Source organism: Notamacropus eugenii, chromosome 5 (assembly GCF_028372415.1).
Source record: "Notamacropus eugenii isolate mMacEug1 chromosome 5, mMacEug1.pri_v2, whole genome shotgun sequence".
In the NCBI taxonomy this organism is placed as follows: Eukaryota; Metazoa; Chordata; class Mammalia; order Diprotodontia; family Macropodidae; genus Notamacropus; species Notamacropus eugenii.
The window spans coordinates 252,635,552-252,779,730 of record NC_092876.1 but is presented as its reverse complement, the minus strand read 5'-3'; the positions used below and the strand labels follow the sequence as shown (position 1 = coordinate 252,779,730).

General features: G+C 37.1%; 2 protein-coding genes and 1 long non-coding RNA gene across 5 annotated transcripts; 2 read left to right on the top strand and 1 right to left on the bottom strand.

Annotated features, from left to right (window-relative positions):
* Positions 1-38,005: 38,005 nt before the first annotated feature.
* Positions 38,006-62,990, bottom strand: ZC3H15 (zinc finger CCCH-type containing 15). The gene is made up of 10 exons (XM_072612589.1): positions 62,771-62,990; positions 57,212-57,313; positions 54,267-54,378; positions 52,311-52,463; positions 51,910-52,001; positions 47,999-48,181; positions 45,485-45,631; positions 45,211-45,312; positions 44,406-44,532; positions 38,006-38,839 (listed from the first exon to the last, which is right to left on the bottom strand). The coding sequence occupies exons 1-10, from the start codon at positions 62,843-62,845 to the stop codon at positions 38,652-38,654; spliced, it is 1,281 nt and encodes a 426-aa protein (XP_072468690.1). The 5' UTR covers positions 62,846-62,990; the 3' UTR covers positions 38,006-38,651.
* On the top strand, positions 62,906-67,260 carry LOC140505968 (small ribosomal subunit protein eS4-like). Of its 3 annotated transcripts, none has more exons than XM_072612592.1 (3): positions 62,906-62,992; positions 63,323-63,462; positions 65,936-67,260. In XM_072612592.1, exon 3 carries the CDS (start codon positions 65,949-65,951, stop codon positions 66,738-66,740), a length of 792 nt encoding a protein of 263 aa, XP_072468693.1. In that variant the 5' UTR covers positions 62,906-62,992; positions 63,323-63,462; positions 65,936-65,948; the 3' UTR covers positions 66,741-67,260. The 3 variants fall into 3 exon arrangements, with proteins under 3 accessions (XP_072468693.1, XP_072468694.1, XP_072468691.1); XM_072612593.1 differs by lacking the exon at positions 62,906-62,992 and adding an exon at positions 63,094-63,181; XM_072612590.1 differs by lacking the exon at positions 62,906-62,992 and adding an exon at positions 63,134-63,240.
* A 13,498-nt stretch (positions 67,261-80,758) lies between these two features.
* On the top strand, positions 80,759-95,856 carry LOC140505966 (uncharacterized). Its single transcript, XR_011967719.1, has 3 exons — positions 80,759-81,026; positions 88,729-88,787; positions 95,656-95,856. It is a non-coding gene; the product is annotated as an uncharacterized lncRNA (long non-coding RNA).
* The last annotated feature ends 48,323 nt before the right edge of the window (positions 95,857-144,179 follow it).

Below are 144,179 nucleotides of genomic sequence, written 5' to 3'. Positions count from 1 at the left end.
ATACTACAACTTGTTCAGTCATTCTCCAATTTCTATTCCTTGCCACCACAAAAAGAGCTGATATACTTTTGTACATATACTTACTTTTCTCTTTTTTATGATCTCTTTGGGATACAGACCTAGTAGTTGTATTGCTGGATCAAAGGGCAAATACAGTTTTATATCCCTTTGAGCATAGTTCCAAACTGCTCTCCAGAATGGTTGGATTAGTTCACAACTCCACCAACAGTGAAGTAGTGTCCCAGTTTTCTTACATCCTCTTCAACATTCATCATTTTCCTTTTCTGTCATATTAATCAATCTGACATGTGTGAAGGTGGTACCTCAGAGTTGTTTTAATTAGCATTTCTCCGATCAAAAGTGATTTGGAACATGTTCTCATATGACTATAGACAGTTTTGATTTCTCCATCTGTTAGCTGCCTGTTCATATCCTTTGACCATTTTTCAAATGGGGAATGACATGTATTCTCACAAATTTGACTCAGTTCTCTATGTTTAAGATCATTACATACTTTTTAAAAGGAATGAAGGTGGTAGACTTTGCACATCCTTCTTTGTCACTAATAGATTTATCGGCCTTAAAAAAAAATCCTTTGTAATTTATACATTCTTATATGTAACAGGATGCTGGAGATTAGATTCCTTCTGGTTTCAGGTTGAAGTTTCCTTTTTTCTGTCCTTGAGGATGTTTTCCCTGACTCTTAGACTGGTAGACTCTAACTTTAATAGGCACAGTGCTTGTCACATAGCAGGCATTTAATAAATGTTTCCTAAGCACATCCATCCTAAAAGATTCTGGGAGGTAGAACTGAGAAACTACTTGGGAGGTGAAGACATGGAAGCACCTGAATTGGAGGAAGGGGATAGCCAGTGTGAAGGACATGTGCCAGGACTCTTGAGACCCAAGTGATATTGCAGAATATTATGCAGACATTACAGAATATGACAAAGGGAAGGTCTGCTGGAACTGATGATTCTTTATTTCCACTCTCTCTCTTCTTTTCCATTTTCTTCTTAGATGAGTCTAGCCTTTGAAACTAATGCCTTCACCAAAGATAGGGGTTAATGCTTTCTTCTTAGTAGTCAGTTTACCTTTCTGTGTTAAAATGTTATTCACTATTTTTTTAGCTACAATCAGGAAAAGCAAGTCATATACCAGGCTATGAAGAAGGAAAAAGCTTTAAAATATTGATATTTTTGCAAGACTAAGCTTTCTGGCTAGGGGCTCAGGCCACCCAAAATATTGTTTCAATTTTACAATCTCTCAAGGCAGAGAGAATACTTATATTAGTGGTTCCCCTAGGCAATTAGTCATCGCTGTCTACAGGTGACTAATGGATCAGGCTGACATAGAGGTGAGGCATTCATCTTCCAGGGCTTAGTTTAAGAGGAAAGCCACTCCAAGAAGAGAATTACCACGTGGCTAGAGAGAAAGACAAGCCCAAGGAAAAGAGTAGCCTGAGAAAAGGATGATAAAAGGACCCATAAAAGGATGCCCTTGGAAGGATGTATAAAAGTAATGATGGCTCGCTCTGCTGCTCCACCTCAGCATTGCACCAGCATTGCTCAATAGATTTAGAATTAGAAGGAATTTCAAAGATCACCTACATCATACAGACATGATTCAACTGCATTTGACCTTGAACTCCTACCAATCAGGAACGTAATTTCTAGAAATAAAATAATCAACAAGCATTTACTAATATTTTATTGTGTATAAGGTACTATATTAGGTTCTAGGGATACATTGACAAAAATGTCCTTGCCCACAAGAAGTTTATTCTGTTAAAATGTTCTTTATAAACAGATTTCACTTAAACGAGACTTTGACTGCCCTATGGCATTCATTGGAATGGAATTTGCCATAAATCAAACTTCTCCCTGATGTTATAGGGCAAGGACCTTGACTTCTTCATCTTTGCATTATCTCCTCCAGCATTTACCAACTTGAGTTGAGTACCAGGGAGCCTAAATGTTCAAGTGAAAAGGAGAAAAATTTGGGGGCATAGAAAATAGCCTATGCAAAGGCACAAAGGCAGGAGATAAAATTTCAAGTATTGAATACAAAAATGGCAAAAAGGCTAGGTAGGAATGAATTCAAGTCTAACTCAATAAATTCTTATTAATTATCAACTATGTGAAGTATATTGTGTTAAATGCTATAGAATATGTACATTTATACACATACTGTAAAAAGCAATATCTTTGTGCACTGTAGGTTTGTTCCATCCTCCCTTTTTGGAATATGAACTAGCATTTTACATGTAAAATCCCAAATAAAAAACTATCAAGTACTTCTATGTTGTTTTGGATTCTTCTTGAGAAGATAACACAAGGTCTTCTTGGGATACTTTGAAGATAATTGGCATTTATTCTTTAAATGTTAATTGTCCCTTTTTTGTTGTTTCTACACCTAAAGTCAGGGCATAAAATCTCCCCTTTCCTCAATAATATTTTCATAGATAAACTTTAATTTGTTTCTAGATGACTCCATGGCATCTGGAGTCATAGATAAGATCCTCCATACCCCCCTTTTGTTAGCTAATATTGAATAAATCAGGGTACATTCTATTCTTATACTCTTATTCCCCTGAACTAACAACTGCACTCAGAGACCTCTAAATATAGATCTAGAAGCAGAAGTATCAGGTAATAACTTGCTCCCCATCAGTCAGCATACTGGAATCCCCCAGAAAGAAGGAGCATCTCTAACATATCAATGAAAGTTTTATTCCTTATCCCCAAAAGGAAAGCTGGAAAGCTATCCTTGAAACTGGCACACCATCTTATTCTGGTGACCTGCCATACCACTTCCTCAGTATTCAGGCAGATTGGAAGGCCCTAAGCATACCACTCCTATCTCTAGTTGCTTATAAAGAATCTCTTTTGATAAATCTATTTTGGACTTGTAAATCCTATGCACGAGTTTCCTTTTCCCCTTCTTAATGAAGACATTTCAGTTAACATATTTGAAGAAGCATTTATTCTCAAATGAAAGAGCTAAAATATATATAAGAAATTGATCAATTTTCTTCCTCATTTTAAAACTTTTGGAAGTCAGGGAGCCCTGTGCCAAATGCTGTAGTGAGAGGCCCTAATTTTCCCTGTGGCTTCTGGAAAAGCCATCTGTTGTCTTTGATATTCAAGGATGCCAGATGCCTTTAATCTGTTTCTCATTCTTAAAATTAGCTTGGAGATTTTATTTGAGCCATGGCCTTCTTTGTGCGAAGCTTTGCTTGGGTGTCAGCCTAAACAAACATTTATTAAGTGCCTACTATATACACTGTACTAGGTGCTGGGAATGCAAAGATAAAAATCAAACAAAAGTTTCCCCAAGAAACTTATATTCTACTTTGTGAAAGCAACATATACAGAAATAAGGAAAGACAAAATAGATACAAAGTAACTTGGTTTGGGTTGGGACAGAAATATTGACAACTAAGGGTGCAGGGGAGACCTTGATTAGGAAGTGGCACTTCAACTGAATCTTCAAGACACGGATTCTCTCTTTACAATGTCTATGATCTTGTTGACCTGCATATTCTCTCAACTCAGATCACAACCCTTCCATGCTTTCTTCTTTCCTTGTATGATTCTTGTCCATATTTTCTCCTGTGTCCACCAGGAAAGATTTACCCTAAATGCCAAGATTTCTCCTTTAAGTCTCTTTACATTTTGTGGGTATCTATGCAAGCACTGAGGCTGTCCATCCCTTGCTCTTATTACATGAGTAACCCATCATCTCCACTCTACTCCTTAGCAGCCACACTAGAGACTTAACCACCTCTCCAGCTTCATGTACTGTTCTCAGGTTTACCTTCCCTTTGGAACTGAAACAAACTTGGGGTTAATAGGGAAGCTGCCTTTCTACTGTGGGTTTGGGAACTCAGGGACACTTGCCAGTCTTCCACTTTCCCCAGCTATTGCCATTTCTTGGACCTAAAGTCTCTGCTATTGCCAATCCATTGCTGCCATCTTTAGCTGAAGTAAGATTAAGCAGAGAGGAATATGCAGAATGCTAGACTTCATTCCTCCAGGAAGCCTGATCTACTTTAAGGTCCCTGATCTCTTTGGACCTCTTTCTCCAAATGTCCAACTGATCTTTGCGAGATCTGCTTGCCCCAGTTTTTATATTCCAAATACAAAGGTGTGGCTCAAAATTAGGGGTATGCTAGAGGCGGAAGAGCCATTGGTAAATTTTCAGGGTGAGTATTTGCATCTTAGAAATTGACAAATGCTGTTTTCTGCATTGTTTACAGTGGAGACTTAAGAAAGTGTTAATTACACAGATCAAACTTAGAAATATGTCTTCTGTTTTTAGAGAACTGTTTGGAAAAAGTTTTTGAGCATATTCTTTTTTTTTTTTTATTAAACTTTTAACATTTATTTTCACACAATTTTGGGTTACAAATTTTCTCCCCTTTTTTCCCCCTCTCCCTCCAGACCCAAGTTTTCTAATTGCCCCTGTGACCTATCTGCTCTCTCCTCTATCCTCCCTCCCTGCCCTTGTCTCCGTCTTCTCTTTTGTCCTGTAGGGCCGGATAGCTTTCTTGACCCCTTAACCTGTGTTTCTTGTTACCCAGTGGTAAGAACATTACATTTGGTCCTAACACTTTGAGTTCGAACTTCTTTAGCTCCCTCCCTCTCTACCCCTTCCCCTTGGAAGACAGGCAATTCAATATAGGCCATATCTGTTTAGTTTTGCAAATGATTTCCATACTAGTTGTGTTGTATAAGATTAACTATATTTCCTTCCCTCCTGTCCTGTCCCCCATTACTTCTATTTTCTTATGGTCCTTTCCCTCCCCATGAGTGTCAACCTCGTATTGCATTCTCCTCCCCATGCCCTCCCCTCTATCCTCCCCCCCTTCCTGCTTGTGCCCCTGTCCCCCACTCTCCTGTATTATGAGATAGGTTTTCCTATCAGAATGAGTGTGCATTATATTCTTTCCTATAGTGGAATGTGATGAGAGTAGATCTCATGTTTTTCTCTTGCCTCCCCTCTTTATCCCACCACTAATAAGTCTTTTGCTTGCCTCTTTTATGAGAGATAATTTGCCCCATATAACTTCTCCCTTTCTCCTCCCAATATTTCTCTCTCACTGCTTGATTTCATTTTTTTTTTTTTTTAGTATATGATCCCAACCTCTTCAATTCACTCTGTGCACTCTGTCTCTATGTATGTGTGCGTGTGTGCATGTGTGTGTGTGTGTACTCCCACCCAGTGCTCAGATACTGAAATGTTTCAAGAGTTATAAATATTGTCTTTCCATGTAGGAATGTAAACAGTTCAACTTTAGTAAGTCCCTTATGATTTCTCTTTGCTGTTCGCCTTTTTATGGTTCTCTTCATTCTTATGTTAGAAAGTCAAATTTTCTTTCCAGCTCTGGTCTTTTCATCAGGAAAATTTGAAAGTCTTCTATTTCATTGAAAGACCATTTTTTCTCCTGAAGTATTATACTCAGTTTTGCTGGGTAGGTGATTCTTGGCTTCAGTCCTAGTTCCTTTGACTTCTGGAATATCCTATTCCATTCCCTTCTATCCCTCAATGTAGAAGGTGCCAGATCTTGTACTATCCTGATTGTATTTCCACAATACTTGAATTGTTTCTTTCTAGCTGCTTGCAATATTTTCTCCTTCACCTGGGAATTCTGGAATTTGGCCACAATGCTCCTAGGGGTTTCTCTTTTTGGATCTCTTTCATGCGGTGTTCTGCGGATTCCTTGAATTTTTATTTTGCCTTCTGGTTCTAGAATCTCAGGGCAGTTTTCCTTGATAATTTCATGGAAGATGATGTCTAGGCTCTTCTTTTGATCATGGTTTTCAGGTAGTCCCAGAATTTTTACATTGTCTCTCCTGATTCTATTTTCCAGATCAGTTGTTTTTCCAATAAGATATTTCACATTATCTTCCATTTTTCGAATCTGCGCGGTATGTTCTGAGATATCTGTCTTTCTCGAAATGTCCAAAGCTTCCATCTGTACCATTCCAGATTTGAGAGATCTATTTTCTTCAGTAAGCTTTTGAATCTCCTTTTCCATTTGGTTAATTCTGCTTTTGAAAGCATTCTTCTCCTCATTGGCCCCTTGCACCTCCCTTGCCAGCTGAGTTAGGCTAGTTCTCAAGGTGCCAATTTCTTCAAGATTTTTTTGGTTCTCCTTTAGCAGGGAGCTGATCTGTTTTTCATGCTTCTCCCTTATCCCTCTCATTTCCCTTCCCAGTCTTTCCTCCATCTCTCTAACTTGATTTTCAAAATTCCTCTTGAGCTCTTCCATGGCCTGAGCCCATTGGGTGGGCTGGGACACAGGATCCTCGATTTCTGTGTCTTTGCCTGATGGCAAGCATTGTTCCTCCCCATCAGAAAGGAAGGGAGGAAGTTTTTTTTCTCTGATAAAGTACCCTTCAATAGTTATATTTCTTTTCCCTTTTCTTGGCATTGTCTCCACCTAGTGGCCTGACCTCTGAATGTTCTCCTCACACCCACCTCGCCTCCTGGTCCTCCCAGCCAGCGTTTGGGGACTGAGCTTCAAATGCTGCTTCCCACCTTAGGATTTTTGGCGGGGGCAGGGCTGCTATTCAGTGTGAGAATTAAGTTCAGGTGCTGAGGTCAGGGGCAGGGCCTCCTCTCTGGCTCAATTCCCTCAGGAGGTTTATGCACAGACCTTCCACAATGGATCCAGGCTTCCGCTGGCTTGGGGAGCCCCCGTCCGCAGCCGCCTCTCAGCCCCCACCTCCTGGGGGGGCCCGAGCTATGGGGGCACCTCACTCCCCTCTCAACCCACCAAAGAGACTCTCTCACCTACCCCCGTCAGTCACCTGTTGGTGGGAGGCCCTTGCAGCTGCTGAAGATCCCGCCTCCGGATCCCTCTCAGAACTTTGTCTCTCGGAGCCGCGGCCCCGTTGCCGCCGCAGGTCCGGGCTGGGCACCGTGTCTGCAGCGCGACGGACCTTTTGCGAGAGGTTTGCAGGTCCCTCTGTGGGTGGGGAGACCCGCATGGCCGCAGGAGACTCCGTTCCGCAGCCCTCTCGGATCTCTTTCCCACGGTGTCGCTGCCGCGGCAGGGCTGCTCTCCTCTTCCCGCCCCGGCGCCCAGTCCGCGGCGCGAAGGTCCCCCCGCGAGAGGTTTGCAGGTCTCTCCGGAACAGAAATCTCCCTCGCTCCAATATTCCGTGGTCTCTGGGTGCAGAATTCGCCCTGGGTTAGTCCCCTCTGCCGTTCTGTGGTTTGTGGGTTCGGAGCTATGTGTATGTGCGTCTTTCTACTTCGCCATCTTGGCTCCGCCCCTCTCTGAGCATATTCTTGGCTCGAATTCACAACAGCCTGAGCAATCAAACCACTTCCAATTCTGAGATTCAATCACTCCACAGGAATGTACAGGCATATCAAGTAGGCATAATCAAGTCTTTTATACACTTATTCAATCTACTAATGGAGATGAGGATGTATGACTTAATGACTTCACGGGAATTTTCCAACCTATTCAGGACACAAAGTCCTTTGTATATAATCAAAGTCCCAAACAATGAACTCATGTTTTCATCCTCATCAAGTTGATCTTCAAGTGAGAAAAATGTCTTCTTGTGTACAAGTAAACAACCACTTGAAATAGGTCTACATTTGATTTCGTATTCTACCCCACCCCACCCCCACACATATCTATGGGTGTAGATAACTTTATCTGTAGATAGATATGTATGTGTCTTACATATATATATATAAATTGACTAAAATACACGCACACATATACATGTGCATATATTTTGTTTTGCCTTCTGATAGTCTGGATATAGAACTGGGAAAGACATTTTTCCACATTGAGGCAAACTCACTTTGTCTTTGTGGCACAGAGAATTGAACTCACTATATTCTGAGTTCTACATTGCCAAGCTAAGTACTAAACTCCTTCTAAAGCTTAGTATTTACAAAGGCTTCATGGGGCAAGATGTGAAAACCCTAATAGATCAGACAAAAAGCTTCTTATAAATACATAACAATGTCTATACAATATACTAAAGGATATCTGAAAGTGGTTGTGGGGAAGGGGAGGAAATTAATGGTTATTAAGAAGACTAAAACATTCTGAAAAAAGCATTTAACCTCAGTTTCTTCAACTAGAAAATGATAAAAATTGGACTAGATGGTCTCTAATGTCTTTTCCAGCTCTAAATCTACACTCCTAAATTCAATTTCAGGCTTGATTGTCTCAATCTAACATTTAAAATATACACACACCTAAAAATAGAGGACTGGAAAATGTTATTGCTTTGTTAAGAAAACTACAGTTGTTTTTACTGGTTGTTTTAAGTTCCTGGATCAATTAATGATTGAAGTTGAGTGACAGATATGATAATGGAAATACTAATGTTGTATAAATTCCACAAGGATATTTCTTTATGTATGGAATTGATGGCTTTGTATTAGACTAAGCCCTGGGTTTAGGGACTTAATTTAATTGAGCAACAAAGATAAATAGGACAGCCTTTGCCTTCTAGGAACTTAAAATGAAGTAGCGAAGATAAAACTTGTACATAAGTAACATAAAAATTAGCTCTTATATAATGCTTTAATACTTTTCACATAATCTTCCCAGGGATTTTATGGAAAAAGAAATAGACTCAGAGATTAAATAACTTGAGGCAGTTAGGTGATACAATGTCCTGAACGCTGGGCCTGGAGCTTGGAAGACCTGAGTTCAAATCTAGCCTCAGACATCTAATCTCAGAAATTTATTAATTGTCTGATCCTGGGAAAGTCACTTCACCTCTTTTTGCCTCAGCTTCCTCAACAGTAAAACTGGACTAATAATGGCACCTGCCTGTAGGATTGTGAGTCTCAAATGATGTAATTTTTGTAAAGCACTTAGCAGTGCCTGGCACTAAGTAGGTGCTATATAAATGCTTATACCTCACAGTTCCTAGCTATGTGAGCCTAAGCAAATCACCTAACCTCTGCCTGCCTGCCTTTCCTCAACTGTGAAATGGTGGTAATAATAACACCTATACCTACCTATCTCACAGAGTGGTTGTGAGGATCAAATGAAATATTTGTAAAATAGTTATTGCTGTTTATCCTTCATTCTCGAAGAGGACCAATGCTGTCAGGACATGATGTCTTGACTCACAAGTGAATTGGATTTAAGTGAGGCAGAGACGCAGGAAGCCATCAGCCTCACTCTCTCCTCAAGAATCATGGGTGTCCAATGGCAAGACTGTAGGTCAGAACACCTGACAAGGGACCCGGATGCAGTGGGATGCCTGTTTAAGCTAACACCTTTCCCAGGTCTGTCTGAGGCAACACCTATTCACTAATTAAAGGCTAGGTAAGAATTGAGGCAAAAGATGACCTTAATTTGCCTTCTCAAAAGAATCAATCTCCTGGCACGTAAACATTAACAAATGTTTATTCTCCCTCCTTCCTCTTCTTCTTTTCCATTTCCCCTTTATTTATTATTTTATTTCCATTCAGTGTAAGCTACTTGATGGCAGAGATGGTCTTGTTTGCCTGTATTTGTATCCCCAGGGCTTAGCACAGGGCCTGGAATAGTAAGCACATAATAAATGCTCTATCTATACCTCCTCCAGTTTGAGAATTTGAAGCTGTTTTTTTATAATCCAAAGACATGCCTTTCCATGTCTCTTTATTGAATTTCATCCTGTTTGATTGAGTTCAGGGATTTGCATCTATTATCCACCATATAAGCCATCCCTCCTATCTATGTGTCTTCCACAAATTTGAAAAGCAAATCATGTATGCCTTTAACCAAATCACTGATTTTATAAAAAATGTTAAATAAAACAGGGTCAAGTACATATCCTTGGAGAAACTTTACTAAAGATCTCCTGCCAAACTGAAGTTGAATTCTTAACATATACTCTGAGTTGAGCCATTCAGTCAGGTTGGAATATTATCTAACTATATTATTATCCAGCCCATATTGTTTCTTTTCCATTAAAAAAATGAGATATTTAAACAATATCTTAAGCATTCTGCTGTTGTGCCTATTTAGTAACTCAATTAAAAAAGAAAGTACTAACCGAAAAATAGAAGTTTAAATTAAAAAGATAATGTCCTATTACAAGCTTTATTTTTTCTGTTTTTTAATTGATATTTTCCATTACGTATATCATCAAAGTATCCTGAATACTCCCCTTTTTGAGAGTCATTCTATAAGACAGGTTTTTTTTTCTTTTTTAAATGAAAAGGACAAAGTTACCACAATTGATTGATACATTAAAAAAAAGTCTGAGAACATGCACAATATATAACACCTGTAGACTTTCCATCTCCATGTAAAGATAGGTTGGGATATTTTCCTATATAACACCATCTAAGTCTTATTAACCTTTATAATTTTGTTACATTTACTTTTGATTTTTTTGGTGTACTGTTCTTTCTGTCTGTATTGTTGTAGTTTCTGTGTGTATTGATTTCTTGACTCTGTTTATTCTACTCTGCATCAATTTGTATAGATCTCCTGACACTATTTTTAACTGTTCTTTTGGCACTCTTAAATTTATCCTCTTTTACTTGCTCTTGCTTTCATCTTTCCTTTATATATTTTTTACTGTTTTTTGATGAGTTCCCTGAAGTGAATTTCCAGATCCTTCTCATTTTTCCTCAAAAATTGCTTCCAGATGTGTATTTAGAATTTTACTTTTGAGTTTCCCATCCTTCTTGGGATGGCTTCCCTCATAGAATTGTAGTCCACACCATCCTAGATCTGTCCAGACCATTGAAAATTTTGCTCTTCTCAAATCTAGGCTACACATCAGACTGTGCTCCATTTTTCTTTCCTTCTTTATCACAAACTCTAGGATGGTCTTGTCTCCTTGAGATTACCATTATTTTCACCCCAGCTATTGGGTGAAATAGAATTTCCCCTTGCTGGATCCTTTACCTTTTGAAGTAACTACTTTACAAAATATCTAGCTTGATGAAAACAAACAAGCTGTTTTCTTCCCCTCCTATCCATTTTTTTCCTAAAGGCCTTTGGATTATATTTGTGATTATACTAGGCAAATATAGCCTAAGTAGCTCTTTGTTAGGGATACTACATTGCTGACATTTTATATTTAAAATGTAGTATAAGTCCAAATCCCACTCTTAGACACTATCTTCTCAGTCAGCTCTTCTTTTTCCATATTTTGTCCACTGTATACATTGCTATCAATGGATAGCAACAAATAAAATATAGTCTATTCCCCTGTGGTCTTCAACTCTTTGCTCAAGACTTCATAATCATTGAAGTCTATTTCTTTTTCTTCTGACAGCATCATTTGTGCCTAATTAAATCACCAGAAGTACATAGTAGTGATATATTTTAATAAGTCCAGTCCTTTCCCATCCTATCCCTACTTTTTTTTTAACTAATAAGGAAGCTAAGGCCCAAAAGGTTTACATAAGTAACAAAGGATTCACAACTAGTTTGGGGGAAGAGCTACTGAGATCTGAATACAAGTCTTCTGGCCCAAACAGTTGCTAGAAATGTTTATAGGGAAGGAATTAGATCTGAGAATTCATTGGTATGGGGAACTCCCAACTAAGTTAAATCCTTCTAGGGTAGGTTAATACCTTGTCTGCCATTTAAAGTTTTAGAGAGTTGCCTGGGGGCACAGAGAAGAGATACAACTGGTTCAGTCACATAGATTAACTTGTGTCAGAAACTGGCCTTGAAGGCAGATCTTCCTACCTTAAGGTTTACTTTCTATGCACTAATGATGTCTCTCAAGAATTCTTATATTTGGGGCAAATTGATTGAGCCACGGTTGGAAGTAGGATGGGATTGTCATAGTGATACAGAAAATAGTCTAATTGTGGGTCCTGTCATGTCAAGAGAAGGGATAGACCAACCTTATCCCTTTGGGCTTTGGTAGAGGTGGATAAAATAAGCCCCAAGAGAGGAGTATCATTACAAGTGGACCCTGGGGTGAAGCCATAACACAGAGGATCATATTATTAATTAGTTTTCATATGAAGTAGTATTGAACCAAGAACAACATATATTGTATTGATTTTGAATCCTTATAGACCACTAAAGGTAGTTAATTACAAATGTTTATATAGGACTTCATGCTTATCAAAATATTTTACATATATACATAATAACGCAGTTGAGCCTCACAACAGTCTTGTTAGATTGGGAGTATAAAAATATTCTTTTCCTATCCCATTTTGTGGATGAGGATATTAGAACTCAGAGAGGATATGTTTATTGTTCAAGTAATGTCTAATGGATGCCAGGATAAAGACAGTGTAACGTAAAGAATATTGGACACTGAGTCAAAAAAGACTGCATTTGAATTCTGTACAAGTGTCCTAAAAGTCTTAGACGTTTGTGATGACCACAAACAAATCATTTTCAGTCTTTGGAACCAAAGTTTCTTCCTGTGAAAAATGGGTATAATAATCCTTATAGTACTTTCTTCCTGGGGCTGTGGTGAGAATGAAATGTGACAGTATTTTTAATGTGCAATAAAATGTCAATTATAATGATCTTTATCAGTTGAGAGTCACCTGAGTTGACTCTGGAAGAATGTGCTTCTGAGAGGCAGAAATGAAGAAGAAATACACTTCAACAATGGCAGACAGCCTATGTGAAAGAATGCTAAGTTTAGAGCAGGGGTGAGGAAACTGCAGCTTCAAGGTCACATGTGGTCCTTTAGGTACTCAAGTGCATCCCTTTGACAGAATCCAAACTTCCTAGGACAAATCTCCTTAATAAAAGGATTTATTTTGTAAAACTTGGACTCAGTCAAAAGGTGATATCTATGGACCTAAAAGGCAACATGTGACTCTGAAGCTACAGGTTCCCCATCCCCATTAGCTAGTAGGGACTAGCTAATAGTTATGGAACATAGAAAGTGTAAAGCTCAGGAATAAAAAGTAAATCTGGACAGGTAAGTTGGAGCCAGGTTATGTAAAATTTAAACAACAGAGAAAAGAATTAGAATTTCAATAGAGAGCCCCTAAAGCTCCCTGCAGAGGAGAAACCTGTCTTGGGAAGATTATTTTGGCTGCTATGTGGTGGATAGAATGCAAAATAGAGTAACTAGTGAGAGAGACACCCTGCCAAAGATGATTGTGATGGTCTAGACAACAGGGAGAGGCAATGTGCTGTAGCAGAGAGTCTGGGGCCCACAGAAATTAGACATCTGTGTCTGCAGCATATAAAGTGCTTTGTAGGCATTAAAACACCACGTGAATGATATCACGGACATAAAGAAACAGGACTAAAGGAAACAGAAACCCTAACTGAAATCTAGAGACTCAATGACTCAACAACTGTTGGAATTGTCTTTCAAGAGAAAACACTTATAAGAATATGGAAATCATTTTGCAGTCAAGAAGCATTGCATGTGAGATTCTTAAAACTTTATCAAGGACTTTATCAAGTTAGTTGAATGGCTGTCAAATTCAAAAGCAAAAATCTCCTGAGAGTGAATTGCTCTTAAGGGAAGGAGGAGAAATTGCCACCCCTTCTGCCCTTCCCCAGCTCCTATACCCCACTGACCAGGAATCTTGGGAACAATAGTGGCTGACAGCAGTATCTGGACTGGGAGCAGAGAGACTCATAAAGGACAAACTCAATATATTAGGTCAGCTTCGAGACTTCACCAGGGTCATGATCCTTGGAGCCCAGTAGAGAGTTAAATGTAATGGAAATTTCATGAGGATTTCATGAATGGAGGAAAAAGGCTTCTAGAAAGCTAGAGATTAGAGTTAACTATTTATTTGACCACATTGTTTTTGTTTGCCCTTCATTTTCAGAGGACCAGTGACATCACAGGTAATGTTCTGACTTGTTCATAAATTGAATTTAAGTGAGGTAGGTTTGCTCAGTTATCAAACTCACTCTCTCTTCCTGAGTCATCAAAGTTCAGTGGCAAGACAAAAGTCAAGATGACTGGTAATGACCCTGTGTGCAGTGGTTGGCCTTCCATGTCTGGTCAAGCTTTAAGCACTCCACAGTGCCTGCTTCAGCCCTTTTCATGAGTGTTGGAGCAAATTGTTAGGGAAAGTCTTCACATGCTTGGGGTAGACATCCCCATAATTCATCTATGGTTTGAGGTCTGTCAGTTACTTTCAACCTGGTTTAGACTGTGTGCCAAAATGGTTTACTAGGGTGTGATCACTGAGGCTCCAGCTTCTTTGGAGCCACAAGTGAAAGTTGGGTGAATCAGGTGGACACCAAAGGTGGATGGGCAGCCTTGAAAAAGACTTGCCAAACCCTCCCACCAGAGTTACTAGTCCTTTTGAACATCCCACAAACCCCATTTGATCATATATGCTTTCTAAGTTTGAGCTCACTCTTCTCAAGGGCTTACTATGTACAAGGGGATAATGTGTCCCCATTTTGAGGGAACATTTGTGTGTTAACTATCCTTGCTATACCCACTTAACAAATAACCTTTCTAAAAGTTTGTTTTTGTTGTTGTGTCATTTTTCCAGTCTTGTCCAACCCTCCATGACCTCATTTGACAGGTATCTCTTTCTCTAGTTCATTTCATAGGTGAAGAAACTGAAGCAAACAGGATTAAGTTACTTGCCCAGGGTCACACAGTAAGTGTATGAGGCTGGATTTGAACTTATGAAGATGAGTCTTTCTTGTTCCAAGCCCAGTGTTCTAACCAGTGTACTACTTAGCTGTCCTCCCCTTCCCCAAAGTTTATTAACTCTGGCTAATAATAACTGGGAACATAATATAATCAGTAATAATAATAAAAACCTTAGCCCCTTAGTGTTTCCTTTTTTCCTTTACCTGTCTTTGCCTCACAGTCATTTCTCAACCACCCTATCCAGGTTAAGCCCTATCTCCTGACAAATAAATATAATTAAGCAAAAAAAAAAAAAAATAGGATAGAGTATCTGACAATGAATTTAATATTATGTTCTAGTAGTCTGTTTTATCTGCCTTGAGGAGGGATTTAATTTTCTATGATCTCTTCCTTTCCATTATTGTAGTCATTGTGTATGTTGTTCTCTTGGTTGTACTTATTTTAGTCCATCTTAGTTCATAGGGCTCTTCTCATACTTCTCTGAATTCCTCCTATTTGTCATTTCTTACCACACAATAACATTCTATGACATTCATACACCATAGTGTAATGATAATGCATTTTTGCTTATTGTTAGTGTAATTTTGCTTCTTAATGAAGAGATCTTTCCCATCCACTAATAGGCCCATGTGACTTGCCCAAGTCACATGGAATCCTGAGTCACATGGAACAGAAAGGGGTGGAATAGGAAAGGTGGAATAGGAAGAGGTGAAGTTAGAGCAGAGCTCAGAGGAAGTTAGAGAGCAATCAGAGCTGGGATAGGCAGCAATTAGCATGAGTGGGAGAGCTTGTTTGTGATTTGTTTAAAGGAGTTGGTTTGTGGGAAGCCTAATAGAGGGAAGGCTTGGGGATGGTGTTGTCCCCTACATTGTTGTTGTGTATAGATTTCTTTGCTGCTATGATAGATTTGGCTTTCTGGTATTTGAATAAATGTTTTGGTTCTGTCTTCCAAGTGGAAGTTGTATTTTGTGTTATATTTTGCAATTCAGAATTGTGCTGGGATATTCATGGCTGTTGTAGGCACTGTGAATATCATGTTGGCACTACACATAGCTTTTTCAGTCATCCTCAAATAAGCCAGTGTGTACTTTGTTTCTGGTTCTTTATTATCAAAAAGAATGTGACCTAGAACATTTAGGTATATGTTGAAACTTTGTCTCTGTCTGTGGCTCCCTTGAAGCATATACCCAGCATCAGGTTTTCTTTGTCAAAGGGCATGAGTAGTTTGGTCATGCGCACCTCTCCTGGACTGTGCCCAGAGGCAGCTACTTCACTGGAGCAATACTTCAGATTTAGGGAAGTACGTCTTTGTATTGTGGTTCCCTTTTTACGAAGTGAACAAGCACTGATTAAAAGCTTATTGTGCACCAGCCCGTGTGAAGAAGAAAATGACAAATTAGCTCTGCTAGTACTTATAGAGTCAGAATCAGAGCTCTAGACCTGGAAGGGACTTCTGAGGTCATTCAATCCAATTTCTCTATCCCCATTTTGCAGATAAGGAAACTGGAGTACAGGATGATTAAGTGACATGTGCATGGTTGTGCAGATAATAAGCATCAGAGGCAGGATTCAGTGTCAGGTTCTCTGATTCTAGAACCAGTGCTCTTTCCATTGCATCCTCATACCATGCTGCCCCCTCTCAGACAACAACTAGCAACAACAAGCATTTGTTAAGTACTTACTATGTGCCAGGTACTGTGCTGAGCATCATGGATACAAATATAAGCAAAGAGAAAGATGGTCCTTATTTCAAGCAACTGGAGAAAGAAAACTCAGAAAAGGAATTTGAAAAGTGGGAAGGGGAAAGGGGAAGAGAAGGTAGTGAAGGGGGAATAGTGGCAAAGCTCAGGGAGTCAGAAGCACAGCTAGGAGGCAAAAGAACATGGCTGACTTGGGCCCATCCCCCAAATGGAAGCCCTAGAAGGATCTCATCAATGGGAAAACTGGAGCTGCCTAAGGTAAAGGCATATTCCAGGATAAGAAGGCCCTAAATCATGAAGGAAATTTCAGGGTGAAAAGACTGTTGAATCAATGTGAAGATATCTGGAGAGCCAGAAGCACAGCTGGCAAAGGAATGAAGCATGACTGGCCTTGGCCCATCCTCAAAATGGGAGATCCCTGAAGGTACTCATCAGCCTTCATGGTTAGAAGGAAATCCCAGGCTCTAAGAGAAGATTGTGAGAAAATACACTACAATGTTTTTAAAGCACCTTGCACAGCTTAGGAGATGCTACCATTATGAAAACTTCAACAGAGCCCCTGGCCATGAAACTCACTATAGTGAGTCAGACACCTGAGTTACATGTGGTAGAGGAACAAGTTAAGCTTTAATCTGATAGGGCTGACTTAAAGGTCCAGGTTTGTATTATTTCTGCCTTTGGGAACTTAGTTATAAAACATATGATGGCTCATGATTATGCCCCTAACGTGCTCTCTAACAAGGGGAAAGAGGCTAGAAGCGTCCCAGCTCTATGCTAGGAAAAGTCACTCTTTCCCTCATGGCTCCCCTGGGCCCTCATGCTGCAAATCAGTAGTCACAAGGAAATACATTTCTGGACTGATTACATGAGCTTATGAGGAATAACTAATTTAGGAAAACAGTTTATAGTAAGATGAGAAACAGGTTCCAGTCATACTCAGTTTGCCATCAGTCACTGTCCAAAAGAACACTATATAACTCTTTGATCATTCCCCTCTTACCCTTTCCCGTGGCCTAGAAAAGAAGCAAACACAGCTCAGGTTGCTGTTCATACAGTCACAAGTAGAAGAGAGGGGGCAAGGAGCCCTCCTTTTCTGCTTCATCCTGCCCCTGGGCTTCTGCAGGAAGCTCCCTGTCCTCTTGGTATATTCTCTTCTCTTCTTCCTTCCCTGCCAATCTCTCCTTTTAGTTCCAAACTATGTTATATTTCCTTGCCTCAGGAATTAAATCTCAGCAGTCTATGTAGTTCCAATCCATTCTTCTCTCCTCTAGATGTATTAGGCATCTTTATGTTCTGTTTATGTTCTTTGATTTCAATGGAGCAGGGAACTCTCAGTGATGAAGTAGTATATATGGGCAACCATTCTACAACTTAGGAGCTTAGAGTGCACTGAAAGCTTATGAGATTTGTTCATGCATGTATCAGGTATGATAAGTATGTATCAGGGCTCCAGTTTCCTCAGTTGAAGGGCAGGGGTAGGGAAGATTATACTAAATGGCTTCAGAGATTCCTTCTAGGGCTAAAGTTTTGAACCTATGCTTTAGTGATACTAAACAAGAGCTAACTGATGTTATTCCCTTCTTAACATACAGAGAAATGAAACACAAAGAGATGACTTGCTCTAAATTTAAGGTATTATTACACAGGGCACAATTCAGGAAAGACTAGTTCTCTGTCCACTATTCTACTGCTTCTCATTATTCTTTTCATTATTATTGCCACTAATATAAAACTAATAATAAAGTGCTCCAGTGGAGAGGGTATGCTATATTTTTTTTGTAAGAGAAGGGGAAAGGACTGTATTTCTTTAACTCTTTTCTTCTGGGACTGCTTTTATGGCGCACCAAGAACAACAGTCTGGATTTGAGCTTCAATGTGTCCATTGTAGATATGCCCCTTTTGTTAAGTCAATGAAGCCACAAATTCAAGTGGTTAAAGAGTTCTTTCAGACAAGAAATGTCAAGGGTGGTCATATGTAGCAGCCTTCTCATTACTGGACCACTGGATGCCAACAAAGAAGGGCTTAAACTGTCATAATTTATAATCCTATAAAAACACTATGATGCTGTTCATCTGTGCTTCTAAAGGACTAAATGGGGCTCCAGAATAAGACAATGTCTTTCCCCCTTTCTGGAAGCCTTCCTATGACAGGAAAGGATGTGGATTCATCTACAAATAGAACAGTTGACCTCATACTCATTCACCAAATGTATTCAAGTTTAATATCTAGGGTTGTAGGAAGTTTAAAAGCTGGAGATTGCTTCTCCATGGATGAATGCTATCGAACAGTACATGAAATGATGGTTTGTCCATTAGTATGTTCTAGTTATAAATGGATCATATTCAAAGCACTATAAATTGAGGAAACAATTTAGTTTTTGTCTGAGAAATAGAATTAAGTTACAGAAGAACTAATTATTTCATAATAGCTAAATTTTTTATTAAATGCTTTTCATGCTCAGAACAGGGCAAGGTATTATGTATGAAGCAACTGTGATGTATTCACTCCAGTTCAATGACCCAGAAATCCTGTTGTCATGTATCCTGAGGGCTCCTGGCTTCTGAACTACAAAGGCTATTTAGGATTAGCTGAACCATAGCCTGATAAGAATGTTTAAATTCACCAGTTCACCTCTGTAGGGCAGTAAATGTCAGGGTTTTTTTGATTCATTGTATAACCAAACTATTTAGTTCTTTAAATATTTACTTTTGGATTCATCTCTCTAGCTCAGGAATTTTTTTTTATTATTTTTCCAAGCATTTATTCCAAATTCATTACTTGTATTCTAGAAATAAGGTCTCTTAGCAATCTATATGTTTCAACAATTGTATGAAATAAAATAGTCATTATCCTGCCTTTCTGTTCAATAACTAACTCCTATATAAAGGACAAATGATTAACTCTCTAGGCACTGGTTATGCCTTTAGCTAGTTATTGTTGTAGATCTTTTTTTTTTCCTATTTCCCTTTCTTTTCATTTTTATTCCCTCCTACTACCCTTTTATCCCTACCTCCTGGCCCTCCCCAGGTCATTCTTTTTTGTTTTATGATTATGGCTGCTCATGGTAATGTGCAAATGGCTTATTCTAGAAATGGTTCATCTTACTTTTCTGTTCTTCCAAGAATTTAAAAAATACATCTATTTCTAAATGGGGACTTGAATACTGTCATTCTTATCTTGAATGCTATGTTAGGCATTGGTAATATAGCCTGAAGTCCTGTTCGCACTTGTATTTTGTCTTGTAAATTTCCAGTGCACACTATACCCTTATTCTCAGTACAAGATGCACTGGCAAAGCATATTAAGTGTTATGGAGAGGAGATAGGGCTCCTTAGCATAGAGTGGATGTGCTAAAGCATGATACATCTTGGGAGGATAATAAATATTAAGGAACCATCCATACTTTCTGATTTTATTTCTCTTCCTCCTCTGCTATATTATTGGGTATACTCCTTTCCCCTGGTTTGCAGTCTAGGAGAAAAGATATTATTTCTACTTATTTCCTTTTTTCTATAAATGTGACAAACCAGAATATATTTCTGATAACACATCTCACTTGAATTAATGAAGAGAATTAAGCTCTGTGGGCCTAGGCTTCTAGATGGTTCCATGAATGTTGGACTTGGAGTCAGGAAGACATGAGTTTGAATCCAACCTCAGATACTTCACTAGCTCTGTACCATTGGGCAAATTTCCTCAACTGTAAAATGGAGATAATGATAGAACCTACCTCCCAGGGTTGTTGTGAAGATGAAATGAGAGAATATTTGTAAGTGTGTAACAATGCCTGGCACCCAGGTGCTTTATAAATGTTAGTTACTATTTCTATTGTTACGCAGTAGGCCTTAACAAATGTTGTTGATTGATGATTCCTTTATAAAGTATGAACCCCTTTCTCTGCTGGAATTTTAGGGAGCCTGGATAGTGAACGAGAAAAGAAATTTGCTAAGGTCCTGAGGGCCTTAAATAGCTAAGTTTGGACACCAAAGTATTTGGAGACAGTCCAGGCTAGGTGTAATCTGTGGAGAAGAACTTTGCATGCCTTGGGAAGATGGAACATTTCCCTCCTCATTCCCATTGACTATGGCATCTAGCAGTGGAGCTGCTCACCCAGGAGATCCTACATGCATCATTTGCAGTAAGTTTAAGCTCAAAGTACCGCCAGTTGATTGAGCAGAGACAGAAGATCCCCAAGAGATGCTGACACAGAACTGCCAGCAGTAGCTTTGATAAGTGGGGACCTCCAGCAGCAAGAGAAGAAAGCGAGTTATAGTCTTAAAGAACTATCTCTGGCAAACAAGAGCAGAACTTCTATTCCATTCTACATTAGATAGCGCTGGGCCTGGGGTTGTGAAGATCCGAGTTAAAATCTGGTTTCAGGTACCTACTAGCTGTGTGACCCTGGGTAAATCACTTAACCTCTGTTTGCCTCAGTTTTCTCAATTGGGATATTTGTAAAAACACTTTGGCATAGTGCCTGGCACACGCTAGACACTACAAATGCTTATTCACTTCCCCTCCCCTTTCCCCTATACTGCGGGATCCCTCTGTCACTAGGGTTGGGTGAATTCAGTGATCTAAGGCATATACGGGGGTGTGAGTATGTGGGGAGTTGGACTGGGTCATTGCAAGAAGGAAACTGATAGAAAAGCAGTGTTTTCAATGTCAAACTCTACCACAGAGAAAGCTCAAAATTCAAGCCTGGCAAGTCAGGTTGAAAGCAAGACTTGCTGAGTACAGTTGAGGGGAATAGATTTATACTGCAGACATCTGTTGTTTTGTTTTGTTTCTCTCAGAAGAATTTAACCTTGTTGGGAAATGTTTTTTTTTTTCCTCTTCTTAATTACTTTATTTATTTCTGGTTTTGAGGCAGAAAGAAAGTGTGAGAGTTCAGCTGAGAAACAATCTCACTCTGACATCCTTATTCCTTTTGTCAATAAAATGGGTTTATGAATAGAATGCATTTCAGTGATTATATTGGTATTAGAAGTATCAAGTAAAGATGACAGGCAGCTTTATAGTATCTGACATTTTGAATTTAATCAGATTATTATCTTACCATGAGTCATTATGAGAACCTAAAATGGGTTCATTAGCAGACTGAAATGCAGTCTCTTTCTCTACATACAATCTCTTTCTCTGATCTTACATTTGGTAGGTTTTCATTTGAATTTTTAGTTAGAAACTATTTTTAGAATGGAAATGATTATTTTTATCTTTTGAGCACACAGTTGTGTTACTAGTATTATATTATTTAATAGAAGAGGATGAACACAACAGTCAAGAAAAGAGCAAATCTTCCCCAACTGATAAATGGTCAAAGGATACGGACAGGCAGTTTTCCGAGGAAGAAATTAAAGATATCTATAGTCATATGAAAAAATACTCTAAATCACTTTTGATTATAGAGATGCAAATCAAAACAACTCTGAGGTACCACATCACATCTATCAGATTGGCAAATATGACATTACAGGAAGATGATAAATGTTGGAGAGGATGTGGGAGAGTTGGAACACTAATTCATTGCTGGTGGAGCTGTGAGCTGATCCAACCATTCTGGAGAACAGTTTGGAACTATGCCCAAAGGGTTACAGAAATGTGCATACCCTTTGACCCAGCAATATTGCTTCTAGGACTGTATCCCCAAGAGAACATAAAAATAGGAAAGGAGCCCACATGTACAAAAATATTTATAGCAGCACTCTCTGTGGTGGTCAAAAATTGGAAATCAAGGGAATGCCCATCAATTGGGGAATGGCTGAATAAATTATGGTATATGAATGTAATGGAATTCTATTATGCTGTAAGAAATGATGAACAGGAAGATTTCAGAGAGGTCTGGAAAGACTTATATGATCTGATGCTGAGCAAAAGGAGCAGAACCAGAACTTTGTGCACAGCAACGACCACATTATGCGAGAGCTTTTTCTGGTAGACTTGGAACTTCATTGTAATGCAAGGACTTAAACAAAAATTCTCAATGGTCTTTTAAGGCAAAGTGCCTTCCACATCCAGAGAAAGAACTATGGAATTCAATCTCAGAATGTAGCAGATCATTTTCTTTTATATTATGTTTTGGTTTGTTATGATTTCTCCCATTCATTTTAATTCTTCTACATGGCATGACTATAGTGAAAATGTATTTAATAGGAATGTATGTGTAGAACCTATATAAAATTATATGCCATCTTGGGGAGGGAGGGGGAAATTAGGGAGGAGGGAAGGGGAAAAAATCTAAGTTTATGTGGTAGTGATTGTAGAACACTGAAAATAAATAAAATAAATAAATGAAAAAGGAGTTGCCAAAACAAAAACAAAAAAGGAAGAAAAGAGCAAATCACTTGCCCTGATTTCTCTTATCCTGTTCTTATTTTTGCAAACATTTCTCTGGGTTTCAGTCATTTGCTCTCAGGTGATAATATAGATTATAAATTTTTTAGGTTATGGATAGTATCTGATGTTCTTGTTCAGTCATTTCATTTGTATCCAACTCTTCATGACCCTGTTTGAGGTTTTCTTGGCAAAGATAATGGAGAGGTTTGCCATTTCTTTCTCCAGTTCATTTTACAAATGAGGAAACTGAGGCAAACAGGGTTAAGCGACCAAAGTTGCTAATAAGTTTCTGAGGTCATATTCGAACTCAGGTCTTCCTGACTCCCAGCCCACTGCCCTATCCATTGCTTCACCTTGCTGCCTCTTGCGTTCTTTGTAATTCTTTGTAATTCCCTTAAGAAGCCTGTGTTCAAGAGATGTCACTGATGATATAAGGATAATGACCTATAATTACAAATAAGCTATTTTCATGCCAGTGATTTATTTTTTGTTATCAATGTACTCCAAGCTTGACAATCTTAGTAAGTGCTTGTACCTAGCACTTACTCTCTGCTTTAGTACAACTTAGATGTGAAAGGCATTAGATGACATTACAGACATGTTATAGGTACTCATTAGCATTGATAAATGTATGCACAAATTTTTAAAATTTTAAAAATATTTGGCATGCAAAAGGTAGAATGGTATAATCAAAATCTACTTGTCTGCTTTAGTTAATGAAAATACAAGGAATATTTGTTAATTTTACTTTCTATTTTACAGGACAAATTAACATTTTTCTCCTTAAAATGAATATTCTCATGAAAACTTCATTTATAAATAGCTATTCAACTGTCACTGGCAAGGAAACTCAAATTATACTACAGGATGAGTAAGTATTTAAGCTTGCTTTTATTTTGATGCCTCAGCAGACATAATTTAATTTTATTATAATTCTAATTACTGAACTACACTTCCTTTCTTTTAACCAAATCATCCCAATGAAAAAGACTACTGAAAAGAGACTACATGTTTTCCTATGTAATTTCCAAAGACAAATGACTCAGTCTACTGGGATTATATTTGATTTAAAGGGAAAGAAAATGAAGCATGGAATAACTCATTGCAAGCAACTTCAGTATATATAAAACCATAAATAATAATGTCAAAGAGCAAGTACAGCAAGTTAGCTATAGCTCACCACTGAAAAATGTGTTTTTAATATTTGGCTTAGGAGAAGAAGTATCTAGTTACAAATTCAGACCCCATGTCAAAATTATGGAAGATGAATTTAATTTACTTCAGGCATTAATGGTGATCTGTAATATATATATAGTTGATCACTAATGAGTTCATTAGCTTTCATATCCTAGAACTTTTTTTCTAAAATAAATTTTTATTGATGTCTTTTATTTTTACATCACTTACATTTTGCACTCTATGCAAATTTCCCCATTCCCTTCCAGAAAGTCAACCCTGATAATAAAGAATTTAAAGAGGAAGGAAATAAAACTCAGCAAAATTAACCTATATATTGAAAGTCTGATGATATATGCAGTGCTCCATATCTATGGCTTGGAAAGAGAGGAAAGTATCTTTTCCTATCTTGTCTTTGGGGCCAAGCATGGTCATTATAATGTTGCAGAATTAAGTTTTGGTTTGCTGTTCTTTCAATTTACGTTATTGCAGTCATTGTGTATGTTGTTTTCCTGGTTCTGTTTACTTCACTTTGCTTCTCTTCATATAAGTTGGAAAGAACCATTTCTGATGTGAAATCAAATCTTTTTACTCTGCCAACATAAGAAAGCTAGTCTTTGGTTTGAAGTGACTTCAGTGTACTCTACAGAAAGCTTATAAAAAAGACCTTGGTCAGGATCTTTATGGCATATAGAGTAGGAAGATATATGGCATTTTGTAGTGGTTACTTTTTTTTTCATCTTTTTTTTTCTTGCATGGGGATTGAGAGGTAGCATGGATATAATCAATAAAAGATTCAGGAAGTTCTGCCTCTGAAAAATATTGGCTATGTGCTATGGGCAAGTTACTTAATCTCTAAAGGGCCCAGATGATTCTTTGTGACTCTTGTTATAAACAAGTTGCCAGGCTTAAGTGGCTTAAGTGAGGGAATTTCCAATGACTAGACCAAAAGGGTGGAACAAAGTAGGCTGGATTGCATTTGGGAAGTTGTGTAGCAATGACTTCAATTTTCTATGTGGAATAAAAACTCGTTTTTTTAAGCACCAATTTTCTTCCAATGACACAATAAAGCTCTGCATTGTGGACTTTAATCTCTGAATAATCAAAATTGTGACAATCCACAAAGGGTAATGATGAGACATACAGGAACAACGACTGCAGAAATTACCGGACCAGAAATAATATAAACAATATATTCTGAGAAACACTACTTAACTATATACCATGCTGTCTTTCATGTGCATTTGTGCCAATGATGAACTTAAAACGTTAAGCTTATTTAAATCACAGATTCTTTAAAAATTTGGAAATGATCTGGTATTACAGTTACTGTGGCTACAAAATCCTTGGGAAATAAGGGGAAATTTTTATTCTGGGTCTGTCACCCTTCATGTTCTTTTAAATATATTAGTCATTCTTACAGTAAAACTAAAGGATCAGTGTGCTGTGATAAGATTAGTTATCCTTGTCCTAAAAAAAACAAATATCTTGGTTTAAACATTCTGATTTTTCTCTGAAGCCCATGACATTTATATGATAGCTAGTTTGTTACCACAATTTTCCTGATCACATTATTTTAACTGTTTTCATCTTATTGCAATATTAAAATATAAAGAACAAATCTCACTCAAAATGTGTCAGTGAGGAAAAATTGTTGCTCATCAAAGAACTTTAAGATCAAGAAACATCAATACTTCTTCATACTTACATACAATATATTTTTAGGCTGTCACATTTTTCATACAGAATGTGGACTACGTATATCACGAAAAGCTTTGATTGTCAGGACATATGAGTATTGATTGAGTTACTAGGGTCATTTTAAAAGATTTAGGGAAAATATGATAGATGCCTTTTAAGTATCTGAAGGACTGTTACATGGAAGGGTAGTTAGGTTTGCTCTATTTGGTTCTGATAAGGTGCCTGGGCCCCAATTCTAAAATCACATTTCTCTTTAAAAATCACATTTCTCTCTAGCCTCAAAACACCATCCCAGGCAGTTTCTCCCCAGTGTAAGAACACAGCCTGCCCCAACAATGGTTATCTCCCTTCCTGCTACAGCAACCAGCTGCACCTATAGAACTTATTAGTCTGAACCAGCTGTGTACTGGCTGAACTGACTGTGCACTACGTCATAACGACATATACTATTCACTGACCAATCATTTTATCCTAGACTTAGACATATGAATACTCCCTTACATTTATCTTGTCTAACAAGACATTGATGAGAGCAACCTGGTATTTCTGAGCCAGTCCTGACTGTTAGTGATGTTTCAGGCCTAAAACCACACCTCCAGGTAGTCTCCCTCCCTTGGGCTATTTCCTGATGAATTTTGGGTAAGATACCTGCACAGCAGATACCCAAAGTGCATGTTCCTTTAAGAACTAACCACTCCTTAACCACTCTCTGATCCCACCCCAGAACACCCAGTTAGCATATTTGGCATAATACTACAGAATATCCTATATAAACTTTACCTGTACCCCTCTAAGGTTTCAAGTTCCCTAAGAACTCCTGCCTGCTGAAAACCATAATAAATCTTTACCTTGACCTCAACAATGCTTGAGTCTGCAAATTCATTCCAGGAAACCTGCCCCTGGCACCCCAATCTCTGTGGGGGTCTCACCCCCCCTTCCAGCCCTCATCAGTTCCAGAAGCACAGAATTAGGTGCCATGGGGAGAAGGTGGAGGGAGACAGAAGTTAGGCTTGATGTAAAGAAAAATTTCGTAACAACTGGAGCTGTTGAAAAGGCTTTGGTGGGCTGCTTTAGATGGTGCTGGGTTCCTTGTCACTGGAGATCTTTAAATAAAGGCTCAGTGACCATTTATTGGGAACACTGCAGAGGGAATTTTTGTTCAGGTACCAGTTAAACTAGATGGCTCTGAGGTTCCTCTCCAGCATGGAGCTTTGGTGAGTACTTCCAAAATTAGCAAAGCTCCATTAGTTATATGCCTCATCATATAATTTGACTAGAGACCATATATGTAAGTTTGCTGAGAAAAGACAGTATATTGTAGAAAGACTCACACAGGATTTGACATACTGGAAAATTCCCCAAACTTCTACAGGGAAATAAGTGACCAGTAGGACTCCTTCAGGTATTTCCTAAAAATGTTCCTGTTAATGCACATGTGCCTCAGTGCAAACCCCTAACTGATCGCTACTTAAAAATATTCTGAGAATATTTGTAGCTAATAGTTGAAAAGTATAAAGTTCTCTAAAAAGTCATTTTGAGTCATCTCACAAACTAATAAGTAGTATTTCCAACCCCTAAAATTTATTCCGTTCTTGACTTTAAAATCTGTAAATCACTTTTCTGCAAAAATCTATAAATGATTTCATATTTCATTTTTGAAACAGAAAACTTTATTTGAGGAACACTGGAGAGCTTCATCACGTAAGAACAACTGTACATTCAAAGTAAATATTGTTAAAATTGTTTTTCTTTACAATGTCTCACAGCTGTGCTCACTTTAATCTGATATAACTATCATGTTTTTTGTTTAAGTAGTATATTATACAACATTCCATAAATATGAAAATACCAGCACAAGAAAAAAACCTGTCAGCAATCCTGTCGTCAAGGGCCCTGAAATGATACTGGCTCGTATCCATCAATATGCTTTGATTTGTCTGCTTCAGGACAAGTTCTGACAGCTCATGTCTGCCTTCAGTTTTCTGATGTTCTATTTATCAAGGGAAAATGAAGATGAAAAAGATTTTGGATTAGCCAACACCTTAAAGTCCTCAGAAAGCATTCAGAAGTCATGCTTTTAAGGTTTTTTTCATTTGTCTTATCATCATTTGTAAGTCAGTAAGTTGTGGTCAAAGCACTATGCCTGTGTTTTGTCCACAGCTACCAATGAAGTGGTAACTAAATCTGAAATATTGACTTTGAATCCTAGGTAGCTTACTCAGAGTATATCTTTACACCAAAGCCTGTCATTTGCAAGAAAAAAAAAGTTAAAGACTGATAAAATGAAATTACAAAAGATATAATGAAAACTAGCTACAATATTATCTGAAGTTTGAAGATTTTGGTTAAATGTATACAAAAGACATTAGGTAAATTGGGGAAAGAAAATTTTTGTTGAATACTTATTTCTTCCCTGTTACATATACTGAAATGATTTCAATTTAAGAGTTTTGAAGCTTAAAATTACAGAAATGATCTGAACATTCTGTGTAGATACAAAACCTAAGAAATCAATTTAAAGTCTTGATTAAGAAAGTAGAAGTATTCTGATAGTATAATGAATGGATTACATGATTTGCATAATACTAAAGTTTTTAATGACTATAAAGCATCTTGGTAAAACTAACTATATAATGCAATTAAAAAAAGTTTAACCACTTCCCACTTTTCCAAAATACAATAGAAGTCTGTCAGCATTTGGCGATTCTTAATAGGAAATATCTTAGCTGGCTTCTTGTCGCATTTTTAAGGTTTATGCTATATATTCAAAAGGAAAAAGTAAGAAGGGTGGGTAGATATGACACATCTCATCAGGATATTAGCCCAGGCCTTTCAACCTGAAGAGCTATCTTTAATCCTATCTGAAGCTGACAGGGTTAGGGGTTCTATTTTTTCCTGCTATTCAATAAAGGAAGGGTTATTGATTCAGTTATCAGTTGGGTCTTGTAAATAATAAACAAACCTTTCTAGAGGGTGGTGTTTGTCACTGAAAAAAATGGTATCATGGTGGAAATGTTTAATGTGATTCTCCATAGCTACATTTCCTGCTGTTGAAAACTGCATGGATACACTGAAGGACTAATCACCGTATGGTGGTAAGGGGACTTTATTACTTCTCAGATATGATGCAAATTCTTCTTTACTTTGAAAACAGCTGCTCTTGAATTTCAAAATCTAGGTGAGGAATTTATGAGAAAAAGGAATTCAACATGCTTTTCAATCAATAAGCAAACCAGAATTTATTCATTGCCCAGGGCCACACAACTAGTTAGGTGTCTGAGACTGGATCTAAACTCAGGTCTTCCTCACTCCAGGCCAGGCACTCAATCATCTGTGCCATCTAGCTGCCCTGAGCAAGTCACTTAACCTCTTGTCTTCCTCAGTTAACCCAACTGTAAAATGAGAATAATAGTAACACCTGCCTTTCAGCACTGTTGTGAGGATGAAATGAGATGATAATTGTAAGCACCTGGCACCTATTAGGAATTTATTAAATACTTGGTCCATTCCTTACTCCATTTTTGAGAAGAAAAGGTTTGGAACAGTGGGATAGAGAAACAAGGAAGAGTAAAAGGATTTCCTTGACAGCAGAGACCTCAGTTAAGACTGGGTAATAAAACTGTAGTGGGCTGTCAGTAGTTACAAGAATTCTTCTAGTTCAGTTTAGTGGCATGTGATATTGGTGGGCATAATTCAAGGTTGGGATGGAGCAAGGCATGAACTGAATGAGATAGGACCAGGGAACAAAGGATTCAAGAACAGAGGATAGTATAGGCTGAGCTATTTCATCAATATGTGGAGAAGAGCATAGTCAGAGTACGTGAGATGGTGACTTGACAAAAGCAGTGAGGGGTGGACATCATAAGATACAGTGAAAACAAATAGACTTGGGAAGAGTGAAGCAGAGAGAGATGAAATTACAGGGCACGGTGATAAAGGAATTTAAATTCTTAATCTGGGGAGTGGAATACTTGAGTGTGATGCCAAGATCAAGGGTATGACTGCTTGTGTGTAGCTGTGGTGGAGTGAGTAGTTTATGGAAACTAAGCTGACGGAGGAACTGGTAGGTTAGGGTATTTGAGGAAAAATTATGTCGAAGTGTCCCAATATGAGGGCAGGAGAGGGAGTTCAGTCAGGCAGTGAATTCAATGAGAAAAGAGAGAGGATATGCTGGGGTGGGGTAGGGCAGGGTTTGGAGGATAATGATCATTAGGAACTGTTTCCAGTGATAAATTTGGATAGACTCAAAGAAGCAGACTGCTGAATGACGGAAATAAAGGGGAAATCTGGAACTGGATCGAGGAATAGCTCAACTCTAGCTCTGTAAGCATTAAATTGTGGGGTATAAGAGATGTTGCAAACCAGTACTGGAAAGGCCTAAGATGCAGTATTTACTTCAGTGAAAGCCAGAGGATAGAAAGTGCATGAAAGGAAGAGGCCTAAAATAAAGTTGCGAATTATAAATTGAGAATTCCAGAAGGTACAGTGAAAAGATATAATCCCAGTGGGAGAAGGGGTAGCAATGAAGTGGATGGAGATGAAAAAGGGGGCATGAGAGGGTAGAGAAGGGGTTTTGCTCTTTTTTCTCTGTATTTGAATACAACTATTGAGTTTTCCAGTGTTCCTTCTCAGTCTCTTTTCCTGAGACCAAACACCTCCATTCTCTTAACTGTTCCTATTATGTTTAGCTTTCCTTCCCTCACCTACACCTACCATTGAAATAGAGAATGTTTTACCCTTGTTTTTCAACTACAAAAAATTTGAGTTTTCACCCACAACAAATTTATAGAGCATAATCTCAGCTGTTACTCAATTCTACTTATAGTAGACTCCCTACCACATTTCTAACAACGATTGCTCCTGGTATTGTCCTTTTTCCTAAAGCTCCCAATCTCATTCCAAAGCCCAAGATTTATAGCAGATAATTTAGCTTATTTCACAGAATGGAACCATCTGATTGGTGAGCATCCTCAATTTCCCTCGTTATTCAAAATTTCTCAGCATTATCACCCAATCTATTCTGTTGTTCTGTTCACAGAAGAGATATCCCCATTGTTCATTAAATAGTAATGAGAATAGTTTTTATATAGTGCTTTCTATGCAACAGTAACTGGGCTAAACACTTTGCAATTATCGCATTTGATCCTCATAACAACCCTGGGAGGTAAGTGCTAATATCACCTCCATTTTACAGATGAGGAAATTGAGTCAAAGAGAGGTTAAATGACTGCCTAGTGTCTGAAGCTGGATTTGGATTCTGGTTTTTCCGATTCCATTTTGCCACTTGGCTGCCGACTCTTCCCTCAATCTCACTTCCACTGACTCAACTGGTGTCCCAGTCTCTTTTCTAATCCATCTGACATACTGATGTTCCTAAACTATAGGTCTGATCACCTGCCCAAGAAGCTTCAGTGACTCCCAACTGTCTCTAGGATAAAATACAAGTTTTTCAGCCTGGTATTTAAAGCCTTCTGTAATTTGGCTATCTCCCTTTCCAGTCATTTCATATCTGGTTATAAGCTTAACTACTGGAGGACCAGAGGGCCCCATGTTTGTGGTATTTGAAAGAAGCTAGGAAATCCAAAGGGTAGAGGTAAGGAGGACAAGTTTCACGTATGGAGAGAGCTTGTACAAAGGCTGTCCATTAGATGGAACGTGTTCTATAAGAAAAGCTGATGTCAGTTTACCAAAATGAAATGATACTGGGAAGGCAATTGGGACCCAGACTGTGGAGGGCTTTAAGCACAAGACTGTATTTTATTCTAGAGACAACAGAAAGCCACTGAAACTTTCTCATCTGGTGACGTAGTTAGATCTGTGCTTCAGGAATATCCATTTGTCTATTTCTGCAATAGTCTAAAAGGTCTTTCTCTTTGCTTTGCATTCTCCACTCTCCCATCTCCTTGACTGTTATAAGGGTTAATTATGCTTTTAGTGTGATTTATTTTTTGCCCTTATAGGCAATGAAGTTCAGTTGACTATTAGCCATCTATCACTCCCCTTCCTCTTATGGGCTCTCATGTAAACCCCACCCTTAACTACACCCGTAACTACAAGTTTTATTCTCCCTCAGTCTTTCTTCTGCCTCTTCTTGGCTTTCATGGAGAAACAGTAGCTTTATCTAAGTACATCTAAGTCACATAAGTGAAAGTTTTCTTTCCCTGAAACAAACTCATCTCCTGTAACATGACTGCTGTAATCTTCAGCTCTTCCCACTTCAGTTATTCAACTCAAAGACTTTCTTGGGGATAGGGAACAGGTTATTTCTAGGGACAAAATTGCCAGAACTTTGCAAATTTAGGAAGGCTAGAGGTCAGTAAAGTTAAAGTGTAAACTGCAGTATTTTATTTTTCTGCTATTTAAAACAAAGTTCAGCCACAAATTGACAATGACAACACTGATAAATGAAGTAAGGTCTCTGGTATTATCACAAAGAAGCCATTTCAAGCTTCTGAAAGTCTATACTCTCTTTCAATTCAGGCTTAGGCTCACCTTGAATATATAATTACACATTTGATTTTTTGGCTAAACAGTAAGGAAACTAACAATTTACTTGTTAGCTTCCATTTAGTAGCAGATAATCTACTGGAGAAGGGAAACATCAGATTAATGGTGCTGAGAAGTTACTTGGGTACATGGTATAATTTGGCCTTAATGTATCTGTTTGTCTAATTGAGCCACAAATAACTCAATTTGCCACAAATGTTGTGTTCATTTATGCATAACTCTACCATGAGCTGACTTTTCAAATTTGTTAAGCAATTACCAAACCACTTAGTCATGATACAACATTATATACAATTATCTACAATTTTCATCCTGTCCATGCGCCACATAGATTGAAGTCTCTTCCTAATATGCACAAATATTCTGCTTGTCTTGTACTCAAATGGCTTTGCAGAATGAATCCCATCTATGAAAAATATTTTATTAACAAAATATGCATTTACAATCATTCACAACCTGAAAATAAGCTTCAACTGAGGGTACTCGAAATCTTTACAAACTGGTTATTCAGACAACTTAAAGTATGGTAAATGCAGGTAACATCATTAAAAGCTTTAAGCTATTCACATACCTGGAAATTCACAAGTTTGTTTAGGATATGGCACATAGACATACATGACCAAAATGTAGAGAATAAGGATTATTAAGGTAAAGAATTGCTATCCAAATCATATACAACTATAATGGAATTACGCGAAGCTCACTGTACTTCTCCAACATAAAATGAAGAATCAATAGTCTTGATTGGAGAGCTAGTTTAGTTTTATGTTGCTTAGGATGTACAGATATGGAAAGAAAATACAGCTGAAAAAAGAAAAAGAAATATTGAATGGAAATGATATACATAGCTAGCAAAGCGAATATCAAAACTGGAATGTTCTAAAGGTGAATTAATTGGGTCAATGGCAATAATTACTATCTTAGAGAGTTTGGAAATGAAAAACATCTATGAAAATAGTGAAAAAGAAACAAAACAATTGTAGTATGTACTCAAATTTCACACAAGCTAGATTTGGAGAAAATGTGTAGTTCCCATTTGGAACAGTACAGCATTAATTAAAATTGTCACTCAGAGTCAATTAGTTACAGGACAAGGCTAAGACCAAGGTGGTAGATTCAATCCAATGAGGAATAGTTATCTTCACAGAGAAAAAAACCCCACCACTGGACAAATAATATAATTTGTAAGGTCTGCTATTAGGTCATTAGTTTTGTTTTATTTTTTTTCAAATTAAGGATGATGCATTAAAGAGTATAAAATGAACCATTATTTTTTATCAAAATGTCTATCAACAACCTAATTAATCATTTCTGCCTTGATACCTATAACTTTGTTGTATTTTTTTTTTCAACTCAATTGAATTGGGATTCCCTAAGCATTAGGATCTATAAAGATATGATACAGACCTTATGATCTAAAAGGGAAAGAGGACAATGAGAACACAACAAGCATAAACCATGATAAAAATGGTCAGAGAAATAAAGGAGAGGTTCAGGAAAAACACTGAGAAATCTGGGGAAATGTGTAACTTGAAATGTGTAACTTTCAGCTTTGATTGTTGGAGGAAAAGTTATTGTGAAAGAATAGATTCATGTACATGAATGGGAGTAATATGAGAAGTATTAGAGATACAGACTAGAGTCATACTGTGAAAGTCTTTGAATGCTGGAATCAGGATTATATATATACTTTAGCAGTGGGAAACTAAGGAAGGTTTTGGATAGAAGAGTGACAGAATTGGAAAGATTAGAAAGACTGAAAAGACTTGACAATTGACTAGATAAAGGGATGAGGGGGAAAGTAACTCAGAGATGGTTCTGGGGCTGAGAATCTGGATGATGTGGAAGATGGGTAGCAATATCACAAGAAATCGAGAAGCCAGGGGAGACACAGGCTTGGGGAAGAAACAGAAGAATTATTCAACTTTGGATCAAGTCTTCTAATGTGGAATTATTCAATTGGAAAAAGGAAAGTGGAGTTGAGGGGAAAGCCTGAGGATAGATATTTGACAGTTATGTGATAGGTGATAAAGATTCTTTGAAATCTTGGGCATGTATGAGATCAAGAGAAAACACAGAGACGAATAAAAAGAGTAGGGTAAAATTAAGAAAAGGAACCTGCAAAAAATTCAATGAAAAAAAGATGGAAAGAGATCAAGGAAGAGCAATGGAAAGTTATGGGAGAAGAGAAGAGCACACTAAGTAGGAGAGGGTAGTCAACAGAATCAAATATTTATTAAGGAAGATAACTATTCTGTCACTGAAAAAGATCCCCCAAATATCCCTCTTAATAGTGGTGAGAGGTATGTACTGCGCTAACCATATTTCACCTGCCCTCACATATATTTGTTGAGAAGATTACTAGGTACAAAGTGTTGAACTAAGTAAAAAAAGGTGAAAGAAAAAAAAGAAAAAGGAAAGCTAAGGTCCTACCTTAACTCATGAGCTACAAATTGGACAGTCTATGACAATGAGGCTGTTTTCCTTAATTGGCTTGAAGAGTAACCAAATCCACTAAGGTCACTAACTAGCCATCAAATGATTGTGGACAAGCCACTTAACCTATTCTTTCTGAAGTTGCTTCCAGCTACAAATTCTTAAACTTCATTCCACTTATTAGCACCATACTTTATAGAAGTGTCAAACATATGGCACAGTGTGGCTCAACTAAATTAAAATGTAATTGGTAAATATTTAATAATATAAATGAAAATACAATAAAAATAGATTATATTACATTTTAAAACTAAGGCAATATGCAACTTGTAAGGAACTTTAGATATGGATTATTAAGATACCCCATTTCTATCTAAATTTCGCTACTCTATATCATTAACAACAGATAGAATAAATTTAGGTTGACAAATCCAATGACCAAAAAATTAAGTTGAAACAATTGCACATACATATTAATGGTGAGCCAGATACTACTCCTTGCTTTCTGATAGTGGCGAATTAACTACATCTGCAAAGGCAGAATAAAATCCATAATATAACTATTTTGAAACACCTCGCTTTCTCCTAAGTAGTTTGCCAAAAAACAACAAAATAATCCACAAAACCTGTTGCAGAGAATAGTGACTTACAACAAATAGAGATCAAATACAGAGTATAAGACTGATGTAATAGTCTATACTAAGTGTTTTCAAACTTTTGAAAAAAAAATTGCATCTTACATAAACATAAGAAACCAAATGCCAAGAAAGTTTCCAAATTATATATAGTTCCAGTCTTATTTTACAGCAAGAAGTCTAAAGATAAACACTGAGTTTTTTGCACGTCTAAATCAACAATTTTTTTTTAAAAATATAAACCAAGTTAATATGACTGAATTCAGATCAAAGGTAGTTTCTCCTTTTTCAAGAGAGAAAAAAGATAACCTACAGCACTACATTAAACATCTTGGGAGCAAGAAAAAATTAGTTAGCTTTAAGGTGACCTGGAAGAGTTTTGAAAAGTAGTATGAACTCACAATTATTTAAATAAATGGAAGATAACCATGGGGTGGATAATCCAAAAGTAATTTCTCTCTGGTTTTAACATGTATCACTGTAATACTTCAGAAAACTCTTTCATTTTCTTCTGGTTAATATTAAAATGGGAAAGGCAATAGAAGAGAATAAACATTACAGTGCCTACTATGTACCAGATATTGTGCTAAACATTTTTTATGAATGAATACTACTTCATTTGATGCTCACAACAACTCTGTGAAGTAGGTACTATTATTATCCCCATTTTACAATTGAGGAAAGTGAGGCAAGCAGACTTGCCTAGGTCACAGAGTTAGTTAAGTGTCTGAGGGAAAATTCAAACTTAGGTCTGACTCCAAACTATTTACTGTGCTGACAGCTGCCTGAGTAAAATGATTTTGCATTTCTCATGGACACAACTCCTATAGATGGAAGCAACACAGAAGTACTGTGGGTGAAATAAATTAATTTGCTGCAGGGAACTTACGATTAGGTACAAGTGGACAAATTTTTAATCCTGAAATATTTCTCCTTTATTTTACTCAGGTATTTCAAAGGTGTCTTTTCAAAATATCCCAAAAATTCTTTAATACTATAGTCATCTATTAGTAGCTATTTGGTGATTTTAAAAATTATACATTGTTTTTTAAGGCACTAATACTCTTTTTCTTTGACCATAAACTAAACTTGAGTTAAGCCATCAAAATAGATATTTGTCACCTTATTTTGGTATTCATAGAGGCCTATATTAATGCAGCAAAAATTAAACCCCAAAATCCATGTAATCTTTCACTTCTCTTGATTTGACATATGAAAGATCTTTCGTTTATAAAATGAGGATAAAGGATGGGAAAAAAAAAATCACTTGACTTCTTCTTACCCACACTGATTTAAGTTCTTAAATAGTTTTGAAAATAAATGTTAAAAATTCAATGTTATTTAATAATATATGTTAGTAACAAACGTTTTTAAAAAGCTATCAGGGTCCTGGATAAAGAAAAGTTAAGGCATAATTCCTACATAAAAATTTTAGAAAGATTGCTTCTCCACATGAAGAACTTCAGTTAAACACACATTTTCGTTGTGGTGAGAAGAAATGAATTCAGTCCTTATAAGCATGGTCCATGGTGTCACAAGATTTAACAAATTCCAATGATAGCACTTATTAGACAGAAGCAACTTTTGGGTGGATTAACACCTTTACCAACTAGGAATCTGACGTTCAGTGATGAAAAAGACCTTAAGAGATTAATCTAGTACATCTCCTATGTTTAACAGAAAATGAACTTTGGGAAATGTTCTGCTTAAGATTGCATGGCTAGTTAGTGGCGAAGCAGAGATTACAACCCAAATGCTGTAATTCATAGGATCATAGATTTAGAGGTGGAAAGTCCTCAGAGGCCACGCAAACCCAACACTCTCCTTTTATAGATGAGGAAAACGAGCACCACGGAATCTAAGTGACTTGCCCAAGGTCACACAGGTATGTGTCAGAGGTAGGATTTTAACTTACTCTAGGGCCAGTGCTCTTTCCACCATACTTGTTATCTTTTTATTACATTTCTTTCAACTATACCCACTCTGAATCATTAACAATGATAATTTGTGGTAGTTTCATTTGAAGTATTGTCTTAATTTTAAACATTCTGTACTAAGGCTGTCTGTATCACCATGTTTATGGATAATTAAAACCACTCACTGAGAAACATTAATGATGGTTTTACATTTCCCTACTGACCAAGAGTCTGGCTTTAGTTTTATGAGCTTAAAAACTTTCAAAGATGACCCTAGGACTTCTGAGGTCCTAGGGTGACTACCAGGGTGTTTGTAAGGAACTAGGCTATTTCCTTACCACCACCACCCTTTAAAAAAGGACAGCTATTGTCATTTCATCTCATCCTCAAATTCTTTTATGATGTGGATATAATCAACTTTTACTATTTCATTTGTTAATTAGGTATGCAGTTATAAGTTTTATGGTTTTGGTATCTGTCACACATAATTAGATCATGTACTTTTATAGTGTCAAAAGTCACAGCTTCTTTTAAAAGAAAAAATTAGTGCCTTTATTTCTGACACGCTAAGTTTTGAAGCCACAAGTGAGAATAGATTGCCAATGTCAATAATTGTAAGCTTCAACATCAATTAGTAAATAGTCCTTAACTATTCCAATTGTGCACTACTGTAAGATTTAACTAAGACATAAACTGATAGTATGGGAACTGATGCTTGAAGATTTGAAACACTTATGAGAGATCCTTTGTATATAGAATTACTTTCACTTTAGGTTAGGCAGCAAATGGATATCTTGGAGGCTATTGTTAATAGATTATTTAGTACAACAGAATTATTTATGTTTAAATCTGCATACTATATCAACAGAATAGTCCTGACGGTCTATATTTGCTGAGGAGAGGTACTAATTATTGTCAACCTATTTAGAAGAAATTAAGTTTCCAAAATGGAACTAAGACAAAAATTTTCATACATATCTACAGTATGGCCAACATACTTAATGAAATATATAAAATCATAAAAAATAAAAAGCCCATGTTGTGATTTTTAACGTTTGATGGTCTTTATTTACAACTTTGTTGGCAAAAAAGGCAGAGGGAAAATTTAAAACGGTTTACAGAGGGCATTCCAAATGATGCTGTCAGTTTAAAGAACCTGCATCTTTAATGTCCATCTCATTAATTATCCAAAGAAACCCAACACTGAATCTGCATAAGTAGTCTATTTATGAAATACAGTTTTCTTATTTTAGGAAGTCTTTTTTTTAATATATAAATACAAAGGAAATCAAACCACTCATTAAAAAGATGCAGCTTAAATGAGGGATATTTTCAATACGTATGTTGTACTTGGTAATAACACATGCCCAATGAAACTCACAAGTTGGAAAAAAGCAGTTATACTTTCTACTTCCATTATTTACAAAATCTTTTCTGTAATGATCATTATATTTCAGATTATTTATGACTTACTCTGAGGTGCAGTCAAGGTCAGAATAGAGGTGAAAAGGGTGAATATTCCTTTCTTTTTTTTTTTTTTGGTTGAAGGAATAGGTACCCTCCCAAAATCAGTGTGAGAAACCATAAACATCCTGTTTAAGAATTCTAGACAGGAGAAAAAAATTAACATAGTCAATTTCAATTTATGTTGAGCTGACAATTTTTTTCATCTGACTTGCTTATTGTCATTCTTCTAAGTCAAGTGTGTTTAATTCTTCTTCTAGTTCATCCAAATCCTCTCCAGTAAAAAGGTTTTCATCAACAGGAACAGCACCAATAACTCCATTTTCCTGTTCTTCTTCATTATTTTCTTCCAAATCACTTTGTTCTCCATTTTCAGCTCCACCTCCTGAAGCTTCACTCAATTTATTATCTGAAAATAAAGAAAATTTAATAAATCTGAAAACAGAATAGCCATTTCAGTACTTAGTTGAAAATCTAAAGCTATAAAATAGGCTTGTTATGTCCCATCCCACTTATATTCTTTTTCCCATTTAAGAACTGCTTTACTGTATTAGTATTTATCTCACATTGCCATGTATTACAGATATTATTGAGAATGTAACATGTCTGTCTCCCCAGCAGCAAAGTTCTTTGAAAGAAGAGATCTGTCTTACTCATTTTTAAGCCTTCTTAAGGATGTAGTACACTGGTTTGTACTAAGCAGTTGTCAGTTATTATTCACTGAATCAGAAATCTATTTTTTTTTTTTAAAGAGAAGCTGATAGGATGAAGGTCTGTATTAGACATGACACAACCTTGAAGGTACTGAAGAAATGATTCTCAAAAAATCTGAAAGAGGATTTCAATGGTTTGTAGAAATAAACCAGCAAACCAATGACTGTATTACTATCAAAAACAGATGACCCAGGGATTATCAGTAACTACCAACCAACAGGCCTACTTTCACACCTCTATATAGCTTTATGAAGAAACAGAACAAGGAGAAGTTAAGTTAAGGTTCACACAGCTTGTGTCTGAAATGGGTCTTTCTGACTCAAAGTCTAGCATTCTATCCATTGTGCCACCTAGCTGTCCTAAAAAAAAAAAAAATTCTATTTGGGGTTTTTTTGGTTGCATATTAAAAAAAAAAAAGATTATTCACCAGAGCAAAATTCTTCCTTCAAAGATTTTCCTCTAAAAGGTATGTACAATGCATGAAAAAATTATGTAACTGAATTTTGACATGAAACAACCTCTCCAAAAAAATTAGGGTGGTAGGTCATTGAAAGAGCAAGAACAAAGCAGATGGGACTGTAAAGGAGAAACATCATAAAGGATGTCATCAGACATGGGACTGAATATGCAAGTGGGGACAACAAAATAAGAAGAACAAGGGATAATTCAAGGACAGGTGGTATACAAGTTAAGTCAAGAACTCCAGAGGAAGGTACCACTTTTGGTGGATCTCTTGAGAAGAATGTGGACAAGATTCAGAGAGGAGGAGGAGACAGATGGATGGGGTGCAATCCGTACAATGGAGAGAATACTTACAGTGATAAGATCTAAGATCCATCATACTATTCAAGTATTACTTACATTAAAACCTTGTATTTTAGTATGGGATCAAACTAGCAAGTTCATTACAAATTATATGTGAATTGAGAAATATTTTTCTAATTATCTAGTAACAAAAAAAACAATGCAACTATAATACTATTACTGCCAGGGTAGAAGTGACTAATAAGCTAGAGATAGTCCTTTTTCCCAATTATAAGGAAACTAAGATTTCTGCAGAACAAACAATTAATCTAGCAGTTTCAGCATACTGATGCAATTTGAAGTTTGTGGACCTAGGTTCCAGCTCTGCAACTTACAATCTTCTCACCATTCCTGTTTGGTCCCTGATCTTATCTGTAAAGCCAGGGGGTTGCTCCTAAGGTCTGTGTGGTCCAGCTTTAAATCTAGGATCCTCAAGTTCTCTCCTTCATACTGTTGTGGTACTAAGAATAGGACTGAGCTTATTTTTCACTACTCTCTGCACCCCCATCTCCTTTGCTTTTTGTACTTCTCTCTTATACTATTCCTTTCCCAATTCTAGTCAATTTTTTTCTCTCCATTCCCATTTTAAAAATGCTGAGAAAATCTTGTTTAACAAAAGGAAAAAACCTGAAGTGATATTCCACCTTCTACCTTCTGCAGTGCAACCGCCCCACAACATTTCACTGAAATGTATGCCAATTTTAGTACAAAATCTAATGTCTTCTGAATATAACCCCAGTACTTTTCTTTTCTACTGTCATTTCCTTATTTTGTCTACTACTGTGCTAATACTTTACACCTGAAGTTATGATAGAAAAAGAAATCAATGACACTATCCTTGGAAAATCATTGGGTAGGTTTGGTTCATTTTTAAACTTCTCCTCTAATTAAGAAATGATTAATCTCAACAGTGTTTCTTTTCACTGTCTTCTACTAATATCTCACACCCAAAGTTTCAGGTCTGGATTAAGATGCTCAGGCTCAGTTATCAATTATCAATTAAGTAACTATGATGTGCCACACATTGTCTGATGTTAGAGATACACAGATAAAAATGCAATATCTAACCCAAGAAATTTAGTCTATTCAGAGAAAACAACATATACATAGTAAGTATAAAAGATAATTTGTGGCAGCAGTAGCTGGGGGATCTAGAGGGCATTAAGAAAGGCTTCATTTAGGACAGATGTTCCCAAACTTATTTGGCCTATTGTGCCCTTTTCAAAAACAAAAGAAAAGTATTCACTGCAACCCCTGGAAATCTTTCTTTAAGTTTTAAACAATTTTTTAAAAAAAAATTGCATAATTTCCAAAAAAAAAAGATGCACATTTCATTCAATGATTTATGGCAAATTTGTAGGGTTTTTTTCCTGCACTGAAATTTTGATAAGGCAATATTGCAGCATGTAACCATACAGTATGCGTGTATGTACGCATGTATATATATGTATACGTGTATATATGTATAGGATGTAAACTAGTCATTACATGAACATTCCTGCTAAGGCATGCTGAACTTCCTGACAATGCACTAAATGCTCGCCTGCCAACACTTCGTTGTTAAGATCTGCTGGTGGACTTGACCACTGATCAGTTATAACTTGCATGTTGTGTGTTTATTTGGAAAATAATGTAATCACTACAACTTCAATGCTGTTACACAAATGATGAAACATGTACAAATTGTTTTTCAAAATTTTCTTCTCTTCTTTCCTTATGCTTCCACCAACCCCTTATTTTTAGTCAACACCCTCCCCCCCGCAATTGCTCCACAGGCTACTACCCCCCCCAATTGTTGCAATACCCTCCAGGAGGGAGATTATTGCCCACTTTGGGAACCTCTGGTAAGAAGTGGCACCTGAGCTAAGTTTCAAATGAAGCTAAGGATTCTAAGAGACATATCAGGGTAAAACATACTTCAGGAATGAAATTCTGTCAACAAAGAAGGCCAGTTTGGGTTGTACTAAAGCATATATGATGTGAACTAATGTATAAACACTGGAAACCTGGTTATGAAGGGCTTTAAATGCCAAACAGTAATTTGCATTTGACATGACAGGTAATGCAGAGCCTGGGAGTCCACCTACATTTTAGGATTATAACTTTGGCAGCTAAGAAGAGAATGATCTGAGGGGTGAGGAGGGATAGAGTAAAGAAAATCTGAGACAGGGAGTCTAGTCCAGGTAAGAAGTGAAGAAAAAAAGGCTTGAAGTAGGTTGGTGGCTATTCTTAGAAAGGTTGTGATTTCGTAAGTTAAAATACATTTCATTTTCTTTATAGAACTTCATCTCCGTTCAGATACAGAGGAGTGAAACATTAAGAGTACAGAATCACTGGCACTGCCTTACGGCATACTATGTTGGGAAGACAGATAAAAATGCTACCACAAGATACGCTTATTTAAACATAACCATACACAAATACAATAATGCAGTCATAGTGGGACAATTAAGGAAAGGACTGTCTAAGAAATGAGCAGTTTAATAGTTAAGTAAGAAACCTCTCTGGCTCCAAGTGCCACCTGGAGGTATTAAACAATGTTTGTTTGTGGATGAAACTAAGAATCCAGGCCAATTCTCATACGCAACTGGAGTTTTCTTCAGTTTCTACTTCTTTTTTCATTGCTCAGATTTTACTGACTAGCAACGTTAAACTATTGAGATGATATTTCAATACTGTTGCCACCAATCCTTGCCTGACCTAAACATGGATGTTTACTTTCTTTTCCTTCTATCACCTGAAAAAAAAAGTGATTAAAAAAAGATTCTGCTTGCATTCAACAGGTGAGAAGGGGGTAAACTGAAACAAGTTTACAGAGAACAGAACTGTCAAACTACAGCATATTCATGATGCTGATATTTAAACCTCCAAACACCCAGTCATTTAGACATAAATTGTAAGTTGCCTCAGCATATCTGGCACCTCCTTCTTCTAGCTATGCCTCCAAACCAATTCTGATTCCTTGAGATTTTTAACTGGTAACTCTTCTTTAAGTGCCATTAGTCCTCCACACATCAGCAAAACTTTACCCAGACTGATAAGTCATATACTCACCTACAACAGAAATGTGAATCTTAAATGTCCCACAAATTTACAATAGCCAACCTACACTACATATAGTCATTACTACATACATTTCCAACATTAAGAAGGGTTTTTAAACAAAAAGAAAAAAGTAATTGAGAAAGATGGCAGTATGAAAAAGGAATGAAAGGGCAGCAGAAAGGAAGACAAAGGGCACAAGGTCAGGGTTTTCTCTAATGCTCTTTAATCTGCCAGCACAGGTTCCTTCTGCCTCCCCCCCCAACAAAGAAAAAGCAAAAACAAACCCTCCCTTCCCCCAATTAGGTAAAAGAAAAACATTAGGCTCTCCTGAGAACATCAGAGGAGCTAGGATAAGGATGGGGACAAATTACATAAGCTGGTATCGAGGATTTGGAGGTCCAGAGGCAAATCGGTCAAAAGTGTAAGGACTTAGGGTAAGAGAAGAACTGTCTCTTGAACTTTTCTGCCTCACAAATAATCCCATCATTTTAGACAGCCCTGTAAGCAGGTGAGATGTATTACCTGGAGGTGGGTAGTCAAACATAAAAAATGGAAAATCCAAGCAGTAGTAATAGTACCCAGTGCCACTCAGCTAATAAGGGGATCATTTGTATGTAAAGGCCACATGCAATTTAGGTGTGCTTAAGTTATTGGCTTCCCATTAGAAAATTATTTCCATAACATCATTTGCTTCCCACTTTGATTTACCATTTTCCTTTCCCTGATCATGGCAAAAATGAAGAATGTGTTTAATGACACCTCTTTAACCCAATTTAAGAAATACCAGTATAGAAACTTCAGATATTTACTTAAAACTTAATCAGTGCTTTTTAGTTTGCCGTATTTGAATAAAAAATGTTCCAAACTGTGTTACTGGCTAATTTTAACAATTGCCAAATGGATTATTTATCCCTTGGACTTGTATGCAGAAGCTTAATAAACATCCTATGATGTAAGATGTTTATTAAGTATCGTTTGGAATAGGGCTTTAAAATATAATGTATTACCATGTTTACCTTCTAGCAATTATCTATGTTGGTTGTTTGCCTAATTTTAAAAATGGTGAAACTATGGAACTTAAAACTATTGTAGTTTAATTATTAAAAAGGTTGTAAAAGTCGATTCCAAAATTAAAAGAACATTGCAACACAAAGTGCTATAGCATGTTATCTAAGATATAAAGAAAACATACTTTATCTAGTTCCCAAGGGTTAGTTACAAAGCAAGAGGATATATATGCAGTATTTGTCTTTTACTATTATATTCATTTCTTAACTATCACAAGTAGAGATATTTCACAAAAACATACATTTCTTTTGTGATTCCTAACTCTTGAGAGACTTTAAAAAAAAATATAATGACTTGATTCAATTGTCTACTTCTTGGAAATATAGATAAATTAGCTTACTTACCATCCTTCTCTACTGAAGTATATGTACTGAATCTTTCAAGACTGGCCACAGTAATACCAGTCTCATCCACGTCCTTTGGGATATACTGGCTCAAATCTATATCATTTACTCTTACTAGATCTTCAATCTTCAAGAAAAAAACACAAAAATAAAAATTTAATATGAATAGATATTATGGATTAAAATATCTGACATCTATAATAGATCTATCATTCATGCATTTTTTGGGGGGGAACACTTCTCATATAAGTGTCCAAAAATCAACCCCCAAATCAACCAATGTTACATGACGCCAGGTGAAAATGCTCAACTCTGAATGACAATCCAAGCAATTTATGCTTAAATTTCTTTTTAAACTCCTGAGTAATACAACTTACTGGTCAAACAGGCATTCCCGTTTCAGGGAATTATTTCATACTTACTACCCATCTCCAGGAGAGGAATTCAGTCAGTCTATTTGTTATCACTGCCAAATGTACTCATAATCACTTGACCATGACTATTTCACTGACCCTACTCTCCCCATTACTCCTTTTACCCTTTTTTACTAATTCTGCTCTGCTACTGATTTTATTTAGTTCTCTACACAAAGTGAAGAGGACTGGTTTCTAAAGTCAGAGGCACCTAGAACTGATAACAGCTTTGCTACTTACAAGTGTGATGTTAGGAAACTTACTTCGACCCTCAGAGCTTCACCTCCCTCATCTGTTAAATAAGGGGACTGGATTTAAGACCCTAATATTCCACTTTATCAATAACCCTTTAACAATAATTAAGACATAAGTGGTTATCATCATCCTTTTACCTCATCACCACCTGTTCCTTGAGTGTACCGGGTATCATCTGCTTCTTCATCATCATCATCAACCAGCTCAGGACGAAATTCAAATACTTCACGGCCACTGATCTACTCATGTACATAACACATTATATTAAATACTCAATGTTAGAATTTCTGAATTAAAGAACAATCAAGAATTGCCTACTGCAGGTTTCTTGTTTAACTTGCCATATAGTTACTAGTCTAACATTTCATTTAGTTACTATCTTTAGTACTGACAAAATAATTAAGAACCTACCACCAGTGCTTTTCCTGCCTTAAAGTCTGCTTTTCTTCTTTCCATATCTTGTTCAAGCTTATCAATCTTTTCTTGTCTTTTCCTTTTCTTCCATGCAAGGAAAGACTCTAAAGTGATTTTGGTAACATTTGGTCCTAAAGCAGAACGCTGGAGAGATTAAAAAAAAGTTAATAATCCTTTTTAGAAAGCCATGTTTCCAATATTATATCAAGAACAGCATTTTTTACAATGGCCCTGCTTCCAAGAATTATTCTGAAGATTCCACGGTAGCAAAATGAGTCAACATTTAATTTTCTCCCACAAACATCAGAGGCCAATAATTCTTAAAAATGAGGTTCAACTTTACTTAATGTATTATAGCCTAATTATACCACATTTCAAATAGTCAAAAGTTTTTACAAAATTAGAAACAATATGAAGTGCTTCCTAGAACTATAGTCCCAAGAGCTAAATAATTAAATCTTTACTACCACCTAGGAAAGTGATAAGAAATAATGAAATAAAAATTTTATTTCATTTTTTCCTTGCTTAAATTAATAACTTATAAGGCAAATGCATAATGAAAATGTTAACTGAAGATTGTGAATCATGACGAAATCTGTAAGTCTAGGAAATAGAATGGTGAACCCTACTAACATAAATCACATTTGTACATAATTTTACTCTATTGTAGATTATCCATGCCGAGACAGAAGTAACAAACTTTGAAATACACAAACAATCCAAGTTTAGTTTTGGTCAAGTTTTAAGAAGTCCTATTCTTCTTCCCTCTTTGGCTGGGCTACCTGACTGTTGAGAGGGCTTAAATGAGATGGTCATCAACAAGTCCCAACTTCTAATGAAATGGAGGACCATCAGGGTCTATATACTTTACTAGTGCCTGCTAAAGATGCTGCAGGCCAAGGAATCTTAACTTGAAGTTCAAAAATTCTAAAGAAATACACACAGCCTCAGTTTCAATATAACTGGTTTCCTTTATAATCCTATGTATTTCACTTTATAAACTTAAGACATTACTCTGAGAAAGGATCCTAGGTTTCCCTGGGCTGCCAGAGAAGTCCATGAAACAAAAACTTAAGAACCTCAGTGCCAAATAAACTATGTATTTAGCAACCAAGGATTGGAGGGCCTTGCCATCTACTCTGGAGGTGAACTTCCTTTTGTGTTATCTATCTCCCCCATTTAGACTATATGAGGTCCTTGAGAGTAGGGTTTATTTTTATTTTTCTATTTGTATTCCTGGCACTTAGCACAGTGCTTGATACATAGCAAATACTTAATATTTTAAAGTTAATTCCTTTCTGATAAATCTCTCACTAAAATTAAAGTTGCAAAACAGAAAGATTTTGATTCTATCTTGAGATTTTTTTCTTTCTTCTCATGTCTTATTGTTTAGTCATTACAGTCACATCTGACTGTCTGAGACCCCAGACAGGGTTTTGTTGGAAAAGATATTGGAACAGCCTGCCATTTCCTTCACCAGTGCATCAAGACAAACAAAGGTTAAGTAACTTCCCCAGGGTCTTCTTCCATTTTTTAAACATTAGCTAGTCTTTATTACAACTGGGTGTCAAATTCATCCACCCATCATCCATCCATGCATCCATCCATGCCATCATCATCGATGCTTCCCTCAGGCCTGTGCCTAGCACTGGGAGTTGCTTCTGGGGCGACACTCTGTTGGGAGAAGGGAGCTCAGCAGAAGAGCAAATACAGGGTCAACAGCTTCTAGGGAGTCTGGGGGCCAAAGGGACCATGTGGTGCTCCATGTGTTTGAGGGAGTGTTTGCACAGTTTGCATGCAGGTTCCTGTTGCTAACAGAAGAAGGTGAAGGGGGCTCCCTGTGCTGGATCCAGTGATCCCGGGGCAGTTTGTTCGGCCAGAGATGTTGCAGCTGCCTCAGCAGAGCCCACACTGTGTCCAGGCACAAGCTAGTCCAGAGCTCCCTGGGGACTTCCCCAGGGAAACAGGCCTGGCACCATGTGGTGCCTCAGGAGTCCTGGAAGAAGTTACTGTAGATCAGGAAGACTAACTCCTTCTCCAAGAACTTTTTATCAAATTAGAGCAATGTCCATGGCTTCTAGGCAGTAACACAGGAGTTGGTAGGGATTAGGCAGAGGGTCTGGTCTGCTCAGGTCTTCTTGACTCCACTCCCAGCATTCTATCACTAAACCATCTAGTTACCTCACAGCTACTCATATCTACATACACATAAATTCCTTCAAACCAGTTTTCAAAAAAGCATAATTTTATATTAGTGGACTAAAGCTGAAAGCTAAATAAAAAATATATAAGCTTGATATCAGAACAAGAAAATCTTTACAATTAAACTGGCTATATCAATCATATTTTTCAAACAAAACAGTGCTGCTGCCCCCAAGTGGTAAACATTAAAAATTCACAATAAAGGGTGGTTTCTTTAGGGTTGGAAAAAACCGAAGCCCCCTCCAAAAAAAAGAATGAAACCCCCAAAACAAAAACACACCCCCAAACAAAAAATCTTGTTATAGTTACCTCTCTTTCTATTAGATCTTCTAATGAGATTTCATCTTCTTTTTCTTCTTTCTTTTTATCTTTTTTTAATACAAAACCAGGAGGAAGAGCATGACGGTACATGCAATTATCACCACCTCCAGGGCAAACCCAAAACCAGCCATATTTGTTGTTTTCAATAGCATCAAGAAAATGCTTGCACACCTATAAAGAAACAATAATTTTCACTGATAACTGCTCTTCTCCCTAAACACTTTTGTGGTAATATTGAGAATATAGAAAAGACAAATTTTTGTCCATAGAAACACAAAATTTCAGCTTAAAAAAACAGTAACCTTACAAGGGAACAAAAATGCAAAGAAAAACTTTGGAGCCACTGTATTATAAAATAATGCAATGGTCAACTAATAATTAGTTACACTTGTACACACACAAATGACAGATTTAGTTGAATCTTTAAAGAAATGATTTTATGTAATTCAATGCTAACATTTATAAAGCTCATGTTAATAGTCATTAAGGAAAATAATAAAATAGCCTGTTTTTATAAAATACAAGTTTACTAATCTGAGATAGTCATGTAGATATTGGTAGTTTTTCGTAACAGTTATTAAGGCACAAGGAACAAAGAGGTCTAAAAGTACAAAGGATAGCTAGTAAAGAATTATAGATAAATACAAATAGCTCAGTGAAAAGGTCTGAGAAATAGGGCAGATCACATGAACTTTAATAATTGTATCAACTTTTTGGGACACTAAAATTATTTCATGCCTAAAATTCATCATTTCCCCAAATGGAAAAATGTTTTCCTCCAGTTTTAGTAATTAAAAATTATACCAACTGAGATCTTGAATTCCAAAGACCACTTAGTTCAATGTTCATAGATAAGGAAAAGAATAAAAAAAAAGGATTGCTATCTCTTCCAATAATCATGATCATTTAGGTTCTTAAAAAGTAGTAAAATCAAAAAAGGACAAATGGTAGAAATTTATCACTTGTTTTCAAAGCAAAATCAGAAGAAAAAAGGAAATGACAGCAAAATACAAGAATGGCATATAGATTCTATAAGTAGCCAAAGAGTTGGTTTCAATGTAACCCCAAAGGAAACATTTCACAAATTACCAATAGTCTTTTAATCGCCACATTTAAAGGTCATTTCTTAATTCTCACATTTCTTAAATTTTATTCTCAAACCTCTCTGCAATTTCTGTCACTACTGATCACTGTTTTTCCCTCTCTTCTCTCTAGGGTTTCATGAAACTTCCAGTTCTACTCCTATTGTCTCACCACTCATCTGCTTTCCTAGCTTCCCTTGCTTAATGTTCCTCTAAGTCTTGTATCCTCCAAAGATCTGTTCCCGGGCCTTTTTGTCTCTCTATATACCATTTTTCTTGATCTTACCAGCAACCATACATTCAATTTTATCACATCTATGGCAGATGATTCTCAAATTTATTTATCTAGCCCTAACCATCTCCCTTTAGTCTCTCATCTCAAATTGCCTTCTGTATGTTACTCAATAGACATCTTAAACTCAGCATGTCCAAAAAAACTCAACTCGTTTCCCTCCAAAACTCACCCTCCTTCTCTATTGCAAATTTCCCTCATTCTTAACTCATCACTCTTACATGTCCCCCTCCCCATTCAATAAGTATCATCCACTCTACCTTTCAAACATCTCTTGAATATGTCTCTTTCTCCTCTGACACTAATTTTTAGACTATTGCCAGAGCTTTTTAATTGGTTTCCCTGCCTCAAATTTCTCTCCCGGCCATTCTACCTTTCATTCTGCTTCTCTTTATCATTTAATAAAATCCAGTGACTTCCTATTATGTTCAGGATAAAATATAACATCCTCTCTTTGGCTTTTAAAGCCCTTCATAGTGTGGTCTCTTCCTACTTTTCCACTGCTATTATACCTTACTCCCCTTTCCACATACGCTGCTATTTGGTAATTCAATGACATTGGCTTCCTTCCTGCTCTTTTCACATGACACTCAATAACCTAAGTACATTTCTGCTGGCTGTCCCCGCCCCCCCACTCCCCCAAACCTCTCCTTCCTCTATCTTTTGGCATCCTTCAGCTTCTAGTTATCAGGTATCTTACCTTTTGCAAGAAGTCCTTCCTAATTTTCCTTAATGCTAGTGCCTTTCATCTAAGATTACCTCTAAACTATCCTGTATATATATTTTGTGCAGTTGTTTGCATGTTGTCTTTCTCATAAGACAGTGAGCTCCTTAAGAGCAGGTACTGTTTTTCTCTTTCATTGAAGTCTCATCATGTAGCATTGTGTGTCACACAGCAGGTACTTAAAAATGTTTTTCTTAGCTATCGACATGGTTTGTTTGATCATATTGTTTGGCAGTGCTTATGATGACTGTGAACAAAAATAACATCATGAAGAAAACTGACGTTCATGTACCAGCTTCAGGATGAAGAGGCACAGAAATCTGATGAGCTGAAAGGACAAAGTAGAGGTGTTGGGACATATGGAACAATAGTAGGAACAGTTTCTATTCACTGGAAAGAGCACTAAAATTGGGAGTCACGGGACTTGAGTTCCAACCCTAGCTCTTTACCCATGTGCTACTATACTCTAAACCTGAATAAATCACTAAACGTCTTTGGACCTCAGTTTTACTGGAAGGACTAGAATACTTTCAAGGTCCCTTTCAAGGCCTAAATTTATGATCATATGAGGACAAAACTGATTAAAATGTCATGGATAAGAAGATCATGACCGTGAAAAGCAAAGAAGGTTATATTAATTTGACAAAAAGCTTGACCTGAAACCCAATTAAGCTTTATCATTCCAAGAATACATGTAGAGGAAGACAACAAGCTAACAATAATACAACAAAATGATGGAAAAATGCATGGACATGGAAATATTTCTTTAAGAATTCACTTACAACAATCATTAAAGGAATATTGTGTTGACGTTAACACTTAAAGCTTTTAAGGGAAATAAAATCCAGGAAATAGGAGAGGCAGAGGTAATGGGGAAAGCGTGACAACACCTCCAGCCTAGTTGGCCAAACATCTCTATAGACATTCTGATGTTTCCATGCAGGAACTCTTAAAAGTCAGTCTAACAATCTATAGGAGCTAAATGAATAAAAAATGTCTGGTGTTCTGACTATGCCATGCATTTGAAAGACCAGTTGGTCTAGGTAATATATCAGTATATTTATCTTGGGCAGATATTTTAAACGAGCAATGCATTAGGCCCAGAAGTGAGTAGGAGGAGTAGAACATGTTTAACCATATTTACAGGTCTACATGTGGTTTTAATGATCCAAAACTACTCTCTGGAACAAAGCTCCACCTTCTAAACACAAATGTTCTCCCAGTAATGTTATATGATGATAAATCTCAAACACTAGAATCAAGTCAGTCAAAGGTCACTGGAGGGATGCATGGTGGATATAGGATGTTAACAGAATTATTTCCAGGGATAATCTACACAGAGGAGGTGGTGTACATTACATTTAGTTCAGGAAAAGGAAGGGGAGGAGAGAGTCTGATAAAAATAAGAGATAACAGCAGATGGGCATAATGAGTTTTTGCTGGCACTCATAAAACATAAAATGACCTAAAGTAAGGTCCCCAGGACATCGGGGAAATCTATGGTAGAACATGGAAAATAACTACATGGGATGGAATTGTGCAGGACTGTAATTTGCACCAGTGGCTTGATAGTCAAATCAATGAAATAACAGACTCTTTTTAGGCATATCAAGTATTCTAAAGTCTGTTTTAAAGACTAAAACCTCATTCTCCCAAAACCCACACTTATACTTAACATAAACCGTAATTGTTTTTGATTTTAAGGTACGACCTATTAAAAAAAGTCAAATACCTTCTTTCCACATTAATTTCTCCCTAATGATAAAAAATACTGCAAACTCAATTCAAGAAAAGGACATACTATTTGAGTTTTTGGTTTTTTCTTTTCCGCCTCACCATGCTTCTTGTTCACCACTTCTTCCAACTTTTTCTCATCCCAATTATCCATGGTATCTAGATGTGAAAGATGTGAAAATTAATATAATTATAGCTCCTCCCCTAATACATAATATTCCTTCTAAGGAAAATTTGGATACTTTATTAAAGGCAGATAATATCACAAAAATATTGCTGGTGCAGTTAGCTGTTCTTTACTTGTTTTAATTTAACACATAAAGAATTATGATTTTACAAGTCAGAAAAAAATGATAATCTTTAGGCAAGCGATTCCAATTATGTTTATGAAAATTCTTTAAGCTACTGAACACCACTACCAACAAACTAAAAACTGATATTCAGATTTAATAAAAAATCTATACATACCCTTTTCAAGTTCTTCATCTCTTGCATCTATATAAACACTTCGTTTTTCACATTTTCTTTCCAGAGATAAATCATGGGAGAACTTACATTTGTCTCCTTTAGTACATTGCCCTTGCTTGAAGAATGCACATACCACTGATTTGGGATCTGCACCTGTGACAAAAAAAAATTAAAATTTGGCATTATAACCTTGTACTGATCCTGTTTGGAAGTAGGCAGAGTTTAGAATCCAAATATGTGAATCAGGCATTATCATCATCAGAATCATGAGGAACTGTTTCAGTATGGAGCACAATTAGCTTTGGTATAAATGTAAGTTCAATAAAAAGACTGAGCTATAATCACATGTATATAATGCTATTTTTTTATTTGAAAAAATCTAGATCTGTGATATCATAGGTAAAGTAATTTCCACTGTGGAAACTCCTTCACAGAAGAATATTAGTAACTCATCCATAACTTAAAGTATAAGAGTTATCCAGGGCACTGAGAGCTTAAGACATTTGCCTGTGGTCACAACTTTAATACGTATCAAGCCTTCCTGATGACCCCAAGACCACTTCATGACGACCAACTTGTTTATTTCTTTACTTTTCAATCTAATTCAACAAATCTTTTACCTACTTCATGATAAGCATGGTACTTAGATACAAACATTACATACAAATATGAAGATCTAGGATGAAGAGGACTTTGTTAACAACAGATTAAGGGGCCCCCATAGCATAAATGAAAGGTGTAAAACAGAAGAAAGAGACTGAAGATGAAAGCTAAGTTGCACAGAAACGAAAGAGATACCAGGGGAAAGATGCTTTTTTATGTTGGCAGACTGTGACTTAATGATAAGAATTATGGAACCAATTAGTAAAAGTTTGCCAGCTATAAGGTTAATGAAATATAAGTTTCTTGGAGCTGGCCCTTTAAGGTCCTGGGATAACTGAGGGAAATATTAGTGGCACTGACAGTGCCCCTTTTCTTCAAAGAAAACTGGAATGAGGTGGCAAAGCTAATTAAATTACCAGATGACTGGATCCTCAAAGTCAGTAGCAAGGTCTCATAAAGTGCTTTGAGTTACACTGGGTCACAGTCATAGAACATGAAGCACGGAAAAAGGTCTTTTGGGGAAGAGGATAGATTATGTGCTGGGGTAATAATAATGACAGTAATTCAAGTCTTTTGGCTCTTCTGGTATTTCTTAGGGGGAGAAAAACAGCTACAAGATCAGCATCTCAAGACTGCCTGTAGTTATCCTAAGGTACTCAAAGTAAAAAAAAATTTAATTCAATTTAAATTTTTAAAAAATGTCATATATTACACCATGTATGAGGAACAAAGTAGACTCAAAAACAGAAATGTTAACTCTAAAGTTATAAAGTTATTGGTATAAACAAATACTATCAGGTCGTTGCTTATAATTGGCAACAAAACTCTTTATGTTATTTCACAATACACACCATAAAATCTGTGCACCTCTGACACAGTCTAAATTATTTTGATACAAGATGTTAAAATTTAAATGTTTAAGTGTTAAAATCTTTCCAATTAAAAAATCTCTATTCTCTCTCACCCGCTTTTCCCCCCATTTGGGAAACAAAAAACAAAAACACCCCAACAACCCCCCCCATCCCCAACATATATAGTCAAGTAAAACACCCGTTCCTAAATAGGCCGTGTTCAAAAAATAAATGTTAAATTTGTACACCGAGACCATTACCTCTCTTTCAGGGAGTAAAAATTTTCTGGAATTTGCATACACTAGAATGTAACTGTACCATGTGTAAAATAGGTGGGCCCACTTGTGTTTGACTTACAGAGCTGAATAAATAATTAACAGCATGAAGGGAGTTATTAGTCAAGGGCAGACCTGATCGAAAGGATCATCAATTACAAGCTAGTTATTTTTAGTAAGAATGCTTTGAAAACAGAAATGCATATGAAATGGATTTCCAATTTTACCTTTACTTATTTTCTGAGCAGCAACTACTGGTTTGAATAGTTCATTTAGCTCCTGAAGTTCTTTCTTCTTGTCATCTTTCTTCAATTTTTTATCACCTTCATTTTGTGCAGCCTATAATTCCAGATTTAAAGTATTAATTTTGGCTCACTTAACATTCCAAAGATTAAATACAACGAAGCACTGCTATGCTAAGGATTGGTTATATCATAACCAATGCAATTTGTATACCATGCAATACAGAAAGCAAATAATGTAAGCATTACCCTTGTCTGACAGTAATATTAGGATGATGCTCTTTTGCACCTTAAATATACTTAAAATAGGATTTTCATTAATATAATAGAAGATGCTAAAGAAATTTTAACCCATTAGTTTTTAAGGATTTTATCCTTTAGCTGGAACTGATATCTATGAAATTATTAGCACACAATAAATTCAATAGAACCAATAAATTATCACTTTCTTAAAGTCATTTTTTTTCCCTTTTTGATCTTAGAGTACTTCTTCAAAACTTCCTTAGTTTGTATTTATTTGAAGGTAAATATACATACTGGAAAATACAGCAACATGAGAGGCTAGCTGTTCATTAAAACATTTTGGTTAATAGCTATTTTCTAAGTATTTCATTATATCCACTTGCCAAAAATCTTCTGGAAAAAAAAATCACATTTTCCTAACAAAAACAATTAAAATTGTTTTTCTACTTAGTTCCTTCAGGTGGTGTATTTGCTAAAATCTTATTGTACAGACCAACAGAAGTGACAAGAGATGAGAATCCTAGTGTTAGGGAAGTCAGCATAGGTATATTCCTCATAAACTTATATAACGAAAAATAACTTTCTAGTCTCACTGAATGCTAGTTTTATAAAGTCGGCTAATACCTTTTCAAAAATTCAGCTGTATGAATCTAAGTGAACAAAGTTATGCATGTGTGTCTGTGAGTACACGCACATAGATAATGCACACTGTAACATTTCATTATCTATTGTAACAGTGTAACATTATTTGGCACTAAGTGACAACCATGAAGTGTTTCACCTACGGGAATTTTTAAAAAGAAGCAAAACGTATCCATTTTTGTTCTTACCATTCCTATGCAACCTCAGTTCTTGACACAATTTTATTAAGTCCATGCCATGCTGTTTAAAAATTAATCCTCTGCCATTATTTCTAAAAATGCCTTTATGGCTTTTTTCTTTTAAATTAACTGGTAATGAGTTTGTACATTGACACTGTAGTTCTTACACAAGTCTTCCCATCCCTCCTCTGCCTTTTTTCTTCCTTTCAAGTCTGTTTATTTTTGTGGTTTTATTCATTCTTGAGTGCTTACCAACCCCCTACAACTTCTTTTGCAAAAGTTCAGGCCATAGGGTTCTACTATACCTTCTTACAAACTTGTCATCCTATGTCGTGCTCTGTTCTCCTTCTTTACAATAAATTCTAAATTGAAGTAGTCATATTCCACTGTCTCGTTGCCCAACCAATGTTCCCATTGTTCCTGCATCATCAGTTCTCTTCATTGATTCTTTTTTCCTATGTTTTTTTTGCTTAGGCTTATTCTTTCCAAATCTGAGACTGATTATCATTTACAGCTACTATCAGTAGAGTAAGCCTTTAAGACACAACTTATGCTGACTCTTCTAATTCTTGCATAGTGAGAAAACATATGGGCTACACTATAAAAATTATATCTAAATTAAGCATAAATGTATTTTTGAAATACATAAGATCAAAAGCCAATCCCCAATTGATAAGTGCTTAAATAAAGAATTCTTAAAAGAAAAAGTGTCAACTATGAACCACATTAAATAATGCTAAAAATTAATAATAATGATGATAAAGAAATGCAAATCAAATAACTTAAGTTTCACATCACCTTTGGAAAAGTGGCCAAGTTGGCAAAAGACTATGGGAACAGTCAATGTGGGAGGGGTTGTGAAAGACAGGCCCAACTTGGTACCTTGTTAGTGGAGCTGAGAACTGGTCCAATTATTCTGAAAAAGCAATTTGGAATCATGCCAAAAAAAGTGACAAAAATGCCCATGCAATTTGACTCAAAGATTATGCCTTTCAGCATATGTTCCAAGAAGATGATTAATAAAAGGGCTCCACCATACACCAAAATATTTATAACAAACCTTTTCTGTTAGTAAAGAATTGTAAACAAAATAGATGTTCTAGAGAATGGGTGAAAAAATTTGTCACACACAGAAATGTATGGTACAATACTATGATGTAATGAATCTGATGAACAGATAAGTGTGGGAAAACTGATGCAAACGAACAGAACTAGGGAAACAACATACAGACTAACTACAATAACATAAATGAAGAGAACAACAAAACAATTAAAGTTGCATGTGGTGAAACTATAACGTCTAATCTGGGCCCCAAAGAAAAGAGAAGGCACCACTTTCTACGTCCTTGCAGAGGTAGGGGAACAGGCACATGGAACACTACTTGTAGTGTCAGACCTTTTAAATATGTTGATTAGTTTTGCTGAATTGCTTTCCCATCTTTTAAAATTTTTTGATATTAAAGATGGTGCTCAGAGAAGGATAAGAGAGGAATTTAACAAAAAACAAAAACTCACTTCACTTAAATATTTTTTGTAGGTCTTGCTGTCTGCCACAGTTAATGGCAAGGTTTTCCCTATTCTGGAATCAGAAGTGTGCACATGGTTAACAGGAAGACATTGCCAGAACCCACTGAAAAAGGGAATTAATTTTTTGAATCAAGTTCCAATTAACAGATATTTCTTGTTCATAACAGTTTTACAGATTAAATGTAAAATAGCTTTTATGATAGAGCATTATCATTCAGATCAAAGTCAGGTAGCTCAGGAAAATAAGGAATGCAGTAGGCTCATTAAATTGCAGTATGATAGCTCATCTGACAAAACACTTCTTCATGAATAAATAAACTTAACACGAAAATTACTTACCTGTCGTGGATTCTGCTGACCAAATTTAACTTGATGAGTCACAGCCTTGATGAACTTCTGTTGTTTTGCCCCTTTCTTATTCTTCAAACCAAATGTTTTATCCTAAATGAGAAATATCATAAAAAAGGTCTTCACAAAGGTTTCAACTAGGTTTCCACTAGTCATTAAGTTCTTTTCTCCCTCTTTTACATTCACAAGGTGACTTTCACATCTTTTTTTTAAAGTTCCTATCCAAAATCACACTTAAAGTAGACAAGTGATCAATATGTTTTTAAAAAGTCAAATCTTGGAAGAAGTGTTTTTGTGAATTAGTTATTAAGCACCTGCTGAGTCCTATTAAAGAGTATCAATTTTGCTCATTTCATTGCCTAGGTACTTCCCCTAATACTTGAAGATAAGTTAGATAAAAAATAAAAAACCCACTGTTATTGTAAGATAACAAACAACCCTCATAACTATTTGGTACTGGTTAAAATACAGAAATGAATATACAGTATAAATGAGGACTAGACTAGAATAGGGAAGATCCAAATGTAATCAAATACAACTGTCTGGCATTCCAACAATTAACATGCATTTAGTATGCACCTACCATGTGTCAAGAAAACACAATCAGAAGGAAGTACAGTGTAGTACAGATTAGGTTTAGACCAGCATCACTAATAATAAGCTTGAAATGTACTGAACTTCATATAAAAATCCCATCATAAAAAGAATTATGGGAATGGAAAATCTTTTCATGGCTATGACCTGGGAGAATTTTTAACCAAATGAAGGAGAGTGAACATAAAAGAAAAAATAATTTGCATTATAAATAACAATAGACAAGACTAAGAGCTATTCCTAGCAGATTAAAAAAAGTCAAAGGACACAAGTTTTCAGAAAAAAAAAAAACCCCAACCCACAAATAATCAACCATAAGACTGCTACTACTAAAAGAAATGAAAATTAAATACCTCACATTAAATAAACTGGCAAAGATGATAAAAAGAAGCACAATGTTGGAGAGGCTTTGGGAAGACAAACTAATAAGTCAATTCACTGTTGGGAAAGTTAGGAATTGGTCCAATTGATCTAGAAAAGCAAACAGAAGGCTGCTGTAATGGTCCAGAAGAGCTATTAGGGCCCTGAATTAGAGTAGTGGCCTAAATCTCTCTTATGGACCATTGCAATGGCTTTCTTAATAGGTCTCACCTTCAATCTCACTTCTTTCCACACCATCTGTATACACCACTCCTAAAACACCTTTGATCATTTATATTCCTTAAAATTCAGGGCACCACATTCACTTTACAACTGGGTTTCAAATTACCTTTCCAGCTTTATTATATTCTTTGTCAGGCACTCTATGTTTGAGTCATATTGGCCTTCTTGCTGTTACCCCACTTTTCTCTTTGTACTTTTATTGGTGTCTCCCCTTGCCTGAAATACATTTCTTCCTTACTTTTACTTCTTAGAATCTCCAGTTTCCTTCAGAATTTCACTTTCTACACAAGCCTTTCCATAGCTGCTCATCCCTCAAATTAATTTGTATTTATTCTGTAGATACATGCACTCATTTACTGTTCTTCCAACAGAATGTAAACTCTTGAAGAGCAGACTTTCATTTTTGGCTTTTCATATCCAGTTCTAGGACACTGCTTGGCACACTGAACACTTAATACTTACTTGACTGGAAAATGGAAGAGAGAGGAGAGGGACTAAAAGCTACCATATTAGCATGTGAGTGTCTGATAGCATCAAAGCATCCCTGAAGAATTTATCTTAGTTCAATTTCCTCACAGGTCATATGACATTTTTAGTAAGTGGTAATGTGACTTGCATATACTCTTCCAAATCCAGAACTCCTGTCACTAAATACAGCAAACTAGTATCTGATTTCAATAGCTAGACTAGTATTTCTGTCCACTGGCAATAAATTGTATTTGATGTTCATAATGATGATTCCAAGGCACTTGCAAGATCCTGAAGTGTTTCCTAAATTAAAGATTAAAGTATATATTTCAAATATCTGGTTCATCTTATTATTTTTTTAATTCAGTCATTTTTGGGGTGGGCATATATCTATATCTTGAGATACATTTGAATGCATTTAGAATACAAACTAATGTTTGTATTCATTCCACCTCAGCCTCACAAGGTCACATTGTTACACTGTAATGATAACTGCCTATTATTCCTACTCTTCTTATGCCTCTCCCTTCCTTAACCAATTCTTTGCTTTTGAGATCTGCGATTCTTCCATCTCTTAGTACCTGCTCAGGCCATTACCTTAGTTCATTTTCCTCTTTTCCAATTCTGCCTATTAATTAGCCATTTTAAAGCTACACTCTACTTGCCTCTAATCTCAACTGTCCTGATGCTCAATTTATCTCTTGCCAAACTTGTCCTGGATTATCCAACTTTAATTAGGCCTTCTCTGAAGCAAAGTAATCCTTTTAATCTTCCCCAATTGATTTTCCCCACTCTTCACAGAAGTTACAGAAAAACTTCTTTGCTCTCCTTAAAGCCTTTCACATCTCCCTTTTCTTCCACCATGGGTTCAAATCTTCTAGATGTAGATGACTTTTAGACCTACATATATAGCCCCAATCTATCTTCTGATCTTCAGTTCCACATCACCAATTGCTGGACATTTTAAAACATCTCAACTTCAACATATCCAAAAACAAACTCAATATCCTCTCCTCAAACAACGCCCTCTCTCAACTTTCCTATTTATGTCAAAGGCTCCAAATCCTTATCTTCCAGGTTTGTAACTTAAAATACTCCTCTTTTCCCCCCTGTACTAGACTGAGATACTGCACACTATAAACTGTCTTTTGTCTTTTTGTATCCCAAACCTTTTGCATAGTGCTTGGCACAAAGCAGTCTCTTAATAAATGCTGACAGACTGAGCAACCTCACTTCATATACCTTATCAGTTGGCTGTCAATCCTATTTTTACTTAGACATTATGTATTATTAGCCTATAGACTGAAATATTCATTCACCTACTTATAACATAAAAATGAACATAATCAGTTGTTAAACCTTATAAACTTTGTAAATAAATGTTAACATGAAAATGTCTTCATATCAAGAATAAGATAAAAACACTATTCTGGTACTAAAAGCTTCAAAAAGACATCAATAAGTATGGGGGAGGGAACAGGCTAAGCAAACAAAAGGTATAATGCATGTATGAGGTTTTGAACCTCAGTTACCAACTAATTCTTCTTAGTTTTAATAAGCAGTAATTTTGAAGGAGGGGGGTCTATCCTCTTTCTTAAGTAAATAGTTGGCTAGATTTAATTTTGGTATTTCTTGTGAGTTCAGGTATGAAGCTGTTTAAATCATTTTTACTTTCCTCTGGAGATGTCTCTGTTAAGTAAAGCAAAGCTAAAGAGTTCAACTTTTTAAAAAGATCAAGTTTAATATATTTAGACACTACGTGCATGACCTTGGACAAGTCAAATCATAACTGCCCTTCCATTTGGAAAGAAAAAAGATTAGATGGGCTGTGAACTCCTTTCTAGAAATAAACGTAGAATTTTATCATATTTAGAAATGATGGTGATTAAAAAAAAAATCAATAAAAATCTGGTTAAGAACAGAACATAGCTAGCATAAAAAAACTGGTTGGAAATGGAAAATTGCAAGTGATTATAACATCTTAAAAACTAGAAAAGTTCAAATAAACTAGAAAAAAAGTCCAACTCAAGCATCATATAACTAAAAGGAACACAGATTAGGCACTTAGATGGTTGAATGAAATGACAGCATCAAAATCTCTTTGTAATATAGGTCCTTGTGGCCAGTTATCAATGAAGCTGACATAGCACCCAGCAGATATTTTGCTAAAGTACACAGGTACTCAAGTAACAATGATTTCATTGACTTCATGAGAGCTGTGAAGTGTAAGGTGTAGAGCAAAATGGTGGAAGGGGTGGGGGAAAGCAGATGGATAAGTAGATGGCCATCCCACGTACTTATCTCTAACTTGAGGCAAGGAAAAAACCAACCCAAACAACACTGAAATAGACCTAGATCTCATTCTCCAGCAACTTATTCTTTTAAATACAGGAAACTATATATCTAAAAGTCTTTTAACTGACATACTGTACGACAGCAGGTGAGGTGAAAAGATTTAAGCCTTCATTATGTTATTTTGTGACATTCCAAAAAAAGAATAAACTCTTCCTAAAAACAAAAATGATAACAGAAATATTTTTTTTGCTGTCAAATTATTTAATAAGACTATTTCAAAAATATTTTACTGAAACAAACAGGTTCAAATTGAGAATGTATGGTTTTGATCCTCACATGCTAGATTTCCTTAAGTATTAAGTAGTAATTAGTCAACTAAACCCCTAAGAGAAGTGTAAAAACTTAACTGACATTAAAAAAAAACTTTTAAAAGCACTAGGAAAAATAAGCACCTCACAAAGGTTGTTCTGAGATAGAAACAAAAAAAGTTTTATGTACTTATGCGCTGAATGTTTATGTCTTTAAATTATAATTACAGGTAACACCAATAGTAAGGAAAGATTGGAATCAGGATAATCCTTTAAGGTAATGACTTTAAAGTCACTTTCTTATGTTTCTAGTACTACAAGTTGGTTCTGAACTACAAGTTCTATTACATAAACAAATATATTACACTACTTTGAAAAACTCCAAATTTAAAAGCTTAATCTTGATTTTCAAGGGCTGACACCTAATAACTGAATGAATATAAACAGACATCGAGTGGTGTATGGCAACATACTTTAGAGGGACAAATTTCCAAGACCTTAAGTTTTGAATTACCCCAATCTCTTCCTTAGAAACTATATATTTTGGGTAAAAGTTTTGTTAGTTATTTTTGCAGTTCCTTTATGGAGGAGATCAGATTGAAATGGAAACATTAGTGGGACAAAGAAGAACTTTCTTATAATTATCTTTTTCTCTCCATGTTCCTTTTTTTTGGTTGTTGTTGAAGTGGGTGTGGAGGAGGAGTAAAGCAGAGGCCCAGAGAGTGGAAGAATGAATTGCCAGACTGACAGAGAGAACCGGCGGATCAAGGAACAGCAAGCACAGCCTTTCCAACTCCTCCAGCACCCGGTGTACTGGATGGAAAGGACAAAGGCCATCAGTCTGCATAGGAGAGGACACTGGAGGGGGGGGAGGGGAGAGAAACGGTCGTACTTCAAAATCCAGAGAGAATACAGAGTATGTGTGAGGGTATGTTTTGCAAAGATGGGGGGACAGGGCAGCAGCAGCAGAAGCCCGAAGGGGGAGGGGCAGCAGGAGCAGTACAGGCCTCGCCATTTCCTCCTCCCCCACCCTCAGCTCACCCCAGCCACTGGTCATAGTCACTATGGCAATAGGAAGGGAAGCGTCACTATAGGAATTAGGGAGAACAGAAGTTATGAGGTTAAGAAAGGGGTAGGGAGGAGTCCATGAAGCAGGACGGGTTGCAAAGGAGCAGGGTTGGAACTGAGGCGAGGCACGTGGACTCCAGGGGCCTGCGGGACCCGGGCGCGGGCGCTGAGGAGGCCCAGTTCCGGAGGGAAGAGGGAGGGGCCGCTCACTCACCTCAATGATTTTCTCCTTCTTTTTCTGCTCCGCTTTCTTGTTGCCCCCAGCCGCAGCCTGTTTCTTAGGGGGCATCGCGGAGAGGGCCCAGGCACTGCACTGCTAGGGCCCGACTGTAGGGGAATGGGGGGAAGGGAAGAAGGGCACCGCCGCCACCGCCACTGCTGCCTAGCGCGGAAGGCAAGTCGCTCACGCCCGGGCGAAAAGCGGCCTTTGCGACAGGTCAGAACCGGTGCCGCGGAGCATTGTGGGGGCCTACTCTCGAGAAGCAACCGGAAGCTGGGATACGCATGCGTCGCATAGCGTGTTGCGAAAGGGGAGGGTAGGAAATCCCTGCGCGTCACGCCGCCTTGCCACCTCAGGCCTCTTCCGGAGGTCCTACGTGGGCTACGTCTGGCGAGCTTAGGCCCCGTAAGGCGTGGCTGGGAGAGCGGAAGTTCTTTGGCGTCCTGGTGGTTATTAACTGGGAGGTGGGTGCTGATTTTCGGAGTTTGCTACTTTCTTTCCGCTTGACAGCCACTGATCGAATTAACCTTCATGTCTTGTTATCAGGTCTGGCAAGTTCTGGAGTGACTCCCGTCTTTGCGTATTGTGTGGACCGAGGCCACGTTGCCGCTTTTGGTGGAGAACCAGGCTGGGGTCTGAATCTACCCCCGACTGAGAACTCATCCTGCCGGCTCCCCTGATTCCAGGTGTTGATTTGCGGGGCGAGAGGCTTGGGGGGCCCTACTTCTCTGCTTCTGTGGTGGCATTGGGGTCCGTAGGTATCTGGGTTTTAACGTCTGGACGGTACTGTCTTAGGAAGCAGGATGAGACGTGGAAGATTGGTAGCTGCGCACCCTCCATGATAAGGACACGTGGCCTGAAAGTCTCAGTAGTTCCCTTTAAAAAAACCCGAACTGTCCTTGATTTCTTAACTAGTGTTGCTGTCGGAGTCATCTCTTGAGATGTTTTTGTTTTTCCAAGATGTAAATTTAGGCCCAGAGAAGTTGAATGATAACCGGTTCCTGGAAGAGCCCATTTTGAAATACTGGTCTCTAGATTGACTCCCACCCCCAACCCCCGTCCCGGATTCCTTTCATTATGTTGAGACTACTGTGGACCTTTGAATTCAATTTGACATGCCTTTTAAAGTGGCTTATTTTGTGGGTTGGGAGATACAACCCCCCCACCCCCACCCCCAAAAAAAAAACCAAAACAGGAACCTAAAGGGGCCCCTACCCTTCAGGAACTTATTTACCGCGGAGGAGGTGGGGGGTGGGATTGGTAGCAAGAGTAAGATGCAAGATATACAAGACAGCGTATTGAGGGAGAGCACTAAAGAGGGTTCAAGAAAGCCTTGTGCATGGACTTAGCACTTGAGTCATGTACTTTGAAAAGGAACCTATGAGTTTTGTGAAGGATAGGCGGTGAATATGTCCTGATGTGTTGGACCACTTGGCACGGAATCGTTGTAGAAGGTGGAATGATGTTTTGGGAAAAACAGTCGGTGTTCCACTTTGGAAGGGCTGGAGCCTAAAGTAAAGTGAAATGAATCGACAGGTGGATGGAAACTGGGTCATGGGGAATTTTAAATTCTATGCAGAGAATTTTGTATTTTGTCCTGTAGACAATAGGGAAGACTTTTGAATAGAGGGATTGCAAAAGAAAACAAATAAAGTGGTTAGGTATACAAATAACTATAATACAAATTAGAAAATAAGTGTGTAATTTCTGAGGACTTTGGGAAGGATGAGAGGAACAGAGAAAGGGCAATAGTGGTGCAATAGTGTTGAACTTGGAGTCAGGTATGCCTAGATTTGAATTCTGAATCAGAATCTTACTAGCTGTGGGATCCAGTACAAGTCACTTAACCCCTTAACTTCAGTTTCCTCATTTGTGAAATAGGGATAATTATTGAAGGTACATCACAATTATGGCAATCAACTTGGTTAATATATGCAAACCTTACAAGGACTATATAAATGTTATTAGCTACTATTATTAATAGTTATGGTAACTGGAACACTGGAAAAAATGATAGATTTGGGGTCAAGGGATCTTGATTCCAGTCCACAATCTGGCAATTACTGCCAGTGGGGGCTCTATTTTCTTCAAGTACAAAGAGAGGTTAGGCTAGATGACCTAAATATTTTTAAGCTTTTTTCTTTTGATTATATTTTTATTGCATAGAAATTTATTTTAGTTTAGATGTTCTGTCATCTAATTTGTTTTATACAAAAAAGAAATTTCCCTTCTGTAATAGTTAAAATATATTCTATTCTCCTAAATTTTTTATAGTTTTTTTTTTGTTTGTCAGCTAGTTGCAGTTCATTGATGTGTATGTGAAGTGTGAAATATAGCCATTTCCCAGCAAAGCAATTGCTAACCAGTTTTCCCTAACACATGTTAAATCCTTTTCCTAGTTTTTAATCTATAAAATTTCTATAACTTTTATCAAACACTAATATTTTGTATACATTTGATTGGAATCTGCTATCTTATTTCATTTATGTATTTTTTTTTTTTTGCTTCATTTTTCTACTACAATTAACCAGATAGTTTTGGTGACAACCACTTCCGTAATTTGCTTTGAAGTCTGAAAAGGCAGTGCCATAGTCATTTGTTTTCACCTCAGTGTGTCCCTTGAATATTCTTTTCTGTTTGTTTTTTCCATGTATTTTCATGATTTCATACAGTTCTATAAGAAACCTTTTGATATTTTGGCATTGCTTTTAATGTATAAATTAATTTGGGAGTTGCCATTTTTTACTATATTAATCTAATTCATCAATTTAACTTCAGGTTTAACTTCATTCTAGTTGTATTTTTAGTTATCCTATTTTGTTTTACATTATATGCTATGATTTTCTTGATTTCATTTCACTGTCTTAATTTTTTTGATTGAGATAGTTGGATTTTTTAGATGTACTAGAAAGGAGATTGATAGGAATGAGACAGATCTCTGCTAATAGTAATGTTTCATCTTGATATTTTTGAATAACTTGGGTTATTTGGTGATTATTTATTCTTGGTTTGAAAAAATAAACCTGGGAATTCCAGTGTGTGTGTGTGTGTGTGTGTGTGTGTGTGTTGGATGGGAGTGAGTAAATCTTTGATGATTTGTCTTGTTTCTTCCTCTGAGGTTGGTCTAATTGTTAATTTCTTATTGTGGCCTTTCCCTAGTCCCACCACAGTCATGGCTCGTGGTCCCAAGAAGCACCTGAAGCGTGTGGCAGCCCCAAAGCATTGGATGCTTGATAAATTGACAGGAGTTTTTGCTCCTAGACCCTCCACAGGCCCTCATAAGCTGCGGGAGTGCCTCCCCCTCATCATCTTTCTTAGAAATAGACTCAAGTATGCCCTGACAGGAGATGAGGTTAAGAAGATCTGTATGCAGCGGTTCATCAAGATTGATGGCAAAGTCCGTACTGACATTACCTACCCTGCTGGTTTTATGGATGTCATCAGCATCGATAAGACAGGAGAGCATTTCCGTTTGGTGTATGACACCAAGGGTCGTTTTGCTGTGCATCGCATCACAGCTGAAGAGGCAAAATATAAATTGTGCAAAGTGAGAAAGATCTTTGTGGCTACAAAAGGTATCCCTCATCTGGTGACCCATGATGCCCGTACTATCCGTTATCCAGATCCTCTAATCAAAGTGAATGACACTGTCCAGATTGATTTAGAGACTGGTAAGATCACTGATTTCATCAAATTTGATACTGGCAACCTATGTATGGTAACTGGTGGTGCTAATTTGGGTCGAATTGGTGTGATCACCAATAGGGAGAGGCATCCAGGCTCTTTTGATGTTGTCCATGTGAAGGATGCCAATGGCAATAGCTTTGCCACTAGGCTTTCAAACATTTTTGTTATTGGCAAAGGTAACAAGCCTTGGATCTCTCTACCCCGTGGAAAAGGTATCCGTCTCACCATTGCTGAAGAAAGAGATAAGAGATTGGCAGCCAAACAGAGCAGTGGATAAATGAAGATGAGGACTAAGGGCTTATATGATTAGATAAAGCTTTTACAACATGGAAAAAATTTCCTTTTGGTAATTGATACTATTGTAGGTAGTCATCTATTTTCTTTATCTTGTAAGATTTATTGGAATATAGCTGTGTGGGCTGTTTTTCTTTAATAGTTTATATTCTCTTGGTCAACTTTTGGTTTATTCTAGTTTAACAAAAACATATATTTCTGCCTTTTATAATTTGTTGGCTTTTATAAGGTAGTCTGAAATTAATATTTATGAGTATTCTATATGCATTTGAAAAGAATGCCCTGCTTATCCTGTTTACTTCTCTTTATGTAACTTGTAATTCTAATGTATTTAAGTAAGTTCAGATCAAATATTTAGTCTTAACTTCTTTATTGTGTTTATCATTCTGGTGGTAGAATGTTGATATCTATTATATTCTTGTCTTTTTTCTTGTATCACTGTTATACTTCCTTTTCATATTTTAGTATTTGTGTTTGGCTCAAATAAAGTGAGAATTATTGCATACTTGTTAATGTTTTCTGTTACAACTTTATCAAATCGTTTTTGTGCTTCTTCAGAGAGCTTCTGTTAACCAACCAATAGTAGTGCCAATTCGATACTCACAGCACCTACAGTGGCTATGAATATGCCAGCACAGTACTGAATCACAAAATACAAGACCCTTCATATGGAAGACAGAACCAAAACTTTTATTCAAACACCAGAAAACCAAATCCATCATAGTAATTAAGAAGTCTATAAACATAATCAGGCCTTCCCACAAACAAACACTCACAATGCCAGCTGCCTGCTTCCTCTGTCCTTCCCAGCTCTGACTAGTCTGACCAACCTGACCAACTTCCTCTCAACTCTGCTTCAGCTCTGCTTCTTGCTGTTCGGTCCTTCCTGCTTCGCCCATTCAGCAAACTTCTCCCACTACAGGTGATTTTGGCTTCCATGTGATTTAAGCAGGTCACATTGGCCTATTAATGCATGGGAAAGATCTTCCCATTTGAATTATCATTATACCAGTCAAAAAACACTAAGTGCTTACTCTGTGCCAGGCACTATGCTAATAGGCACTGGGAATACAAGCATAAGCAATCAAAAAAGAAAAACCCGTCCTTAAGGAACTTACATTCTAGGAGGGGAAGATAATATACATAAGAAAGCTGAAAATCTGCCAAATGGGATGGTAGTGCTGGGAAGGGGGGAAGTTACGTATGGGGTATTAGGGTAAAAGCCACAGAAAAGTAGAGCAGGTAAGGGGAATGAAAAAGGGCAGACCTAAGCTGCTTCCCAAAGTGGAGGCTCTGAGAGGAATTGTTCAGTGAGAGAAAGGGGCTTTGTGGGAAATTCCAGAGTGTACGCAGGCATTGAGGGAAGTTTTAGGTTGAGAGGGAAGCTGAGGCATGGTGGCAGTCTGGACCCCTCCCCAAAATGGAGACCTGGAGAGGGTCTTACCAGATGATTAAGGCATCTTTATTTCACTGCAGCTTTCTTTTTCTTAATTTCATTTACAGTGAGAATGGCAGTATCACCATAGCTTAGTTTCTCCCATTTTGTGGCAGTGTAGTAGTTGTTGGACAAAAATCTATTTAGCTTATCAAGAGTTAAATTTGTAGGAGTCCAAACTTGCTTCTTAACCTCTTCTGCTGCTTTGCCACTATAACCGAAGATTTCAGTCTCCAGAGCCTAATGGATATTTTTTTCCTTTGCTTTACATCTAAAGGATTAAGCCCCAACTTATTTATCTTAGAATTCAGATAGAGACTGGATCTGTGGAACTCCCAGATAAGGAAACTCCTACAAATGCAAATACTTTATGGTTTGGTCCCGGATACTAAGAAGTGACTTGTCGAATCTTTTTCCTGAAGCCGGCTGTCCATTTTCTGTGTTTTCTGCTGCCTGTTATTTATATTTTGAGAATAATAGTTTAAAATGGTTTAGTAAAAAATCTTAAGGATGCTATCATTTTTGGGGGGGCGACTTGGTGGCAGATTGGATAGAGCACTGGGCCTGGAGTCAGGAAGACAAGTTCAAATTTGGCCTCAGACACTGATTAGCTGAGTGACCCTGGACAAGTCACATAACCATTTATAAAATGATCTGGAGAAGGAAATGGCAATCCATATCTTTGCCAATAAAACCCAAATGGCGTCACAAAGAGTTGGACATGACTAAACAACGAAAGTACAAGTGTTTCAAGAATCCCCTTTTTTTCTCAAAGTTATTTGTGGACGTTGGGTGATGAACTAATGAGGCAGGGATGAGATGACATTTTTGAAATTTGTAACTTTCTCTTTAAAAAATTGTTGCTATGAAAAGCATGCTTTTAATATCATAACTGAGTAATTTAATTATCAAACATACTGATGGCAGTTAGAAAAATAAAGATTTTGCTCTCCCAACTCTTGATTGTTAACCAGTATCTGAAAGTGGTTTCAGAGTAACTTTTGACCTGTGTAAGATATGTACCATTTTTCAGGTATGGAATATAATTAAAGCTTTCTAACCATGCCAACTTTTTTTTTGCCTAATATTAACAGTTGTACTTGATAAAAGGCTGCAATTATGAAATAGCAAAGGACAAGATAGAACCTGTTTACTTTCAGAATTCAAAATTGAACATGTATGATTTTTTTTATATTTGCTTTATTGAAATGACCACTTTACAGCTATCCTTAAAATAGATATTTATGAATTTTCTAGTTTCTGAAAGTGTCTTTCATATAAATGCAGGAGAAATATTTTTAAAAAACACATTTTACATGTTTTTCGTCAAGCCTAACTGTTGTTCCTTTATGCTATAAATGGCACGAAATATTTTTGAAAAGTTATCTAATAGTTTTCGCTTAACTCATCCTGTTATGGCCTAAGACCTCTTTTCCAGGAAAAATGTATGTTTTCTTTAAGTTGATTTTTATATAGTATGAACTCAAGTCCCTTCATTCTGGTTATCTGCTGCACGCTTAGTTAACAGCCATTTATTAAGGGCTTTCTAAATGCTAGGTACGAAGCTGAGAGATGCAACGAAAAGCAAAAGACAGTGCCTTTTCTTGAGCTCATTCTAATGGGGGATACGTAAACAAACTATACCAACCAATTATGTACAGGGTAAATAGGAAGTATATACTAGCATTAAGAAAGGCTTAGCCTACCAGCATTAAGATCAGGAGGGCTTCTTGTAGAAGATGGAATTTTAGCTGAGATTTGAAGGAAGCTAAGGGAATCCAGGAGATGGGGATGAGAGAGAGCATTCTAGGCATGGGGGACAGTCAGAGAAAATACCTGGAGTTGGGATGTGGAGTGTCTTGTGTGAGAAATAAAAAAGAGGAAGGTGTCACTGGATCGCAGAGGCCTTGGGGGTTCTGCAAAAGAAGACTGTGAAAGAGGGAAAGACAGAATAAGTTATGAATGGCTTTGAATGCCAAACAGGACTTCATTTTTGATCCTACAGGAGATAGGGTTTACTGAGTAAGGGAGTTTATTGAATAGAGGAGGATGAGATTCAGACCTTTACTTTAGGAAGACTAATTTGATAGCTTAGTGGAGGATGGACTGTAATGAGAGACCAGGAAGGGAGATAATCCAGAAGGTGTGAGATGATAAGTGACTGGACTGAGTGGTAGTAGTGTCAGAGTAGAGAAGGGTTGATGTTCAAGAGGTATTACGACAGAATCAACAGGACTTCTTGGCAACTCATTGGATAGGGGAGGATGAGACAAGTTCAGGATGACACCTGGGTTTGAACCTGGGTGACTAGGAGGAAGTTAGGAAATGAGAGGGTTTTGGGAGAAAAATGAGTTCTGTTTTGACATGTCTAGGGGACATCTGCTTCAAGATATTCAATAGACAATTCAAGATCTGAGTCTAAAAGTTAGGGGAGTGGTAAGGACTGGATAAATAAATCTAAAAATCCTCAATGTAGAAATGATAATTACATGAACAAGCAAAATAACATGGAGGAAAGAGGGCCTTGGCTAGAATCTTGAGGAACACTGGCTTTTACTGGATATGACCTAGATGAAGATCTAGCAAAGAGAAGGATCAATTAGGTTAGAGGAGGACTAGGATAAAGTAGTGTCATGAAAATCTAGAGAAAATATAGTGTCAAGAAGAGAGTGACCAATAGTTTTCAAAGGCTGCAGTGAGATCAAGAAAGATGAGGACTGAGGAAAAAGCCATTAGATTCTACAATTAAGACATTGGTACTTCTGGAGACAGCCAGTGCCTTTCCTAAAATGAGGCTCCCATAAGTGAATACAGGACTTCAGAAGTCTGACCAGGACAGCATAATGGAATTATCCCTACTCCTGTTGGACAGAATATCTTTCTATGCAGCTGAAAATCATGTTAGCTTTTTTTTTGACTCATCTAGAGTTTATAGTTCATCAAGACCCTCAGATCTATTAAAGATGAACACTCAACAGTGAAAAATAATTAAGATGATGCAATTGTAGAAGTCTAGAGAGGGCCAATTTTGAAACTTGGAAGACTTATATTTAAGTCTTGCCTCATATTCATACCAGCTCTGTGGTCAGGGGCAAGTCATTAAACATTTTAGTGTCCCAGAAAACTCATGACAACTGAAGTTAGATAAGTTGATCTATTATTAGTAGAGGGGGTTCCCAGTATGAGACATCCCTGTATTGATGAAATCACACATTTAGGCCAAAACAGATAGTTCCAAGGACTCAAAAAGTGATAGTCCCACCACTCTTAATGCTGCTAAGTTTTTGGAGTGAACTTCATATTTCTTTTATTTGAAAGCCTCTTATTCCTTCAGGATGGAAATTTAAACTCTTCTACTCCAAAGTCTGAGCACAACTCAAACAATTGTTTTAATACCTTCTACTTGAATTTGTGAAATCTTTTAAGCACCAGCCCTCTAGGCAGGTCTTTGGTTATCCCTTTTAGTTCTGGAGTTCTTCTGTAGGATCCCAAATTTAAGTTAGATGGGACCTTAAAGGTTATCTAGTTCAAACCCTACATTTTTACAGTGAGGAAACTCAGGCCCAAAGAGACCCAAGTGACTTGCTCACAATTATATAGGCTCTCATGGATAGGATTTGAACCTAGGTCTTAGGAATCCCAATCTAGCAGTCATTTTTTTTTTTTTTTTTAGCATCACAATGGTCTCCAGAAAGATCACTGATCCCGGGGTGAAATAATGTGCATTTATGTTAGGTTTTAAGAAGGAACCCTAAAGAGATGAGGAAATATCCAGAGAGACTTATACTCAACCAGGCCTGAAGTCATTTTACTGTCTTCTGACTTGAAGTGAGGAAACCAAAGAAGTTGTAGAGTCTCAAGTCCTTGTAAAGGTTTGAGGGAACCCTTTTAAGATCAAGTCATATCATGCCTACCTGGAAGAAAGCTTCCTAGAGAAGTGTTAAACTACAGTATTAAATAGCTACACTTTACTGAGATACTTCCAAGCTACTTGCTTTCCTCAGAAGCCTGAGGTTGGACTTTAAGGTAGTATGTTTATCTGGTCATCATCTGACAAGTTGACTATTCTCTTCGTGTACAGAAGATGAAAGTAAGGACAAATGATAGGATGGGTAGGATAAAGGTAAAAGAATTCTATAAAAATAGGAAGATTAAAGCCCAGGGTTTTCAATAAATACTAAGGATAATAGAGAAGATTTTTTTTTTTTAAGTTACATTGGGGGCAAAAGAAAAATCAAGAAAGAGATAGGACCACTGCCTGTCATGGATGGGAGCAGTGATACAGTGATAATGAGTGCTGAAGAGGAGATGTATCCACTCAATTTATATTTCACTGTTCTTTACAAAGGAAGTCGATTGTCATATTGGAAAAGACAAAATATTAATAGGGAAAGGAAACCTATTATAAGTGAGTAAATTGTGAAAGAGAACCAAGATGCTTAAAAGGGTTTCAAGTCACCAAACCCTGACATATAGCCCAGAGTTCTGAGAAATCTTGTGGTTAGAATTGTTGAACTATCATCAGTGATGTTTGAGGAATCATAGGTAGGAAGTGCCAAAGACTGAAGGTGGGCAAATATTGTTCTCTTTTTCAAGAAGGAAAAGAGCGTATTTCAAACTTTCAGCTAGTGAATTTTGATGCAATTTCTATCCAAGGGATGATTTGAGAATACAAAGGAAAGGTGATTACTACAGGCTTGTAAAAACATGTTACTGAAGAGGTAGTCAGGTATAGTGGATAGAGATCTGGAATTTAGAATCAGAGGAACTTGATTCAAATTACTGTCTATTATCTGACCTTGAAAATGTCACACACACACCCCCCCCCCCCAAAAAAAGAAAAAGCCACATCCTCTGTGGGTCTGTTTCCTTGTCCATAAAATGAGAGTTACCTTGTTGGCTGCTGAGGTCCCTTCTAGTTCTAAGTATGTGATCTTGTGAAAATTAGTAAATCCTCTCTCTCTTTTACTTTAAGGTAAATGATGTTGTAGATATTGTAGACAATTCATGCTTTGGGTAAGGGTTGGAATAGACTAATTCTGAATTGCATTTCAACTTTAGGATTTTTTGATTCTATGTCCTGCCCTTGACCTCACCTACTCCCTCCTTTCTCTCACCTCTGACTCCCACCAACTTGGATATGCAGATATTTTGCTAATCTTCTACCCATATTCTGCCATCATAGCTGCTACCACCCTTAATCTTCAGCCACAGTACTGAGTTGCAATTGTATGGTCAACTCTGACTTGCTTCATTAGGAAATTTCTTGACACTACCAACCTGGCCTTACTTAGTTTGGTTCATTTGGGGCAGCTATTGTTGCCTATTTATGGAATTGATGACATTATGACTGTAAGAGGAAATGGAGTGATGCAGGACTCCTAGTTAACTTTAAAAAAGTGGAACTGTATATAGATCCCTTTTCACATGGTACTATTCTCCCTACAATATTAAGTTCCCCTCAGATCTTAGAAAATGAACTTTCTGACCAGTTTCCAGACTGCTTGAGGTGCCTCCACACCTTAATGTCTTTCATAAGAGCTTCCTGACTATTAATATGCTTATTTAATCACTGAATTCCAGCAAGTGTTCATTGATTCTCCTGAGGATCTTCAGTCAAAAGCTCTGGCAAGGTGGTGGTTCTGTCCTCTACTCTGTGAGTTTCTTGAAGATTGTTCGCTCATACCTTGGATTCAAGTGAGGCTGTTTTAGCTGAAGGCATATGATATTTTTGTCAAATTTGTCTAGGTGGTAGTGACTGACATTTTTATTTACCTTGATCCCTTGTTAGTTCAGTTCAGAGAGTTATTAGGCACATACATACAAAGCACAATGCCAGGTTTGGGAGAAATGAAAATAAAGACAATGCATTTCTTTTTCTTAAGGAGCTTACAGTCTGTTATTGTTTAATCACCAGTATAATTAACTATGATACAAGATAGAATGTGATGGGGTCAAACAAGAATGCCAGCAGAATACTCTAGCAAATTTTGAGGAGGGAGAGGTTTCATTCAACCAAGAAGATCAGGAAAGTTTGATAAAGAATATGGCAACTGAGATGGAATGAAAAAGTAATTCTGGATGGGATTGAAAATAAAAGCCAGGAATTTTCTTAGGGTAACAGACTTTGACTAGTCCTCATATCAGAGCAGGTGCTATCTGTCAAGCCATAGTTGTCATTCAGACCACCTAGCACCAGGGGAGGCTCTTAGGTTGGGTCTAAGTTCTCTCTGGCTCTCAGAAAGCTGGTTGTTACTACTCTTCCAGTACTTCTAGCCCTTGGTGGTTTGAATTGTTTTTCTCCTATGACCTGACCTCATCCCTTTCTACATTTTAGTTAAGTTCTTCCCCTTCATCCTGATCACCACTGTTAATCACTCATTCAGCAATAAATTATGGCTAAAATAAATGTTTGAGTAATGCAAATAATGAAAGCAAAGTGAAATGGATCATCAATGCCCAAGCCATTCTCACTCGGCCTTAATCTTTGGTCTTCCAAGCTAAACCCACTAAGCTCGGTTTCCCTGCACCTCACTGTTACTCCCCAATCCTGGGTGGAGAAGGGTGAATGTTAGCATGTTAAGAGATGAACTTGATCCTCAAAGCAGGAAAGATATTACCTGTATGGCCTGGAATCACTTGCCTTGTCACAGACACTGTTGCAGTCACCAATCCAGCTCTGCTTGTTATGATTTCTGACTCCAGTATTCTTGTTCCTGTGAGTCCTAAGAACTACCTCCCTATTGCTGATTTGCTCTTGTTTATCTGGTTGTATTTACCATACCCACTTAAATCTGACTCATGCCACAAAGGTCACAGGACTTTGCTATTAAATTTTTAACACAGGAAAGCTGTTGAAGCGTGCATGCAGATTGGGTCTATCTCAATCACTGTTTTGCTATATTTTCAAAAGATTCCACTCTGCTAACATTTCAAGTTCCCCTCTATTCCCATACTCCATTCTGCCTACAAATCTGACAAATTCAAATTGTGGTCCCGTCTGGAGCATAGGTAGAGCTGTTTCATACTAGCTTCTTCTCAGTCTCGTTTGCTAGATCTTCATCTGATCATTCCCTCTAATCATAAGTCTTCCTCAGGGAACTAGGACTGCAAATTCTAGGACCTGCTTTTCTTCTTCCTCCATACTACTTCACTTGGTGGTCTTGTCAATTCCCATGGATTTAATTACTATCTCTATGCTGCTGACAATTCTCAAATCAACCTATCCTGCTCCAAACTCTGCTGACCTCCAACAATCTTACAACTCCAACTGCCTTTCAGACATCTTAAATTGTATGTCCAGTACACATTATAAACTAAATATATCTAAGACAGAACTCATTATCTTTCCCCCAAACTCTTTCCCTCTCCTATCTTCTCTATTACTGGGCTGGCAGTGGGCACAAACCATCCTCCTGGTCCTTCGGGCTCAATATGTAGAAGGCATTATCTCCCCTCCTCCCAGCCTCCCAATCCAATCCAATCTATTGTCAACGACTGTTGATTTTACCTTTACAACATGTCTTGAGTACATTCCCTTTTCTCCTCTGACATTGCCACCCATCTGGTACAGGCCCTCATTACCTCACACCTGAACTATTGTAGCCTACTGGTGACCTATGGTAGAGATGTCAAACATGTAGCTGGTCTGCATGTCCTAGTGTTGACTGAAAAAGACTAAAATGAAATTGGGAAATATTTAATAAAATAAAAAATAGAATATGGATAATGTTAATTTATGTTTTATATGTTAATATATGTTAATATATGATTTTCTAAGTTGGTATGCACCTGCAGGGATATTTATATACAGTTTAGTGGCCCTAATTCTATTTGAGTTTTGTATTGCTGGCCTAGAATGTATAGCCATCACTATTTCCTTCTATTTGTTGGGGGTCAATAATATGAAACCTTACAACTATAACAATATTGCTTCTCTTTCACTCTATCTCACTTCTCTCCCCATCCCCCTGATACTTATCCAAATATACTCCATCATGCTTAATTGATTATTTCTAGGTTTTCCTTATGATAATATATTTTCTTAATATTTTTTAAAAAGCTGCTTCTACTGCCCCTTTTATTTATTTTGTTCTTTTAGAACAGAATATATTCTATATGAACATTCTAGTTATGTTTCCTCTCCCACTGTCTCAGTAATTGAACCTCTGCTCCTCTGTAACCACAAATATAGAGGTTGGGGCAGTTTCTATGATTTGCTATACCCAAGGGATTATCATAGATAAAGTCATTTAACTGTGATAAGGTACAAGAATGTGGGACCAGGAGGCATGAAACCTAGTTTCTAGCCCCTAATTTGCCTCTAATTTGCTATGTGATCATGGCAAGCAATGTACCCCTCTGGATCCTAGTTTCCTAATCTATAAAACGAGGAGGTTGGAATAGATGAACTTCAAGATCCCTTCAGCTATAGTGTTTTGCTTTTAAGAATTTCACTAATATTGTGTTGTTGTTGCAAATTAAAAATTAAAACTGAAAAAGGAGGAAAAACTGTATAAGCTTGAGATAGGCCAAGACAGTGATAGATAAGAGAAATAGAATTACATCTCCTGAATGTAAAATGTGTGGAGGGTCCATAATATTTTTACCCATTATAATTATAATGTTGGAAAATCTGCTGGAGATTTAGTGTTGAATATGACCAACTTAATACCTGTCATAAAATTATTCACTACTTTGGCTTTAAATGCCTACTCAGCACGACAGACAGTGACCTTTTAGTACATGTACTTTCCTTTATGCTAATAATTCTGGTAGTTCATTCCCAGCCCCATACTTCTGTCCCCTTTTGGTTTCATTGGGGTTACAAACTACAGGGGAATATGAAGGAAAAGATGATCTTGTATAAGTAGACGTTAATTTATAAATATTACAGATCACCAGCATGAAAGTAGTTTAACTAAACAGTATATGACGCTGTTAAATTTTCCACTAATCTCTTTAAAGTAATACCATTCTAAATTTTTTAGGTTAAAACTACTAAATGTTCCTTTATTATGAAACTAATATTTACATTGTAAGTCATAGGTAAGATAAAAAAAAGATTTAAAGATGACCAAAGAGAGAGCATACTTTTCTGGAGATCAATATAATTCTGATAAATATAAATGTAAATAATTTTTAGGGCAGCTAGGTGGCACAGGGGATGAGTGCCAGGCTTGGAGTCAGGAAGGCTCGTCTTTATGAATTCAAATCTGGCCTCAGACATTTGCTAACTGTGTGGCCCTGGGCAAGTCACTTAACCCTGTTTGCCTCAGTTTCTCATCTGTTGTTGTTTGTTCATCATTCTCAAAGAGGACCAGTGATATCATGAGTGTGATGTCTTGACTTGTGCATGAATTGGATTTAAGTGAGGCATAGCTGTGCAAAGTCATCAGCCTCATTCCTTCAGAATCATCAAAGTCTAGTGGTAAGACAAAAGTTAAGACAACTGATGATGGTCCAAGATGCAGTAAGTGACCTTTGCCTTTCTAAGTTGACATCTTTTCCCAAGCTCAATTTGTCTGAGTCTGTGCCCATTCAATAACTAAGGTCTAGGTAAGAATTGGGAAAAAAAGATAGCCCAGTTTACTACCACAAAGATATAAATCTGGTCTGAGTTTCTGGATAGAACAGAAAACATTTGCTATTTATATTCATTCTGAGCCACCAGAACCTAAACAATGAGGCACTGAGGCTTGGGTTGGAGGCTATTTTTGACCATTCAGTGAAAATCTGAATGATCTAGGTATGGTCAAGTAGCTCCATTTAAAACACAGTGGACTTTAAAAGTCTTTTTTTGCCCCAGGGTTATTTATATTTCAAGAAATCATAATGAAAACTACGTAGGACAAAAAGCAAATTGTCCCAGCTTTTTGAAAGAAGCAGAAAGAAGGAGAAGAAGAGAAAAAAAAGGAAGAAGAAGAAACAATAGCATTCCCCAATTTCTGCTTGAATTGGCAAGTTGAGTCCCCAAGGGCAGCTACTACTATTCTCAGATAAAATGGCGAAGACAGCTAATTCAAAATGTTCTTGTAGAAAGTTCCTAACTCCTTAGGATTCCCCCTTGCCATGCCTTTTTCATGGCTCTGTCTTAAACACTGTCTTTTTTTTGTCAGTTTGTATTTTTTTATTAAATTATTTTGTTTTCAGTGTTCTATGATCACTTCCATGTATCTTAGATTTTTTTCTCCTCCCCATCCCTTATTCTCCTCCCCTCCTCACTTCTTCCCTGAGACAGCATACAATTTTACATAGGTTCTATACATACATTCCTATTAAATACATTTTCACCTTTGTCATGTTGCATAGAAGAATTAAAATGAATGGGAGAAATCATAAAACAAAACAAAACATAATGCAAAAGAAAATGGTCTGCTTCATTCTGCGATCAAATTCCATAGTTCTTTCTCTAGATGTGGAAGGCATTTTGCCTCGAGTCCATTGGGAATTTTTTAAGTCCTTGCATTGCAATGAAGTACTAAGTCTACCAGAAAAATTCCTTGCACACTGTGGTTGTTGCTGTGTGCAAAGTTCTGGTTCTGCTCCTTTCACTCAGCATCAGTTCATATAACTCTTACCAGGCCTCTCTCTGAAGTCTTCCTGTTCATCATTTCTTATAGCACAATAGTATTCCATTACATTCATATACTGCAATTTATTCAGCTATTCCGCAATTGATGGGCATCCCCTTGATTTCCAGTTTTTGGTTACCACAAAGAGCTGCTATAAATATTTTTGCACATGTGGGCCCCTTTCCCATTTTTATGATCTCTTGGGTATACGGTCCTAGAAGCACTATTGCTGGGTCAAAGGGTATGCACATTTTTGTAGCCCTTTGGATGTAGTTCCAAATTGCTCTCCAGAATGGTTGGATCAGCTCACAGCTCCACCAATGACGAATTAGTGTTCCAACTCTCCCACATCTTCTCCAACATTTATCATCTTCCTGTTTTGTCATGTTAGCCAATCTGATAGGTGTGATGTGGTATCTCAGAGTTATTTTGATTTGCATCTCTCTAATCAATAATGATTTAGAGCATTTTTTCATATGACTAGAGATAGCCTTAATTTCTTCCTCCGAAAACTGCCTGTTCATATCCTTTGATTATTTATTAAACACTATCTTAATAAGGCCAGAATTCAACCCTCCTGCCAGTGTGAAACAGCAAAATACTTTCAGCTTTGTCACTGTCCCTGGCCATGGTGCTGACCCCCTCTCAGGTAACATAGATATAAATTACTTGGTTCAGGCCTCTAGTACCAGTAACCTGTCAGTGGCTCTTATTGCTTTTGCTGTATCTCACCAGACCAAAATATAGATACTCTGTAATGATATAATTATTTCAAGTTAAACATAAATTTTATCAAAAAAAAGCTAAAACTTGCTAAATTTGTGGGGAAAAGAATGGTTTATATTTGAATACAGTAAAAAAAGAATATTAAACATTACACCATAATTAAAAGAAGTGGCACAGTGTGGTGGTTAGAGGGCTGGCACTGGAGTGAGGAAAACTGGGTTCAAGTCCTACTTCTAAAACATACTGAATGAGTGACCTTGGATAAATAATTTAATCTCTTACTGTCGTAGTCAATTGACTAATACCATAAATTGCAGAATGATTGTTGATCTGCATTGATGGAAGATCTATCCTCATTTGGATCTTCCTGTACTGATTAAATGACAGATTTGGACACCACCACCCCCCCCCCCCCCCGAATAGCATTACTAATATTACCAATGTAAGTGGCAATTGATGAAGACAACTAAAAAACAGTTATTTCAACAAAACTTAATCTACATTTAGTGATAGCTGATGTATGAACATTTCTCAGAACAGCCATTCTTTTGTAATGTGGACAGTGCTGTGTGTGGCAAAGGGCAGAGGTGAGTGAATTACTAAGTAAGTTAATTCAGGGAATAATACTGGCATGGCACAGTTGTGATTTAATGAGATTTTCTCCCAAATTCCCAACAAGTTTTGTATAGCCCTACTTACTAAAATTCTGGAGAAGCAAATCTGAAGTACATATGATATGCCTGTGTTTCACTGGAGAATATGCACAAGCTCCACAGTGAGACTTTGTAATGTACTGAAATGAGGTCATAGAACCCCTCAAATGGGAAACCTAAGCAGTCCTTATTCTCCATGATTGACAGATGTCAATAACCCATCATTATGAACCTCATCTGTAAAATGAACTGGAGGAGGAAATGGCAAACCACTCCAATATCTTTGCCAAGAAGATCCCAAATGGAATCCCAGTCAGACATGACTGAAATACTGAACAACAACAACAAAAATAATTTTTACATTTAAAATCAGAATTATTGGGAAACAAGTTCAGCACTTCTTAAGAATGAGAATGTGGTTAATAAAAAATGTAGAAAATAGTGGAGATGTTATCCCTTGGTTCAGGTCCTTTCCTCACACTACTGTATATCTATTACACAAAACAGGGTAGCATTTAACAGAGTTGCCAGTTAATTTTTGTATCCTCTGCACTGGATCTGGGACCTCTTTTTGACCTGGTGCACAGCTTCTACCTTTGTTTGAGTTCTCCTTGTTGTTTCCTGTTCCTAGGATCAAAAGAATTCTCTATTTGTCTCCTGTCAACCTGGGCTGGAAAAATGTCTTATTTCTTCTTAGATTTCCTGATCAGAACCTTGATCTGGGACCACAAAGTCAACTCTAAAAAAAACAAAAAAACATTTCAGGAGAAGAATCATCCCTGGTGGTGAAAATTAAAAGACTCAGAGGGACTGACTTTTCCCACTTCACTGGGAAGCTTTCACTAGTGAAAGCTAGAAAAAGAAGTAGAAAATGAAGAGAGGTGAGATAATTTTTTAAATCTTTGATTTACTAAACTACTGCTTCTTAAACAGTGGGTCAAGACCCCACATAGGATTGCGAAAAATTTGGCAACAGTAAAAGGTTTCTGAATGCTCAATGACCAAAAGATAATTAAAACTGAAATGTGTAATGATCTGAGGTGTTTCTGAAAGTGCATCGCATAACTTCACTGTGGTCTTGGTTCTGAACATAAAGCATGTGCACTTTGCACTGTACATGCTGTCATGCCACACAACACCAGTGAATGCTTCCTAACATGAAAAGGGGTCATGAATAGAAAAAGTTTAAGAAACCCTGTCCAAACAGTTGATCAGAATGGTTGAACTTGACATCACCCACAAATGTACCAGTTCCAGTTTCATGAACCTTGAAATTCCCTTATCTCATCCTTATCTGTTTTCATGCCATTTTTCCGTATTCCTTGCCACCTCAAACTCTGTTCATCATCTTTACTGTGGTCTCATTTCTTGACTCTTCAGTTTCCTTTCCTAGGCTATCATCTGTGCTTTAGCTAGACCTTCCTCTCTTTTCCATCTTGACCCGTTAGTGAATCACTTCATCTCTACACTTTTTCTCTTGAGTGTCTTTCCCCTTTAACGTATTACTAACCTTGATTTGTCTAACCTTTAACCTTGGGTCACTTGTACCATTTGCTTCTACACACGTACTCATATACACAACTTCACTGAATGAAGTTGTAAGTAATAATAACAATAATAAGAAAACCCCAACTCTGCTGACTGGGTCCTCTACAAATTAACTCACTATCCCATTCATCACAGCAGCTCTTCTAAACATTTTTACCCCTCCTTTTATCTACTATGGCTCCTCCTCCCCTCATCCTTTCAGCTGAGAACCTTGCTCTCTGTTTTACTAGAAAAAGGAATGAGGCCATTTATCCAAAGATCCACCTCTCTGGTCCTCATCTTACATCACCTAGATGTCTTCTGCATCTCCTCCTTCACCCATCTTGCATGAAGAAGTTCTCCTTACAAGGCAAGCCCCACTACTTGTGTAAGTGATTCCATTCTAACCTGTTATCTCCAGCAGATTTCCCCTTCCATCGTTCTAGCCCTCTCATTTATCTTCAGTATCTTGTCTACTGGCTGCTTCCCTACTGCCTACAAACATACCCAATTCCTCCCCATTCTCTGAACACATGCATGTCATCATTCATCCCACTTAGCTATCGTCTCATATTTCTTCTCTCTTTTGGAACTAAACTCTTTGAGAAGGCCATTTACAATAGGCACCATTTCCTTTCCACTCACTCTCTTATCTCTCTGCAGTCTAACTTGCCCTTTTTTTTTTGTATCCCAGTGCTTAAGCACAGTTCCTGTGCCATAGTAGGTATTTAAATGTTTGTTGATTCATTGGTGTGCTTTATAGATTTGTAGGGAGATTTTTTTTTGGGGGGGGAATTCTTAGTACTTCTTCTTGCACCTTAGCCATCTTGGCTTTCCTCATCTCCTTGTTTTAAAATACAGTTCTGGGAATTACCATTCTACCAGTAACACAACTAATGTTTACTTCAAATGGACTAAAAAATAAATAACTCCTCTGTATGCTCTGTAATACCATTTACTCATGAAATGTTTACCTCTTCTTCTGGAGTCAGGTCCCAAAGTTATTAATAAAAGGAGATTATAAAAGAGAAATCCTCCCTTTTCTGACCAAGTATGTGATCAAGGGATTTTCTTTAGGAAGTGTTTAGAAGAACAATGATATAATAAATATCTAGGGGAATATAGAGAGCAAAGCAAAAAGTACCTAATTACTAGAGGCTAAATAAAGAGCAGTCCTATTCACAGCACTCAAAGTAGAAAAATGTCCTTTTACAAAGAGAAATAGGGTGGATTTCTCCTCCGTTCAATATTCCACACTTTCTAGGACCTCCTGCTTGGTATCTGTAGTTTTGTTCCTTTTCTACTCATTGGAATCCAGGCAAGGTTGAGTGGAAAGCTGTGCTGAAAGGTGAGTATATTTGTTGTTTACTACACTATTGGATGAGGAATATAGGCAAGAGATGTGTGCATCTTTTATGCTGGAAAATCTCTAATTTCAATAGTTTTATATTTCTAAGACAGTATGTTATTTTTATGTTACATATTTTCATGATTTCCAGCATTTTTTCTTTCAATTTTATATGCAATATACAAATTACATTTCCTTAATGATTATAATTTTTCTCATCTTAGTGAATTATTTTTCACATTACGGTATTGACAAATAGGATGAAATGATGTTAACCTAAACTAAGGTTTTTCTAAAATTTTCTTACTACTTGCTTATAGGTTTTAAGTTTAAATCATCTTTGAATAATAACTTAAAAAATGAAGTCTTAAATAAATTCTTAAAATGATTGCAACACAAAAAATGAAGGGGGATAAAAAACGATCAGTTCAATGATATACAGTTGGAATTACCCATTCTCACAAATGCACTTACAAGAGCGTTAGAAGCTAACTTGCAATTTACAGTATAGCCACTAGATGTCACAATTGGCATACACTAAAACCATGTTTCTTGCTTCCTTCATTTCAGTAAAAGCCACTGGAAGTCCTCTTGTACCTATATGATTTGGATTTTCTAAATGCATAAAATTACATTTTAGAAAGTAATTAGTGGGTACCCTTCTAGCCCTGCCCTTAGGAATTTCATATAGCCTAGTATATTCCACCTCAACATTCCATAGCATTTCTGTGGTCTAATCCCAGACGACCTGTATAATGAGATAGACAATAACAATATTACACATATAATCAATACTTACTGACATAATAATGATTATTCTAATGTTAGAGATTTAAGAGAATTATAAATGTTTTTTATTACATCAGAGAACTTCTTTGCTATTCATTCTTATCAAATAGTTTCAAATGGAAAAAGAAAAATCAAGTTTTAAATACTGTAGTTTATCATGCTTGTCAAATTTGAAGTAATGCTATGCCCTATTTTCATGTCATCACTGTGTTTTATTATTTGTTAATGCTAATTTACAATTCACACCCACACTGAGACACAATGGGATTATTGTGTTTGAGTTTATTAGCACTTATTAAAATGCGATGGGATGTTATTATAAAAAGTGAAATCATTTGTAATTTAGTTTTCACAGATTGTAGGATTTTAAAAAATAGAGATTAGAAAAACCATTTTTGTTTTAGAATCTGCTGACATTTTTCTTTTGTTTTGAGCTTCTTTTAGCTCTGAGTATTTTATTCTTATAAATTAGAGTGTCTTCACTAAACCAGTGATTTTCCATATTTTCTTCTTTCTATTCTTTACTTCTTTAAACAGTGTTATCAAATGAGATTCAAACATTTCTAAGGTAAGAGGATCTGAACTACTAAAATATTCAGGAAAGCTACAATATAAGGAAAGAACTTCATTAATGTAAAATCATAGAATATTATCCTGGAAGGGACCAGCTCCTTCATTTCATAAGTAGGAAAAGTAAAGGCTAGGGAGATTAATCACTTTCAAGATCACATAGCTAGTCAGTGTTAGGGCCTGGGTTGCAACTCTCTTGACTGGGTTCTCTTTCATTTTCCACCCACCATGCTGCCTCCTTACTGGTGGCTTTTTACGAGGGTTTTCATTTGTGTTGTACTGTCTTGTATTTTAGATTGCTCTTACTTTGTTCCAAGTACATAGTATAGTAGTATACTTTAGTTTCTTGTAGCATCTGCAGGGTGCATTTTTTTTCTGTATAGTCTGGAAAGGTGGTATAATTCCTTGTTGGTTGAGGGCAGGGTTGAAGTTCTGATTTGATTATGTTATTGTACTATATATGCCTGGACAAATGTCGGAGTAAAAATTACTGAACATTTGTGAAGGAAAGCTAATAATAATAGTAAAAAAAGATTAGCATTAAGCATTTTTTTTAAAAAAATAGCATACTTGGAGCAAATAGTTCACAACATCAATCTAGGGTCAATTAAGAACTTTCATAAAAATTAGAAGTCTAGACAACTCTACTGGATTTTATTTATATTATGTATAGCATTCTTGCTGACTCAGTAGGATGAAATTGAGATAATATTTGTAAAAGTATTTACTTAGTGCACTGCCAATTTACATAATGAATACTCTATAAATGCTTATAAATAAATGTTTCCTTTCCCCCATTCTGAGGAATTCTAAAGAGTCCTAAAATTTGTGCAAGCTGATAATTGCTTTGGTGGTAGAGTAGTTAAACAACTTGAGACTTTAAGATCATGCTAATCATTAACTATATGGTGAAAAACTGCAGGATCATTTATTCATTCAGCAATCATTTATTAAATTCTAGGCACTGGGGATACAAGACAAAAACAAAGGCAATTCCTGTCATCAAAGAGTTTATATGCCTAATTTAAGAAAGTTATCAAAATAATAGTTGAAAGGAATAAGCATTCTATACCCCAGAAATTTGGAGACTTGATTTCAAAATGTAAAAGCATATGTTGTTTTCATTTTTAAAAAAAATATATATTTATTTTCAGTTTTCAACATTCACTTACACAAAATTTTAAATTTCAAATATTCTCCCCATCTCCTTCCTCCCCCCACCTCAGGACAGCATGTACTTTGATTACCCTTTCTTCCAATCTGCCCTTCCTTCTATCACCCCCCAACCCCATCCTCTTCCCATCTATTTTCATGTAGGGCAAAATAGATTTCTATACTCCATTGCCTATATATCTTATTTCTTTGTTGCATGCAAGTCATTTTTAAAGCTTTGAGTTCCACATTCTCTCCTTTCCCCCTCCCCATCCATCCTTATTGAAAAAGCAAGCAATTCAGTTATGGTTATACATGTGTAGCCATGCAAAACACTTCCGTTAACAGTCATGTTGTGAAAGACTAACTATATTTCCCCTCCATCCTTTCCCACCCTCCATTTATTCTGTTCTCTCCTTTGACCAGTCCCTCTACCAAAGTGTTTACTTCTGATTACCCCTTCCCTCAATCTGCCATCCCTTCCATTAATCCCCCTCTCTTATCCCCTTCCTCCTGCTTTCCTGTAGGGTAAGATGAACTTCCATACCCAATTGAGTGTGTATGTTATTCCCTCCTGAAGCCAAATCTGAAGAAAGAAAGGCTCGCTTATTCCCTTTCATCTTCTCCTTCTTCCTCTTCATTTCAAAAGCTCTTTCTTGCCTCTTTTATGTGAAATGATTTACTATATTCTACCTTTCCCTATCTCTTTCTCCTGGTATGTTCTCCTCAACACTTAGTTTTCTTTTTTAGATATTATCCCTTCATATTCAGCTCACCCTGTGCCCTCTCTCTCTCCAAACATATACATACACATACATGTGTGTATATATATATATACACATATATTTACACACACACACATATATATATATACATATATATATACATACACACACATATGTATATATATTCCTTCCAACTATCCTAATACTGAGAAAGATCTCATGAGTTACAAATATCATCTTTCCATGTATGAATGTAAACAGTTCAACTTAATAAGTCCCTTAGGATTTTACTTTCCTGTTTACCTTTTATGCTTCTCTTGATTCTTCTATTTGAAAGTCAAATCTTCTATTTAGCTCTGATCTTTTCAACAAGCATGCTTGAAAGTCCTCTATTTCATTAAAATTCCATTTTTCCCCTGAAGTATTATACTTAGTTTTGCTGGGTAAATGATTGTTGGTTTTAATACTATATCCTTTGACCTCTAGAATATCATATTCCAAGCCCTCTGATCCTTTAGTGTAGAAGCTGATAAATCTTGTTTTATCCTGATTGTGTTTCTGCAATACTTGAATTGTTTCTTTTTGACTGCTTGTAATATTTTCTCCTTGACTTGGAAACTCTGGAATTTGACTACATTATTCCTAGGAGTTTTCATTTTTGGGATCTCTTTCAGGAGGTGATTTGTGGATTAATTCCATTTCTATTTTACCCTCTAGAATATCATGGCAGTTTTCCTTGATAATTTGTTGAAAGATGATATCTAGGCTCTTTCTTTTTTTATCAGGTTCTTCAGATAGTTTAATAATTTCTAAATTATCTCTCCTGCATCCATTTTCCAAAGTTAGTTGTTTTTCCAATGAGATACACTTCACATTGTATTCTATTTTTTCATTCTTTTAGTTTTATTTTATAATTTCTTGATTTCTCGTAAAGTCAGTAGCTTTCATTTGCTCCATTCTAATTTTGAAGGAATTATTTTCTTCAGTGAGATTTTGAAACTTCTTTTCCATCTGGCCAATTCTTCTTTTTAGGACATTCTTCTCCTTATTGGCTTTTTGGACCTCTTTTGCCATTTGAGTTATAATTTTAAAACTGTTATTTTCTTCAACATTTTTGGGGGCGGGGTTTCTTTAGTAAGGTGTCAACTTGTTTTTCATTATTTTCTTACATCACTCTCATTTCTCTTCCCAATTTTTCCTCTACTTCTCTTACTTGATTTTCAAAATCCTTTTTGAGCTCTTCCATGGACTGAGACCAATTCATATTTTTTTTGGAGGTATTGGATGCAGTAGCTTTGGTTTTGTTGTCTTCTTTTGGTTGTGTGTTTTGATCTTTCTTCTCACCAATGGTGTAAGAAAATACCTTTTCATCAAGAAAGTAAGAATCTAGTCTGTTTTTTCCCCTCTGCTCATTTTCCCAGCCAATTACTTGACTTTTGAGTTCTTTGTTATGTGGAGGGCTCCAGAAGCAGCCTCTGCTTCAATAGTCTTCGCTGCTGCCCTGGGGCTGGGGTTAGACCACACTTCCCTCTCCCCAGGTAAGAAACCCTTCCCACTGACCTGTGAAGATGTCTTTGGCATTTGTGGGTTGAGAGGTCTGGAAACCACAGAATCTGCCAGTGATTCAGTCCTCAAAGGCCTGCTTGAGCTCTGTCCATGCCAGCGTGGCCCATGCCAAACTGTGCACCACTCCCAGCCTTATGCCATAGACCCTTCCTATCAATTTCCCAGATTGTCTTGGACTGGAAATTTGCTTCATTCTGTCGTTTTGTGGCTTCTGGTATGGTAGAATTTGTTCGGAGTCATTTTTTACAGGTTTTTTGAGGGGTTTGGAAGGAGAGCTCTAGCAGGTCCCTGCTTCTATTCTGACATCTTGACTCTGCTGCACATTGTTTTCATTTGTTAAATTTCAGTAAATATATATTTGTCAGTCTGAATAAAATATTCAACCAGAAAATTAAAAACTTTTTTTGAGGAGAGGTATGCTATGTTATCATAAATATTGGAAACCTACTGGTGAGGAAACTCCCTCTAATAATTGCCAGTGGGTAGAGAGAGGTTAAGTAACTTGTCCAGGCTCACAACTACCTATATCAGTGATGGTACTTGAAATCTGCTAAGATCTTGAGGCAGGTTCTCTGACTGTTATGCCATACTGCCTCTCAGATATAATATAGCTTTCAAAAATGTTGAATTTGCAAGAAAATATAAGCTGAAATTATATTTGACTTTTCTTGAGATTTTTGAAAGGTTAGCATGTTTACTTCTCATAAAGAATCAGGAGAATTATGAATGGCTAAGATAGGTATAAGATAAAGTAAAAGATAAACTGAGATGATGTAATCATCAGTTATCAAGTATATACCTAAAAAGATTCATTTTAAGGTACATACTTGATAATTAGGGTTTATTGTTACAGGGAGCTCATTTTGTTTGAGAATAGTTAAGAAATCTATTTCTTTCTCTTTTTAGAGATAGTTGAAACCAGGAAACAAGGATGGTAGGATCAACTTTTGTAGGAAAAATACATGGTAAGTATTTTCCTTTGTTATCATCAAAAATAGGGGGAATTACATCCCAGCAATTGATAAACATCCTGTTTATGAGAGGAACAAAAATTATGTGAATACCATAAAAGTTATCAATAGATTGAAATGTCATTTCTTATCAATATATTCTAAGAACGTTATTCATAAGTGACATTATGTTAGAGATTTACCAGTATCTAATTAGCGTCTTTCTTATTAATTAGCACTTTAGTAATAGTGACTTCTATGAAAACAAAATAAAAATAGGATTTAAGGAGTAAACATTTTAATTTGTAGTTTTTGCTTTATAGGATCCTACTTATCAGTTTTCTTCAGTGAGATTGACTTATCTTTGGCATCCTCAATGATTGATTTAACAAGAAAGGTGATTGCTACTGTAATCATAGATATGTCAGAGAGCACAGTAGAAAGAAGAATGATACTCTTATTGATACTGCAAGATCTTGCACTATATATAGATGTCTTTACAAAAACAAAGAACAAACATGGAAAGACTAGTTACAGCCCATCCTCTTGTCAGTGATGGAAGAATCACTGAAGAAACAGAATGGTCTAAGTAGTAATTTACGGTAGTAATTGAATTTAAAATATACTAATATATAATAATCTTATTTTCTTAAAATTTTTATTGTGGGGATTCTCACAAATTTGCTTAAACACAATGATGTTTTAGCAACTTTTTTTCACAAAAGTAATTCAAATAAATTAAAATAATATATTTATTGCTTTTCTGGCCTGTTTATTGCCTTAGAAAATAATTCTTTACTAAGATATCAAATTTTTCATGATTATTTATATAATTTATATATTTATATCACAAATATGTGTATTTATACATACATATATATATATATATATATACATGTAAATTTATATAATGGCAGCCATTGGAATAATTCTTTTAAACTCACTTGTCTTATTTAATTACATATTTAAACTGGTAGAGTGGTGCTGGAAGTCAGGGAGCATGGCTAATTTTATTTACTTTGGATTCTCCTAAATGCTTGTCCCTAAAGATGTTGGGACATCTCTATGTTAAGTCAATTGGGAGCAATTATGCAGTCAAAACAGCCATTCATGACTGGGGAAATAATTCTAGGATCATATAATGGGAACTAGGGGCTGGGAAAAGAATACTTGTGATTGATTTTGTGTCTCATGCTTCCTGGACCTTGGGACCTTCTCTAGGGCCAGAAGAGAAGCATGTAACTGGAATAGTTCAAAAAGACATCTGCATTACACTAGTGATTCTTAAACTAAATGCTCAAATTATAAGTAAGCTTTTCATCTTTGTCTTATTTTCCCCTAAAATTGAAGTTTTTTTTTTCCTATCCTGAAAGAACTCCAGATATGTAAAATTTGGAGACTGAATTTGGAGTATTTTAAAAAAGAACAATGCTTGCAAAGTCCAAGAGATGGCAGTCAGCATCTTTTTAAAAATAAAAATCATAGTAATTCTACTAATGTACTTTCTTTATTTTAATAACATCAGCACTGCAGTAATCATTAAAAGAATGAAAACTGTGCTGAAATTGTAAACACGAATATTTCGTGGGTTCTGTGTACTTTAAAAAGATTCCTTGGAGTACTTTACAAGGCAAACTGACAAGTTGTTTTTTTTTAATTTTTTGTTACTGCATTATTATCAGGGCATGGTTTCCTCCTAAATTATTTATGCAGCAGGAAGATTAAGAAATAATCTATCCTTGAATGTTGAATTCTGAGGTGCTTATATTAAAGCAGACTTCATTGTAATACCCAGAAGCTATATAATGACATCCACATTTTAATAGAATTTTATAGTTTACAAAGCACTTTTACATATGTTTCAGTTGATTTTCATAACAACCCTTTGCAAGAGGCAGGAGAGATTATTTCCAGTTTACAGATGAGGAATTCTTAGAGATGTTAAGGGATTTTTACCAGTGTCACATAGTTTAAGACTAGAAGAGCTTGGACTCAAGTTTTCTTTCCATTACATCATATTTTCTTCTCTTATAGAAACCATATCCTGAAACTTTCATATTTAATGTGAAATTCATTTAATAAAGAAAAATTCCTATGTGGCAGATATAGGATATTTCATATAGGGTGGAGTTGGGAGATAAGACAATGACTTTTGTGACAAGTTTATCACCTATTTTACATCAGACTTTTACTATGTTGTATATTTCAGGTGATACTAAAGGAAGAATGCCAAACATTATAAAAGATGCACAGTTGTACTTTAATAATGATCATAAAAAAATCCTATGTCTTTCATTGCTGAGTCCCAGTCTTTGATAATGACCTGGATTCACAGTTCCATCCTGTGATTTGAGCCTCATCACCTCCAGGGGAAAGTATTTTGGAGTCAACAGCTCACTCATCAGACGTATACATTTCATATATAGCTCATGAAAATAGTGTTGATTATATGGTTCCATCTATTTTCCTTGGCAAACTGGATTTGGGACATTACCACTGTCCAGATTCCTCCATCTTCTCTCATGGAGTCTGGATTCAGAACTCCCCTTTCCTGAGGCCACCTAATTCCTTCTCTGGGAACTCCTTGGCCACCTTGCCCAGCTGCTGCCATTGCCTGAGATATGTAGTTGCTTTCTTCTCAGGGACTATCTTTTTAAGAGACCGTAATCCTAACTGTCCATAGATACCATTAATGAATCTAGTGACAGTGCTACTCTCAGATCTCTTAGCTCTTTTTTTCAGTGCTCCATTTTCTCTGTTTCATTTGATGAATTTATGAGGCACAGCTATACCTTAGCTTGATCCTCAGCTAGGCATTAAGAGGTCAACAAATACCAGTCCAAGGGTACTTCCCACCCCTTACTCCTCCATCAAAGCAATACATCAGAATCCCAATGAGGTTATTTCCATCTATCCTTGGGTTACGTGCGACTGATAATTAGCCCCTGCTAGTTTAGATCCATTATTGGAATGAAACAACACACTACTAGGTTACTCAACGAAAGGTTTACTTAGCTATAACACAGAAAGGCCACTCAACAAAGAGATGCCATTCAGTAGGGGTAGTTGGATACCCATGTCTCTATAGGAAAAGGAAGTGTGTTGACACAGCTTGTGGTGCATCTGCCAAGTCTGAAGTCTCCAACTCTGCCGCTTGGGGGTCTTTTTATGTCCTTGTGTGAATAGGAATTCAGTCAATATAACCCGACTGGGACACTTGGTGCATTGGATAGAGAATCAGGCCTGGAGTCAGGAAGACCAGAGTTTGAATCCAGCCTCACACACTAAATCCTGAGCAAATCACTTAACCCAGTTTACCTCAGTTTCTTCGTATGTACAATGAACTTGAGAAGGAAATGGCAAACCACTCTAGGGAGTCATGAAGAATTGAATACAACTAAATAACAACAAAATAAATATGGAGGAGGGGAGATGCTATGGCTGGATCATATACAAAATCAAGAAGACACAATCAAAGTCCTAAACAAAGGATTTATCTTTTAACCTCATCAAGTTGATCTGACTCTTAATCAACGCTTTACATAAGTAAGACTTTTCCTGATAATTAGAGCTGTCCACAAACAGACTAGATTAACTCATCATCCTTATATTCTTCCCCAGTAGAATTTTGAATTCTTTTTCTCAGTTGGCCCTGATGGACTTTTGAGTACCAGGCTTACGTAACACTTCCTAGCCATCTTCTTGCCATTCTGCATATACCCTTGCTATCCCTATCTCTGAGAGGGAAACTTTCACATCTCTTTCCAGGAACTAGGAATCTATGGCACTTCTGCTATTTCTATGTCATGCTACATATGTTACTCTCCTACCTTCTTTCTTAAATTAATCTGTGTTGTCTTCTCCCATTAGAGTATATGTTTCTCAAAGGCAGGAACTATTTTGTTTGCTTTTATTTGTATCTTTACAGTTTTACATAGTGTTTGGCATTTAGTAAGTACTACATAAATGTAAGTTGTATTATTATTGTTATCATTAGTAGTAGTAGGTAATAGTAGTAAGAGCTTAGTAGATACTCTCCATCTCTGTCTTGATTTCTCTTTGTCTTTTTAATGAGTGAGATTGTTATCACTAGCAGATTTTCATTCAGAGGCTGGATCACTAAAATATGTTGGAAAGAAGATTCCTGTAATGATTAGGAGGCTGGTCTTGTACAGTTTTTATGCTTCCTTCTAATTCTGTGATTCTATTATAAGCATTGATATGTAGGGAATTTTAGGGAAATTTTGCTTGATATTTTATAGTAGATTATCTACTTCACTATGAAGCTTTCTTTTCTGTACTATCTACTTGGATTACACACCTTTGACACTAGGCACCAGTGAGAAGAAACTGGGGAGGTTGAAACTTAAATCTCTTGATCACCTGGGTTCAATTTCTGCCTAAGGCACTAGCTGTCTGGTCTAGTTACTTCATGTCTCTGGATCTCAGTTTCCTTAGCTATAAAATTAAGGTGTCAAACTCAGTGACCTCTAAATCTGTGAACTCTTGCTATTTTATGCCATAGAAGGGCCATTTATGTTACAAAATATGCAGATTTTCCATTTATTTGCTTTCCATTTCTATTTATTCTATTTATTTTTCTGTTAAACTTTAGTCAATTTCTCTTTACTCATTGTCTCCTATAAAGGTGGAAGTGAATCTAGAAGTAATTATAAGATGTCCTCTTAAACCTTTCAACCACATAATTAACATAATTATTATACTTCTGATTGTATGCAATTATGATAGCAGTAATCATATTTCATCTTCAAATTCTAATTGGACCTCGTACATCCTTATCAAAGATAGTTTCAAATGAATAATAAATATTTCCTCCATGGAAGACCTCATTATGGTATAGAAATGATCCTGTGTTCTAAAAAGTGAATACAAGATCTTTTAGGTCCTGCCAAACTGGAAAGCCTTCCAGTATATCCAGGGACCATCTTGTAGCTGATGTAGGGTGGAAAAATAGGTCATGGGAAATGAGTAAATTGAGGAGCTCAGAAATTAGATTGTTTGAAGGAGTGTCAATATGTATGTTAAGGTCTCTAGTGGAAGGTTAGGAGTTTGGAAGAAGAGAAAGACTGTGAGGTAGTCATTGAACTTATTGAGAAAGGAAGAAGAGTGTCTTCAAGTTTGGTAGATAACAGCTATCAGATTCTGGATTGGGTGATACACATGGATTGAATGATCCTCAAAGGAGGAGAGGTTACTAAGGTAGAGTAGTGGAAGGAGAAGTTGGAAGTAGCAATGGGAAATTAGGAGTATTTCCACTACCCCACTATAACCAGTGAGTTGAGGGAGCAGTCATAAGTAAGAATGCAAGTGCTTGAAAGAATGGTCTTTGAAGCCCCTTCACATTGAGAGAGTCAGGTCTCAGTGAATGCAATGAAATGGAAGGAAGGATTGAGAAAGGAAAAGGTTTAAGGTGAAAGCAGGTTTGTCTGCTGTGGAGCCGGTATTACAGAGAGCACAATGGAAGAGGTGAGTAGAACTTGGCTGATGTGTTAGCAGCAGGATTTCATCAAGAGAAATGACAACAAGGAAACAGATAATGGACAAGGGGAGAGCAGGATTATTTCTATCTATTGCTGGACTATCTCAGGAGATTCATCCTTCATAAAGGGTTTATGGCTACTTATCAGGGATCAGTTTTTTAGGGAGGATTCTTGTTCAAATAGAAATTAGATCAGATGACCTCTGAGGTCCTTTCCAAATCAGATTTTGTGATCTAGGAACTTTTCTTTCCATGACATTGTAGTTTCAATGTGTGACACATGTTGACCTGGTTCTGTCTGATTTTAGTGTGATTTCTTATTCACATATTCAAATATACAGCAGACAGTTCTTTCTTTACTTCACCTGTTATCAGTGCCAGTGTTACTTCCATATTGTACTCTTTCTCCCAGGGACCATTTCCTTCTCTTCCTCCCCATCTGTTTTCCCAGTTATCCCACCATTGCTGTATCTGAGCTGCTAATGTCAAAATGAGCTTATATATTTTATTGGAAATAAAGTTCATTTCTTTAAAGGTGCCTCTATTCAGTTCCTTTTGTCTTATATTCAGTGAATTATTGTATGTGTTGTAGTTATTAAAGTACGTAGATAAGGTTGAGTATATTTTATGTAGCTTGAACCTTGTTATTGAGTGTGGTTTTGGAGATGGTTCTATAAACGTAAGCTACAGCATAATAGCAAAGCATCTTTACTTGCTCAGTACCAAATTTTCTAAGTTTGCATCTAAAGAAGCATTTCATTCCATGAGCAATGAATCACATTCAAAATAAAGAAAAATATAGTCTTTTTTGCAATGTATTTATGTAATTCTTGCTAATGCTAATGTAACTTATTCACATGCATCCAGGGGAAAAATACTGGCAAATTCTCAATTAAAATGTGCATTTTTGAGTTTCCTGCAGGTAGCCACTTCTAGATTCAAAGGTTTATCATTAATGACACTGAGAGTATGGTAGCCAAGAGATTAGAATTCATAAATCAGGCACAGTGCTTGTTTAATGTTGCTTTAATGCTGAGGGGAAATTGTACCTTTAAAATGTGTAAAGTAGAATTCTTCCAAGGGGTAAGCTTATGTTCTAAGGTAAATCTATATAGAAAGCTTTTTCATTTTTCCAATTTTATGCAACTAACGTCTGTCCTATGACTTAATTTTGGTCATTTTAATGTATAAAAGAATTAGAAAAATCTAACAAGTATTGGTATTTGAATGCATAAATTTATAATAACCATATTTTTAATGCAGTTAAAATTGTACTATTATTTAGGAAATAGAAATGATTCAAAAATATGTATTTTAAAATATTTCTGCTGGAAATACATCTAAACATTTGTTTTTAACATGTTATTTTGTGTTTATACCTAGAAGTCCTGAACTCCTCAGAACTTATACTTTAATATTGCCTTCCTTCATGAAAGTGAACAGAGATTACTGACCTGTGCTAAAGGAGCCCAAAGATTGTCAAATTGTACCAAACTCAAAAGACTTCAATTAATGTTCATTTGAAAGTTTGTGTCTGCTGCCTAAAGACCAGCCAAAATAAACACAAAGAGGATTATAACTAAAGAGATGACTATCAGGTTATGACTTTACTCTGTTCACATCAACTCATGATAGGGACACAAATATAGGAATGCATATTTAAAAGGAAGTTTTTGTGTGTTTGTGTTTGTCCCTTCAATTTAAAACTGACCAAACATGCAGCAGGGGTTTTCAACCTGGGGTGAGTGAACTTGCTTTTAAAAAAATTATAAAAATTTTAAAAAAATTTTTGATAACTGCATTCAATATAATTGGTCTCCTTTATAATCTTATGTATTTTATTTTATGCTTTGAAAAACTTTATTTTGAGAAGGGGTTCATAGGTTTTATTTGATTGCCCAAGGGGTTCATGATACAAACACATTCAAATTTGAGAACTCCTGATTTAGAGCAAATGCTCCCTAAACAAGAATGTATGCTACAACATGTCTGACCATGTTGGGGCCTATTTTAGCCCTGGGCAAGTGCTTACTGGCCCTTTTCTTAGATGAGAGACACTCCAATATGTAAAGTAATAACAAAAATGCACTGAATGAATATAAGTATATTCACCATACCTATTGTATGATTTAGAGACTGGAAACTAGCTTAGGAGAGTTAAAAGTTAAATTGAAAATTCAGGCCATGAGCAAATGCTGGCACTTTTGTTCCTTTTATGAGCTCATAACTACCTAAACAGAGGAGAGTTTTTCAGAAGTTCAGCCAAGACCATGAGAAGCTGGCACTTCTCTCTGAGAGAAGGAATTAGTCATGGAATGTCAGATTCCCTCCTCACTTCCTTTTATCCTTCCCTTGCCTCTTCAACCAATTACAAGGCTCAAAAATCCCAAAATATAGATTTGGGATCAGAGGTAATGGACAATACTTCACTATCTCAACAATCCCCACCTGGAAACCCTCAAAGAGTGAATGAGGATCCTAGAATATGATACTTTTTTTTTTTTTTACCTTTTGATGTCCAAAAAGGGAAAACTGAGAGACAATTTGAAATGGCCATATCATTACTGCCAAATGAATGAAGATTGGAGGACCACAGCAGCCCTCTTTCTCTCCAGACTGCTTTAAAGAGTGTCCTTTATAGATTAGGTACAAATGATATTGTAGTAAATGACCGTAGTGTTCTAGTATATGATAAACCCAAAGATCCAAGCTTTTGGAACAAAAACTCATTATTTGAAAAAAAAAAATGCTAGGGAAACTGGAAAACAGTACAACTAAAACTACGTATACACCAACTTTCCACACCACATACCAAGATAAGTTCTAAATGGATACATGATTTATACCTAATAGGTGATACCATAAACAAATTAAGAGAATATGGAATAGTTTATCTACCAGATTTGTGGATGAGGGAAGATTTAGGACCAGAGAAGACATAGAGAGCATTACAAAATGTAAACTAGATAATTTTGATTATATAAAATTAAAAAGTTTTGCACAAACAAAACAATGCAACCAAATTTATAAGGAAAGAAAAAAATTGGGAAAAACTTTTTGCATCAAGTATCTCCGATAAAGGTCTCATTTCTCAAATATATAGAGAACTGAGTTAAATTTATAAAAATATAAGTCATTCCACAACTGATAAATGGTCAAAGGATATGAACAGGCAGTTTTCAGACAAAGAAATTAAAGCTATCTATAGTCATATGAAAATGCTCTATAAAACTATTGATTAGAGAAATGCAAATTAAAGCAACTTTGAGGTACCACCTTACATCTATCAGACTGACTAATATGACAAAAAAGGAAAATGTTGGATGTTGGAGAGGATGAGGGAAAGCTGGGACACTGTTGGCAGAATTGTGAACTGATCCAACTATTCTGGAAAGCAGTGTGGAACTATGCCCAAAGTGCTATAAAACTGTTGTACCATTTGATCCAACAATGTCACTGCTAGGTCTATATCCCAAAGATATCCAAAAAAAGGGAAAAGGATCTATTTGTACAACATTATTTATAGCAGTTCTTTTTGTGGCAGTTAAGAATTAGAAATCAAAGGGATGTCCATCAACTGGGAAATGGCTAAACAAGCTGTGGTATATGATTATAATATGGTATTATTGTGCTATAAGTAATGACAAGCGGAATGATTTCAGAAAAATCTGAAAAGGCTAATATGAACTGAGAGTGAAGTGAACAGAACCAGCAGAGCATTGTACATATAACACCGATATCGTTTGATGAATTGTGACTATTCTCAGTGATACAATGATCCAAGACAACCCCAAAAGACTAATGACGAAGCACGTTATCTGCCTCCAGAGAAAGAACTGATATTGTCTGAATACAGACTGAAGTATGCCATTTTTCACTTTCATTTTTTTCTTTTATTCAAATCTTCTAGTACAAAAAAACTAATATGGAAATGTTTTACATAATTGCACATGTATAACCTATATATGATTGTTTACTATCTTAGGGAGGGGGGAGGAGAGAGTGGGAATTTGGAACTCAAAAGTTTAAATAAAATGTTAAAAAAAAGAATGTGTAATAAATTTCACTTGGACATACAGATCTTCTTTCTGAGTTTTTTCTCTTTATTCTCTTCTTAGCCTGGTTGCTGATTAGCCACAAAGTCTTTACTGCCAAATATCCGACTTGAGCAGCAAAGTCTGATTAACTCTCCTTCTTTAAAACTTCTAGGACTCACACAAATAGCCTTCACTTAAATTGCTGTAGTTGAGTCATCAAGGGACTGTATAGCCACTGCTTTAATTGTTAGAAAAACTTTCCTTCCATGGAATCTAAAATTTTCCTGTTTAGAACATTTATTCATTGTTTCTAATTCTACCCTCCTAAACAGAGTAAGTTACTCAGGTATCCAGGGAGAGAGGCTTTATGGAAAAGAAATTTTATTTAGAAGTATTCCCCATATTTTTATTTTGAAAAGTCTTCACAATCTCCTCATTTCACTCACTTATGTTGGAAAAATACTTTATTATTAATCGTTTATTAATACTGTTTGATCTAGCTTTAGGTAGAAATCAGTCTAACCCGAAAGCTTATTTAGGCCAGGCTGACCTTTGAGACATTCTAGACAAGTCATTGAAGAAAATGAGTGTTTAGGTTCCACCCAGTGCTCTGATGTTGTTTTGAATTCATCCAAAGTCTGTGATTCGGGTTCTCCAAATTAGGTTGATTTGCCTACTGATAAAATATCTCAAATTATTCCCTACTGAGGCCAATCAAGCAAGTGGACTTATGCCCTTATCTGAACTCTGTATAATGTAAACTTCACAGATTCTGGGGAGGGATCCACTCCTACTTCTAGTTTTTCCTGTCAAATGAGCAAATAAATTTCTTCTAAAACTATTGGCATTCATTCTTGTGACTAACAGTTATGGCAAGGAGCATGAAATTTCCCAGATGGTCACTTGTGTAACCTAAAGGTTCTCTAAGATCCTGGAAACTGAGTAAATCTTTGTAATTTTAGGATTGAACAGAGCAGAACCTAACCAACAAGGGATCAGATTGGTTGTAGGGAGAACCTGATGAGTCCCTGTAATGTTAATGAGAGTTGCTTGAATAGAGGAGGCTTATTATGTAAGAGTTAAAGATCTTCCCTGCCCATTAATAGGCCTCACTTAGAGCCTATTAAGGGAAGTTTTGTTAATTTCTAATGAGGTAGTGGGTCACTAGGGTCATGATGCCCTCTAACTCTGAAAAGTGTATATGTATGCGGAGGTGAGGTTTTGCTTTGGGGACTTGGAAGAAGGTTCATGTGCCAGATGAGATACTGGGTAGTCTTTAAGGAGTCCCCTTTTCCTCTCCTCCCCCCTGACTTGGAAAACCCAGATGTTGGTGCTTCTCTCTAATAACTATGTATATATGTAATGGTTAGACAGTTGGATATGTCTGTTGATCTGTGATGTATGTATTGTCTGTGGTCAGACAGTTAGAAGCCCTGTCTGTTCATCTTTCTTTCTCTGCTTGTATTTTCTCTGTTGGTATATGTAATTAAAGTAGATTGCTAACCCCTCAAAAGTTGCTTTCCTTTTAGAAAAGCAGATCTATGAACCTGTGCTAGCAGGCCCTCCTGTGTATGTTTGGGAGTTTGATGCTACAGTCCTCTAGGATTCAGCTCAAACACAGTCCAGGTCCTGATTCTAGGTCTAGAAAATTAAGATATTTGACCTTAGCCCAGGGAAAGTTTCAGGCAGTGTTAGAATTACCCCAGAAAATCCACAAAATAATTGGTCTTGGCTTGCTCAATTGAGGGCTTAGTAAGCAGTTGTTAAAAATCTTGTTTAAAGTAGGCTGGGGGTTCTTTGGTAGAACTTTCTCTTTTTTCTCTTCCTTTATTTCTCCTCAACTTTTCCATATATGTATGACTATTCTGTAGCTGTCTTGATATCTGGTGAATATAATGGTATGAGCCAGAACTTGAAAGCAAGGACAGTCAGGTCACAGGACTGAACTGACAGGAAAGCTGCTGGACTGTTTTATCATGGTTAACTGATTGAGATTAGTACTAGTTCTATACTCATTCTATGCTTAAGAAAATCTTTGGTTAGTGAGAGGAACTTGTATTTGGCAAGCAGTGAGATGGGTTTTGACTGTGGCTTTCATTTAAGAAGTTCACTAGCATACAGAAAGTTTTGAAGAGGAACAACCCAGCAAAAATGTAAATTAGCAAGGGTGGGGAAGATTAATGCAGCTTCAAATGTGAAATAGCTCTGCTAGCTATCTGCAATGTTGGGCAACACTTCTGCTTCAGCTGCCTTCATGGCCATTGGAACAAATTGTTCTTATCCACCCATTCCACCAGGGAAATTCTTCACGTGCTTGGGGTATACACCCCCCTAACTCATCAATGACTTTGAGACCCCTTGGTTACCCTCAACCTGGTTTGGCTTGTCTGCTGAAATGGTTTTCTGGGGTGTGGCCACTGTGCATGCTGCAGCTTCTTAGAGCCACAGGTAGAACAGGTAGACACCAAAGGTGGAAAGTAGCCCTGAAAAGGGCTCATTTTATGGACTAAAAATCTATGGTGCAATCACAGCTACTCAGTGCTGATGGAGCCACATTGATTAGTGATAAGGACATGATCTTAGAAGATGGGTGAAACACTTCCATAGTGTTCTCAACAGACCCTCATCAATCAATGCTGAGGCCGTTGACTATTTACCTCAGGTTGAAGTCAATCCCTCCTTAGGTGAACTTCCAACTGAAGAAGAGGTTTTGAGTGCCATTAGGCTCCTTTCATGTGACAAAGCACCTGGTGCTGATTCTATTCCAACTGAGATTTACAAGGTAGGGGGACCACTGTTCATACAAAAACTGGCTGAAAGACTATATTTCCCTCCATCCTATCCTGCCCTCTATTTATTCTGTTCTTTTAACCTTGCCCCTCCCCAAAAGTGTTTACTTCTAATCACAGCCTTCTCCCTTTGTCCTCATTTCTATCATCCCTCCCACACCCCACTTATCCCATTCTCCCCTACTTCCCTGTAGTGTAACATAGATTTTCATACCAAATTGAGTGTTCATGTTATTCCCTCTTTAAGCCAAATGGGATGAGAGTAAGCTTTATTTTTTCCCTCTCACCTCCCCCCTTTCCCTCTCCATTGAAAAAACTTTTTCTTGCCTGTTTTATGACAAATAATTTGCACCATTCCATTGCTTCTTTTCTCCTCCCAATATATTCGTTTCTCACCTCTTAATTTTATTTTTTCAGGTATCATCCCTTCCTATTCAACTCACCCTGTGCCCTCTCTCTCTACATATGTATATAATCCATCCAACTACCCAAATACTGAGAGAAGTCTCAAGAATTACAGATATTATCTTTCTGTGTAAGAATGTAAACAGTTCAACTTTAGTAAGTCCCTTATGATTTCTCTTTCATGTTTCTCTTGATTCTTGTGTTTGAAAGTCACATTTTCTAGTCAACTCTGGTATTTTCATCAAGAATGCTTGAAAGTCATCTATTTCATTGAATGACTATTTTATCCCTTCAAGTATTATACTCAGTTTTTCTGGGTAGGTGATCCTTGGTTTTAAGTCTACCTTCTTTGACCTCTGGAATATCATATCCCAAGCCCTTTGATCCCTTAATGTAGAAGCTGCTAGATCTTGTGTTATCCTGATTGTATTTCCACAATACTCAAATTGTTTCTTTCTAGCTGCTTGCAATATTTTCTCCTTGACCTGGGAACTCTGGAATTTGACTCCAATATTACTATGAGTTTTCCTTTTGGGATCTCTTTCAGGAGGTGATTGGTGAATTCTTTCAATGTTTATTTTACCCTCTGGTTCTAGAATATCAGGGCAGTTTTCCTTGATAATTTAATGAAAGATGATGTCTAAGCTCTTTTTTTGATCATGGTTTTCAGGTAGTCTCATAGTTTTTAAATTGGCTCTCCTGGATCTATTTTCTAGATCGGTGTTTTATCCAATGAGACATTTCATATTGTCTTCAATTTTTCATTCTTTTGGTTTTGTTTTATAATTTCTTAGTTTCTCATAAAGTCATTAGCTTCCATCTGCTCCATTCTGATTTTTAAAGAACTAATTTCTTCATTGAGCTTTTGAATCTCCTTTTCCATTTGGCTAATTCTGCTTTTTAAAGCATTTTTTTCTCCTCATTGGCTTTTGGGATCTCTTTTGCCATTTGGGTTAGTCTGTTTTTAAAGGAGTTATTTTCTTCAGCAGTTTTTTAAGTCTCCTTTAGCAAGCTGTTGACTTGCTTTTCATGATTTTCTTGCATCACTCTCATTTCTCTTCCCAATTTTTCCTCCACCTCTCTTACTTGATTTTCAAAATCCTTTTTGAGCTCTTCCATGGCCTGAGATCACTGCATATTTTTTTGGAGGTTTTGAATGCAGAAGCCTTGACTTTTATGTCTTCCTCTGATGGTATGCTTTGTTCTTCCTCAGCTGAAAGGATGGAAGAAAATACCTGTTCACCAAGAAAGTAAACTTCTATAGTCTTATTTTTTTCCATTTTTTGGTCATTGTCTCAGCCAGTTACTTGAGTTTTGAGTCTTTTGTCAAGGGGAGGGTATACTCTAGGAATCTCTAAGTTCTCAGTTCCTCCAATGTGGCCCAATCAAGGAAGAGGCATTTACTTCTCTCTTGACCTGTGCTCTGGTCTAGGAACAACCACAAGCTTTTCTGCCCAGGATCCTCTCTAGAGCCTCCACCAGCTCTACCACCAGCCCCACCATGCCAGTGCTCCCCCTCACCCCAGGACCACCACTCAAGGCTGAGATTCAGATCAGCGACTCAATTCTCCCAGGGTCTTTAGGGAGAGGGCTGTAAAAATGGATGCTGCCACCTCCTGGGGTCGGGGCCAGACCTTTCACCCTTCTCACTCAGGTGATAGAGCTTTCTCACTGATCTTTGAAACTGTGGGGTGAGAAATCTGGGAATTGCAACTGCTGCCCGTGATTCTGCATCCTGAAGCCTGCTCCAGTCCTGTCCCTGCCAGACAGTGTGGCTAGGGCCAGGCTGCACTCCACTCTGAGCCCAGTGTGATAGACCTTTCCTGTCAGCCTTCCAGGATGCCTTGTGCTGGAAATCTCTTTCACTGTGTTATGTTGTGGATTCTGCTAGAATTTATTTAGAGTCATTTTTTACAGATATTTTATGGGCTATGGGGGGAAAGCCTCTACAGGTCTGTCCTTCTACTCTACCATCTTGACTGTGCCCCCTCATTAATCTTTTTTTTTTTTTAAGCTTTTTGTGATGCTTGTGGCTATATATGTTCTTGTTGTTGCTTTCAATGACTGGGAAATTTTCCTGTATTGTGTAGTACACTTGTCTTCTGATGCAAGTCTAAGCTCCCTGATTTGCAGCCCTTGATGCTTACTCAGTTTGACTCCTCTGATTATGAGATATTGGGAAAATTTTGTCAGCAATCACATCTCTATACCTCCTTAAAAGTATTCTTTCAAGCTCTTAATAAGATGAACAGTATCATGTGGAGAGTGCCTCCACTGACTCAGATTATTTTAATGAACTTCCTTTTAAACATAGCTCTCTGTTTCTGAAATTGTGCTTCCATTAGTACAGAAATGATGGGTTTTAAGGATGCCAAGTGAGGGAAGTTGTGAGAAAACTTTATTGCAGTTTTTGAAATTAGTCCTGAGTGGTTAGAGCTCAGACTTGTTTAATGTTTCACCAGGACTTGCAGGTCATGCTAACACCTAGGAACCTTCCAGGGGAGCTGAAGATTGCTGCAAGGAATTTACAGAGTTTACTTTCCTTAAACATCTCAAACAGCCTATGGTCTTATCTAGAAAAGTTCTAGTCAATCAACTGTTGTTTTTTTCTTGCCTTTGTTTGAACTCTATGTAATGTAAAACTTACAGAGGCTTAGGGGAGTAGACCACCTTTTTTTTTCTCTACCCTTTGTTAGAGAACTTAGTAAACTTCTTTCTAATTTTTTTTTCAGTTTTGAGTTCTCAACTGATAGGTCAAGTGGTGGTATTGCTGGGTCAAATGATATGGATAGATCAGTGAGCTTTTGGGCACAGTTATGGACTCATTCTTAGAATGGCTAAATAATTCATAGTTTTGCTAACAGTATAGTAGTATGCCTCTTGCTACATCTTGAATATGATACCTTTATCAGAGAAACTTGCTGCAAAGATTTTTATCCTCTACTTACCTGTTTCTCTTTTAATTCTATTTATATTGGTTTTCTTTGTGCAACATTTAAAAACTTTTATGTAAAAAGAATTGTCCATTTTATCTTTTGTGATCCTTTCTATCTTTTGTTTGGTTATTAACTTTCCTTTTATCCATATATATGAAAGGTAATGTCTTCCTTGCTTCACTTTCTAGTTTTATTTATGATATCTTCTGTTGTGCTAAATGCATGTATCTGTTTAGAATTTACCTTGATATGTGATGTAAAATATTGACCTGTATTTTGTTTCTTCCAGATTGCTTTCTAGTTATCCCCACTGTTTTTATTAGTGAGTCCTTGCTTCAGAAGTTGGTGTCTTTAGGATAATCGAACACTAGCCTATTGTGTTTGCATTCATCTCTGGTTGGTGTACCTGATTTGTGTAACTGATCACTCTATATTTTTTCTATTTTATTTTTTTCAGTTCCAAATTCTCTATCTTTCTCCGCTAACTCCCCTACCATCAAGAATACTAGAAATACAATATCCATTATACATATGAAGTCATATATATCATAACTTCAATTTAACCATGATTAAAAAAAAAAAGAAAGAGAAAAAATATGTTTCAGTGAATACTCTGAGTCTATCAGTTCTTTATCTGGTGAATAACATTTTTCATAATCATAATTGCAGCTGTGGTAGATCATTATATTGATTAGAGTAAGCAAATTTTTCAGTTGCTTTTCTTTACAATATTGCTATTATTGTATATATTGTGCTAATGGCTCTCCTCATCAGTTCATATAAGTCTTCCCAAGTTCATCTGAAACCATCTCCTTTATTATTTCTTAAAACACAGTGGTATTCCATCACATTTATATACCATAACTTGTTCACCTATTCCCCGATTCATGGGCATCCCTCAATTTCTAATTCTTTGCCACTATAAAAGGAGCAGCTGTAAATTTTTTTTTTACATATAGGTGCTTTTCCTTTTTTAAAAAATCTCTTTTGGGATAGAGACCTAATATTTCTAGATCAAAGGGTATGCACAATTTTACAGCCTTTTGAACATAATTCCAAATTGTTCTCCAGAATAGTTAGACTAGTTTATAGCTCTTTACAGCTCCACTAACAGAATATTAGTGTACTATGTTGTCACATTCCCTCAAACATTTATCATTTTCCTTTTTGTCATCTTAGCCAGTCTGGTTGTATAGGATGGTATCTCAGAGTTGTTTTATTTATGAGTGATCTAAAACATTTCCCCCCCAAAATGAAACCTTGAAGAAAAAAAAGAACCTAGAATCTGATGATTCACAAGTGAATTCTGTTAAATATTGAAAAAAATTATTCCAGTCCTCTATCTACTATGCCACCAACCAGGTTAGATTTATAGAATGAATACACAAATAGTTCAATATAAGGAAACACTTTAACATAATAGAACATACTGATAATTAGAAACACATGATTATTTCAATACATAGTAGAAGAGATTTCACAAAATCCAACACCCATGCTTGTTAAAAATACTAGAAAGTACAGGAACAAATGGACTGAAAATTAATATAGTAAACAATATCTATCTAAAAGCAAGAGTCTTCATTTATGTAATATGGAAAAACTCTAGGCCTTTTCTGTAGGATTAGGGGTAAATCAAAGATGCCATTATCATCATTATTTTTTTGATATTGTACTAGAAATACAATGAATTACATGAGAAAATAAATTAAAGGAATGATCATAGGCAGTGAGGAAATAAAACTATTACTTTTTGCAGATGATATGATGGTTTATTTAGAGAACTCTAAAGAGGTGACTAAAAAGCTAGTTGAAATAATAACTTCAATAGAGTTGTAGGATATAAAAAACCTCATACAAATCATAAGTATTTCTATATATTACAAAACAAAATGCAGCATGAAGAAATAGAAGGAGAAATTCCATTTAAAATAATGGCAGACAATATAAAATACCTGGGAGTCTACTCACCAAGATACCCATAGGAGCTATATGAACACAATGACCTGATACTCTTCACACAAATCCAAAAAAAAAGAGAAATATTAATTACTTATGAGTGAGTCAAACAAATATAATTAAAATGACCATACTACCTAAATTAATTTTCTTATTTACTGCTATACAAATTAAACTAGCAAAGAATTACTTCATAGAGCTAGAAAAAATAACAAAATTCATCTGAAGAACAACGTCAAGAGTCTCAGAAGAATCAATGGAAAAAATATGAAGAAGGGGGGACTATCAATATCAGATCTTAAATAATCTTACAAAACATTACACACCAGAACAGATTGGTACAGGTTAAGAAATAGACTGATTGATCAATGGAATAAATTAGGTATACAATATACAGAAGCAAATGAACACAGTAAAACTAGTGTTTTATAAATCCAAACATCCCAGTTATTGGGGCAAGAACTCACTCTCTGACAAAAACTGCTGAGAAAACTGGAAAGTAGTGTGGCAGAAACTAGGTATAGACCAACATTTCACACTGTGTTCTAAGATAAACTCCAAATAGATATGTGATTTAGAAATGAAGAGTGATATCATAAGCAAATGAGGAGAGCATAGAAAAAATGATCTGTCAAATCTATGGTTAGGGGAAGTATTTGTGACCAAACAAGTGACAGAGAGGTTCATGGGAGGTAAAATGGGTAATTTTGATCAGACAAATTTAAAAAGTTTTTGTACAAACAAAACCAGTGTAGCCAAAAGAAAAAGAAAAGCAGGCAATGGGGGAGGGAGGAGGAAGAGATTTTACTACATATTTCTCTGATTAAGGTCTAATTTCTCAAATATATAAGGAACTGACCCAACTTTATAAGAGCCATTTCCCAACTGATATGAAATGGCAGTTTTCAGAGAAAGGAATCAAGATTATTAATCATCATTTGAAATATGATTTTTGATTCCAACAATTCAATTAACCTCTCTATTTTTATAAATTATACGAGCACTGTATATTTTATTATTTTCCCCCAAATTGGTTCCCAATTTCATTATAAATTTAATGGTTTAGTTTGCTTTAAATTTTGTTAATCTCTTCTTTATATTAATAATTTTCAGTTTGCTATTTTAGAGAATTTTCTGCTTTTCTACTTTTTAAAAATATTTATTTTATTTTTAATTTGTGAAATAAAATATGCATTTCCATAACAGTAGAATAATAAAAAGATGATTGCTCATGAAACTGCAAATCTAGTTTGTACAACTTGCTGAAGGCAGATTGTAAGAGGGTTATGAAGAAAGTGTTAGATGAGGCGTTTGGTTATGAATGGGAGACTAGATATAGCGTAATTCCTTAAGGGGACTATAGAGTGAAATGAAGCTATTTTAAGGATTAGGGAATGTTTGTAAATGATAGAGAGGGAGTCAATGAATAAGCCAATGGTACTGAAGAGGAGAAAAAATAAGGAATGATTGATCAAGGAATTGGATCAAGCTCTTGGAAAAGTTAGGATTAAGAACATGAATGGAGGGACTGGCTTGGATAAGAAAGGCAACCTCTTCATCAGGGATTGGAATAAAAGAAGAGAGAATGTCAGATAGTGAATAGAAGCTTTAAGATATGGAGGGAGAAGAAGAAGCTTGCAAATGAATGGCTTTACTTTTCTTAGTAAAGTAGGAGATAAAGTGCTCCATCTGAGAGTAAGTGGGGGAAAGAGATGATGTTGGAGTTCTGAAGGAAAGAAAGCTTAGAGTAACAACTGTAGGAAGTTTGATAGTCAGCCAAATAAGAATGAAAAGATTGTTGTGTACTGAGGGCCCCGAGTCATATAAATTTGTAGTAAACCCAACTGTCATGGTAACATTTGTCATTCTACAGCCATATTCAGTAGTATAGGGACAGGAGTGGAGAAGACAGATGGTGATGGTAAGGGGAATGGGAAAAATCATGGTTGGGGCTTAGTAATACATGACTAATGATAGCGGAGGAAGTTCAAGGATAGTTGGTACTATATGTTTTAACTGGTCAAAACTATGAAGGGAGAGAAATGAGTCCAGAACTGAATTTAAAGATTAAGAGAAGAGTTCTTTGGAGAGATGGAGGTCATAGTGAGGACAAGCGATAGGTTTAGGAGGTGTGAAGAAAAAGGAGAAATTGAGATATAGGAAGTTCTGGTCAAAGAAAGACCAGAAAGGAATTTCAGTGTTAAGGATAATGTAATAACTAGCATTTATATAGCATGTGCGAAGTGCTTCACAAATGTCATATTTTATTCTTATAATAACACTGGGAGGTAAATTATATTATTATCCCCATTTTACAGATGAGGAAACTGAGGCAAATGGGCTTATTGCCTCATCCAGGGTCACACAAATGGTAAATGTCTGAGACTGGATTTGAACTCAAGTCTTCCTGATTCCAGGTCCTGTGCTCTATCCACTGTGCAACCTAGCTGTCTCAGTTTTGAGAATCAAGGACATTATGGGTGGCAGAATTATAATGAAGATAGAATACATGGGAGTTTTGGAGATTGATAGAATGGGAAACTATAGTGTTTTGAGGGGACATCAACATGTGTATTAATATCATGTGTGAGGTACATCTTTATGTATGAGGGCAGAAGTTTGGGTAGAAAGGAAGATTATAAATCAGGTAATGAATTCCTTGAAAAGGAAGGAAGATGACTGGGAGGCAGTAGTGATGATGGCAATAGGGGCAGTCTGGAAGTGAAAGTGAGGAGCAATTAGTTTGCTTATTCCTCTTGGTGACCTAGAGCACTGGGTGACATGAGAGAAGGGGCACTTATTATGGGATAGGGTGATAAGAGATGTAATGTCTTTTTGGGAGACTCAGATTTCCCTTGGTACAAGAATACGTAAAAAGAGTAAAATGAGAGGTCCAGATTAAAAGGAAAAGTTTAAGTTCCAGAAGGCATGAGTTTGGAAGTACAGAAGGGGATCTTAACTAGAGAGTTAAAGCTGAGGTGGATAGGGATGAGACTATGGGGAGAGATATGAGGGAGAAAAGATTTTGACACTAGATCAAAAAAAAAAGTCAGGGAATGGGAACCAAGAATTTGCCTTCTATTAAAAAAAAGGTGTCAGTCTTGTACTCTGAAGCTTTACACAGTCCACAGATAAAAGAGAAAAGTATGGATTTTTGGACTGGTGTTTAGATAGCCCTTAATATTACAGTGGCAGAGTTATTTGTGCTGTCAGGAGAGAGACAGTTTCAGATGACCACCTTTATATATATATTAGGGTATATATTAGAGTAGTACACTGAGTAGTATATTGGACTGATCAGGAGAGTTGAATCTACTGGAAGGGACTCACAAGAATGTGAGAGTTTGATGGTATTGACTGTTTGTGAGTCTTTTGTGTTTTATATTTTCTCTAAAGCTAGATAACAGTTGTCCTGTATTCTATATTAAGAACTAGGTCCTTGCATGGAAGCTGGGGTCCTTTGACCAACATTTGAGAAGACTTTGACATGAGGTATATTCTGAGATTTTCAGGGAAAACTCTCGATTGGGCAAAATAAGCCAAAGATTTATGATTTGGGGAGCAGATTGAATCCAGTCCATGTAACCTCAGAGTTTGGCTATCATATAACATGAACAACAGAAGTATCAAAAGACATACCTGATGATTAATCAGTGATATAAAGTATGCTACTCCAGTTTGAGAATGATATAAAGCCCTACATGTAGCAGATTTAATGACTCTGGTTAATGATACCATACAAGCTAGCTTATGTTAAACACACAACAAGACATGAGAAGACACATGCTTATCCATTTCTCAGTTGTAGTTTCGGTCCTGAAAGATGAAAGACATAGACACAGTAACCAAACCTACCCAGAACTATAGACTGCTTAGGCATAATCTAGATCTACTGTCATGAACAGAAATTTGCTATCACCAAGGGTATGGATAAAAGAATGTCTCAGAGGCCATTTCAAAAAGTGTTTTGAGGAGCATCAGGATCGTTAGGAAAAGTAGTTAGTCTTTCTTGATGACAACTTTGAAGAAGACAGGACTCTCCTACATATATTGGTTCTGTTTTGTTTGTTAAATATTTCTCAAGATACTTTATGGTCATACTTTGTATGACTTGAGAGACACATAAGCAAAAAGAACACTGTGTCTGGAATCAGAGGTATTGGGTTCAAATCTTAGATGTGTCACTTAATACCTGAGTGATCTTGGACAGGTCAGTCAGTACTTGAAGAAATTAATTCAGGCTATTTGCTGGAAGGTCAAATACTGAAGATGAAGCTTAAATACTTTGGTCATATAATGAGAAGAGGGACTCATTGGAAAAGGCCCTGATGTTCAGAAAGATTCAAGGCAGGGGATGGCAGAAAATAAAATGGATAGATAGTGTCTTGGAAACAACAAACATGAACTTGGACAGACTGAGAAATAGTGGAGGACATAAGGGATACATGTTATGGTCCATGGAGTCCTGAAATGACATGACAACAAAATGACAACAAAACTTGGACAGGTTACTTAACCTTCTCTGGGCCTCTGTCTCTTCAAATGTAAAATGAAGGATTCAAACTCAGCCTCAAAGGTCCCTTCCATCTGTAATTCTAAAACAATTATTACTCTGGTTCCACTGCCTTGTGAAGAAATTGTTTGCCTAATTTTGACACAAATGGTAGAATATCATGTAACAAATCACCAACTCCTTTCATCATACCAACTGATCTTTTTGTCCTACAATCCTTTGGTAAGTTTGACCTGCTTGGTTTTTAAGAGTTTATGGGACCTTACTATATCAATCTGGTATAGCATTTCAAAATCTACTTAACCTCTATTTTATCTCACTTATTATCCTTTAGGCACAATGTTTGATTAATACCAGTAGCAAAACCAAACTAAATGGAATCAAACGTATTGATAGAGACAGAAACTCTTTTTTTTGCTTTGTTTTTTAAATCTTTATTGTATCATTGACCCCTTCTAGCCTTTATAACCTTTCTCAGAATTAAAAAAAAAAATATGGGATTAACAAGGAAATCAATTGTAATGAAAGAGTTAACTATATATATATATATATATATATGTGTATATATATATATGTTATATATATGGCTTTATTTTTATTTATTTTCTGGGTTCTACAATCACTACCATATAACTTAGATTTTTCCCCCCCAAGATGGCATACAAATTTATATAGGTTCTACATATACATTCCTATTAAATACATTTTCACTGTAGTTATGCTGTGCAGAAGAATGAAAATGAATGGGAGAAATCATATAACAAACCAAAACATAATACACACAAAAAAATAATCTGCTACATTCTATGATTGAATTCCATAGTTCTTTCTCTGGATGTGGAAGGCATTTTGCCTTAAGAGACCATTGGGAATTTTTTTTAAGTTCTTGCATTGCAATGAAGTTCCCAGTCTACCAGAAAAATCTCTCACACACTGTGGTCATTGCTGTGCACAAAGTTCTCCTGGTTTTGCTCCTTTTGCTCAGCATCAGATCATATAAGTCTTTCCAGGCCTCTCGGAAGACTTCTGTTCATCATTTCTTATAGCACAATAGTATTCCATTACAATCATATACCATAATTTATTCAGCCATTCCCCAATTGATGGGCATCCCCTTGATTTCCAGTTTTTGGCCACCACAGAGAGAGCTGCTATAAATATTTTTGTACATGTGGGACCCTTTCTCATTTTTTTGATCTCTTGGGGATATAGTCCTAGATGCGATATTGCTGGGTAGAGACAGAAACACTTGAAGTCATCTACTCAAAACAAATGAGAAGACATTAATACATAAAATTTCAGAAAAAAGGGTAAAGAAAGTGACTTGCACTTTATTCTACTTATGAATAAAATAATTTGATGTTTTGTTCTCAGAACCTTCTGATAATTGAAATATATTCTGGAGTAAAAAAAAAAATGACCATGTTCAATTCACATTCTGTAAACCCAGTGTTTGAGAGCCCTAGTATACACCCGCCCACCCACACCTGCATATGTACATATTTACTTAATAAAAGCTTTTGTAGAAGATATTACTTTTTTGTTGCATAATCCTGCATAAGTACATATTGCATTACATTGCTTCAGTATAAATTGTCTGAAATGGAATTGTTTTATTTGGTAATCATATTGCAGAAAGGTCAATAGTTCAACGAAAAGAAAATGAGGTACTGTTAGCTTTGGTTTTTATTTACAGTCTGTGGAAATGTTCTAGTTTTTTAATGCATCCATATGAAATAAACCAATATATTTATATGGGTTGACAAACTGTTACTGAATAAAATAGAGTAATCTAGAAAACAATTTACCCTAATGGAATTTAGTCCTCTTCTGTAGTGATGTTTTTCTATTGAAATAAAGCTGAGCTCAATATTTGGCATCACAGAATAGTTTGTCTTTTGAAATTTGTATTCAAATGTTATTATAGCCAAAGAGAAGTATTTTCCATCTCATCTAACAGATCAAGTACAGATATAATACTCAAAACAATTAAATGTTTCTAGAGTCAAAAATAGAATCAATAAGGTGCCAATTGATAATAAAAATTCTGCATCATCACATTAAGGGTGGGCACATTTGGGTACCAAACATTTCAGTATAAATAAAACTGGCTTGTACTGCTATTATCATATTTCATTACTTTAATCGTATGCATGAGCTGGTGGGTGAATACCAACAGAGACCTACTCAGAAGAAGGGGGTATATTTTTGTGCTTGAAACGCAACCTTTTAAATCTTATTTTATAGTTTTCCTTATTTAAAAGAGAATTTGATACATATAGACAATTTCAAAATAATAATTCAAAATAAGTATATAGCTATGCTTATATAAATACTATATATCAGTATGGTATTTAAAACAATATTGTGATTTATGGACACTGTATCAGTAAGTACCTCAACATACACAGGGGGACCTGGTATCACAGGTTCTTATATCTGCATTCATAAAAGGATAGGCAACTTTTGAGGGGTTAATAATCACTTTAACCAAGCACATATATCATTCACCTATTTCAGGGGAGTCTGCACCCCAAACTTCAAAGCAAATACAGAGAAATTAAAAGTCAACAGACATGCTTCCAAAATGTCTGACCATTAACATACATACATCTTTACCAGAGAGGGGGAACATCTGGGTTTCTCAAAGCTAGGGGTGAAGGGTGTTGGGGGATGGGGTGAGGGGCTCCTTAGTGGCTTCCCAGAGTCCTCTTCTAGCCAAACAAACACTTGTAGTCAGTAAGCTCCAAAGTAAAACCTCACCCTCAGAGTATTTATACACTTTTTAGAGCCAGAGAGCATAACCCTCTGACCCAGAGCTTCAGTGGAAAAGACAAAAAGTACTTGGGACCCTCCTACAAAACAATTCCCCTAATCAAGCTTCCCACAGCGGGCAGACCCATCAATGGGTGGGAAAGATCCTTCTCAATCACATTCAAATAGAGGCATTATAGTGCTTGATTATACTAAAACAAAAACAGCAAAAGACATTACAGACACCATTACAGACTTGCCATTACAGACACCTAGAGAGCATCATACTATTTTATTCGTTATTCAGATCTATGTTAATAATGAAAATAAAATTTTAAACTTCAATATACCATTTTTACCACAAACAGAAAATTCTAGGCTATCTAATAACCAGACAAACAGTTAAATTTTAGCTGGTTAATCTGAATGTAACAACTATTCCTTCAACATTTATGGGGTTGTCACCTCTGACTAGGTAGAAGAGAGAGAACACATATCTTTGTAAAAATCTTCTTATCTACCTTTTCATGGATCACAAGCAAGTGAATAATAAGATATGATAAGGATTAGACCTGAAATTTTTCTGGTATAGGGAATTCCCAGTGAAGAATTTCCTCTTCCAATGCAGATTAGTACCTTCTTTGCAAACTTACAGTCTTGGAAAGTTGTTTAGAGCACTAAGGTTAAGTAATTTGACCAGGGTCACATAGTATGCATCAGAAATCAGATTTGAAGCTACATGTTCTTGTCCTGAGGCTAGCTCTCACTGTGCAAGATACCATTGTGCCAAGGGGTCAAAAACATACTTCAATACCTCTTGCTTTCAATATAAAATTTCCATTTTTGAAATGATGGCCCTTGCTATTTGTGAGTACTATGACTGTTTACAAGTAAAATAGTTATCTTCTTCATTGCTTTGTACTTATCTATAATGTATAATTGCATATACTCAAACATATGCAAGCATATAAACAATATTCCTGGCCACTTCTGTAGACTCAGTTGGGAAAGCCATCAAGTCATGAATAGTCCTGTTTCATTTTGAATTCAATTTCCAACACAAACAGACCAAAAGCATTTAAATGGGAGCATCTTTTAAAACAGAAATTAAATTAAATGCTCCAATTCAATCTGTTCAAAAACACTAAAGCAAAGGAAATGAAGTTGAGGGGTGCTAGGTGATGGGGTTCAGACTCTGGGAGCCTCCTTGAGCTCCCCTTGAATCTTCCCACTTAACCTGGCTTTTCTTACTCAAATCTAATCTTTCCATTTATTCAGGCAGTCTCTGGAAGCTCATCAAGATCAAGATCTCTGGATTGCCCCACCTGCTTCCCACCTAAACCCTCCATTGTCTGATATCTCCTGATAGCCTCCAGCTGTTTCCAGCCTTTGACCCTCCTTGGATTCCCTCCTTGGACTTCTCCTCAAGACCCTTCCTAAACCCCTCCTCCCATCACCCTGGACTACCAGACCACCCCCCCCCCCCCCACACACACACATCCCTCCTATACTCTTTTCTGTATTTCGGTTCCATCTTGCCTCTATGCAGGCACTCAGATGCAATCCAGCTCAGACTCTGTCTAGCTGGGATTCTATCTGGCCCGCTTGTGGATACAAGCATCACAAATGCTTAGGTTCCTTAAGAGCCAACCCAATTTGGAGAATCTTTAATAAGCTTTTGTTTTCTTTGGCTTTAAGAAGGCTTGAGTCAAATTCATTTGAGCATGAGCCAGACTGTCAGTATTTTGGGATCCACCATCACCCCTGAACCTAGTCACTAGTGTGTGGGATGGCTCAGGTCCCTACATAAATCAGTTACTCAGAGGCCTCTCAAAGTGATGACAGAAAGTTGATTTACTAGATTCTTGAGAATCAGGACAGTCCTACAGCAGTTCACCTGGAGTAGGAAAGCCGAAGACAAAGAAAAGGCAGTGATTTATATAGACCCTAACGCAAGTCCCTCCCTCCCCACTGACCATTATCCTCATTAGCTGAGAATATGATCTTACATTCTATGCATGAAATCTAACCAATCCCTTTTGAAATGAAGACATTGAAGAATTAGGTAAACTTTATCCAATCATTGAGACCCTAATGTACTACACAGTTTTATATCCTTATATGGAATTATTCTGTTCTAAAAATATAGTAACCTTGAGCCTCTCAGTCTTACCTCACCCCTGGGAGAAGAATTACAATCTGACAAGTCTTCACTAAACCTATCCCACTCACTATGGACTCCAAAATACTGACATTCTGAGTCCTGCTCGAATGAATTCAACTCAAGCCTTCTTAAAGCCAAAGAAAACAAGGTTTATTAAAGATTTGCCATCTTGGATTGGCTCTTAAGGAGCCTAAGCATTTGTAATGCTTGTATTCACAAGTGGACCAGGTAGAATCTCAGCTAGACAGAGTCTGAGCTGAATTGAACTGAGTGCCTTGATGGAGGCAAGATGGAACTTAAATACAGAAATGACTGTAGGAGGGATCTGGGGGTGGTCTGTTAGTCTATGGTGATGGGAGGAGGGGTTTAGGGAGGGTCTTGAGGAGAAGTCCAAGGAGGGAGTGACTGCTCAAATGTTGGAAACAACTGGAGACAATCAGGAGATATCTGACAGTGGAGGGTTTGGGTGGGAAGCAGGTGGGGCAATTAAGAGGTAACAGATAATGGCCACAGATTTGAGTATGAAAGGCCAGATTAAGTGGGGAGATTAAAGGAGAATTCAGTTTGAGTATGAAAAGCCAGGTTTAGTGGGGAGATTCAAGGAGAGAATTCAGGAATCCAGAGTCTGAACCCCATCAGAAATACAGAGTCAAACTGATGAGGTTGAGGGGTGATCATGGACCCCAAGATACTGACAGTCTGGCTTGTGCTCAGATGAATTCGACTCAAGCCTTCTTAAAGCCAAAGAAAACAAAAGCTTATTAAAGATTCTCCAAATTGGGTTGGCTCTTAAGGAACCTAAGCATTTGTGATGCTTGTATTCACAAGCGGGCCAGATAGAATCCCAGCTAGACAGAGTCTGAGCTGGATTGCATCTGAGTGCCTGCATAGAGGCAAGATGGAACTGAAATACAGAAAAGAGTATAGGAGGGATGTGTGTGTGTGTGTGGGGGGGGGGGGGGGGGGGGTGGTCTGGTAGTCCAGGGTGATGGGAGGAGGGGTTTAGGAAGGGTCTTGAGGAGAAGTCCAAGGAGGGAATCCAAGGAGGGTCAAAGGCTGGAAACAGCTGGAGGCTATCAGGAGATATCAGACAATGGAGGGTTTAGGTGGGAAGCAGGTGGGGCAATCCAGAGATCTTGATCTTGATGAGCTTCCAGAGACTGCCTGAATAAATGGAAAGATTAGATTTGAGTAAGAAAAGCCAGGTTAAGTGGGAAGATTCAAGGGGAGCTCAAGGAGGCTCTCAGAGTCTGAACCCCATCAAAATTGTCAGAAGGTTCAGATATTGAAAGTATTCAGTCTTTTAAAATTCTATGCCTACATTTCCAAAATATCAGACTTGAAAGGGACCTCAGAGGGCCTGAACTAGAACTTTTTTTGTATTACATGGTAGACAGGTTGTTTAAACACCTGTAATGAAGGGAGACGATTCCATTTTTGGATGCCTCTAACTATTAATTATTCTGTTATTTGTCAGAAACGTTGGCCTGGGAAGTGATGTTGGGCCTTAAATGATTCATTTTTTCTAGCCAGAAACTATTTAAATTTACAAACAAGTGGCTGTTAGTACTATTTAAGAGGCCTAATCCTACTCGAAAAGCTGGCAACTTTCCAAAGAGAGGTGATTCTATTAATTAGGATTTGAAAGCATAAGAACTTTGGGGACATATCTTAGCTTAACTAATATATGTGCCTACCTTACAAACTGAGAGTATTGCTGCAAATTGGGCAGAATCAGATGACAAAATTACTCCCAAACCTTCTTGGGTGTATATTGATATGAGCTTATAGGACTTCTTAGCTCTAAACGCAGCAGGCAAAGAGGACAGAGCTGAGTGGAATAGGTTTAGTGAAGACTTCTCAAGTTGTAATTCTTCTCCCAGGGGTGAGGTAAGACTGAGGGGCTCAAGGTCACTATATTTTTAGTATAGAATAACTCCATATAAGGATATAACACTAGGTAGTACATTAGGGTCTCAATGATTGGATAAAGTTTACTTAATTCTTTAATGTCTTCATTTCAAAAGTGATTGGTTAGATTTCGTGTCTAGAATGTAAGATCATATTCTCAGCTAATGAGAATAATGGTCAGTGGGGTGGGGAGGGACTGTGTTAGAGTCTATATAAATCACTGTCTTTTCTTTGTCTTCGGCTTTCCCTCTCCTGGTAAAACTAGGGATTGCCCCTTTTCTCGAGAATTGAATAAATAAACTTTCTGTCACCACTTTGAGAGGCCTCTGATTGATTATTTTAGTGGAGATTCCGAGCCATCCCACAGAGTTTGGGGGCTTGTCCGGGGTCTGTGGCTTTTCAGAGAGACGGCTGACAGCTCAGTTCAAAGACAGGCGCGCCCGTGGGGGAGGCCTTTTTCCACCTCCCCCTCGGTCCTTGAAATGAGCTGCTGGGCCTCCCTCTCTGCAAAGTAACGACCCGAAGCAGAGGAACTCTGTGAGGACAGAAAGAATAGAGATAAGGACTCCAAAGACTCCGAAGCTGTGAAGTGTGTGAAAATGCCAACCGGTTGGTGTTGAAAGTTGCAGTCAGGCAACTTGTAAGCGTACAACTTGGCGGTAAGCGCGGAGGGGGTCCTGGGGGGTCAATTCGTTGAGTCTTAGATAGACTCGGGGAGAAGGTGACGACTCCCAACCAAATTAGTGGACTGCGGGACCCCAAGGTGAAGGGCCCCCCCCAAAAACGTTTGCTGGGTGACTGCGGGTGGGTGGGTGACCCCCACTGAGAGCTAGCGAGGGAGCTAGCAAGATTTGTTGAGTCATAGACTAGGAGGTGTTGGTGACAACCCTCGTCCAAAAGAATGGGGAAGGGGCAGTCCAAACCCCACTGAGCTTCGGAATGGAGTCAGGAAATACCGGTAAATAGTCCCTTGGGAAACCGATTACAAAATTGGCACGAGTTACCAAAATACAAAGGAAAAGATAAGAAGAAGATGATTAAGTATTATTGTTTCATATGGGGTGAAAGAGACATTGGAGGAGGCACAATCTGGCCCAAATATGGTTCCTCTGAAGATTGGGTATGTCAAAAGCTAAATTTATATGTGAATGGGAAGGACCCTTTGATTCTGGAGGAGGTTATTTATGCCAGTCTCTGGCTTCCAGGGGCCCAGCTATTTTTGTCTAAAGCTAAGCATCAGGAGGCGGGAAAGAAAGAACAGGAGACAGTCCCACCTCACCCCTGGGATCCTCTTCTTTCTATTCCACCGCCTTATGCCTTACCCCCTCCTCAGGCGGAAGGCCCCCTGCCAGTTCCACCACCAGAATCACCCTCTGCTCGTGCCCCTGAACCCAGTAGCATTTCTCTAATAGATTTAGAGAAACCTGATAAGCCAACATGTGAGGGTCTAAATAGGGAGCTGAGGCAGTTAAAGAAAGATTTGGAAAATTTCCCCCTTTCAAAACCCTCTACTCTGGAGGCTAAAGTGTATCCTCTTAGGGAGGTTCCAATGGGACCAGAACAAATAGGATATGTCAGTGCTCCAGTAAACGGCACTGAGGTCAGAAATTTCAAGAAAGATTTGAAGTCAATTATGGAAGACCCTGTGGGGGTAGCAGAACAATTAGATCATTTTCTGGGACCTAACATTTACCCCTGGGGTGAATTAATGCATATTATGAACATGCTATTTACTCAGGAGGAAAAAAACTCTTATCCGGAGGGCTGCCGTGGTGGAGTGGGAACGACGCCATCCCCCAGCCCCGGGGGTGGTGTCAGCTGAACAAAAATACCCCACCATGGACCCTGGTTGGGATAACAATAATCAGGTGCATAGATAGCACATGCAGGATTTGAGGGAATTGATCATTACAGGAATTAGAGATGCTGTACCCAAACCACAGAATTTGGGGAAGGCCTTTGAGATTATGCAGAAGAGGGAAGAAACCCCTTCAGAGTTTTTAGAGAGGTTGAAGGAGGGGGTTAGAAAATTCTCGGGCTTAGATCCCCGAGATCCTGATACAGAGGCCATGTTAAAGATTCATTTTGTTATCAACACATGGCCAGATATTAGCAGGAAACTGCAGAAAATAGAAGGGTGGAATAAGAAACCACTTGGGGAATTATTAGAAGAAGCCACCAAGGTCTTTGTGAGGAGAGAGGATGAGAAGCAAAAGAATAAAGCAAAATTGTTTTTGCAGTCAGTACAGAAAATCACTGATGCAGTTGTGAAACAACAGGAAGGTCAGAAGGTGTGTGATTGGAACCAAGGCCCTGAAAATATAAGACAAAGGGACTTGGGGGTGGCCCAGTACATACGTAGAAAAGGACCACAGAGAGGCCCAAACTGTTGGGCATGTGGAAAGAAGGGGCACATATCAAGGAATTGTCCTCAGCAGAGAGATGAGCAGAAAGTCTGCTCTCTCATGGAACTGGAAGACTAGGGGTACCAAGGGCTCATTGAAAAAGCCCACCCGGAGCCTTTGGTAAATTTAAGGGTGGGACCCCACAGAGAGGAAATGGTGTTTTTAGTGGATTCTGGGGCAGCCCGGACCTCAATTACCCGATTGCCCCAGGGAGTAGATTTATCTAAGGAAGTCCTAATAATTTCAGGAGTCAAAGGAGAAAATTTTCCAGTCTCCATGACAAAGAAAATTGAATTGGAATATCAGGAAATTAAAGTGTTAGGACAAGTACTCTTGGTCCCAGAAGCTGGGGTAAATCTCCTGGGGAGAGACTTGATAACAAGACTATCTATTGGCCTCATTCCCCATGGTACTTTAATTGTGCCAACTAAAATATATGAGATGAGGGAGGAAGAGAGAGAGCAAGTTGACCCTCAAGTGTGGGCCAGCCCAACAAATCCTGGCAGGCTAAACATCACGCCACTCAGAATTAGACTGAGGGATCCAAACTCAGTAGTTAGGGTCAAACAGTACCCGGTTTCATTAGAAGGGAAGAGAGGGCTAAAGCCAGTGATAAAGGGACTCTTAGCAGCAGGACTCATAGAAACTTGCATCTCTCCTTTCAATACTCCCATTCTCCCCGTAAAGAAGAAAGATGGGAAATATAGAATGGTTCAAGACTTAAGAGAAGTTAACAAGATTGTCTTATCATCTCACCCAGTGGTGCCAGACCCCTATACCATACTAGGAAGGATACCTGAAAATAGCTCATGGTTTAGTGTAATAGATTTAAAAGATGCTTTCTGGAGTTGTCCCTTGGACCAAGAGAGTAGAGATATTTTTGCCTTTGAATGGGAGGATCCAGACACGGGGAGAAGACAACAGTATAGATGGTGTGTCCTGCCTCAAGGATACACTGAATCCCCAAATTTGTTTGGACAGGTCTTAGAGAGAGTATTGGAAGCCTTTGACCCTGTGGCAGGAGTCAGAATTCTCCAATATGTGGATGATTTGCTCATAGCTGGGGGAAAACGTGAGGTAGTTAGTTTAACAACTATAAGGCTCTTAAACTATTTGGGACTACAGGGGTGAAGGGTCTCACAAGATAAATTGCAATTTGTAGAAAGGGAAGTGAAGTACCTAGGTCATTTGATAAGTAAAGGAAAAAAGAAGTTAGATCCCTCTCGGGTGGAAGGAATAATACAGACAGCTAAACCAGAAAATAAAAGAGCACTCAGAAAATTCCTGGGCCTAGTGGGATATTGCAGGAATTGGATAGACTCATATGCAGTCCTAACTAAACCCTTATACGGCCATCTGCTGGAAGGGAAACCAGAACATATTCAATGGGACCTTGAGAGTGAACAGAGCTTTAAACAGCTCAAGGACATTCTAATCTCAGCCCCAGTATTGATGTTACCCTCATTAGAAAAGCCCTTTCATCTCTTTGTGAACACAGATAGAGGAGTGGCCTTGGGAGTCCTGGCACAAACGAGAGGAGGGGAGAGGCATCCAGTGGCATTTTTATCAAAAATGTTAGATCCAGTAGCAAAAGGATGGCCAACTTGTATACAGGCTGTAGCAGCCACCGCCCTCCTGGTAAAGGAAAGCAGAAAAATAACTTTTGGAGGCTGTTTGATTGTGAGTGTACCTCATCAGGTGCGATCCATCTTGAATCAGAGAGCTGGGAGGTGGCTGACAGATTCAAGAATTCTGAAGTATGATGCTATATTATTAGAAAAAGATGATTTAATACTGTCTCAAGGTCATAACCTCAATCCAGCTGGTTTTCTGTCAGCCTCTCCTGAGGAGCCTGTAGACCTGGAACACTGTTGTTTGGATATAATTGATTATCAGACAAAGGTCCGGGAAGATTTACAGGATTCCCCGTTGTTTGAGGGAGTAAATTGGTTTATAGATGGATCCTCCCGGGTGGTAGAAGGAAAGAGACTGAATGGGTATGCCATAATAGATGGGGATAGAAATTCTTTAGTACAGGCTAGTAGTTTACCTAAGACTTGGTCAGCACAAACTTGTGAACTGTATGCTGTGCATCAGGCTTTAAAACTATTAGATGGGAAAGAGGGATCTATATATACAGACTCTAAATACGTCTGGGGAGTAGCTCACATCTTTGGAAAAATCTGGGAAGAAAGAGGAATGATAAATAGTAAGGGAAGGGAGCTAGCCCACACCACCTTACTAACTAAAGTATTGAGCAGTTTATTGCTGCCCAAAGCAATTGCTATTGTGCATGTGAAGGGACATCAAATAGGGAACACCTATGAGGCTAAGGGCAATCGCCTTGCCGATGAGGAAGCAAGGAAGGCCAGGGAAAGCGAACTTAGACAGGCTGAAATGTTGGTATTAATTCCTGCTTTGCCTCCCAATCTCCCCTCCCCATCCTATACTCAGGAAGAGAAGAAGAAGGCTCAAGACTTGGGAGCCAAGGAGGCAGAAGGAGGACGTTGGTTCCTCCCAGATGGCCGTGAGGTACTGACCAAGGCAGGGATGAGACGAATCTTACAACACCTACATCAAGGTAGTCATTGGGATGTCCAAAACCTGTGCGATGCTGTATTGACTAAGTTTGTGTCACCGGGTTTATACACACTGGCCAGACAATTGATGGAGGGCTGTCTGATTTGTCGAAGGACAAACAAGACTGCTCAACGCCATGCCCCGCAAGGGGGCAGGCCCCCGGGATGCAGACCCTTCCAAAGTATTCAGGTGGACTTCACCGAACTACCAGCAGTGGGCAGTCTCAAATACCTGCTGGTCATAGTAGACCATCTGACCTCATGGGTAGAGGCTTTTCCCTCATCACGAGCCACTGCCTCCTTAGTTAGTAAGATATTATTGGAACATATCATTCCACGGTATGGCATGGTGGAGAGGATAGATTCGGATCAAGGCACTCATTTTACTGCCAAGGTCTTGCAGTCATTAGTAAAAGCATTAGAGATTTCTTGGGAGTTCCACACTCCTTGACATCCTCCTTCCTCAGGCAAGGTAGAAAGAATGAATCAGGAAATCAAGAAACAACTAACTAGATTAGCTTTGGAAACACAGTTACCATGGACTAAGTGTTTACCATTGGCTCTTTTAAGAATTAGAACGAAACCTCGTAGAGATGTGGGCTTATCTCCTTATGAACTTTTGTATGGACATCCCTACCCGGGAATGCAGGAAGGAAACTGGGATCCAATTGCTGAGAATAAGGATAGATTTATAAGAGAATATGTATTTGCTTTACTTAAACATTTGCATGAATTACGACTCAGGGGACTTATTGCTCAGACTTCCCCTCTAGGTTTTGTGGTGCACAAATTTAACCCCGGCGATTGGGTCCTGATCCGGGTGTGGAAAGAGGAGAAGTTGACTCCGAGCTGGGAAGGTCCCTACCAGGTTCTCCTGACTTCAGACACAGCTGTAAGAACCCAAGAACGAGGCTGGACTCACCATACCAGAGTAAAGGAACCGTGGAAGCCCCGAAGGAGTGGACTGCAGAACCTGACCAAACAAATGAACTGAAGCTCCGTATGAAGCGTGTGTGAGAACACACAAAATCTGGAAGAAGAAAAGCTAATGAGGCCTATATATAAATTCATTATAAGTTTTGTTATTTGGGGAACTATACTAGGAATATTATTGTTTGTTCTTAACAGGATTCTCTGTTCAGCAATTGTCCTAAGCCATTTACCACAATATCTAAACAGGACTCTTCTATTAAGACTGTGTGGACTTGACAAACCTTGGGAACAAAGCAACCTCAGCGGCTAAGTCAATGGCCATGGGTAGCAGTGCCGCTGAGTCCAGTTTGGATTCTAAGTAATAGATCTGTAGTACATGATGGGACAAGATTCTGGACAAGCCAAGAGAAACACCAATGGTCATTGTCCGAATCAGTTGTGGGTGAACATTGTTTAAATCAAACAGGACCTGAGTTGCAGGAGACATGGTTGGGAGAAAGCACTTGTAGGTGGACATTCACATGAAGACCAGAAACCCTGGCTCATATCGATTGTGCCCAGTATGACTATTTGTGGAGCTGCATATATATGAATAGTACTAAGAATAACACAGAATATAAAGAGTGGGTATGGAAGTGGGAGAATGGAACACATAGGATGATGTTTGATACTTACTGGAGTGTAATCAATAGAACTGGGGAGAATTATCAACATTGTATATGGAAGAAACAACAACAACTATGGAAGTGTAAGTCAGAAATCATGACAGGAGGACCATTAGGCCCAGACGATGTAAAGTACTTTCCAGCTGTGGATTATAGGGTAAGATTGTTTCTAGGGGAAAATCCAGCTTTGAGGGGACATTGTTGGATATGTGGACAAACAGCTTATACTCACCTTCCTTTAAACTGGAGGGGTGTTTGTTATATTGGATTGGTGAGACCTAAATTCTTTTTCTTGCCCGAATCAGGGAAACGGCATCTGGGGGTTCCTCTATATGATGATCTAGTAAAAAGGAAGAGGAACATTGATACCTCCCTCACTCAAACTGGAAATGCAAATGGGTGGGGTGATACTTGGCCTCCTGAGAGGATAATCAGAGAGTATGGGCCTGCAACTTGGGCCCAAGATGGGAGTTGGGGTTATAGAACCCCTATATATCTATTAAATAGACTAATCAGACTCCAAGCAGTAGTTGAAATTATTACCAATCAAACAGCAAAAGCTTTGGACTTATTGGTTGATCAAGCCACACAAACTAGGGAAGCAGTACTGCAACATAGATAAATCTTAGATTATTTACTTGCAGAAGAAGGAGGAGTTTGTGGAAAGCTCAATGTATCTACATGTTGCTTGAAAATTGATGATAATGGAAGAATAGTGAAAGAGATCACCAAGAATATCAGGAAGGTTGCTCATGTTCCTGTACAAACTTGGAAATCCCTTTCTAATACATCTTGGTGGTCTTGGTTTGAAGGGAGCTGGTGGAAAAGACTACTGTGGTTTGTCCTCATAGCAATTAGTGGTATTATATTACTTCCAATTTGTCTACCTTGCTTGATTTCACTTATTACTAAAATAGTTAGAAATTCTCTACTAAAACTTGCTACAGTAGAAGAGAGGACCGAGGGAGCCATTCGGTTGATGGTACTGAAAAGAGAAGGATGGGCACCTGTGGAGACAAGGGACAGGAATGATCCTGATTGGGATGAGGAGATTAATAGACAGTGTGAGATCATGTTACAGAACTTCGGTTAAAATGAGAAGTCTTCAGATTAACATAATAAGAGGAGGGATTGAGTGGAATAGGTTTAGTGAAGACTTCTCAGGTTGTAATTCTTCTCCCAGGGGTGAGGTAAGACTGAGGGGCTCAAGGTCACTATATTTTTAGTATAGAATAACTCCATATAAGGATATAACACTAGGTAGTACATTAGGGTCTCAATGATTGGATAAAGTTTACTTAATTCTTTAATGTCTTCATTTCAAAAGTGATTGGTTAGATTTCGTGTCTAGAATGTAAGATCATATTCTCAGCTAATGAGTATAATGGTCATTGGGTGGGGGGGGGGGAGGGACTGTGTTAGAGTCTATATAAATCACTGTCTTTCTTTGTCTTCGGCTTTCCCTCTCCTGGTAAAACTAGGGATTGCCCCTTTTCTCGAGAATCGAATAAATAAACTTTCTGTCACCACTTTGAGAGGCCTCTGATTGATTATTTTAGTGGAGATTCCGAGCCATCCTACACAGAGCTGATTGTTCCTCTTTGTATCAGAAGAGAACAGTCAAAGGAATGATCTTGGTGGCTTATCAGCTCCCATGGGTTTAATCATTATCTTTATGCTGATGGCTTACAGATTATATATCAGTACCTGTCTCTTCCCTGACTTTCTGTTCTGTGTCACCAACTGCCTGTTGAGTATTTCAAACTCAATGTTGTGAAGGCATATCAAACTCAAAATATACAAAACAGACATTATTTTTCTCCCCATGCCTACCCTCCTTACAAATTCCCTATTTATTTCAAAGGTACCATCATTCTTCCAGTCTCTCAGATTCAGAACTGTGACATTTTTCTTGACCCCCAACTCTCAACCCCCCTTATCTATAATATGTACATATTATCTCTTGCAAGTGAATTTAAGTTCCGGCTGAATTGAGATTGTCTCATTCTTTTCATTTGTATCCCTAGCACCTATCACAATAGCTAATATATAGGAGGTACTTAATAAATGCTTGTTTATTGAATGACTGAGATTCCTTCACCCCTTTGAAACTATTTTATAACCTGTAAAATGAGATAATATACATATTAAGTTATTTTTCAAACCTTCGAGTGCTATATGGATGTGAACCATTATTATGAGAACAAGATAGGATGTCCACCACAAATTCAGCAAGGGCAAGATACATAACCAGTCTGTACAAACTTCCTTCTTTGTGGTTCCTTTTTCCCACTTGCCCTGGTTTCTAAATTCCAGGTCAGAAGACAGCAATTCTAGCTCTGCTGTTCTCTGCATCTTTTTCTTCGAAGACAGACTGGAGAACTTTGTTCAATCACTTGATGACAGTCAATGGCAGTTAATTTTCCTTGAAAATCTACCTTATTCTATAATTTTACTCAAAATTTTTGCTTGTTTAAGCTTTCAAAGAACACTATTTTTACTTAGTTGAATGAGAATATATGGGAAAACACAAACATAAGAATTAGGTTAAAATTTTTTTTAATCTTATAATATCATTAATGTAATAACTGACCTTTGTGTAGTTTTAATGTTTTCAAAGCATTTTGATGTATTAATAATACCTAGCATTTATATAGCACTTTAAGTTTTGTAAATAATATTTGTATATTGTTGTTCTGTCATGTCCAACTTTTGGTGACCCTGTGGACCATAATGTCCATTGGATTTTCTTGGTAAAGGTACTGTAGTGGTTTGCCATTACCTTCTTCAGTGGATTATGGCAGACAGAGGTTAAGTGACTTGACCAGGGCCACGCAGCTGGTGAGTGTCTGAGGCCAGATCTGGACTTAGGTTTTTCTGATTCCAGGCCCAGTGATATATTCACTGAGCCACCTAGCTACTTCTTTAATATCTGTATAGCAAAATGCTATACAAATTTGATTTAATTTGATCTTCACCACAACCCTGTATTATAGGTGCTCTTATTAACTCTTTCTTATACATGAAGAAACTGAAGTAGAGAGTTAAGAGACACAGTTAAGGTCACAGCTAGTAAATGTCTGAGGTGGGATTTGAACTCATGTTTTCCTAACACTGAGTCCAGCTACCTCTATCTTACCTCATTAGAGCCTTAACCATCCAGTAAAGAATATACTACAGGTGTTGATATTTCCTTATCAGCTTTTTGCTGATGGGAAAACTCAGACTCATAAGGGTAAAGAGAGCAGTAAAGGTCACACAGCTAGTAAATTCAGAGGCAGGATGCAAACCCAGGTCTTTCTGACATCAGGTCCAATATTTTATCTGATATACCACATTGATTCTCTGTCATTGTCACATAACTGTTTTCCATTTATACCACAAGCATATGGGCAGGGTACTCAAATAAACGAATGCAAAGCACTATGTGTGGTAAAAATTCTCAGAAAGAGATTTTAATTTTCCCTATTTTCCTTTACCTTCATATTTATGTGGTATTTGTTTTCTACTTTCTTGTTATTGCTATGTGTAATTGTGTGAATTACTTCCATTTGAACTGTCTTAGGAAGATTCTGAAGATCACTTGGCAGGACAATGTACCAGACACTGAGGTCCTTACTCAAACTAAACTGCCAAGCATTCAAACTATGCTTCAGAGAGTGCAACTCTGATGGGCTGGCCATGTTGTTCAAATGCAAAATGTACACTTTCCAAAAAGACTATTTTAAGAAGAACTCGCATGGGGGAGGCAATTACATGGTGGTCAGAAGTGATAGAAGGACACTCTCAAGGTCTCTCTCAAGAACTGATTGTGTGACATGGGAGACATTGGCCCAGGACTGCTCAGCATGGCATGCCCACATCAGAAAGGATGCTGTCTTCTATGAGCAAAACAGAATTTAAACAGCACAAAGGAAATGTAGAATGCACACATTTGGAGTAATAACTCCATATGTTCATGGGGACTATCTGTGCCCAATCTATGGTAGAGCATTCTGAGCTCATATTGGTCTGATCAGCCACAGTCTGACACATTGAACCTTAAGTTTATCATGGTGATGTCATTTTGGTCCTCTTCAAGAATGAAGGACAAAAAACCGACCTTTCTTTCAATTAACCCAGATACTTGTGAATGATATGGAATATGATATATCCATTCTGTATTGTTTAATACACAGTATCCCTTCATGTCATTACCCTCTAAATGTGACTCATTGCCACTTTGAATCTGCATTGGGATTCCATAATATAGACATGATATCTAGAGTTTTACAGGTGTTTTTCTGGATTGCATTCTTATAGGGACAAGCTACTAGTACACCCGAATAAGTGTCAACACAAGTACATATAAATTTCCATCCTTTATCTTGGGGTAGGGGTCTAGTATAAACTATTTGCCAAATTTGGCTGATACTTTTCCCCTTGATATCTTTCTAGTTACTACCTGATGAACAGTTTGTTCCTTTTCCAATTGCCATAACATTCCTTTGCTACTTGTTTTAACAGTGAATGAGAGATGTTTATACCTTGGTCTTGTGTCCACTGGTGTGCGGCCTGGACCTCTAAATGCCCAGCCATTTGTTGGGCCATTTTGCTAATATCAGATCATCAGTTGGTTTCAGAGTAGGGACAATACATTGAGTAGCAATCTTTGCTAGTTGATCAGCATGTGCATTGTACCCACATTCTGGCATAGTGAGGGCCATATGAGCATCTACATGAAAAACTGACAAATTAGTAACCAAAGATGTGTTCCATATATCTTCACACAATTCTTTGCCCCAGACTTGTTTGCTATGAATTTCCCAATTTTGGTTTTTCCACATGGTCATTCATGTAGCTAACCCATTAGCTACCCCTCATGAATTAGTGAATATATGACACTGTCCTCTTTGTTCTGTTTTGATAGTTTGATGTACTGCCATAAGTTCAGCATATTGACTACTTCCACCCATCCCAGTACGTTCCAAAGTCTACCTGGTTACATGGGTTATAGGCTACTGCTTTCCAATGTCTTTTGTGGTCCAAATATTTTGCTGTCCCATCAGTAAACCATGAGTGTCTCCTTTATTCTTCAGTTAACCCATCATATCCCTCATTACATTTTACCAAGGACTGTACGAACTGTTGCTTTGGTTCAGAGGGTATATCATTTCCCTTAGTATCTATGTTTGCTATAGATTCATGTAAAGCAGAAACTCCACTTTTGCCTGCTTTAAATCTATTTTAAATATACCATTTCCATTTAATTATGCTAGCCTCTTGAGCATGTCCAGTTCTGTGAGAAGTTGGGGTACTCATTACCGAGGTCATAGTTGGGATTCCAGGCCTTAATATTACCTCATGGCTTAAAGTCAGTTGTTCAGTCTCTACCAGAGCCCACTATGCATCTAACAACTGCTTTTCAAAAGGGGTATATTGAACTCCAGATGAAGGGACTTTCCTAGACCAAAATCCTAAAGGCATGTTTTGGCTTTGTTGTTTTTGCCATTAACTTCAGTTTGCATATTCATCCTGTACAGTCACTTGTAATTCCACTGGCCACTTTTCATAGGCCATAAATATAGAGCCAGTTGTATAGCGGCCTTTGATTCTTCAAAAGCTTTGCTCTGCTTAAGTCCCCAATCAAATTCATATTTTTTCCTAGTAATTTTACATAAGGGTTTCAAAATTTCTCCTAGATATGTTATGTGATGTTGCCAGTATTCAAATAATCCTATAAACTTTTAGGCCTTTTTCTTATTGGTGGGGATAGGAAAATCCTGAATCTTTTGTTGGACTTGTGGGAGAATCTCTCTCAGACCTTTATTCCTTTGTATACCCCAAAATTTTACAGTTTGAACTGGCCCTTGAATATTTGTAGTATTAATTTTCCACACTTTGCTTTTCATATGCTCAATTAAAAGTGGTATGTCCTTCTCTACTTCTTTTACATTTTTTCCATGTATCATAATATCATCTATGTAGTGGCTAAGCTGTATACCAGGTACCTCTAATTCATCAAATGTTCAGCCACAATCCTATGAAAAATAGTGGGGCTATGCAGATATCCTTGTGGCAAGCATATGAAAGTATATTGTCGGCCCTGGCAAATGAAAGTAAATTGATCCCATTGTTTAGAATCTATCAGGATAGTAAAGAAAGATTTGGCTAAATCAATAACTGCATACCAAGTCCCATCATATTTTGGATCCTTTCTATTATGGTATTGGTATCTGTAACAATAGCATACAAGGGAGAGTCACCTTATTCAATTGTCTATAATCCACTGTCATCTCCATGTCCTATCTGACTTTCATACTGGCTAGACAGGATTATTCCATCAAGTGGTTATAGGGACTAGCACTCTTGCCTCAACATATGTCTTTATAGTATTGGTAATTTCATCTTGCTCACCTGACACATGACATTGCTTTAAAGTAATTACTTCAGAAGGTTCAGACAAAGTGATTGGGTCCATTTTTATTTTACCCACTAAAACTGTATTAATTCCTGTCTTCCTTTCTGCAAATTGGTATCTCCCCTCAGGTAAATTTAAAGTCGTACCTCTCAATATACCTATTCAAATGATGTATTCAGGAATGGGTACAATTACTGTGGTGTATTCTTTCTTAGGTAATTGTCAAATTTTCATTGTGAGTTTGACTTGTCTAGCTGATATTTCACCCCTCCCACTCCTATGATGGTGATAGGAGTTCCATGTTTAAGCTTATCAGTGTTTCCATTTATAAGGGAGGCCTCTGCCCCAGTATCTATTAATATCCTAGTTACAGTATTTGATCCATTTTTCCAGTATATGGTCAAATTGATATGGGGTCTGTAATCCCATTTGTATATTTCTTTAATCTGAGCTGAGGCTCTGTCAATTTCCTGTTCTTCCTGAAGGTGTGACAAGCTTGGATAGAAGGGTTCAGGAGGATCTGTAGGGGCAGTTCTTACTTCACTATTCCGTCTATTATCAAGCCCCTTTTCTTGGTATATTCTGTATAGTTCATTATTTGGAATATCATCTATGCTTCCAAAATCTACTCCTGCTCTCAATAGAGCAGTAGACAATTCTTTCCTTATCAATCTATTCTGAATTTGAATCTGCTGGTTATTTATTCTTTTCTCATCGAGAAAATATATCTTTTTCCCAGTTCCCTAAGTCACTTAACTGTGAAATCTTGTTCAGCACCTCTTAAAGAGGATGCCCTTTTCACCAAATTATTAGAGTCAAAACTAGGTGCTTGTAAGCAAGATATGTCATCTTCACGATTATATTCCTATGGGAAACCACAAAGGGGGTATCATAGTATGTATCTGTGTTTCCAGTCATTATGGCAGTCTTCATTACCTCTTCCTTTAACTTTCTTATATAATCCCTAAGTGAATATCAGGGTCTATCTCCACTGGTCACATAGAGTCAGTAGGATACTGCTTACTGCATCCTTCAGCAACCAAAGCTAACAGATTAGTCATATTTTTACCTCCTTGTATAGTGTAATCTCTAAAGGCTTGATGTACAAAAGGATTATGACTGATACCTGTAAATTTCAAGCAATCTATGCTATCTATAGATATTCCTCTGGCCCCTTCATCACTGATTCTCACCATCCAAAATGTTAACAATTCTGTCATCCTTTGGGTGAACTGACTCAAAATATCTCTGATCTCCTGCAGAGTAAAATTCTCAATTATCTTCCTAGACACTGTGTTCCCTGCTTGGTTCTCCTGTTTTCACCTTACTGTGGGGCCAGCTTTGGCCTGAGAAATCTCTCCCTGTAACATTGTTTCATTTTCTGACTTTGTTACTTTTTCTGCCCACACACTCTCCTGGCAGTTGTTGTCATGGCAACTAGGCTGTGTATGTGTACAAAGTTTGTATGCACACCTCTTTTGCCAGCCTTAACAGCTTTTTATTCCACCTGAGACCTCCCATCTTGCTATTTTAAAAGAGAGCCAGAATTCTGAGAATTCTCCTGCAGCCTTTCCTACATACTCCTAACAACTCTTTCCCTGGTCTTAATTGGTATTCCTTGCAAACACTTTTCCAACTCTGTAGATTCCCACTCCTATAACCTTGGCTCCCAGTTCTTACAGGGTTCAGTGCTTTTAGTCCATTCCCTTGAGAGGGAGGAATACCGTAAATCCTCCCATCCTGGGATATCCATTTTTTCCTCTAAATCCTTTCTGCCTGCAAATAGAGATTTTATACCCTGTGATCCTGTTCTTGACACCAAATGTATCACAAAGGCAATATTCACAGCACTGAGGGTGACTATGAATATGCTAATACAATTCTGAATTGCAAAGTATAACAGACTCTCCATATAGAAGGCAGAAGAAAACATTTATTCAGACACCAGAATGCCAAATCCCAACATCAGAAAGCCAAATCTGTCATAGCAACCAAGAAGTCAATATACAATAGCACTGCTGGGACAAAGGCATTTCCAAGCCTTCCCCCCTCACCTCTCCTTTCTAGGGCCTTCCCACAAACAATCATGAACCTAACTGTGTCTGCATCCTTCCCAGTTCTGACTAGTCCGACCAACTTCCTCCCAACTCTGCTCCTCCCTTCCTGTTCCATCTGTTCAGCAAACTCCTCCCACCACATGTGACTTAGGCTTCTGTGTGATTTAAGCAGGTGACATGGGCCTATTAACGAATGAGAAAGACCTCCCCATTTAAATTACCATTATGGTGGCGCTACTGAACAATTAGTAGAACATATGTAACCTGAGTTATTTTTCTAGTTGTAATAATTTTGCACCTTATTCCACTATTCCAGAGGTTCTTATTCTTTTTTGGATCATAGGACTCCTTTGGAAATCTAGTAAAGCCTATGGACCACTTCTCAGTATGTTTTTAAATGCATAAAATTAGGATTACAAAGGAAATTAATTACATTGAAATAAGATGATCAAAATTTATAAAGTTCATGGACCACAGATTAAGAACATGTTGTATACTTTCTCTTAAAGTGTACTTTCTGACCAGTGGCATGCATTTGTAGAATGATAGCTCTCTGGGTACAGATAATTTTCCAGCCCTGTACTAATATGGAACTGTTACAATGGATTAATCATTTGCTTAGCACAGTGCCTGATTCAATGATCTGTCTGTCTATCTATCTATCTCTCTATCTATCTATCTATCTATCTATCTATCTATCTATCTATCTATCTATCTATCTATCTATCTATCTATCTATCTACCTACCTACCTACCTACCTACCTACCTACCTACCTACCTACCTACCTGTCTGTCTGTCTGTCTGTCTGTCTGTCTGTCTGTCTGTCTGTCTGTCTATCTATCTATCTATCTAACTAATGCTTCCAAGATTTGGACGTTTATTAATAGAAGGTTTTACCACTGATGAAGTTCAAAACTCCTTAGCAACTTAGTCAATGATCTTTGAGAATTTCTGCGGCCAAAAATCTATTCATCTTGAAACCAAATTGGTGATTAGCCTCTCCTTGGCTTGGCTTTGGAAATGTGCATATTACTGGTTCAGAACTTGAAGCCTTTCCATCTTGGCAGGTCCTACTGGAGCTTGTACTCTTCTGTCATAGCTTTTATCTCAAGCCATGACACAAAATCTGTTCTATTATGATGCAGTAAATGTCTTGGGAATCTTAAGTATAAGATGAAAAAGTTACTTTCCTCAAACAGATACTTTAAAAGAGTCACAATGAATGAAGTTCTAAAAGGTCTTCACTTACATACAAAAGCTGCATCCAGAAATTGCAGATAGAGGCATCCTGCTTGGAGGTAGAAGTTCATTTTGTTCAATCTGCATTCTAGAGTGAACCCCTATATGATCCTCAAAGAAGCTCCTTCTCTCCAGATAATGGCCTATTCAAAGACCTCCACTTGTGCCCTTAAATGACCCACTTAGAGGGAAGTTCCTAATCATCTATTACAAGCTTCACCAATGACTGTACCCTGTTTTAGTTAATTCCCAATATGCCACATCCTTCAATGAAAGGATAACTTCTACACGAAGAAGAGGCATCAGAGTAGGACTTTATTATAGATGCTCTGTTACATGGGAACTAAAACAAAAATGAAGTTGCTTATGAAACAGAAAATATTGTGTGATTTGTTAATTTTAGCACAAAATTATTCTGTGGCAGTATGAGTAGAATCAGAGAATCATAGAAAGTTAGATCTGTAACGGAGCTCTTCAATTTCAATTAGGGAAAATGAAGCTCAGTAAGCCATTGTTGAATACCAATTTAGGCTAAAAGCTAGAGGTTACTTTTCTCATGTTTTAAGGCTGCTTCCTGGTCATGATGGCAAATTTTCTGTATTTCTACTATTACAATTAGCCTAGTACTTGGAATCAAATGGATGGTGTTATTTTCCCTCTGCTTTCTCAGACAGAATGACTTCACCTACAGTAAACCTGACAGACCTTCTCCCCAAACCCCATCCTTTCAGCATAATAACTGACAAAATAAAATACCCAGAAGGGGGGCAAGAGCAATTAGTCAGACTCTGTGGTGACACAATGCATGTTCTACATCAATGAATGGGATTTAAATGGGGCACAAGATGAGCTCTATTTGCAGCAAAACTGACTAATAGGCTGAGCTAATCTGAGAAAAATGATTTGGTACACAACTCTAAAGGTTAGCTGACAAAACAGATGGCTGAAAGTTTTTTTTTCTACTTTCGTCTTTGAGATGTAGCTTTTAGAATGGATGCTTCATATAGGAAAATTTTGACTTTGGGGAGTTTTTTTCAGGAAATGCTGAAAAGTTCATTTATGATACAGAAATATAAACCATTTGCTTCCACAGCTGTAAACATAAATTAGCAAGGTACATGACCCAATGATCAGGGTAAAGGTTCTTTGAGCAAATTCTCTTGAATCAATAGTCTGGGAAAAAATGTTACATTTACTGTGTTGCTTATGTTCCAAAGGAAAGTTAAGAGTAGGAGTGAGTGAGTATAAATGAGTATAACGTATATTCTGATAACCAGGATCAACAGCTGAGTATCAACTACTTGTAGTATGTTTATAGTTCCATATTTTATCTCTTAAGATATATAAGGAAATAATTTTATTTTAAAATCAACTAGCAGGCACATTGAGTAATGTAATTTAAAATTGATTTCATTTATCAGTCTAAATAGAAAATGTTAGGGTTACCATATTGATCTATAACATCTAATCAAATGAAAAGCACCTTGTTGCAGATTGGTATCATTAACACTTGAATGTTTCCTGGGAAAATAAATCCTTAATACATTAAATTCTTTGAAATCTTAGTGTCACAATAGTCCTCCAAAGTGTTTATTATATTTATTTTAATGTGTTATACTTCTCAAGAGTAGCTTGAAAAGGTAATTAAAACTTTTATCAATACTTGATTTACAAGATTTAAAATTTACTATTTTGATGTTATAAATTAATTCATGCAAAATCACAATGCGTATAACTTTAAAAGAAATATCTTGGACTGGGTATAATTCTTTGGCTTTCTAACCTTTGGTCTGGGGATGTACTTGTTCTTTAGTACTTTTGGACTAATTCCTTTTCTGTTCAGAAAGACTCTCATGTCTAAGGGATTCTAAATGTAATGGCATGGGATGTGTTTGTGATCCTAATGATGCCTACATATTAAAAATATAGTACTCATGGAAGTCTTTAGTAGGTTCCAACAGGGAACAGAGGCTGCCTGCTCATTGGATATAGCCTATATATTTAGCTTTGTTAGCACAGTATATTAATAACAAAGACAAGAAGCAGGGTATAGAGACCAAGAGCACATTCAGAAGGTAGAAGTTCAAGTCCCAGATAAGACATTTTCTACTTTACACAAGATTTTATTTAGCACTTACTATGCACCAGATGCTGTATGGAGACACAAAAGTTAAAGTTAAACAATTTGTTTCCTCAAGGAGTTTATATTTTACTGAAGGGCAATAATATGCACACAAATAAATAAAATATATGCAAAATTGGCCAAAAAAAGAGCAATTTTGAGGGGTATGTGGCACTAACTGGGGGACTTTAAAAAGGCCTCCTTAGAAGAGGTGACATTGGGTCAAACCCCTCCTCTTCTCATTATTACACTTGATTTGCTCTCTCTGTCCCAGAAATCTCTGCTCTTTTTCAATCACTTCTTGTTCCTCAGCCCCATGATGTTATAAGAAGAGATCCTTAAAAAAATTGCAGTAGCACATGGGCGCTACAGATATGCTTGGTTTTAAAATCTAGAAAATGTGCCTATAAAGAAATGTGGCTTCTAACATGAAGAGATGGACCAGATCAGAATTTTTCCATAGGTGGCAATTCCTTCAAAGTGGTCTTCTTCAGAAATCATATAATTGTTCCAGCAGTGATACTATTTGCCAAAAAGATTTTTGGGACTCATTTTTTTGGGATGGTTTTCAGAGCTAGTAGCACATTTCTTTGAATATAACCAGTAATGGGAAATTATTAAGATTTGATTTGAGTTTTAGAATCAGTCAAAAACCATTTGGAGCCAACTATGGTAAATGAGGCCAGTTATTCTTAAAGGGAAATATATATGTGTGTGTATAAATATACGTACATACATACATATATATATATGTATATATCTTGTGTGTGTATATGTTACTAATAAATAATTCTGTTGAATGAAGTTTGAATATAAAGTATCTTAGGTTTGTGATTAACTCTTGGATTATAAAGTGATGAGAGACTTTTTAAAGTGCTTTGTAAATGGTTTCCAAAAACATTTCTCAAAGAGGAATTTCAGAAATATTTGGAACAACAGCAGCATCACTGGAATAGTGTTCTATGGTGATAATTTCAAAGGCAATAGTGCTTATTCAGACAGAGCTAGACAAGCTCTGGCACAGAGTTCATTTAAAATAAAAGCTGACAATATATTTGTTTTTTTTTTCTATTTTCTATTTTTACTTTATTCCAAGTGGGTCAAATAGAAATTTGGTTTAGAGTGCTATTTTCAATGGCCATTACTGAGATTTAAATTTATTTTATTCTTTTCATTTACATGTAAAAACTTTTTTTCATTCTTTAAAAATTTTTTGACTTCTGAATTCTTTCCCTCCTTCCTCTCCCCTCTCATTGAGATGACAAGCAATTTGATATAGCCCTCTGATTCTTTAATGTAAAGTTACTTATGTGTTATCCTGTGGCTTCATGATATTTGAATTTTCTCGTTGACTTGGGAGCTCTGGAATTTGTCTATAATATTCCTGGTAGTTTTTGTTTTGGGTTCTCTTTGAGGAGATGCTTGATAGATTCTTTCAATTTCTGTTTTACCCTCTGATTCTAGGATATCAGGGCAGTTCTCCTTGATAATTTCTTGAAATATGATATTTAGGCTCTTTTTTGGATCAGGGCTTTTGGGTAGTACCATAATTCTTAAATTATCTCTCTTGGATCTATTTTTCAGGTCAGTTGTTTTTCCAATGAAATATTTTACATTTTTTCTATTTCTCCATTCTTTTGATTTTTTTTTTCTTGTTTTCTGACATCTCGGGGAGTCATTAACTTCTACTTGCCCATTTCTAATTTTTAAGGAGTTCTTTTCTTCATTAAGTTTTGTACCTCCTTTTCCATTTGTCCAATATTATTTTTCAAGAAGTTTTTCTCTTCAGTAGATTTTTGTGCCTCTTTTACCATTTGACCTATTCTTTTTTATTATTACTAATTTATTTATTTTTAGTTTTCAACATTCATTTCCACAAGATTTGGAGTTCCAAATTTTCTCCCCATCTCTCCTTTCTGCCCACCCCAAGATATCTTGCATTCTAATTATCCTTTCCCACAATTTGCTCTCTCTTCTATCACATCCCTCCCTTCTCTTATCCTTTTCCCCTCTATTTTCTTGTAGAACAAGATAAATTTTTACACCCCATTTCCTATATGTCTTATTTCCCAGTTGCATGTAAAAACAATTTTTAACATTTGTTATAAAATTTTGAGTTCCAATTTCTCTCCCTTCCTCCCTCCCCACCCATTCCCACAGAGAAGGCAAACAATTTGATATAGGTTATATATGTGTAGTCATGCTAAACACTTCCATGAAAGTCATGTTGTGAAAGACTAACTATATTTCCCTCCATCCTATCCTGCCCCCCCATTTATTCTATTCTCTCTTTTGACCCTTTCCCTCCTCAAAAGTGTTTATTTCTAATTACCCTCTCCTCCCATTTGTCCTCCCTTCTGTCATCCCCCCATTCCTCACTTATCCCTTTCTCCCCAACTTTCCTGTAGTGTAAGATAGATTTTCATACCAAATTGAATGTGCATGTTATTCCCTCCTTAAGCCAAATATGATGAGAGTAAGGTTGATTCTTTCCCTATCATCTCCTTCCTATTTCCCTCCATTGAAAACACTTTTTCTTGCCTTTTTATGTGAGAGATAATTTACCCCATTTTATCTCTCCCTTTCTTTTCCCAATATATTCCTCTCTCATGCCTTAATTTTTTTTAGATTTAATCCCTTCATATTCAATTCATCCTGTGCCTTCTATATATGTACATATAATCCCTCCAACTACCCTAATACTGAGAAAAATCTCAAGAGTTACAAATATGATCTTTCCATGTAGGAATGTTAACAGTTCAACTTTAGTAAGTCTCTTACGATTTCTCTTTCCTGTTTACCTTTTCATGCTTCTCTTGATTCTTGTGTTTAAAGTCAAATTTTCTATTCAGCTCTTGTCTTTTCATCAAGAATACTTGAAAGTCCTCTATTGCATTGAATGACCATTTTTTCCCCTGAAATATTATACTCAGTTTTGCTGATTCTTGGTTTAAATCCTAGCTCCTTTGACCTCTGGAATATCATATTCCAAGCCCTACAATCCCTTAATGTAGAAACTGCTAGATCTTGTGTTATCCTGATTGTATTTATACAGTACTCAAATTGTTTCTTTCTGGGTGCTTACAATATTTTCTCCTTGATATGGGAACTCTGGAATTTGGCTACCATATTCCTAGGAGTTTTGCTCTTGGGATCTCTTTCAGGAGATGATTGATAGATTCTTTCAATTATCTATTTTATCCTCTGGTTCTAGAATATCAGGGAATTTTTTCTTGATAATTTCTCAAAAGATGATGTCTAGGTTCTTTTTTTGATCATGGCTTTTAGGTAGTCTAATAATTTTTAAATTGTCTCTCCTGGATCTATTTTCCAGCTCAGTTGTTTTTTCCAATGAGATATTTCACATTATATGCTTTTTTTCTTTTGTTTTATAATTTTTTGATTTTTCATAAAGTCTTTAGCTTTCATCAGCTCCATTCTAATCTTTAAGGAATTATTTTCTTCAGTGAGCTTTTACATCTGGTCAGTTCTGCTTTTTAAGGTACTCTTCTCCTCATTAGCTTTTTGGATCTCTTTTGCCATTAGGGTTGGTCTATTTTTTAAGGTGTTAATTTCTTCACCATTCTTTTGGGTTTTCTTTAGCAAGCTGTTGATTTATTTTTCATTATTTTCTTGCATCACTCTCATTTCTCTTCTCAATTTTCCCTCTACTTCTTTTACTTGATTTTCAAAATCCTTTTTGAGCTCTTCCAGGTCTGAGACCAATTCATATACTTCTTGGAGGCTTTGGATATAGGAGCTTTGACTTTGTTGACTTCTGTTTGTGTATTTTGGTCTTTCTTGTCACAAAAGTAAGATTCTATAGTCTGAGTTTTTTTCTGGTTTTTACCCATTTCCTCAGCCATTTTCTTGACTTTTGAGCTCTTTGTCAAGGTAGTTCTCTGTTTCCAGTGGTGATGGTGGGGTATACTGTCAGTCACTTGCTCCCTCCACAATCTGTGGACCTAGAGCTACAGAAACATTGGCTGCAGCTGCTCCTGCTGCTGCTGAGTCTGTCATGGGCTTCTCCACCCCCTTTGCCTCCCTGGGACTGGGGCCATACCACTCTATTTTCCCTCACAGGTCTGACCAGTTTTTTTTCCACTGACCTTTCAATGCGTCCTTTGTGGTTTGGGGTTGTGAAGTCTGGAAACCACAACAGTTGCCAGTGATTCAGTCTCCCCACCTCCCACCAGGCCTGCTCAGGTCCTGTCTGTGCCAGCATGGCCAAGCTGGATTGTATTCTGCTCCCAGCATGGGGTAATAGACACTTCCCTTTGACCTTCCAGGCCATCTTGGGCTGGAGATTTACTTCACTCCCTCATTCTGTGGGCTCTTCATCTCCAGAATTTGTTTAGAGTCATTTTTTACAGGTATTTGGCTGGGCTTGGGGGGACAGTTCTAGAAGTCCCTGCTTCTCCTCAGCTATCTTGGCCCCACCTATTCTGTTTTTTAAGATCGTATTTTATTTAGTTTTTTTTTTATTGTTCTTCCTTTAGCAAGCTGTTGACTCTTTTTCATGATTTTCTTGCCTCACTCTAATTTCTTTTCCCATTTTTTCCCTCTACCTCTCTTATTTGATTTTTTAAATCCTTTATGAGCTCTTCTAAGAATTTTTGGGGAGCCTTAGAAAAATTTGCATTTTTCTTTGAAGCTTTAGTTGTAAGTTTTTGACTTTGTTGTTTTCATTTGAGTTTCTCTTTTCGTCTTCCATGTCACCATAGTACCTTTCAATAGCTGTTTTTTTTTCTTCTCATTTTCCCTGTCTATTTCTTGAGCTTTAACTTTATGTTAAAGTTAGGCTTCTCCTTGGAGGAGGAGGCACTGTCCCAAGCTTCAGGTTTTTTGTGCTGCTATTTATAGAGCTAGTTCTTTGGAATGTTATGAATTTTCAGTTCTTCCAAGGTGGTATGATCTAAGGAGAGGCATTGGTCACTGTTCTACTTTTCTGTGCTCTGGTCTGAGAATGACACCAAGTACTCTTTCCCACCCTGTAACACCTGGGTTTCCCCTCTCCTGCAGCTGAATTCTCCAATGTGCTGTATAGCTCCTCCTCATTCTGGGACTGGGACCCAGAGTCATGTATGGGTAATGCAACATTGTCTAGCCCTCAGTGCCAGCAAAGGATAATTTCCTGCTGACCAGGATCCTCTTATTATCTGTGGCCTGAGACCTCCAGTAGCTGCTGCTGTTGATTCATTCACTCCTAAGTCCTGTTGCTTACTTGCACTTGGCATAGCCTGCTACTGGCTGCTCAGTAGAGGGTCACGGGCCTCACTGCTGTCCTTTTCCAGATTGCAGGACCTGCTGTTGGCCTGGTGGTGCAGTTTGTGCTAGACTATATTCTACTCTCACTCCAGTGAGACAGACCTTTCCTGCTAACCTTTTAAGTTGTTCAGGGTTGGAAAATTGTTTTACCCTGTCCTTTTTGTTCTTCTGTGGCTTCAGAATTCATTTTCAGGCATTGTTTTAAAGTTGTTTAAATACTAAAATTTAGAGGTGAACATTTGATTATAATAAAAAGGCATATGAGAAATATTACTCAAATTAAAAGATTATAACCATGGGATTGATATTTTTTGTTGATCATTGATTTAGGGGGGATTTGTAAAGGTAGAAAATATTTAATTAGTTTAAGGTTCTATTTCAGTGATTCTGTTGAGGATAAGGTTCCCAGAGGATTTTTCTGTCTAGAGAATAGCTTTATGTAAGTAAATAATACCCATACCCCCTAATTTCTGTGCTGCTTTTTAGGCTATCATGAGAAGTTTCATTTTATTAGGAGACTGGATATATTCTAGATTAGGCTTTGTTTTCTGTTGAATTGACATTCTGTGTTCTTTCATTCTTAAAATTCTCTCTCTGCTATTATTCATCCTTACCTCTACACTTTTCTAGTGGTCTAGCAGAGCTATAACTAGGAACTTTTTACTTGTTACAGATGCCACAGACTATGCTTTGGAGAGAAGCAGCATTAAAAGTATCTTGTGTTCCAGGCTTGAAACCAGGAAGATCTGAGTTTAAAGGGGACCTCCAAACACATTTATTAGCTGTGTGAGTTTAGGCAAGTCACTTTGCCTTGTTTGCCTCTGTTTCCTCATCTGTAAAATGAGCAGGAGAAGGAAATGGCAAACCACTCTAGTATCTTTGCCAAGAAACCCCAAATAGGATCAGGAAGAGTTGAACATGACTAAAATGATTGAACAACCACAAAGTAAGTTTGAGACAAAAAGGAGAGAATAAATGACATAAACCAATTATTAGGAAATAACATTAACACTACCTTGATATTCTCCACAAAGTAGGCATTCAATAAATGTTCATTGCAAAACAAATTTTTGGCATGAATTATTTTCCTACAAAGTATATTCTGAGTCCTGTACCTTCCTCTGGTGCCTTATTGTAGTAAGAAAGTGATCCTGTTTTTTTGAAGGCCATGTTAGGAAGGTGAGACATGGGGAGACAGATATTCTGGGATACTGAAGCAAGGCTGGAGAGGTTGAACTCAAGGGGGGGATGGGAAGGAGCTATACCTTCATAAAAGTGGAGCTCACACTAGCAATTTGGTGGCTTTATTTATTAACTAATTATTTTTTCTTGCTAAGTTCTTTTGTCTCTATACCTTACCAAAGGACTTGAAGTGCTGGTGAGTCTTTTCAATTTCCCTCCTAGAAGGAAAGTTTAATTTGCTCCTTCCCAGTTAATGATTATGTGAGCAAGTGGTGTGTGTGTGTGTGTTTAGCAAAGTGGTATTAAAATGAAATGCAGACTAACCTTTTGATTTAGCTTAGTGTGCATAAACCTGAACTTGCCAGGGGGAGAAGCAACAATTATTGTGGGTACTTCTTTTTACAAAGTATTTTTTCTGAATATCATTCTTTAGTTTAAGATTGTATACTGAATGAGTAGCTTTTGATTCTAAGCATCTGAGGAAACTGTGTACTTGCTTGAACACCTAAACAGGTATGACAACTCCTCAGAGGGTGAGAAAGATTTATTTCCTTTGTATGTAAAATGTCAAATGAACTTAGGACAAAGGGAAAATGACACACAAAAAGGAAAGAACAAATGGCATAAACCAGTTATTAGAAAATAACATTAATACTACCTTGTTATTACAAAAGTAAGCATTCAGTAATGGTTGACTGAAAAAAAATTACAGCATGAATTTTTTTTCTGCAAAGTATATTTTGAATCCTTTACTATCACCTTCCTCTGGTGCCTTATTGTAGTAGGAAAGTGATCTTGTTTTCTTAAAGGCAGCATTAGCATAACAGACACTCTGGGTGGTCTTTTTCAACCAAGAAGTCTTTGACCTTGGTCAAGGAAAAAAATGTGTATCTGTGAGCTGGTTACCAGCCTGGCTGCATTTTGAGAGGCTCATTACTAAAAGGTTGGCTAGTAGGGGCAGAAGTGACTGTTGTTATTTACCCTAGATACATCTTAGAAATATCTGTTTTAACATATAGAGTGGTTGTGATCTGCTTTGTCAAGGAAAGTGGTCATGCCAATGAAATCAGATTTTTTTTTTTAAGGATTGAAGGAGATGCATCCTGAATACAATGAAAAGGATAAAAGTTAAGCCTGAAAGAGTCTCTGAAAAGAAAGAAAACTGAGGAGCAAAGACTGCCCCTTTAGGATATCCATGGAGTTCTGGCTTATCAGCCAATCAAAAGACTTTTTATTATTCTATCATGTCACATGACCCTTCAATTATCATGGCCAATACGAAGCAGCCAGAGGACGTCTGCTCTTTTGCTGAAGATGGCAGTGAGGGAGAAGGGAAAGATCCCTCCACTATACATGTCCAGAAGTAAACCCACTCAAGTATCCATTCATTTAACTGGTATGCCTACTGAAGGTAGTGATATAGTGGGGGAGAGAAGGGGCATTGTGCAAAGAGGGGGGCTTACATTTTCAAGGAGTTTTCTTTTTCCTTATTTGCTTTTCATAGATTCTTAAATTCTAAAGTTAGTTTAATTATATTAGTTTTTATCCCCACAACTCCCCCTTTTTTCTTTGCATGGAATTTAATGC

Bases quoted from the DNA above. Each gene is read 5' to 3' on its own strand.
- LOC140505968 (XM_072612592.1), top strand. From the start codon at position 65,949: ATGGCTCGTGGTCCCAAGAAGCACCTGAAGCGTGTGGCAGCCCCAAAG.
- ZC3H15 (XM_072612589.1), bottom strand. From the start codon at position 62,845: ATGCCCCCTAAGAAACAGGCTGCGGCTGGGGGCAACAAGAAAGCGGAG. The intron at 54,379-57,211 runs GTAAGTAATTTT...CTGGAATTATAG, and splicing joins GTCAGCAGAATCCACGACAG to GCTGCACAAAATGAAGGTGA. The intron at 48,182-51,909 runs GTATGTCCTTTT...GTTTCTTTATAG, and splicing joins AAAAACCAAAAACTCAAATA to GTGTGCAAGCATTTTCTTGA.